At 40.1% G+C, this 144,179-nt stretch overlaps 4 protein-coding genes and 3 non-coding genes across 11 annotated transcripts in view; 3 read left to right on the top strand and 4 right to left on the bottom strand.

Annotated features, from left to right (window-relative positions):
• Positions 1-43,025: 43,025 nt before the first annotated feature.
• On the bottom strand, positions 43,026-45,808 carry RPS12 (ribosomal protein S12). The gene is made up of 6 exons (XM_010591235.3): positions 45,733-45,808; positions 45,572-45,623; positions 45,268-45,384; positions 44,094-44,196; positions 43,509-43,610; positions 43,026-43,111 (listed from the first exon to the last, which is right to left on the bottom strand). The coding sequence occupies exons 2-6, from the start codon at positions 45,583-45,585 to the stop codon at positions 43,049-43,051; spliced, it is 399 nt and encodes a 132-aa protein (XP_010589537.1). The 5' UTR covers positions 45,586-45,623; positions 45,733-45,808; the 3' UTR covers positions 43,026-43,048.
• LOC111750457 (small nucleolar RNA SNORA33) lies at positions 43,212-43,341 on the bottom strand. The gene has a single exon (XR_002785587.1). It is a non-coding gene; the product is annotated as a small nucleolar RNA SNORA33 (small nucleolar RNA).
• LOC111750458 (small nucleolar RNA SNORD100) lies at positions 43,684-43,759 on the bottom strand. The gene has a single exon (XR_002785588.1). It is a non-coding gene; the product is annotated as a small nucleolar RNA SNORD100 (small nucleolar RNA).
• On the bottom strand, positions 44,971-45,043 carry LOC111750453 (small nucleolar RNA SNORD101). Its single transcript, XR_002785583.1, has one exon. It is a non-coding gene; the product is annotated as a small nucleolar RNA SNORD101 (small nucleolar RNA).
• Positions 45,809-61,845: 16,037 nt separating the features above from the next.
• SLC18B1 (solute carrier family 18 member B1) lies at positions 61,846-96,067 on the top strand. Of its 5 annotated transcripts, none has more exons than XM_003404004.4 (14): positions 61,846-62,094; positions 64,456-64,595; positions 70,938-71,033; positions 71,519-71,592; positions 73,623-73,770; positions 80,211-80,367; positions 84,804-84,940; positions 89,088-89,189; positions 90,647-90,738; positions 92,061-92,156; positions 93,356-93,430; positions 94,551-94,644; positions 94,736-94,785; positions 95,228-96,067. In XM_003404004.4, exons 1-14 carry the CDS (start codon positions 62,052-62,054, stop codon positions 95,292-95,294), a joined length of 1,371 nt encoding a protein of 456 aa, XP_003404052.2. In that variant the 5' UTR covers positions 61,846-62,051; the 3' UTR covers positions 95,295-96,067. The 5 variants fall into 5 exon arrangements, with proteins under 5 accessions (XP_003404052.2, XP_064147046.1, XP_064147057.1 ...); XM_064290976.1 differs by having other exon boundaries at positions 61,846-62,117; XM_064290987.1 differs by lacking the exon at positions 64,456-64,595.
• A 4,698-nt stretch (positions 96,068-100,765) lies between these two features.
• On the top strand, positions 100,766-112,995 carry LOC111752511 (pantetheinase-like). The gene is made up of 3 exons (XM_023556396.2): positions 100,766-105,559; positions 110,712-110,882; positions 111,927-112,995. Exons 1-3 carry the CDS (start codon positions 105,350-105,352, stop codon positions 112,122-112,124), a joined length of 579 nt encoding a protein of 192 aa, XP_023412164.2. The 5' UTR covers positions 100,766-105,349; the 3' UTR covers positions 112,125-112,995.
• A 30,669-nt stretch (positions 112,996-143,664) lies between these two features.
• LOC100670289 (pantetheinase-like) overlaps positions 143,665-144,179 on the top strand; it is an 11,775-nt gene continuing 11,260 nt past the window's right edge. The window contains exon 1 of the mRNA XM_003404006.3: positions 143,665-144,096. Coding sequence (XP_003404054.2) covers positions 143,884-144,096 — 213 coding nt within the window. The 5' untranslated portion in view covers positions 143,665-143,883. The remainder of the gene's footprint in view (positions 144,097-144,179) is intronic.

Genomic DNA, 144,179 nt, shown 5'->3' with positions numbered 1-144,179 from the left:
CCAAAAGAGTAAAAGGACCACCTACAGACTGGGAAAGAATTTTCAGCTATGACATCTCCGACCAGCGCCTGATCTCTAAAATCTACATGATTCTGTCAAAACTCAACCACAAAAAGACAAACAACCCAATCAAGAAGTGGGCAAACGATATGAACACACATTTCACTAAAGAAGATATTCAGGCAGCCAACAGATACATGAGAAAATGCTCTCGATCATTAGCCATTAGAGAAATGCAAATTAAAACTACGATGAGATTCCATCTCACACCAGCAAGGCTGGCATTAATCCAAAAAACACAAAATAATAAATGTTGGAGAGGCTGCGGAGAGATTGGAACTCTCATACACTGCTGGTGGGAATGTAAAATGGTACAACCGCTTTGGAAATCTATCTGGCATTATCTTAAACAGTTAGAAATAGAACTACCATACAACCCAGAAATCCCACTCCTAGGAATATACCCTAGAGATACAAGAGCCTTCATACAAACAGATACATGCACACCCATGTTTATTGCAGCTCTGTTTACAATAGCAAAAAGTTGGAAGCAACCAAGGTGTCCATCAACGGATGAATGGGTAAATAAATTGTGGTATATTCACACAATGGAATACTACGCATCGATAAAGAACAGTGACGAATCTCTGAAACATTTCATAACATGGAGGAACCTGGAAGGCATTATGCTGAGCGAAATGAGTCAGAAGCAAAAGGACAAATATTGTATAAGACCACTATTATAAGATCTTGAGAAATAGTAAACCTGAGAAGAACACATAATTTTGTGGTTACGAGGGGGAGAGGGAGGGAGGGTGGGAGAGGGTTTTTTATTGATTAATCAGTAGATAAGAAATGCTTTAGGTGAAGGGAAAGACAACACTCAATACATGGAAGGTCAGCTCAGTTGGACTGGACCAAAAGCAAGGAAGTTTCCGGGATAAAATGAATGCTTCAAAGGTCAGCGGAGCAAGGGCGGGGGTCTGGGGAACATGGTTTGCGGGGACTTCTAAGTCAATTGGCAAAATAATTCTATTATGAAATCATTCTGCATCCCACTTTGAAATGTGGCGTCTGGGGTCTTAAATGCTAACAAGCGGCCATCTAAGATGCAGCAATTGGTCTCAACCCACCTGGAGCAAAGGAAAATGAAGAACACCAAGGCCACACGACAACTAAGAGCCCAAGAGACAGAAAGGGCCACATGAACCAGAGACCTACATCATCCTGAGACCAGAAGAACTAGTTGGTGCCGGGCCACAATCGATGACTGCCCTGACAGGGAGCACAGCAGAGGACCCCTGAGGGAGCAGGAGATCAGTGGGATGCAGATCCCAAATTCTCATAAAAAGACCAAACTTAATGGTCTGACTGAGACTGGAGGAACCCCAGCGGCCATGCTCCCCAGACCTTCAGTTGACACAGGACAGGAACCATCCCCGAAGACAACTCATCAGAAATGAAAGGGACTGGTCAGCGGGTGGGAGAGAGACGCTGATGAAGAGTGAGCTAATTACATCAGGTGGACACTTGAGATTGTGTTGGCAACTCTTGTCTGGAGGGGGATGTGAGGATAGAGAGAGAGGGAAGCCGGCAAAAGTGTCAAGAAAGGAGAGACTGAAAGGGCTGACTCAAGAGGGGCAGAGCAAGTGGGAGTAGGGAGTGAGATGTATGTAAACTTATATGTGACAGACTGATTGGATTTGTAAACGTTCACTTGAAGCTTAATAAAAGTTATTAAAAAAAAAAAAAAAAGACTTCAAGGACAAGGAGCTTGCAGAAATTGAGATATGACAACCAGCTGAGGCCACTGAAATCCATGCACCTAGAAAGCACCATACATAAGGTAATGGAGCCACAGTGGTTAAGCACTTGGCCGCTAACTGAAAAGTCGTTGGTTGGAACCCACCAGTCGCTCGGCGGGAGAAAGATATGGCAGTCTGCTTCTGTAAAAATTGCAGCCTTAGAAACCCTATGGGGAAGTTCTGTTCTGTCCTACAGGGTTGCTATCAGTCAGAATCAACTCGACAGCTATGAGTTTATTTAGAAGGCACCACCCACAGAATGTGCTGTGTCCTAGTCTAAGCAATTTCATATTCAAAGTGATGAAAATGAAACTGACATGCATCCATACTCTTAACAAGCAAAGCCATGTCACAGAGGTAAGAATCAACAGAGGGCAACAGGTCTCAATATTGCTTGGAATTAATTTCCTAGAAAAAATCGTTTCAGAATGCCTCTTAGTGGAGCTAGTTAGAGTCCACAGCATCAGTATTGAAACTAGTTGTATCATGCAAGGAGCTACCGCACAAAATCAAGAGACAATACTCACCCTCTTTCTCCAAAACGAAAATGTTGATTCCTTTTCTCAGGCTGGAGCACTGTGATTGTCACTTACACAAGTCATGATCATGTTTAAATGTGGCCATGTCTGGAACTTTTCACAACTGCTCCACCACAAAGAGAGTATTCTCTCACTTTATTTTACTGTCCCTCTTACCATCTCTCAGCTTTGGTCAGTCCCCACCCAATTTCTCTTCAATGTCTTCCTAAACTCCATTTTTTCCACTCTCCAGGCCAAAACTGTATTTCTGCTCAATTAATAATCTTCCTAATATCTTCCTTTCATCAAGTTGCTATATTTTCAAAATCAATCTATAAATCAATAGTTCACTATTTCCCTCAGTATTAATCTTTATACCTCTCAGGCTAACTTTCAAAGTCCTACATAATTTTTACCTTCCATCAAACACATCTATCAAAACTACCTCCCAAGACTCCTCAATATGAATCCCCTGTTTTAGCCAAAGATCCTCACCATCTCCCTTAACATAACTTCCCTGCCATTGGGCATATGATTCTCTATTAACACACCCTAGTTCTTCTCTCTGAATACCTATTTCTTCTTTCTGAGCACCCAAAATTCAGCTAAAGTGACACCTCTTCCTTGCAGGGCCCCCTCACCACTCAAATTCATATAGATCTTTCTCTTCTCTGAACTCCCATAACACTAATCCTTGGGACTCAATCCCACTTTGACATTGATTATATTCTGCCTTACTTTGCAATTGGCCAGCCCGTGCTCAGCACACAATACTCCATCCAGTGCTGAGGAGGGACCATAATACTTGGTGGATGTGATTTAACTTGTATCTAAAATCATTCTCTTAGCAGCCTCTTGCTACCTTAAAAAAAGTATTGAAGGTAACAAATGTGGGGGGAAATCTGACAATATTTACTTACTGTAATTCTTTTAATACAAAACAGCATCTTGACATCCATTTAAAGCAAGAAGCCATTCAGAAATCAGTACCCAGGTGCGTCTCCAGGGTTTGCAGTCAAACATGGAAGGAGAAGCACTACCCATGGCACAGAATCAGGAGGTTCAGTAATGTTTGGGACTCATTGTAGGTCCTTCCAACTGTCAGGGCAGCCACATTCTTTCCCTTTATACCCAGCATCTACACTGTTATCCTAGCTGCAAACCTTTGGGATCAGGCCTGTTCTCTTTTTTGCCTCAGTTTTCTAGAGAATTTTTGAAAAACCCAGATCTGTCTCTGACACTCTCCCTATATTCCACCTTAATCCTAGGCAGCTTCTGCCGTAGTCCTATCCATACCTAGACTAAACTTGAACTATATGTCTCTTGTCTCTTAATATTGACCCTCTCCCAGGTTGGGGGGAACAACAAAGAAGAAAGAAGATTTGAAGAATAAAAATTAGAGATTCACTTGCTTAAGTTTACTTTGACCTGAGGGCCTATTAGCTTCCAGCTAACAAATATTTTGAATCCCCCTCATTCCCCACAGGTACCACCCCGAATCGCATCATTTGATCCCAGCAAGTTTTGGTGCCTGTGCCACCCAAAACTGTGGTCCAATTCATTCCAATTCACAGAGCACAGCTGATCTAAAGAGAGAACTTGAATGTTAGAAGGAATTTGAAATGAGTACATTAAGCTGGCATAAGCAAATGTCAAAATTATAAACGATTCTTTTAAAGAAATTGGGTTGTGTTTACTTTCATAAGTAGGAAGAGAAAAAATGTAGAGCCCTAACTGAATAGTCCTTTTAATAAAAAGATTCAGGAAGAATTGTAAGGAGCATATGAACTATCTAGAAAAGTTCACATGGATAGCCACAATTTTTTAGTCTGATTCTAAACTATTTTCATTACAATCTTGTTCATTGCATTTAATCAATTACTGTTTTGTTGGCAAGCAAAGATTAACTGAAATTTAGCCCATATTTGAATTACCACAGATTTTCTGCCCAAGGTCTAAATAGAAAAAAATTCACTCCGTCACTCAATGAAACAAGGAAATTAAAAAACTGATTTGCGAGACAGTCAATAAGAATTCCAAATGCAACTTTAGCTCTCTGGTGATTGCCTTTTCCTGTAATGTCCTCCACCATCCAGAGTCTGCAAATCAAGACTTTTCTTAGTCTACACTTCAGTAATTAGTTATGTCTTTTCAAAGACAATACTACCCGGCTACCACTATTAACCGTTCTGATCAGGGATACAATAAAATGTCCCAGTTAGAATGGAAGAAAAATGTAGAACAAAACTCAAATTCATAAAGATGAAACTTAATGGACTGATAGAGACTTGAAGAACTTCTAAGGCTGTAACCTTAAGATACCCTTTTAACCTGGAACTGAGGCTGCTCTCAGAGGTCACCTTTCAGCCAAATAATGGATTGGCCTATAAAATAAACAATAACACCCGTGAAGAATGTGCTCCTTTAAACAATCGACTATAGGAGACCAAATGATCAACATTTACACAAAAGTAAAGATGGGAAGGCAAGGAGGGGCAGGGAAACTGGATGGATGGAAATAGGGCAGGCGGGATGGAAATAATGAGAGAGCTTGACACATCACAGGGATTGTAACCACTGTCACAGACCAATTTGTGTATGAATTGTTGAATGAGAATCTAATTTGCTGTGTAAACTTGCACCTAAAACACAATAAAATATTTTTTTTAAAGAGACAATTCTATTTCATATATATACCTTTTCCAAAGTAAATTGTTATAATTAAAAACATACAAACATTCAAGGAGTGCTTATGAGACTCAAATTTCATTCAGCTAAAGGGTTGTTGACATTGATGAATCACTCAACTTCTGCTCTTTTAGTTTATAAGGTCATTAGGTAAGTTCAGTGGAACTACAGTCTATATGTGTAGTAGGGCACATTTGAAGACCCTTATAATTTGTCAATAATTAGACTTCTTCAAAGAAATATTTTACATTTATTAAGGACTTGACTCCCCCCAAAGTCTTCCTGATTATATTACACACTATAAGAGTAAAATGAGAGCAGTTTATCATTGTCAATAGTTTTTATCAAGAGAACATTCTTTATGGAAAATGATATTACAAACTTACATTGATAACTTGTTTCTATTATCACGATAGCTGATGAGTTGGAATTTCTAAATTTTAAGTTGCTCATGTGCAATTAAGGAAGTTTTTGGGTTTTTTTTCCTCAATTTGAAAACCCTAGAGTATCTGAGGGAAGATGTTGGAATAAAGGGGGAAAAAAAATAAGTCCATTTAAAATTAAAAATAAATAACATGAAAAAATACACCATATACATTATTATCACATCCAGTGTAGATACCTTGACTTCTGTTTTTTCAAAGAATTTATCTTCTTCTCTCTTACTTGTGTTTTTGGTCATTTCACTGTTTATAATCAACAAATCAGTTATAACACTAAAAAAAAATTGCAAGTAATAAACTTAAAAGTACTCTCTTGAAGACATAACTCACTTTGGGAGTTTAGCATGCCTTTCTTGGATTCCTGCCTTCACTGATATTTCATAAGGGTTACAATCATGAATGGGATCTTAGAAATACAGTAACCAATCAGTTTTTCATGACATGAAATAACTCTCTTAGCAATGTGGCCCCAAGACACAAAAGTGAAATTGCCTTCATTGTCTTTCACAATAGTATGACTTTCTTCTCTAAGAGACCACAAAATAGGACCCAATCAGCTTAATAATTCTGATAGAAACAGAGTGAAAGGAATGAGCAGAGAATGGGGAAAACTAGAATGGTAGGGAAGGAGGCCGACACAGAGGCAAAAACAAGCAGTCACCATTATCAATTTTACACTGGCTTATGAACCAGGATATTGGGGAAGGTTAGTGGGGACTAGAAGGAGGGGTTGTTTTTAATATCGTGTTTTTCCTTTTAATCCTGTGGTGTTGAAAGCACAGCTTTCACAAAGATGATCTGATCTATAGTCAACATTATAAATCATTCCCCTAACCTCATAAGCTGAAGGTCTGCAATGAAGATCTATAATCAACACTGTAACTCATTCTTTGAACTGCAGAAGTTAAAAGGAGGGAAAAAAATCTCTAACATCTTTATAGTCGACTCTAGAAAACAAATACCAAGGTATGGTGCCTTCCCCCCCCCCCTCAAAAAATGCTATACTCTACATCAACATTAGTTGAAGCTATTGTGTGCAACTTCAGGGCTCAATATCTTGACCATGAATCCCCACTGACATTTTCTAAAACCAGTTGATGTAGGGTCCAAATCCATGAAAATATTCATAGCAATCATGTTAAGAAACCACCTAAAAATTTCAAAATAGAATTAAAATTCTGTTTTCCAAATACAAATTAATATAATCAGAATTTTTTAAGTTATCTTGAACCATGCTTCATATAACCTTCACACCAACTTACAAAAGTACTAACAGGCTGGTTTCTGAGTATCACTTCTACAATCAGCCATGAATCTGTAGGACAGAAGGTTAAGGTTCTGAGTAGCTTAACTGAAGTGACTGAAAAACACTAAAGGCAGCAACTCTAAGTTAGGAAATGAGAAGTTATATGACAGGGCTGCAAAATAACAGTATAGTTCCAGATTTAGGAAACTTTTAGTGTCATTTTATCCTATATTAGTCAGAACACTGCTAGATTGTCGTGGCTATATCTGGGTGCTACATTTTTCAATGGACAATACAAAATAAGACAAAGTCTAATGGAGGGTAATTGGTTTTGAAGCCATGAATTAGGTTTCAAACTGAGTTGCAAAACCTCATTTTTGTGACAACTTGGGAAAGGAAGATCAGGGTAGAATATGTTGCTGTTGTTAGTTGCTGCTAAGTTGATTCCAAATCATGGCGAACGTGTGTGCAGAGTAGAACTGTTCCATAGGGCTTTTAAGACCGTGGCCTTTCAGAAGCAGATTCCAGGTTCGCACTGCCAACATTTCAGCTAGTAGTCTAGTGCTTCACCATTTGCGCCACCCAGGGACTCCTAGAATATGATAGTCTATGTCAAAGATTGGATGAAGAGACTCGTCTCTGTAACTCCAGAAAACACAGTGGGCAGTTTTATTACTATGAAAATTTACTCCATATACAGCAAAATTGAAGTGATAAAAAGAAATGGAGGTGGCCAAGTATCACATGTGCCAAGGGGGATGGGGAAGAGATTCTTAACTTTTCACCCAACACTGTGATTTCATAGATAGAGATGCATGATCCTTTGCTAAACATAAATTATTTTAAAACTGTAGAGATCAAAAAGCCAGAAATCACTTAAAAGTTTAAAGCTAGTATATAACAAAAGTGAAGCTGTCAACTAATAGGTTCTTGTCAAGCAGACTAGCGAATTGAAGTCAGCCAGACACAGGGTTGGAAGAACAGAAAGGTTTGTTCACAGTTTGCAAACTGGGAGGCAGGCAGGGTCTCGTGACCTAAGGCTGTCAGCTCCCTGAACCAGGGCAGATTTACTCCTTTTATAGGGAGTGACAAACATACACACGAACAGTGAGGGGAGGATCTTCAGTCTTGTGATGTGTGCACAGTAATTTTAGTGAATGAGTTTTTGTGCACGGCATTGGTCACAGCCCTAAAGAAGTGGCAAAGGCTTGCTACTACCGCCCCAGGGAGGTCACATAGCAGGTAGATTGGGAGTCAGTGCACCTGGGCCTCAGCCTCCTGATAGGAGAAGAGAAGAAACCTGGGGATTTGACCAATCATGGTGAAGTGCTACAAAAGTTGTAACAAAAATGTAGCGAGAGTAGACTTTTGTAAAAAACAACTATTATGGGATGGTTAATAACCCTTAATAACCCTTTCATGACTGCCTGCTTCAGAAGTACATACCTATCCCTTAAGTATTAAGTTATTCCTGGCATATGACATAGTTTATTGTACACCAAATATTGTTATGAATTGTACACTTACAATAAAATAATGAGGAAAGGTAATAGTGTCAGACACCACTTGCATGTATTACTGAAACATGTTAATAATAGCTTAGTAACAGCATTTCCTAGACTATATTACATGCAGTATAACATGAAAAAAAAAAATTAAACATAAACAGTGAGTATTCTGGTACCAGGATCTAAAGTTGGCAAAGCTGATGCTATCTGTAACACTTCACAGATTTCCCTACACTATTTTTGCATGTAACAGAGAAGTATATTTGGTTAGCATGGACAATACATCCAGAAAAATAATTCAGATTCCCTTGCTCCTTGGACTCTCTTCTCCGTGCCACTAATTAATTCACTTAGTCATCTATTTAAACATACATTTATGCCCTCATTATAGAAGGGAATAAACTCCCTCTGTTTAAATTCATCTTCTTGGACTCTCCATAGTTTAAAAGCATTAATGTCCTGCTACATCAGGCTATGGTTTTGATAATATGTTCCGTTGTACTTAAGGAATTAGTGGGAATTGATTAGAAGTCTTTAAGTTCTGTTTGATTTATTTGCCAAAGCCCCTTTATTCTCAATTAGTGATTCCATTTCTTCATCCCACATGTTAATAACTGCTCCTATAATTAAATGCATACTGAGAAGAACCATGAAAATCATTAATATTTAGGATATATATAACATTTTCCATTTTTCTTTATCCTCTTACATTGATTAATTTTCCTCCATAGCACTTATCATTCCCTGATATTTTATTACAGGTCTGCAAACCCTTATCCAAAATCCTTGAGGCAATTTGTGTTTCAAAATACAAATTAAAAAAAAAAAAATTATATGGCTTTATGGTGTATTCCCACCAGGGTCTGCAATGGTCCCCATAATCAAAGATTAAAATTTCTTCAATGCAGTGCATTAAGATTAATACCAAGTGGGATAAACCAAGACTATAAATAGCTTCACCTTTCTTCAGGTCAAGTTATGCTCCCAGATGAGTTCAGGTCAGGTCAGGTTTCGCTGCCAAATGAGTTGGGAAATAGCTTTCAGTTCTAAGAGCTTTTTGAACTTCGGTATCACAGATAAGAGGCTGTAGATCTGAAAATATTTACCCTTTGTCTATTTCATGTCTCTCTACTCAGCTAGGATTTAAGAGCCATAAATAGCTGAATTTTTTATCTTTTTCTTCACTGTGTCTCCATAAAAAAAAAAATAGTCCAGATTAATGAATGACACAAAGTAGGCACTCAATAAATAGCCATTGAGTGAATGAATGAATAATTGAATGAATGAAATGATCTGGCATGAGAGTTCCACCTAATAGGGGATCTCCATATTTTGATTGACACAGCGGCTGCAACAATGGGTTCAAACATGAGAATGGTGCAGGACTGGACAGCGTTTCGTTCTGTTATACGTAAGATCTCTGTGAGTCCAAACCAACCTGAGGGCACCTAATAACAACATATTTTGTACCTGATTCTCTCCCTTTAGAACCTTAAATAATAATACAGAGAGTGAGATACAAGCTGTGAACTAATGCTGAAAGCGAAAAAACAAATCAAAACAAAAATATTCGTGGAGAGAAAAGGCATTAAGTAAAAGCAATGAGGTAATAAACAATGGCAATAGCAGAAACCATGAGAGAAGTAATCAGAAATAACAGAAACAAGAGAGAAGCATGAGTCACAAGATGATAGAGTCTAAGACTCATTCACTGGATGCCTGTACCAAGAGCCCAGAGGGTCACCAGACCTGGCGCAACCACTGACACAGTTTATTCTCTCTGTTTTACTTCCCTACAAATCCTTACAATAAACTCCCATTAGCTAAATGATTTTTGTATGATTTTGTTCCTTATAACTTGAAACAACTAGCATCTTAAGCAAATCACTTAACTTCCCCAGGCCACAAATCTTCAAATATTAGATGATAGGATTGGACAGATGGTGCCTAAATTTTCTTCTAGCTAAAATAATTGCATACAGTATACATCCAAATCACGTGGAAAGACTGTTAAAAGATTGTTGGACCCCACATCCAGAGTTTCTGACTCATGAGGACCAGGCTGGGGTTTAAGGAGCCCTAGTGGCACAGTGGTTAATTGCTGGGCTGCTAACCAAAAGGTCCGTGCTTCAAACCCTCAAGCATTGCAGGTAAGAAAGATGTGGCAGTCAGCTTCCATCAAGACTACAGCCTTGGAAACACTATGGGGAAGTTCTACTCTGTCCTGTAGAGTCACTATGAGTCAAAATTGACTGAAGAGCAATGGATTTGGGTTTTTCTGTTTTTTGGTTGTGTGGGGTTTAAGAAGTTGCATTTCCAAAGTGAAGCTGATAATGCTAGTTTGGAGACCACAGTTTGAGAATCACTGGTCTACTGCATATAACACATTGTCATCAAGTCAATTCCTACTCATGACAACCTCATGTGTTTCAGGGTAAAACTGCCCTCCCTAGGGTTTTCAATGCCTGTGATTTTTCAGAAATAGATCACCAGGCCTTTCTTCTGAGGTGGAGCCTCTAGGTGTATTTGAAGCACCAACTTTTGCATTAGTAGCTGTGATGATTAAGGCTGTGTGTCAACTTGGCTTGACCATGACTCGCAGTGGTTTGGCAGTTATGATATAGTTTGGCAATTGTATGATGATGTGATTACTTCCATGATGAGATCTGATATAATGTGATCACCCCCATGATGGGATCTGCTGTGAGTAGCCAATAAGTTGATGATGAGTTTCCTTGGGGGTGTGGCCTGCAAGGACTATAAGTGGACTTTCTGGCAAATCTCTCAGGCTTTTGCTTGCTCTGGATCCTGCAGCTGGCCTCCAGTTCCTGGACTTGAGCTAGCAGTTTACCTGCCATCTTACCTGCTGATCTTGGGACTCCTTCGTCTTCCCTGCCCATCATGGGTTTACCAGGTCCTGTGGCTACGTGAATCAGAAGCCTCCAACCTGACCCACAGACTTTGGACATTCCAGCCTCTACAACCACATGAGCCATTTCCTTGATATACATCTCTCTACATAGACATTTATAGGCTTTTCTGGTTTTGCTTCTCTAGAGAACCCAGCCTGAGACAGTAGCCAAGCACTTAACCATTTGTACCACCCTTAGTCTTTTTTTTTTTTTAGTCTACTACAAGAACAATATTTATTTCACAAAGGCACATGTGAGCCATCACCCAAATTCCAATGCCCTCCACAAATGATTTGAGTTTTTTCATCTGTCCAGGCTTCTCTGTTCCCAAATACTCTTTTTTGGTTTTATTTTAATTTTAGTTTTTTGTTATTGAGAATATGCACAGCAAAACATACACGAAATCTACCATTTCTATGTGTAAACTTCAATGATATTGATCACATTCTTCCAGTTGCGCACCCATCCTCACTCTCCTTCTCTGAGTTGTTCCTGCTCTATTAACATAAACTCATTATTCCCTAAAGTTTGCATCTAATCTGAGTTGCTCCAGGCAGACATTTTTAACTAGTTAAGCTGGACTATTGTTTGGTTTTAAAAAGACTTCAGGGATATTTTTGGTTTAAGTTTTAAAGACCATCTCAGGGCAATACTTTCAGAGGTTCATCCCCCAACCGCTCTTAATATTCAATTTTATTTTCAGTCCTAAAATGCAGATCTTCTAAGGAAAAATAATGAGAGACTCTTCTCATCCACAATTATCTCCTCTCACCATGAAGCTGATTTAACCCTGAAGCTAACTTTCTGAAGTTAAATGAAACTTACAAGTAATATTGTCTCCCAGATATCCAGAGACAAGCCTCGGAGAAGAGAAATTTCAGTATTCCTGTTCCCTTTGAACCTACTAGTGACAGCTGCTTATATTCTGACAGCCAAAAGTCTTTACTCCCAAATGACACAGCACAGCCCATCTAAGTCCAGGTGAGTTTAATGTTCTAACAAAGTTGCTCACTTTCCTGGCAGCAAGTCTTTATGAACCTAAAACTTCACAGATTAAGAGAAGTTGCACCACGTGATTTTTTTTTTTTTAAATACTCAGGTCAAAATTATCAGTCAAAAAAAGTGTTTCAAATATAGCACGTTCAAAAGTAAAGTCTCAGAAAAATCCAGAGCCACAAGTAGGAGCAAATAAAAAGAATGACTTCTCGGGCATAATCGCACTTCAAAGAAAGTAAATGCCATTATTCACATGCAAAGACAAGAAAATAGGCGTAAATCGCTGTAAGTGCTTTATAGCTCACTGGAAAACTTCTTGGAAAAATATTTTATTATCACATGACACCCAGCTTTCCTGTGCGAGGAAAATGGTGGTGAGGGCAGAGAAAGCCTGTGGTAGTATGTTAGGTCACTGATCCATGGTTGATTATCATATATAAACATGGGTGTGACAAAGCATATAAAAGGTACGCAGAGTGCACATCTGGGTCACCTGATGCTCTTCTAGAAATGAACAATGGATCCCTAAAGACTAAAGTACGCCTGGTACCATAGTCAGGAAAAAGAAGATGGAAAAGGAAGGATTAAGGGGTTGACAGTAGGTTTTTTCCTTTCGTTCTTTTTTTTTTTTTTTCTTCTCTCTCTTTTTATTTTTTTTCCTGAAGCCCATTAATTTTTCTTTATGCTAAAAGGACCCTGCCTCGAGGCTAGCATAAAACAGCCCTTCCTGGAAGCCACATTCATCACACCAAGGAAAAGCACCACAACGGAGACAGCATGATAAATACCTGGTTTTGGAATCCCAGGATACCGTATCCAGAAATGAGGAGAAAAATTTATTTATCTCCTTGAAGCCTGGGCTGTAGCTCGAATACTATTCTCAGCAAAGTTTGCTTCAAAACACCCAATCTATTCATGGGTTTAAGGAATTAAATATATTAATTACATGATGCTTCATCATATTCTAAAAAGGCTTATAGAGTTGTTCACTGATCTAGGACACACATGCAAGTTATTTGTTATGGTGATTGCTTGCTTTGCAGAATTCGTGCCCTTGACCCAACCCCATGTATCAACGTCAGACAAAGTGAGGTCTCTAGCAAGGGATAACATGAACCCTCTCCTCAAGGTTAGGCTTTTGAAGCGAAAAGTTGATCCTGGATGTTTGCATCAGACTGACCTGGGTTATCTGTAAACTTAACGTTGTGTGACCTTAAGCAATTTAACCTTTGTGTCAATTTTCTCATCTGTAAATGAAGCTAATTACAAACCATAAATCATAAGATGTTTGTGTGTCTAATATGAGGTATTATATATAAAGTATCTATGTCTGGCACATAGTAAATGTTCAATAAATACTATTACTTTTTTTTTTTACAGCATCTTTTAATGCTCTCCAATTAACCGATTTGCCAGATTAATTCACTATACTCTCCATTCATAGTGTTAAGCATATTGAATGATGTTCATGGCATCCTAAATGCTCTTATCTCCTTAGAAGGTCTGTACGGTACTGCTCCTGCCTACATAAACTGATGACTCATAAGTGCAAAAACAAATAATTATTATCTCTATGAAAACTAAGTTAAATGCTTTGGAAAGGTAAGTAGAAAAATGATTCCTACCAAACTAAGTGACACAACCATAGACAGGAAAAAAAATCACGATAATCTAGAAAATAGATTGTATCATAAGTATCTTTATGATCTGTCTACATTGTAAAGGATGCATTTTGGATTGTGCTTTTTGAAAGAAAAATCCTGAGCTCTTTCTCTTTTTTGCTGAATCAACAATCCAATAAGCCACGAAAAGGCTCTGGTCCTACAGCAAAATACTGATAATGGACCATATGTAGAAAATGTTTTGATATATGAATATATCACTTTTTCCTCCTTTAAATGGCTTTTTAAATAGTAAATGTCCATTGCTGATCCCTGTTGAAATACCTGAGAGGGTTTCTAATGCGTTACCTAAATGCCCTTACTCATTAAGCCCCTTCTTAGCCAGTTGCCATCGAGCTGATACGGACTCATCATGACTCCATGTGTGTCAGAGTAGAACCGTACTCCATGGCTGATTTTTCAGAAGCAGATCACCAGGGCTTTCTTCTAAAGTGCCCCTGGGTGAACTCTAATGCCAACCTTTCAGTTAGCAGTCAAGCACGTTAACCGTTTGTACCACCCAGGGACTCAAGTTCTAAATTTAAAGAGATTAGAGGAAGAGAACTACTTAGTAAGAGGGTGGGGATTTGCTTTTATGATTTACCCACAACTAGTTTGAGGCACATAAAAGAGCACTTCCTGAAACACATGGCACCTAGGAATAAAAAGTGTTGTCATCAAGCGGCAAAAGAGGGGCATGGCATGTATAGTGTCAGTTCTCAGACATCGTTCCACTAAAAGTCTGCCTCAGATCATCTGGAGAGCTTTCCAAAAGTATAGATTCCTAAGACTCATATCCAAAGTTCTGATTTAGTAGGTCCTGGGTAAAACTCAGGAATATACATTTTTATTAAGTTTCCCAGATGCTTCTGATGGGTGATCAAGTTTGAGAAATATTAATTTAGAGCAGTGCTGTCCAAATGAAATATAATGCGAGCCACAAATCTGAGCCACGTTTTCTAGTGACCACATTTTAAAAGGTATTTTCTAGTAGTCTCATTTGGAAAAGAAAAACAAGATAAATTAATCTTAAGAATACATTTTATTAAGTAAACCCAAAATAATATTATTAATGTGGCAGTCTTTTTTTTTTTTTTTTTTTACTAAGTCTTAGAAATCCAGTGTGTATTTTACAGTTACAGCACATCTCAATTTGGACTAGCTCCACTGCAAAAGTTCAATGGTCACATGTGGCTACTGGCTATCCTATTAGGAAGGGCAGATATAAAGTATAAAGGGGTAGACTGTCTTAGTGACATAGGCTATCTTGGAGATACTAGATTTTGATGATTCTGACCTCTAAGCCCTTAAGGAGAGAAGGTGAGTAGGAAAGTCAAAAAGGAGAAATGAAAGGGCATGGAAAATCCCGGATAAGTATGATGCTTAAGTGGAAGGTTGCTGCACTTTAAGAAAGCTCACATAAATATTGAAAAGAAGACAAACGAAACTTAAGCTCATTTACACAAGAAGGGGAAAAGTTTGTAAACTCCAGCTAGATAAGAGTAAAAATTGTCTGCCATTCAACTTCAATTTCTAAGTCCAAAAGTAGAATTGCCACAGACTTCATGCTCACCTTTCAGAAGCCTTTGGGACAGTAGAGTGTGGAACACAAACACTTATACAGAGAAATTAAGCTTGCCAGTGTAAAAGCACCTCGTAGAACCATTTCCAAATGCTTTAAACTGTGCACATACTTCTTGCATTTATTACACCATTATGTTAGTGAAAACACATCTTGGAGTTTGAAATAATAGTCTGAACAAAGAGCTTAACATAGAACTGATGCACACTATCCTTTGGGAATTCAACTAATTGTTTTCTTAAAGACTTCAACAGTAAAGTATTCTAACCAGGAATCTCCTAGCCTAAAATGCTGTATATCAGACAAAACATTTGTGAAGGAAAACTTCTTAATTCCTCACCAAACACTTATATCAATTAAAAAAAAAAACTAATCAAAATAGAACAAATTCAATGTCAGAGTTTAACGGGGATGTGTGAGGTATCAGCTTGCAGACTTTTATAATACAGTATGTAAAAAATTTTATAGGACTCCAGTTTTTAATCACAAACCTAAATCACAAGGCGCCACCCTCCGAGTGCCCTCCCAAACAAAGACACAAACCCTCATCACAGTGATTCCCCTCACTAACCCAGAATACAGAAGCTGCTGCCATCAATTTTTTTTTAAATTGGTTAGGGATGAGGGGACAATTTTTCCCTTTTGCTACAGATGCATGTTTATTAGTTAAATAATGTAAATATAAAATTATGTGACCTTGGGCAAGTCACTTAACCAGTTTGGGCTTGATTTTTCTCATTTACGGACTGGAGAAGTTATAACGTTTGTCTCTAATAGTCTGTATTCCGTGTTCATGATCAAACCACCCACTGCCATGATATAACAGCTGAAAATGCCATATGTGCTTCTTGTGTACCTCTGTTCATGACCTTCCTGAAATTCCTTTTCCTTTTTTAGCTCAAATATCACCTCTCCATCAAGCCTTCTCTGACCTTCCCAGCCTATCTCTCCTTCATCTATCTCTTAGATCAGTAAGAGTCTATATCATTACGTTAGTAGTGCCTTGCCTTTATTTTTGAAAGTGTATAGCTTATGTGATAATAATTAAATTTACCCCCTAGGACTGTTAGAAGGATTAAATCAGTTAATACATACAAGTGCCTGGAACAGTGTCTAACACAGCACTCAATAAATATTAGATATTTATTGCTATTATTGTTATTACTTTTATTATCTTTCCAGTAAAATGGCTGTCATCTTAAGAATGGTGATGCTGTTTTATAATGACACTAGATACACTTTAAAAAAAAATGTATTTTCCAAGTCTATATAGTTTAGGGAAACCCTAATGGCACAGTGGTTAAGAACTATGGTGCTAACCAAAAAGGTCAGCAGTTCAAATCCACCAGGCGCTCCTTGGAAACTCTATGGGGCAGTTCGACTCTGTCCTTTAGGGTCGCTATGAGCTGTAAATAACAAACCATTAGATATGTAATTCCAGGGTCTGTTTTTAACAGAAACATACTGAATCACAACTCCAACACTTATAAACAGTTATTTTGAGCCTATTACTTAAACTCTTTAAAAATTCATAAAATACTATCATAAAACCAATTCTTGGTTGTTTTGAGGCAAAATGAGATAACGTATGTCAAGTCTGCTACCCATCTGTCAGTTTGTCGAACTGTGGTAGCTTCCCTGTTGCTATGATGCTGGAAGCTACACCACCAGTATTTCAAATATCAGCAGGGTCACCCATAGTGAACAGGTTTCAGTGGAGCTTCCAGACTAAGACAGACTAGGAAGAAAGGCCTAGCAGTCTACTTCCAAAAATTGGCCAGTGAAAACCCTATGGCTCACAACAGAATATTCTCCGATATAGTGCTGGAAGATGAGCCCCCTAAGTTTGAAGGCACTCAAAGTACACGGTGGCTACAACAATGGACTCAAGCATGGCAACTGTATTGAAGATGGTGCAGGACCAGGCAACATTTCATCCTGTTGTACAAAGGGTCATCAGGAGTCAGAGCCAGCTTGAGAGCAACTAAGAACAAAATATGTCAAGTTACATCATAGTATGCAATTCAATACTTAACATTTATGTATTCATTCAACATGTATATATTGAGCAGCTATAATATTTCAGGAACTATTTTAGGGACTAAGGATAAATCAGTCTTGAGAGTGATTACCTGATTGGAGTGGCTTCTAGATGGATTGATAGCAGAACTGGAAACAGGGAGTATAGACAATTTTTGGAGGAGTTTTACTGTAAATGGGAACTGAGAAATAAGGACAGTAGGAGAAGAGGTGTGGAAGTATATGTGTTGCCCTTCATTCTTTCACTCTCCTAGATGTCTTCTGTTTCCTTAAATCTCCATCACTTCCTCCCTCACCCTCATTCTGGCTAATGAATTTGCTTCCTTATTTCACTGAGAGAAAACAGAAATAATCAAAAAGGAACTCCCTGAAGAAGCCAGCACAACTTGTCCAAAGCAAGGTCATGGAAGCCCCATAGACATATCCAAACTCCCTGAGGGACCGAATTACTGGGCTGAGGGCTGTGGGGACCATGGTTTTGGGGGACATCTAGCTCAATTGGCATAACATACTTTATAAAGACAATGTTCTACATTAGACTTTGTTGAGTAGCATCTGCGGTCTTAAAAGCTTGTGAGTGGCCATCTAAGATACTCCACTGGTCTCACCCCATCTGGAGCAAGGGCGAATGAAGGATACCAAAGACACAAAGGAAAGATTAGTCCAAAGGACTAACGGACCACAAGTTCTACAGCCTACACAAGACTGAGTCCAGGACAACTAGATGAAGCCCAGCTACCACCACTGACTGCTCTGACAGGGATCACAGTAAAGGGTCCCAGAAAGAACTAGAGAAAAATGTAAAACAAAATTTTAACTCAAAAAAAAAGGCCAGACTTAATGGTCTGACAGAGACTGAAGAAACTCCGAGAGTATGGCCCCTGGACACCCTTCTAGCTCAGTAATGAGGTCACTCCTGAGGTCTACCCTTCAGCCAAAAATTAGGCCCATAAAACAAAACGAGACTAAATGGGGATACCAGCCCAGGGGCAAAGACAAGAAGGCAGGAGGGACAGGAAACCTGGTAATAGGGAACCCAAGATCGAGAAGGGGAGAGTATTGACATGTCGTGGGGTTGGCAATCAATGTCACAAAGCAATATTTGTACTAACTGTTTAATGAGAAGCTAGTTTGTTCTGTAAACCTTCATCTAAAGTACAATTTTAAAAAAAGGAACATCCCCAAGCTACCACCACCACCTTTAACCTCCAACCTTCAACCTTAATTAAGTATTCAACATGAAACCATTTGGTTTAGTGTTGTGCTTTCCTGTGGTGGTGTTCAGCTGCGTGCATGCAGGCATGGACCAGGAGAAGTGTTGTATTTACCCAGGGTTGGTGTTTTGCTAGAAAGATAAGTATGATGAGTATGAGTAAAGCTGTTCCTAGTTGGTGCAGTCAATGCACTCGGCTGCTAACCAAAATGTTAAAAGTTCGAGTCACCCACAGGCATCTCAGAAAAAAGCCTGGCGATCTACTTCTGAAAAATCACTCATGAAAATTCTATGGAGTACAGTTCTACTCTGGCACACATAGGATCACTATGAGTTGGAACCGATCCGATGGTAACTGGGTTTTTTTATGATGAAGGGTGCTGGGGACAAAAACATTAATCAAATAATCACAAAAATAATTGAAAAATTAAAATTGTAATATATTCTATTCTTTATAACTACTGAGAACATAACTTCCCTACTGTCAAAGCCAGGGTCCTGCCAGTCCAGTAGAATGGCTCAATCTTGGCAGACACCAAGATGGTGGAAGCTGACATTAGCCTTAAAGTTCAGAGATGTACTCAAAGTATGCAGCTTCCCGTATTCATTCTACATCTTGCCTCTACACTTTCCCAAACCTTTTCTCTTTTCAGCCTATATCACCTCTTAGAGTAACACATTATCTGTTCGATAGGTAAAGTGTTTTCTTGTTTTATTTAATTTTTTCATGGATTAGCCTCAGTGATAATGGGAACAAGACTGTGTGTGCCTGAGCCATACTATTCATGCATTCTGTCATACTATTCAATTGTTGCAAATCCTGGTAGTGTAGTGGTCAAGTGCTATGGCTGGTAACCAAAGGGTTGGCAGTTCAGATCTGCCAGGCGCTCCTTGGAAACTGTACAGGGCACTTCTACTCTGTCCTATAGGGTCGCTGTGAGTCGGAATCAACTTGATTGCACTGGGTTTGGTTTTTTTGCTTTGTTTTGTTTTATTCAATTGTTATCTTTCCAAAATGAAGTGCCTCCATTTTAACCAAAGCACATCTGGCAGTGCTTTAATCCCCAACTCACAAAATATTACCTCAGTTCACACTCATGTTCTCATTCTTTAAGCATCTTTTGAACAAAACATCATACTAGGCATTGGGGAAAGTAGGTCAGAATCAAGTTCCTTCAAGGGACTCCTAATTATGTACGTGGTCTATCAAATACTGTGGGATGTGGAAATGAGGGCGAGAAGGAAGAGAGGGCAGAGGGAGAAGAATGTAGAACAAGGGGCAAGATTTTATCTGACCTCATTGTTCAAAGATTTAAATTATAAGAAAACACAGAGGACCCAGCATGGAAGTGTTTTCAAGGCAGAAGGCCTAGCGAGTGGAAATATTTAAATGAAATGTTGAAACTTATTTTATTTCCTTTGGTAGCACTGAGAAAACCTGCAGAAATAAGAAGTAAAACATCATGTTAAACATCCAGTATGTAACTAACATGCAAAATTGAATGCCCTCTTTGGGAAATGCTGCTCAAAGCTACGACTCTAAATGGCCACAACCAACACTCTTAACAAGCATGCTATCTCTAGAGGCACAAAGGCACAGTTGAGAGCTCAAGCCAAACACAGGAGTCTGAACAGGCATAAACTCCCATTGGGTAGGACAGTTTTCTATAATCTTTCTAAACAATCTTTAGACAGGCTTCTATGGACCCCTTAGGATTGGGACCTTAATAAAGCCCATGGCTTATGAAACCTATTTATAAAACTTTTCTGAGAAGGTTACACAAATATATTGTCTCAAGCCCTGTGTAACTAAAAGTTATAACCTATTCCTTAGGGGATATCTGAGTCTGAATAGGTCTTAAAACTATCTTTTAAAAAGGTTAGGGCTTTGCAAAAAAACAACTAAAAAGTAATCTGATTGTATTCTTTTAAAAATCTACATATATTTAAGTCTGCTGTGATAATTCTGTATCATCATAATGCAGTCATGTGTTGCTTAACATCCATTACACATTCTGTAAAATAGGATGTTATGTGATTTGGATGTTGTGGGAACACGAGATTGGATGCTGCTGCCTATGAGTCAAAGCATACACTGTTATATGGTAAATTTTTTATTTGTAAGTAGGGAAAGGTCACATTAAAATGCCAGTAGAAAGTACAGAGTAGTACATACACAAGCCAGTAACATACCCATTTATCATGAATATCAAGGCACACGTATTATAGGTTATATGTGTTCTGTACCATTACACACCTGGCAGTGCAACCGCTTTGTATACAAGAGACATGAGATATACGTGTTGGGTGTGGGAAGCCGTTGCGTTTGCTACATTCGGGACTTCTAAACTGTGATAACCTTACAGAATCACAGACATACATGCGGTCAGACATTGCCCGAATGGACGTTACACTGCACATGACTGTAATGACAACCACCACTTATGTTCTGGGCACTCGCCTATGCACTTTATATGCATCATCTCAATTAAACCTCACATAAACATGGTAAGACAGATATTATTATTCCTATTTCAGAGATAAAGAAGTGAGGCTCATCTAAACTAAATGACTTGGCTATGGTCTCACAATCACTAACAAGCAAAGGCAGGAACCATACCCAAGTGACCCTGACTATAAGTGCTGAAAAACCACAATATATATTGCTAAAATTAGCCATTGCATTCCCCTCCCTGAGTTATCACTTTGCAAAGTGGATTGGTATGTACGCACCACACGAACCTCTACAAATCAATCTGATGCCCAGTGGCCAGCCCTACAAATGCACCAAGAATCTCTTTCAAATACCCCATTTTAAAGTTCTTTGTATGTCAAAAGGGATGAAAACTAGTACCAGCCTCTTCGTTCACAATTATTTAATGAATAGACCAAGCGTGTTGAAAAAAAATGTTGAAGTACATTTTAAAGATCAGATATGTTCCTCCGCACTACTTATGGAGACCAGGCTAAAGCTCTGACTACATTATGATTAAATATCTATGGTTTTCATTTATTCAAACTCACACTCAAGTCATTATTTCTGATATAGTAACCCTGCCAGTGATATAAGCTGCCAAGTGGTAGACTAAATTTCAGGTTCACCTTTGGGTCTCTGGTGAACCCATAAAAGCTATATTTATGTATTTGATAGTCTTGGATTTTAATGTAAAAAGAGTAACCACATTAATAAAATGTTCTTTTAGTACACACAAGTCAACTTGTGCCAATATGGAAGGGTGGCTTTTTCAAAATAGGAAAAAAAAAAAAAAAAACAATCATTGCCCAAAGCAGATTATATGCAGACATGAGGAAATGAAAACTCAAAGTTTAATGAAAATGAACAACAGAAATCCATATTTTAAAGGTAGGGTTTGGGGGAAAATCTCCTAAATAAGACTTCTAGAATATAGAATTTAAAAATGAAGGTGAAAGCTGGAATGCAACTCTCCAATTTAAAATGATCCTTTCAATCTTTTCTTTTTAAGACCTGACACAGACAGCAATAAAAGTTTTCTAGTTAGGCTTTCATTTTCTCCTGTTTTTGTTTTTGTTTTGTTTTTCCCTTAAAGTCAATAATTTTGATTCTCCAGGTGCTTTTCCAATAGCTGGTTAAATTCTCTGAGGGAAGCTAAGGAAGAATACTGTGTTCTTTACAAACATAAATATATGTAAATTTATCTACAAATACATATATTTCAGCAAAACATATCCAGGTTGCACATTACAGATTTGTGATCCTTGGACATTGCATCCTCAAGGAAAGGTACTGAATTGAATACTAAAAAGGAGCTGAGTCCTGGAGGCCCATGGATTTACCAAACTAATCACTTCTCTCCTGCACCAAGAGTTGTAACAAAACAGATATCAGTAGCTGGGGTTTATGTATATATTTTTATTGACCTGAGATCCAGAACAATAACTAGTCAGACATTATTAACATAATCTGCGTAGAAGTTTGAGGAGAAATAAGGAGGGTGAGTGCCTAGTGTTATTAGAAAATTACTACTCTATAAAAAAATAGAGATTAAAAATCCCACAGCTGTAGAGCCCAACTCTTTGTTACGCATGCACAGCTTCCTAAATCCCATAAAAATCTCAACATCTGACCCATTTCGTTTTTACAAGGGAAGGGGCTATTACACTGGAAAATATGCGTAGAAATCTGCAGCATTCAGAGGCATTAAACAGTTTTATTTCACATTTGTTTCCTATGTACTTTGCTTGATAAACGCACTGTAGCACCTGCTGCTATAACTCTGCATGCCATCAACTCCCAGTCTTCTCTTTTAGAAGGGATTAGTCTGAGCCTCTTTTTGAACGGCTGAAGTAATGCTGCCATCTCCTGTTCGCTGCATAGAATGGAATGAAATTACCCTCAAACGGGAATGGAAAGAAGCAGAATTGGATAAAACTAGAAACTAGAGATGGTCAGCTCTCATAAATTTTTTTCAGCCATAGATAAAAACCAATTTTATTAAAAATAACATTGCTATAATAACTTTGTTTCCAATTTGATATGTTGGATAGAAGTGATTCTACAAACCGTTTGGAGTCTTTATTCATCAAATTGGTTGTTTTCCTGATTTTTCTGACTATGGTTCTCATATTACCTAAATTTCAGTGGTCTTTTTCTTTTAATAACATAAACATAAATAAAACATTTAAAAATGTAAAGGTTATAGTCACATTTATTCAACTTTAATATACTCTAAAGAGTTACCAGGAAATTGAATCTTGTCCAATGATTGCAAATTTTGAAACACAGAGATGAGAGTATGCCAAAGGCAAAGACTGATAACAACAACATCAAAAAATACAGTCGTATTTTGGAATTTTACTAAAGCACAGAGCACAGATAAAAGAAAAAGAGTCACTTTTGAAAAGTCTCTTTTTATCTCTAAAGTTCAGATTCTGATAACATATCCACCAGAGAGATCCATAGCTTCCAAAAAATGTATTTGTTTTTTCTTTGCTCTTATTATCATTATAAATCAATAATAATGCAATCATACTGCCCATATTTTTATGATTAGGAATTGCATTCTAGTCTAGAATGAGAATCTGAGTCTTAAGCTCATTCATAACAAAGAGATCCTTAAAAGACTCTCTCTTCTCTGACAACATTAGCAACATTCTGTAAACAGCATCTCAGAATAATGGATACCTTATCCAAGCACTGGAGCCCTGGTGGCACAGCGGCTAAGAGCTCAGGCTACTTAACCAAAAGATCAGCTATTCGAATCCACCAACCACTCCCTGGAAACCCTATGGGGCAGTTCTACTCTGTCCTATAGGGTCACCATGTGTTGGAATAGACTCAACAGCAATGACTTTTTTTTTTTTAACTCTTGATATTAAGGCACAAATTGAAGAATCATAAAGTGATCAGGCTAAAAGGAGCTGGTTCACAAGATCTTCCACTCAACTCAACAGTGGAGTTTGATTTTTATTATTTAAATGTTTTTTATATGTTGGGAGGATTTTTGGCTTTTTGTTTTCCAGTTTAGATTGTTGTTAAGTGCCGTTGAGTCAGTTCCGATTTTATAGCGACTGTATGTACAACAGAATGAAATACTGCCCGGTCCTGCTCCATCCTCACAATCGTTCTGCTTGAGCTCGTTGTTGCAGCCACTGTGTCAATCCATCTCATTGACAGTCTTCCTCTTTTTCACTGACTCTCTACTTTACCAAGCATGATGTCCTTCTCCAGGACTGATCCCTCCTGATATATGTCCGAAGTATGTGAGATGCAATCTCGCCATCCTCGCTTCTAAGGAGCATTCTGGCTTTATTTCTTCCAAGACAGATTTATTCTTTCTTTTGGCAGTCCATGGTATATTCAATACTCTTCACCAACACTATAATTCAAAGGTTATCAATTCTTCTTCAGTCTTCCTTATTCGTTGTCCAGCTTTCACATGCATATGAAGTGATTGAAAACACCATGGCTTGGGTTAGGCACACCTTAGTCTTCAAGGTAACAACTTTGCTTTTCAACACTTTATAGAGGTCTTTTGAAGCAGATTTGCCCAACGCAATGCATCATTTGATTTCTTGACTTCCTTCCATGGGCGTTGATTGTGGATCCAAGTAAAATGAAATCCTTGACAACTTCAATCTTTTCTCTGTTTATCATGATGTTACTTATTGGTCTGGTGGTGAGGATTTTTGTTTTCTTTATGTTGAGGAGTAACCCATACTGAAGGGTGTAGTCTTTGATCTTCATCATCAGTAACTGCTTCAAGTCCTCTTCACTTTCAACAAGCAAGGTTGTGTATCAGCATAATGCAGGTTGTTAATGAGTCTTATTCCAGTCCTGATGCCCTGTTCTTCTTCATATAGTCTAGCTTCTCGGATTATTTGCTCAGCATACAGACTGAATAAGTATGGTGAAAGGATACAACCCTAATGCACAACTTTCCTGACTTTAAACCACGCAGTATCCCGTTTTGTTTGAAAAACTCCCTCTCGATCTATGTACAAGTTCCTCATGAGCACAATTACATGTTCTGGGATTCCCATTCTTCACAACGTTATCCATAATTTGTTATGATCCACACAGTCGAATGCCTTTGCATAGTCAATAAAACACAGGTAAACATCTTTCTGGTATTCTCTGCTTTCAGCCAGGATCCATCTGACATCAGCAGTGATATCTCTGTTTCACGTCCTCTTCCAAGTCCAGCTTGAATTTCTGGCAGTTCTCTGTCGATGCACTGCTGCAGCTGCTTTTGAAAGATCTTCAGCAAAATTTATTTGCATGTGAAATTAATGATATTGTGCAATAATTTCCATATTCAGTTGGATCACCTTTCTTGGGAATAAGCATAAATATGGATCTCTGCCAGTTGGTTGGCCAAGTATCTGTCTTCCAAATTTCTTGGCATAGATGAGTGAACACTTCCAGTGCTGCAGTGTTGAAACTTCTCAATTGGAGTTATGTCAAGTCCTGGAGATTTGTTTTTCACCAATGCCTTCAGTGCAGTTGGGACCTCTTCCTTCAGTACTATTGGTTTCTGATCATATGCTACCCGCTGAAATGCCTGAACTTCGAACAATTTTTTTGATATAGTGACACTGTGTATTCTTTCCAAGTTTTTCTAATGCTTCCTGTGTCGTTTAATATTTTCCCTATAGAATCCTTCAATATTGCAACTAGAGGCTTGAATTTCTTCTTCAGTTCTTTCAGCTTGTTCTTCCCTTTTGGTTTTCTAACTCCAGGCCTTTGCACATGTCATTATAATACTTTACCTTCTCGAGCTGCCCTTTGAAATCTTCTGTTCATCTCTTTTACTTCGTCATTTCTTTCTTTCACTTTAGCTACTCGACATTCCAGAGCAAATTTCCAAGTCTCTTCTGACATTCATTTTGGTCTTTTCTTTCTTTCCTATCTTTTTAATGACCACTTGCTTTTTTCATGTATGATGTCCTTCATGTCGTTCCACAACTCCTCTGGTCTTCGGTCATTAATGCTCAATGAGTCAAATCTATTCTTGAGATGGTCTCTAAATTCAGGTGGGATATACTCAAGGTCGTACTTTGGCTCTCGTCGACTTGTTCTAATTTTCTTCAGCTTCAACTTGAACTTGCATATGAGCAATTGATGGTCTGTTCCACAGTCAGCCCCTGGCCTTGTTCTGACTGCTGATATTGAGCTTTTCCATCATCTTTTTCCACAAATGTAGTTGATCTGATTCCTGTGCATTCCATCCAGCGAGGTACATGTGTATATAGTCGCTGTTTACATCGTTGAAAAAAAGGTATTTGCAATGAAGAAGTCTTTGGTATTGCAAAATTCTATCATGTGATTTCCAGCATCGTTTCTATCACCAAGGCCGTATTTTACAACTACCAATCCTTCTTTATTTCCAACTTTCACATTCCAATTACCAGTAATTATCAATGCAAACTGATTGCGTGTCTGATCAACTTCAGACTGCAGAAGTTGGTAAAAATCTTCAATTTCTTCACCTTTGGCTTTAGTGGTTGGTGCGTAAATTTGAATAATAGTCAAAATAACTGGTCTTTCTTATATCCATTGCCGTCAAGTTGATTCTGACTCATAGCGACCCTATAGGACAAAGCAGAACTGCCTCATATGGTTTCCAAGGAGCACCTGGTGGATTCAAACTGCCGACCTTCTGGTTAGCAGCCGTAGCTCTTAACCACTACACCACCAGGGTTTCCAGGTATTCCTTATAGGCATATGGATATTATCCTATCACTGACAGCACTGTACTTCAGATAGATCTTGATGATGAATGTAACACCATTCCTCTTCAATTTGTCATTCCTGACATAGTAGACCATATGATTGTTTAATTCAAAATGGCCAACACCAGGACATTTCAGCTCACTGATGCCTAGGGATACTAAGATTTATGCGTTTCATCTCATTTTTGATTATTTCCAATTTTCGTAGGTTCATGCTTCATACATTCCACATTTCAATTATTAATGGATGTTTGCAGCTGTTTCTTCTCATTTTGAGTCGTGCTGTATCAGATGAAGATCCCCAAAGCTTGACTCCATCCATGTCATTAACGTCTACTCTACTTTCGAGAGGCACTCTTCCCCAGTCGTATTTTGAATGCCTTCCAACTCAAGGGGCTCATCTTCTGGCACTATATGAGACAATGTTCCGCTGCTACTCATAAGGTTTTCACTGGCTAATTCTTTCCAGAAACAGACCGCCGGGTCCTTCTTCCCAGTGTGTCTTAGTCTGGAAGCTCAGCTGAAACCTGTCCACCATGGGTGACCGTGGTGGTATTTGAATACCAGTGGCATAGCTTCCAGCATCACAGCAACAAGCAAGCTCCCACAGTATGACAAACCGACAGACGCATGGGGGCCAGTTTGGATAAAGCAATATAAATACTGTTAAATGTACTTTTTTTCCTTATATAAAAGTTTGTGTCTCTCATCTAAACTGGCTAATGTTAATTCCTTAAAACTGCACAGGTAGTATAAACCTTTTTACTCTGTTAGTCTGAGACAATTTTTCAGCCGAGTAAGCACCAGACTGTGGAATGGCAATCATTATGAGTACTTTTCACTTGAATGAAATGCCGTTTCAATGAAGAACCTGTGATCACCAAGAAAAACTACTGAAATTCTACCCAAAGCAATAAGAGTATTGCTAATATTCAATTTTATACTTACTTTCAACTAAGAATTGATGGCATCAAGTGATTGATGATCTTCCAAAATCAAGGACGAATGCTGGATTTTCTCGTTTTAAATTTTTTTTAAATAATCAAGGTGGAGTTTAATTCATTAGTTAATTTATTTGTACTAATTTATAATAATCTGAACACTTCTTTCTCTCCTCCTCCATTTCTCCTTTTTTGTTTCTCTCTCCTTTCCTCTTTCCCCCTCCTCCACAAAATACTACTTGCTTTTACAATGTTACCCTCATTTGCTGCAAATAAACTTGGAACAATTACTTTCAAATTGACATTATGCTAGCGGGTATGGGCACTCATTAGTCAGGCAGGTTTCTGGTTCGCCAAAGGTTCTGCTGTTGCCTGCTGTTACGATGGGAGAAAACGCACTTACAGTTGCACCACAACATGGAAGTTTCTTCGAAGGCTGCCAGCTCATTTCTTACCTGTTTTATTTTTACTACCACTCAACACAAATGTCAAACAGTAACTGAATGTTAAACTTCCATGTGTCCTGCATTCTATTATCCAGCACTCCAGAGGGCAGCAATGCAACCCAAAATATTTTGAATGAGACTCACTTCCCGTGCCAATGCTAAGCAACAATGAAAGTAGGAACAATTATACTTGTCATGCCGCAACCATGTTATATAAAAATCTATCTGATTTAATATACATTGGCTTATTATGGATTTCCTCTTCACATAGGGCTCTGAATTCTACTTCTGTACTTTAGCATCTTTCACATTGTATTATCATTTTCATTGTTTATTTTAGAGTAAATGATACAATTTTGAACTGGATGTTTTTATTTCAAAATTCAATCAAATATGTGGGTGGAACTAGAAAAGGTTTTCATTCATTCTTAAGAATTACATGTGTTCCTTCACTAAATAATTACATAACTGTATCACTTTATAACCCAAGTGTGGATAAGTACCCCCAAGCAAGACATAATGTGTACCCATTAACAAAACATTTGCTGACCTGTGGAACTCACCAAGAATACCCAGCGTCAAATCCAAAGGAGAAGGCAGGCTTTTAAAATTGTGGCGTTTTTATGTTAATATTTTATTCTCCCTTTATGGATCTCATATTTATTTGCTTTTTATGTGTGTTTTGCTCCTTTTAACCTAGTGGCAGTACTGTGAGATATCACAGGGCTTTCACTCAGTATTACTCTAACAAGCTAACCAGGCACAAACAAGATTTTTATATCCATTTGTAAATTTTAGTTGAGGGTGGTTGAGTTGAGAAAGAAAAAATAAAGAGACAAATGTTACATTTGTGTAAGATTTAATTCACATTCCTCATACAATACAGCGTTGTTGGCATATGTCTCAATAAATAGGGTTCGGAAATTATTGCAGTGTAAAAATAGTTTCCTTGAATTCATGTGCTTTTTATTGTTCCTGGGTCTCCAATTCGTTTTTAAAATTATTTTTTCTGATTCTTAGAGCAATGTACCCCAGGTTGTGATAGGGTGTATTTCTCTGTCCTCCCCTCCTAGAGTGGAGTTGGAGAGAAGGGAACATGAGACTGTTTTGCATCATACTAATCTAAAAGAGGACCAGCTTGAGAGGTCCACTGTCTGTACCAGAAAGAGGAAACTAAGAAATTCAAGTGTCCAAAGAGGTTGGGAAGGTTAATTCTGAGAATTATGCCTACAAATTAAAAAATAAATTACTCATTGCCATCAAGTCGATTCCAACTCAAATCAGCCCTACTAAAAAAAAAAAAAAAAAAAAAGCAAAACCAAACCAGTTGCTATCGAGTTGATTCCGACTCATAGTGACCCTATAGGACAGCGTACAACTGCCCCACAGGGCTTCCAAGGAGCAGCTGATGGATTCGAACTGCCCACCTCTTGGTTAGCAGCCAAGTCTCAAGCACTATGCCATCAGGATTCCTCCTGGCATATGGGACACAGTAAATCTGCTCCATAGGGTTTTCAAGGCTGTAAATATTTACAGAAGCAGATTATCACATCTTTCTCCTGTGGAGTAGCTGGTAGGTTCAAACTGCTGACCCTTAGGTTCGCAGCTGAGTACTCAACCACTATGCCACCAGAGCTCCTTAAATAAATAAATAAGCAGGACAGATTTATTCATTGAACAAAAAACATTTGAGTGTCTATTGGTGGTGCAAATGGTTAAATACTCAACTACTAACCAAAGGTTGGCAGTTTGAATCTACCCAGAGGTGCCTGGAAAGAAAGACCTGGGAATCTACTTCCAAAAAATCAGCCATTGAAAACCCTGATATCACCATGAGTTGGAGTTCACTTGATGGCAACTGATTTTTTTTTTTTTTTTAACACACCAAATACTATGCTAGGAACCAGATATACCACTGTTTCCGTGAAGCTACTACAAGGAGATTATAATCTCCAAAGTACATATGCTACCTTGATATTCTCCAAATTATACCCACTTTCCAGAATGGGCCTGCTTTGGGACCTTTCGTCTTCAATAGCTTGTGGCAAATTCTCAATACAGTGGAAGAGAAAGGCCTAACAAACACACACAATCCACAATTACATATCAAAACCCTTTCTTCTAGGAACATGTTGTAGAGTTTCAATTTCTAAATTGTACATAAATTAACTGTAGTAACCTCAGTTAGGGAGCCCTGGTGGCACAGTGGTTAAGAGCTTAGCTGCTAACCAAAAGGTGGGCAGTTCGAATCCACCAGCCTCTCCTTGGAAACCCTATGGGGCAGTTCTACTCTGTCCTATGGGGTTGCTGTGAGTTAGAAGCAACTTGATGGCAGTGAGTTTGGAAACTTTGTGGACAACCTCTCAAAGCACATAACCAAGTGCTCCCCACCACTGACCTCACCAGCCTGGGAGCCTGGATTCCACAGTATACAGGCTAAAATGGCCAATCTGACTTCATTCCCTGAAACAAATTCTCAACACTCTTGCTTCTTCAAAAACAAAGGTTTACAATATTTAAATTGTGATTGAAAAATACACACTGGAATTAAGAAGTACATACTGACATGGAAAAATGTCCAGGATACATTGTTAAATGAAAAAAAGCAAATTATAGAGCAATAGCTAAATATAATCTTTTTGTCTTTTAAAAAAAGACAAAACCTTGTTGAGATTATTTTAGAGAGTACTAAATGGAGAAAAACCAACAAACAAAACTACACACTATTTAACCAGTAACCAGCTGAAAGCAAGTGAACAACTCAGGACAACTCCACGTGTGTCAGAGTAGAACTGTGCTTCATAGGGTTTTCAGTGGCTGGTTTTTCAGAAGTACACTGCCAAGCTTCTCTTTCAAGGTGCCCCTGGGTAGACTTGAACTTCCAGCTTTTCAGTTTAGCAGGCGAACATTTTAACTGTACTACCCAGGGATTCCACACACTATTTCGCTTATTAATATTTGTTGATGCTTTGAATTATTGAATATTGTCCTCCAAGAAGATGAGAATTTTAAGATTAAATAAGAAAATTGACAAAAGGGATCTTGTAATGAGATCCACTTAATTCCCTGAATTAAAACAAGAAAGGAAAAGGTGGCGGGGGGGAGTACTAGGAATTTGGCTTTCATCACTATGGTTTACTACAGGCAACCATAGAAAATCAACTGTTAAATTTTTTATAATTTCAAATTTCTGTTTCATGATGATATATTGCAACTGAGCAAAATTAGTAACCTTCAAAAAAAAACTACCTTCAAAGATAGAAAAAAAAATAAGCAATGTTTACCAGTGGTTTATTGAATTCTAATTAGTAATGCTGTTACTAAGGTAATGATTTTATTGAAAAAACTACATTAAGCTACTTAAAATCAATCCTTAAAAGAAATAACTATTCCTATGCAGATTAGAATATTCCAATGCCCTCAATATTTAAATTTTTAAAATTTAAACGGTCTAAAGCAAGGTTAGGTCATTTCAGGGATTGTCATTGTTGCTGTGTGCCGTCAAGTCGATTCTGACTCATAGCTTATTAGAAGCTTTTATGAAATTCAATCCCAAATGATGATACCTTTTGCAAAAAGCAAATGTGACCAGAAGTACTAAACTAAGGTCCAACAATGTCCTGCAGTCTCTCAATGTACAACTAAAAAAAAAAAAGTTGCCATCAGTCCATTCCGGCTCATTATCAACCCTACAGACTTCCCCAAATCTTCAAAGGCAGTGTGACAAGGATCCTGTTCTGTGGGGAACCTGCTGTAGTCACAGCTTCTCACCTCATCTTCCTGTTTTCCACTGACAGGTCCCGCGCCTGGCGCTGGCCTTTTACTGCCCTCTGCTGGCTAGGTCTGAATTCAATCATTTTAAGCAGTTTGTTTATATAATTTTATTAGACAAGTATATAAATTCACTAGGCTCACTAAACACATAGTTTTTTAATTATTATATTCATTGTACCTAAAAATTAACCTCGTAAATGTATTTCATTTAATCAAAAAGATACAATTTGTTACCAAAAAAGCAATAAAACCAAAAAACCAAACCCAGCGCCGTCGAGTCGATTCCGACTCATAGCAACTCTATAGGACAGTAAAAAGAGTAGATATTTATTAAAGAAAAACCAAAAACACTGAAAATACCACTTGTCCAAAAATGACCATTAATACCTTGATACCTATCTTTCCAACCTTTCTTCTCTGCCACATTCATCCTTATACTCCTTTGTATACTTTCTTTGCAAAATGTGGTTTTGAAAGCTGCGTTTCAAAAAAAAATTAACTGTTCTTCCATACTACCAATTTTTATGATAGCATAATATTTCACTATGTAAATGTACCACAATTTAATCCTTCTACTCTTCCAATCAATGAAAGTATTACCTGTAGCTCTGTGATGAATACTTATAGCTATACCCATTCTTTTATTTGCAAGTGCTTCAATAAATGTATTATTTTAACTAAAGAGATTCTTAATGTTTTATCATTTGTCTCCCTTTATCATTAAATAACTACAGGATTACAGGACATCACAAGTTGACAGGGCTGCAGGAAGATCACTAAGGTCTCCACCTTTACATGTCTTACAACTCAGTTTAGTTAGTTCACAAGAAGAAACTTGAATGAGACGGAGTTTCTACTCTACAAACATTACTCTGTCTCTTATTTGGCATATTTCTTTTCCAAAGTCCTTGGAAACCAAGTTAGGAATATCGTGATGAGGGTGGTCAGCGAACAAGGAGTACATAAAAAGGGAGAGAGATACTTAGAAGGGATGTTTCATACAAACTAGGGAAGAACTTAGAAAACTGCCATTTTCTGTGTAGGTAAAGACTCCTTAGGATAACCCTCTTCCCTCCAGTTTCTAAGGCTTTCCAAGCAAAAGCTAAATTGTAATGCCCATTTAATCAGCAGACTATCATTAAGCTTTATAAGCTTTAGATAAAAAGCTGGCTGAAACATCTCCCTTGCAACAGAGCTGTATGAATGTGGGTGAACTAATGCTATATTTAGAGTCCCTGGGTAGACGAACAGTTGAAGCACTTGACTGCTAACTGAAAAGTGGCTGTTCTAATTCACCCAGAGGTATCTCAGAAGAAAGGCCTGGTGATCTGCTTCCAAAAAATTAGCCATTGAAAACCCTATGGAGCAGTTTCTACTCTGATACATGTGAGGTCACTCTGCATCAGAAACGACTTGATGGCAATTAGTTTCGGTTAATGCTATATTTGAAGTGTAAACGATGACTCGTGAATCTTTTTGCCCAGTTCCAGTCCTTCCGATGTGTAAATTCTGATGCATTAAACTTCATGCAGCCCACACCCTGAACACCTGACCACCCTCCTTCAACCTTGGCCCACCAAGCACCTGGCCACCAGCAGCGAGAGTCAGGCTTCTTCACCCAGCTGGTTCTCTGGGGGTAGCATGGGGGAGGCTGATGGTCTTGCTCTTTCGCATCTCCTTGGCCCAGCCATGCAGCCTCTGGTGTGCTTCTGGAACTGGTCTGTGGAAGCTCTGTTTCCTTTCTGGCTTGTGGATAGAGCTTTCTGAGGCCATTTGGCTGGAAGGACAATGCCCTCACCCCACCCACCCCCAACCCCAGCCTGCGCCATCATCTGCCTGCAGTGGTGAAAGCTGTGATCTTTTTCCCCACCTTGGCCAGGCAATTGCCCCTTCCTCCTCTGTGGGTCTCAGGAGTGCAGAAGAGGCATTAAACTTTTGTCTGTGCTTAATATATTCCTTGAGCGTGAGTGTGTGTTTAAGAGTACACTCACCTAAAAAGAAGAAAAAAGAAAATTCCAAGCTATCTCTTCAGGGCTACGACAACCTTCAGTGAGACTTACATATACTTCCACACTTTTCTAGGGTTTAAAGATACCTCTGCCTACATAATGCCTCCATTGCCTCAACTGTCCAATTAGGCTGACAAATCTTGCTTTTAATAGATGCCAGCCCACTACAGCCTTTTTACAATTTCTCTGCGGATGCCCTCAATCATTTTCTAAAGCATTTAAAGTGGCTTATAAATATTTTTTTTTTTTTATCAAATAAAATAGAGATAAATTTTAGTAAGAGGAGGTCAGGGTCGGGAAAAACAGAAAGGAGACCAAACACATGAAAAGATGCTCAATGTCATTAGCCCTCAGAGAGATGGCTAAAGGAGCCCTGGTGGCACAGTGGCTAAGCACTTGGCTGGTAACCAAAAGGCTGGCAGTTCGAACCCACCAGCCCACTCTATGGTAGAAAGATGTGGCAGTCTGCTTCCACAAAGATTACAGCCTTGGAAACCCTATGGGGCAGTTCTACTGTGCCCTATAGTGTCGTTATGAGTCAGAATCTACTTGACAGCAAAGGATTTGGTTGATTGGTTAGGATGGCGAAGATTAAAAAACAGAAAATAACACACGTTGGTGAGGATATGGAGAAACTGGAATGCTTATCCGTTGCTGGGGGAGGGAGGGAGATGCAAAATGGTACAGCCCTTGTGAAAAACAGTGTGGCAATTCCTCAAAAAATTAAAAATGAAACTACCATTCAAACCCAAAACAAACCAACTCAGAGTGATCCTATAGGACAAAGGATTTCGAAGGCAGAAATCTTTTTGGAAACACTGCCACGCCTTCCTCCTTCGGAGTACCTGGTGGGTTCTCATCAATCACCTTTCAGTTAGCAGCTGAGAGCTTAACCACTGTATCACCAGGGCTCTTTAGAACTACCACATAACCCAGCAATCCCACTCCTTCAAAAAACAGACCCAGAGACTTACAGATCAATGTTCATTGCAGCACTATTCACAACAGCCAAAAGGAGAAACAACGTAAATGCCCATCAATGGATGAATGGATAAACAAAATGCGATACATACATAGAACGGGACACTGCTCGGCCAGTAAGAGAAATGAAGGGCAAATACCTTCTATGACCTAATTTATGTAAAAAGACAAGACTAGGCAAATGCATAGAAACCAAAGTGTATTCTTGGTTACCATGGGCATGTAGGGTTGCACAGCCGATTAATGTGGCTGCTGTCAACAAGTTGTACACCTGTACCAAGTTGAACTGGAAAGTTGTGTGACAGATTTACAACAACAAAAAGAGCAGCTGCTGAGACTGCTTATATACAAACATCTCATGGGATTTGGTTCCACGATTTGGAAGTTTAGGGTCATGGTTTCATAGAATATCCTAGATAATTAGCCTAATAACATGTTTAGTGCTTCTGTTCTACCTCCTATTTCCTAGCCGGGGTCTTAAAAGCTTACAAGTGGCCCAGTCAAGGCACAACATTGGTCTCTATTCACCTGGAGTAACAGATGAAGAAGGAAAGTCAGGAATAGGGGGAAATGGAATGTGTGGCTAAATGTCTCCACAAAAAACTGCCTCCTTTCCCAGGAGACCAGAAGAACTGCATGGTGCCCGGTCACCACTACTGAATATTTTGATCAAAGATTCTACAGAAGAATCCTGAATCTTAAAAGGGGAAATGTGGAACAAAATTTCACATTCTCAGAGAATCCAGATATTCTGGAACCACGCAGGCTGGATGAACCCCTGAAACCATTGCCCTGAAATCACTCTAAGTCTTAAACCAAAAATATCCCCTTAAGTCTTCTTAAAACCAAATAATAGTTTAGCTTAACTAATAAAAATGACTATCTTAGAGCAGAAAAATGAAGAACAGAACTCAAATTCACATAAAAAGACCAGCCTTAATGATCTGACGGAGACTGGTAGAATCCCCCAAATTGAAACCATTCCAGAAGCCTACTCTTCAGACAAAAATTAGACAGGACTATAAAACAAAAATAAAAAAGTGCTTCTCAGTTCAATCAGATATGAGACCAAATGGGCAGCTCCTGTCCAAAAGCAGGATGAGAAGGCAGGAAGGAACAGGAACTGGTCGAAAGGACAAGGGAACCCAAGGTGGAAAGGAAGGGGTGCAGTCACATCGTGGGGATTGCAGCTAATGTCACAAAACAACATGTGTATAAATTTTCGTATGAGAATTCGAGCTGTAAACTTTCACCTGAAGCACAATTTAAAAAAAAAAAAAAAAAGCCTTGAACACTGTGCTCTTTTAAGATCTATATGGAAATTGACAACAGCAACTTGAAAGATTAGATTAGAAACTTAGGGGGCAGTGAGTTAATGGGGAAGGAAAAATTCAGAAGAGGAGGGTGAGAATGGCTGCACAACTTGAAGAAGATAATCAATGTCATGGAAACATACATGTAGGAATTGGTGAACTGGTCTATGTTATGATGCGTGTATTCTCAGCAACAAAATACGTTATAAAAAAATACAGTCGATGTTCATAATCTCAAGAGCATACATATAGTAGAATGCAATAAAGCCTTAACTGGAAAAAAAAAAAAAAGAGAGAGAGAGAGAGAGTTGAACAAAGTTAAGAGCAAAGCAAAAAAGTATTTGACTTGGAGGTTTCTTGTTGCCCAAGTGAAAATGGAAATATGAGTCTTCTTGACCATGGACAAGAAAAAAGTGCTTAGCTCAGACATTTATTCTGGGTACATGAGGGGTGTCCTCAGCAAGCTTCTGAGGACATGCAGCAACTCATTTCTGAAAACTGTTTTCTCCAATAAAAATGAACGTGTCTACTTCTACCCTGGCACTTCAGCTTGAATAGGCTCCCTCGTGAATCCCATATAAGCCTTTACAAGCAAGCCGCAACAGTAAGGCTTAGGTGTGACATTTAAGCTGGGTTTTGAAGGATGAGTAGGAGATTCCCAAGTGGAGGAAAGAAAAGGGAAGACACTTCAAGCAAGACTAACAGAACAAGAAGTTAGAAAAAGACACAGGCATGATCACTTTCATTTTTTAATGACTACAGCTGGAAAGCAGTGAGCATGAATAACTGAAGTGAGGAATGATTCATGGCATAAATATCAGGAGGTTGTTGCAATCATCTGGATGAGACACTGGTGGCTGTAAAACAAAGTACAGGCAGGACGCCTGTGGCCTCTGGTTTGGCAAATTGGTAGGAAGTAACACCTAATAATGGATATATAAGGCTTGGTGCAGAACCTGGTACAGACAAGATGTTTAACAGCTTTTCCTTCCCCTAAGTAAAAACAGGTTTTTGAGGGGAAGATGAGAAAGTTCACTTTGAAGCATACAAAACTGAAGTCTAAGAGAGGGGCGTTCATGAGGAGCTATAGTGCACACTGTTAACTACAGTCTAAACCTAAACCCAAACCAAATCCATTGTTATTGAGTTGGTCCTGACTCATAGCGACCCGCTAGGACAGAGTAGGACTGCCCCATAGGGTTTCCAGTCTCAACAGCATATTAAAGTCAAAACAAAAAAATACAGATTTGGGAATCCTGAAGCTATGGAGTGGGAGCCTGTCCCAGGAAGGCCCTAGACAAGCAAGCAGGACAGCACTGTTACCATTAAAAGGGCAGACAGAGGGCAGCACAGAAGGGGCTGAGGAAGGTCAGAGAGGACAAGCGTATGTAAAACTAGAAGGGGTGTACAAAGGCCAAAGAGCAAAAGAAAAAAACGGAGTTTGGAAAAAGAAAGCTTTAATGCCATTAATCCAAAAAAACACAAAATAATAAATGTTGGAGAGGCTGCAGAGAGATTGGAACACTTATACACTGCTGGTGGGAATGTAAAACAGTAAAATCACTTTGGAAATCGATTTGGTGCTTCTTTAAAAAGCTAGAAATAGAACTACCATATGACCCAGCAATCCCATTCCTCGGAATATATCCTAGAGAAATAAGAGCCTTTACCGAAACAGATACATGCATACTCATGTTTATTGCAGCACTGTTTACAATAGCAAGAAGATGGAAGCAATCAAGGTGCCCATCAATGGATGAATGGATAAATAAATTATGGTATATTCACATAATGGAATACTACGCATCGATAAAGAACAGTGAGGACTCTGAAACATTTCATAACGTGGAGGAACCTGGAAGGCATTATGCTGAGTGAAATTAGTCAGTTGCAAAAGGACAAATATTGTATAAGACCACTATTAGAAGAACTTGAGAAACAGTTCAAACTAAGAAAACATTCTTTTGTGGTTATGAGAGGGGGGAGGGAGGGAAGGTGGGAGAGGGGTATTCACTAATTAGATAGTAGATCACAAGTACTTTAGGTGAAGGGAAGGACAACACACAATACAGAGGAGGTCAGCACAACTGGACTAAACCAAAAGCAAAGACATTTCCTGAATAAACCGAATGCTTCGAAGGCCAGTATAGCAGGGGCAAGGGTTTGGGGACCACGGTTTCAGGTGACATCTAAGTCAATTGGCATAATAAAATCTTTTAAGAAAACATTCTGCATCCCACCTTGAAGAGTGGCGTCTGGGGTCTTAAATGCTGGCAAGCAGCCATCTAAGATGCATCAATTGGTCTCAACCCACCTGGATCAAAGGAGAATGAAGAACACCAAGGACACAAAGTAATAACAAGCCCAAGAGACAGAAAGGGCCACATGAACCGGAGACTACATCATCCTGAGACCAGAAGAACTAGACGGTGCCCGGCTACAACCGATGACTGCCCTGACAGGGAACACAACAGAGAACCCCTGAGGGAGCAGGAAAGCAGTGGGATGCAAACCCCAAATTCTCATAAAAAGACCAGACTTAATGGTTGGACACTGGAGAGACCCTGGTGTTCGTGGCCCCCAGACCCTCTGTTGGCGCAGGACAGGAACCATTCCCGAAGCCAACTCTTCAGACGTGGATTGGACTGGATAATGTGTTGGAGAGGGATGCTGGTGAGGAGTGAGCTTCTTGGATCAGGTGGACACTTGAGACTATGTCTGCATCTCCTGCCTGGAGTGGAGATGAGAGGGTAGAAGGGGTTAGAAGCTGGCAAAATGAGCACGAAAAAAGAGAGTTGAGGGAGAGAAGGGGCTGTCTCTTTAGGCGGAGAGTAATTGGGAGTATGTAGCAAGGTGTGTGTAAGTTTTTGAGAGACTGACTTGATTTGTAAACTTTCATTTAAAGCACAATTATATAAAAAAAAAAAAAAGTGTTAATGCCAGAGAGAGGTCAGGAGAGGAAAGCACTGTCAGTGAGCTACTGGCTTCGACCACTGGGATGTACCCGGTGACCATATTGACCTGTTTTAGCAAAGTAATGAAAAGGAAATCCAGATAAGATTAAAAAATGAATGAGAAGATGGGACTATTTTGGTAGCAGTACTTAAGGGAAGATGGTAGACTTAGGTCAAAGGTTGATTTGGGGTAGGCCCAAAAAAAAAACAACCTGTTGCCACTGAGTTGATTCTGACTCATAGAGACCCTGTGGGACAGAGTAGAATCATAGGGTTTCCTAGGAGGGTCTGGTGGATTTGAACTGCCTACCTTTTGGTTAGCAGCCATAGCTCTTAACCACTACACTACCAGGGTTTCCTGGGGTAGGACACTGGCCTGCTAATCAAAATGTCGGAGACTGGAGTCCACCCAGAGACACCTCAAAAGAACGGCCTGGTGATCTACTTCCGAAAAATCAACTGTTGAAAACCCTGTGGAGCATAGTTCTATTCTGACACACATGGAGTCACCATGAGTTGAGGGCAACTTAACAGCCTTTTTTTTTAATGTTGCATTAACAAAAACAGAGAGGCAGATTTGAGTATGTTTTGCAGCAAAGTGTCAATGGATATAGAAATGTAACAAATAAACTGGTCTAACTTCAAGTGAGAGGGGGCTATGTTCAGCGAGCATAAGTTAGCTTCATAAAGACACTCCACATCTGGTGTATTCGGATGGGGAAACGGCTGTAAAGAAGAAAAATGGGGATAAAGGGAATAAAGATGACATGGGGGATCTTCAGGTAGAACAGCCAGCCAACTCCACAGTACAATAAAACAAGATTACCAAGTGACTGAAGAAGGAAACCACCAGTGTCACGACAATCAGCCTGGTACCAGAATTTTTCTCCAGCAAATCTCCCCTCAGCTGAGGAACCAGAAGTGTGAAGCAGACAGCTTTACCTGGTATTGCAAATTACATGCAAGCAAATTACAAGAAAATAAAAACCAAACCACTGCACCACCATAGCTCCTCTACAAGGGAAAAAGATGTCATTTTAGAGTAGGATAGTTGTGGTGTAATGAATTACTTAGTATGTCCCTTCTAGCCATGGCCTTTGTGACTCACATTGGACTATGCAAAGTGTATATGGACCCTGTGATGGTTGCAATTCTGTGACAACTTGGCTAGGCCATGATTCCCAATATTCTATGGTTTTCTTCCATTTTGTGTTGTGGATCCTGACCTCTAAGTGTTGATAAGGCAGGATTGGTATGGAGTGTGTCCTGACAGGCCATCTTGCAGGAGGGTGTGACCCAAGCCCCACCCTTACTCGTTACACCCCTTCTCTGGGACGTGGCCTGCTTGTGAGGTATATGGGTGTATGACTAAGTGGTGCTCTTTCTGCATCTGATCTTGAGACAGGTTCATGATCAATTGACCTCTGACCTGCAGATTCTGGTATTTGCCAGCCTCCACAGCCCTGAGGGGCTTGCAGCCTATCATATGACCCAAAGCCAGCAGCCTGTGGTCTGAACTGCCAGTTTGTTCCGTCCACCCCTGCGGCCACATGGATCAGAAGCCTACACCAGCCATCTCCCTTAAATAGTTTGAGTTCTGAGTGATGTTGCAGTGAATTACAGAACCCAAAGACGGAAGGGAGAGTACTGATGGGACAGAGTAGATGTTACACGCAATGGAGCAGTTTTGGAAAAGTTGGACATTTGCGACTTTAATCCCTGCCTGACAATTATCAGCTTTGTGCAGATCCTTACATTCATTTAATAGTTTTAATTTGGGCTCGATGATAGAGTCCAGCAGGTGCACATGAAAAAAGGCTGACTGGAGAGATGAAGGTTCTGTTCTAGAACAGAAGTCAATTAACTGTGAAGCAAGTGTAATTAAATGTGTTTGCTATTTATCCTAATCAAAAAGGTTTGAGATAGCTTAAGAGCAATTTTATTCTCCCATTTAATCGTAACATATATTAAGAACAGACTTTCGTTTCAAATTCCAATGGAGCTTCTGAAGCAAGGTATTTGTTGTACATGTGTGTACAAATACGCCAGAAAAAATTTAGCATCTCAGCACTATCCTCAAAAGAAAAAGGACAAGTGAAGAAATAGTAATACATTTCCAGCGTGCTACAATTAAAAACAGTGAACCTGCCTGCTCTGAATTATAGTTTCCCATGAGACAAAATGTAGTATTAAGACCACCTGCCTGTCAGTTTGTCATACTGTTGTGTTGGCGGCTTCTGTTGCTGTGATGCTAGAAGCTACACCAGTTATTTCAAATTCCAGTTGGGTCACCCATGGACAGGTTTCAGCAGCGATTCCAGGCTAAGATTATGAAAGCCTCAAGATCTACTTCTGAAGATTAGCAATGAAATCCCAGTGGATCGCAACAGTATGTTGCACAACCCCCTTGCTTTGGGATCAACTGCTGGAGGATATCATGTTTGATGATGCAGAAGGCTGGCAAGGGACTGGCACTATCTGAACAATGGACTCAAATACACTGGTGATCCCAAGGATGCCATGAGTCAGACAACTCAGGAACAACTGTTTTAAATTAAAATACATACATATGCTTCATTTTTCCTACTACTGCGAGCCCTAGAACTGTCCCAGGTGTATATATAGGCACTATTAGATGGCAATATTGCAAGAAAACGGGAATCTAAAGATTTCCTTCGAGAAAAACAAATAGTATGTCGCATAACCCCTAACATCTTAGGACCCATTCAGAAGCTACTTAATGAAACGCATTCACAGTGGGATGAAATGCTGCCTGCACCCTGTGCCGCTACTCCCGATCACTTGTGGATGGGACCTTTGTGATCCACAGGGCCTTTTGGATGATCAGGCCTTCAATATATTCATCTAGACAGTCTGCTAAAATAGCCACATATGCCTCCACTGGGTTGGGAGCTGCACATGAGGTGCACTGGCAAATTACCAAACCCAGGTCCTCCAGTTCTACCATCACCAAGCCACCAATGCCTAATATTCAAGGCTACTGCTTTTTTTAAAAGCACCGAGATAACCAGTTCAGAAGGCCTATCATTGCATACAATTTTAGAGAAGTTTCAACCAGTAAATCACCAGGACTTACAGTTGACAACTGCAGATACTAATGTGCCTGGTGAATTGCATTCAAAACCAGATTTGGCTCAAACCCATGATTTCAAATCAAAAACGCCCCTTGACTAAGACTCGCAAACTAAGCTACCTCAGTTGTAAGGCTTCTATTTAGTCTAGTCTGCTCAACGTCTCTGAACCAACTTTTACCAAAGCCTCTAACAGAAGGCTCATCATACTTGGGCCAAGGGCCTTCAGGACTGGGGTATATCACTGGACACATTTGCAGAAGTAAAACCATCTCTTGCTTCTGTACAAAACTTTTGGGTCTGTGAAAACTATGGACACTGCTATGACCTCTTAAGAGGAATGGCCATAACCACTCCTTGCTATTAGGATTCTTATGTATACATACCACTGCCCTGCTATGAGTAAAACTTAACACCCACTTCTCTAGTTTCAAGGCTTATTTAAGTCAGGACCCTTAACGAATGGTCACACCAAAGTAACTACAGCTGCAACTCAATTCCCCATTGTAGGTCAACCCTTACATGGGGGTCTTTACTAGTCATTTCCTGGAATAAAAATGAGCTTTCATCTAGAAAACAGGACAGAAACACAGTAATGCTAAGAATGTTTCCTAAAGTCAAACGAACTCGTCTTTTTCATTGCAGTAACAGGTATCTATTTTACGGTCCCAAATAAAACACAAAACCACGAAGAGCCAAATTTTTTATTTGCTTATTTCTTGCATTTGAAATATTCTTCGATGACATCCTTGGCCTGTGATTCTTTGCCATAGTCCTTAAAAAAACAAAACATTGATTTCTTAGAACACCTCTAGATCCTTGGCACTACTTTCGGCAATTTAAGAACGTAAGCTGTGTCTTCTATTGTCAAAATCAACTGTAGCCATTTTCAGGGACCTTAATGACCTAAGTATCACTAAGGCTCGTAACATGGCTTTATTATTGCCAACTTTTTCTAAATTTCTGCAGAAACACATTCAAGTAAGCAGAGTCAACGGTTGGCTTCTAATATACGATTTATTTTCCTTTTCTAAAATGCAATTATTTAGCCTGTTCAGAAGCCCAGTCTTTTCCTTCTAGGTGCCCAGCTTATCAACAACTTAGATCAAATACAGGGTTTTACACGGTAACTCAATACATCCTTAACCTGTCCCATGCATGTTTCCACTTACCTTAACAACCACACAACTGCAACCAACCACTTTACGGGGTTTTCCCTCTCTGTCAATTTTGCAGAGGCCTACCCACTCCCCTAGTTTCTTGTTGTCATCAACCTATTGGGGGAAATAAACATCACCGTATTAATAAACAATACTACTACAAACTATAGCTAAATCCTCCAAAGTGGCTGTAGTCAGAATTGGTGACATGGCAATTTCCTCACCAGATTCAGTAGAGGGAGCCAGTTGTCATCATGTACAGCACACACCAAGATTAACTATGAAAGCACTATATCCCATTTTTAGCTCTCAGGAAAACCAATTAGCATTTAGTTCTGCAGGCACAAAACTTTTACAACTAGTTTTAGCGTTACACCAAGTTTGTTTTCTTAGACCTGCGTAAATAAGCTTGAGATTTCAAAATATTAACAGCATTAATCCTTCCATAAAACCAAAAAAACCCACTGCCGTTGACTCGATTCCGACTCATAGCCACCCTATAATCCTTCCACGCTAAACCATTAATTGGTCAAATTCATTAAGCTAAAGGACCTATCTTTATATAGTTCTTAAAAAACTATTAGATGGGTAACTTACCTTGATCAGGTTGATTTGGTGTTCAGCACAAAGGGCCTCTACTAACTTGACATACATAGGCTCATCACAGTTGGACGCAAGCACACAAAGATGGGCTTGACGCCTGAAATGCACAACGTCCCTTATAAGAATCTGATCTGAACTCACCGCTCTTGAGCTTTTACAAGGTTATTTTTGTACTGGCTACACTGGCAAAACACAAGCAGCACACCCCTAAGAGGTCACATCACAAATGTGTAAAAACCTGCATCATGATTTAATTCGTTACAGAGCATATACTTAATTCTAGTGACAAATTAACTTATCAACTTTTCAAAATATCTCAAATACCTCATATTTGTATGAAATTTATGGCCCAAACAAGAACATGCTATCTTTCCTTGTAGATCAATGTTACATATACAAAACCACTATTTACGTGCAACATGAACTACCACATAATATAGGATGGTTACCTGTTACTGGCTCAGACATCGAATTAACATTGTGCAGCATTGCCAAGGTACAAATGGTGCAAGGACCTGCTGGTGTACATCCAACAAGGCGAGTGCTGTTTCCACTGGATTCAACTGGCCAGTCTACACCAAACTGAATTGAAATTACTTATATTTATCTAGTTTGGAAATCTTTAAAATACATTTAAATTAAACTTAAGTAGCAATTAAATGCATGCAGTTGTTTCGCCAATGTAACCAGGCCAAGGAACTAAACCGTACCAAGTATGTTCACAAATTCTCTAAGTTTTAATGAGTTTCTTTCTCTAGTAAATTACACAGGTGCTTAAAACTTCCATTTTGGCTTCAGTTTTGTAAACAACTTTCTTTATGGTCTGTCCTCCAGACTAAAGCTAATTACTGACTAGGGCCCAAAACTACAGGTTTGTCAGACTGTATGTTTCACTCATAAAACGAGTGAAGGGGTATCCGACAACACCAAGTCATCATTCAAACTGTAGTTTTTTACTTTAAGAATCCAGTGCTCGCTCCCATTCAAAACAGAAGCCCACTTTACCGCAGCGAGTTAAATCTGAATTCTAATACCTTTTCCTAGGTTTCCTGCAGAACGGATGCCGCTCAAAACATCTGTGCTTAACCCATACACTTCACGCTTTCTTCTCCTGTCTGAAACTTTGTTCCGGTTGCAACAACCCAATTACTGAAACTGACAAACATACTTGTCTAAGGCTTTGGCAGCTTCGCGGATTCCACGTGCTAGGCCATCGTGGATGAGGGCGGTCTTCAGCACCTCTTGTAAAGCGGTGTTAACGTCCATTACACCTCCAGCAGCAATGCTGAAAGGGAGTTAAAACGATTAAGAATTTTCACCAAGGAAATACTTTAACCATCTAACGTCTTAGACACAGCAATCCGCGACACAGACCAAGTGCGCTCAGGTCGCCCTGCAGACCCGGCGACCCGCCCCACGTACTCGCCGCCCCGCGGGCTAGCGGCCCACGCCTTCCCTGCATCCGGACTCACCCTTCCTCGGCCATGGCGGTGGGTTACGGGTGGAACCGAATCTTGAAAAGCACTAAAATACAGACAACACCGTCAACTATTAAAGAATCCTGTACGAACCCAAACACTCCTCACCGACCCCAGCCTAAAGACTCCATCACGCCTCTCCACGCCTCACTCACCCCGGGCCTCCGCCTCCGAATAACTCGGCGGCGACGGAAAAAGACAGTACAGGCGCGCATGACCGTATTTAAGGGCTTTCAGGACCCCTGCGCGCATGTGCACACCCGCCTAAGAAAAGGGTGGCTCTCACGGTGCCGGGCTGCTGGAGTTTCTGTTTCCGGATTGAGGCGGCTCTGAAGCAACAGTACTGGGATTTTTCCGTCTCTGCGCGGCCAGTGATTGGCGCGCTCAACAGGCACAACGCGGACAGCCTCGTATTGCCCTTCCCACCCACACCAGGGGCGGGGCCTACGTAGGTCAGAGAGCCATACTACGGTGCGCGAGAAGGGTAGAGCGCCTGTGTTCGCGTGCTCTTGTAAGACTTCTGGGATTCGCAGTAGTTTAGTGCCCTGCCGCGTTGTAATTTCTTGTCGACTTCACCTTTCTAGAGCGGCGCGCTCTTCTTTCTCTTTGTAAATGCCTCCAAATCATGGACTGTCCGTGAATATATTATTCTGTGGGCGATCCTAATCTGAGTGTGTTTTGTCATGAAGTAAAAGCCGTCTCATTTTTAGTACTCAGTACATCGCAAACTGCTTTCTCATGAAGGATCCTCCAGCTAGGCGGGTGGTTCCCGTTTTTAACTGTGTTGTTTCGCTGCCATGGAGTAGGTTCCGCCTCATAGCGACATTATATGACAGAGTTAGAACTGCCTCATAGGGTTTCCTAGGCTGTGCAGGGTCGCTATGAGTCGGGATCTACTAGGCAAGGGAGCTTTTCCGTGATTTTTAAGGAAGCAGATCGCCAGAGCTTATCTCCGCAGAGCGGCTGGGAGGGTTGGAACTGCTGACCTTTTGGTTAGCAGCCAAACGCTTAACCACTGTGCCACCAGGGCCCCAAATATAGTTGGTTATAAATGGACTTCTTTTCTTTTCTTTCCTGGATTGTGCCCTGAACTCGTGATCTTGCGCAAATTGGAATTCATTAAGTGCATATTAAACACCTATAATGTGCCGGACAGAGAAATAGGGTCTGGAAATAACTCACATTTTACGGAAGCAGCATTTTGAATTTTGCGGTAATTTCAAAGCAAACTTAATGAAACACAGCTCAATATAATGAGTACAGTCTCTTATTACTTTTTTTTTTTTTTTAACTTCCTCTGCTGACAAGCTGCCAAACCAGTCAGCAATTTTTGTTATCAGCCAGCCTTGTGGGGGCAGTTCTACTCTGTCCTACTATGAGTCGGGTTTTTGTTTGTTTTGATATCCGCTAGCGCTGTGGATTCAGCAGTGAATAAAATGTCAGTGTCGTGAGTGCTGTGAAGAAAACAAAAATGAGTAATGTGATAAAAATACCGGAGTTAGCTGACCAAGACAGGGACAAAGTAAAATTTTAATAATTCATATAGTTTATTTATAGCCTTCCAAATGTAACATTTTATTTGAAAAGTGTCGAACCTGCTTGTTTCCATCCATAACTCATCCCCGAATGTTCCCTTAATTAGACAAATGTTTGTTGAGGTTTTGCTTTAAAAAAAAAAAAAAGCCGCGGGGTTTGTAAAGATCAGAAAACATACCACTGCTGCTGTGGATAATCCAAAGGTTAGAGTGTCTAAAGGCCACAGGGGAGGTACTACATGGCACATAGGGTGGGGAATGGGGACGATGTGGAAAGGTAAGAGAACTTTAGGCTAGTGGCAACGTTTGAAATGGCCTCAAAAAAAGCGAAAGTTTTCCAAACAGGTGAGGCTAGGAGGACAGGCAAGGGTATTCTAAATGGGAGAGAGAATAAGGCACAGGCACTGATGTCTCCTTCAGTTTTTTGGAAGTTACCTTAACACATTTGTACTTCTGAAAGAAAGTGTGGTAAATAGTATTTAAGCACATTTCTTGTCATCTAAAATCAAAACCCATATGCTAAGTATATTAGATTTTTTCCCCCAAAATTCTTGTAGGGGTTGGGGGTAAGGAGGATAAGGAACTTAGTGAAGCCTTGGGAAATGTAAATGGAGAAAATAATATTAGTTGCCAAACAAGGTATTTATGGGGGAGGGGATGATTAAGTGCATTTTGGCCTATGCCACTGTTGCCAGGTAGTATCAACCAAAGCAGACTTGGTTTCTGCCTTCTAACAACTCATAATCTATTCTGTTAACTTAATAAATGCCTTTTTTATCAGTAGCAAATCTTCCTCCTTAGAACTGGAGCTACATTTAAAAAAAGAAATCATATTACTGGTTCTAACCCCAAAAATGAAGTTAAAGAGCAGACTAGTGATTCAAGGATTCCTTAATACAGATTCTTTTAGTTTTGTTTAAAGGTTTCCAAACCAAGCCATTTGGACAAAGTAGAACTGCCCCATAAGGTTTCCAAGGTTGTAATCTTTACTGAAGCAGATTGCCACATCTTTTTCCCTTGGTTAAGCTGGTATTTGAGCCCAGTCTGACTTCGAAGTCCATGCTCTTAACCTTAAGCCATTTAAATTATTGACCAAATGTAGGAGGGAGAACACTGAGAATTCAAGAACGACTATTCACTTCTCATCCTTGGAATCAGGTGAAAGGTTCTACCTCACTGTGTAAAAAGTTGCATACGTGAAGAAAGGGAATATTGCAGAAAAAGAGAGCAGTAGAAACTTGAGTTTCTAAATCTAAGTGTAGATGTCAAAGAAGGAGATGTAGAACAGAATAAATAATAGAAAAGAACTGCTAAAAGCTTACTTGGAAGACTAGAGTTGGAGAGAAGCTGGGCCAGGGCATATTACAGATGTTTTATCTGGGAGTGGTGGGGCCCAGCTGAACTGAGTTCAAACTCCTGCTCACTTTGTGGCATTTAGCAAGTTCTGCTTTTCTGAGCCTGCAAAATGGTGATAATAATATAAGACTGTTGAGAACATTAAATAAAATCGTTTAAAGTGCTTACCACTGTGCCTGTAGTTATTTATCTTCTAAAGAAATTAATATGGAAATATTCTTGGATAATATTTTTCTTCTATACTAAACCATCTAGTACTTAGCATGGTGAATTGCATACTGGAGGCATTAAACAAATGTATACTGAATGAAGTCACTGAATGAAATAAGATTAAAGAAGCATTTGAGTAGATGACATACTTAAAGGAAAGCTGTGTTGAGAAGTACTGTCATAAATTATCCATTGTGAGTTATTGCCTTTGGGTGTCCCAGAAAACTACTTCATATTTAAAAAATTTTTTTAAATGTCCCTACCTTTTGGAGTGTACATGAAATACAGTGGATGAAACGGGAGCTAAGAAATAGGAGTAAGCTCAAAAATATCCTGATGCAGCTCAGAAACATATTAGTGGTAGCCCTAACTTATGTAGCATATACTTTTAAACATACTGAAGAAAAATTTGTTGTAGCTAAAGAAGAATGGGAGGCAAAGAGAGTAGAATTCCATCATATCAAGGGGAGAATCAAAGGAGAAAGAAGTTGGTAAGTGCTGGGAGAATTAAAAAAAAAAAAAAAAGAATGTAGATGAGTGAGAAAGAGTGAAATAAATTAATAAAGACTGTAGATGGTGGTGGAGCTCTGGTGGCGTAGTGGCTAAGAGCTTGGCTGCTAATCAAAAGGTTGATAGTTCAAATCCACCAATCACTCCTTGGAAACCCTATGGGGCAGTTCTACTATGTCCTATAGGGTTGCTATGAGCTGGAATCAACGCAACAGCAATGGATTTTTTTGGTAGATGCTGGTGGTTGTGTTGGGTGGCATCGAGTCGATTCTGACTCATAGTGACCTCATATGGCAGAAAAGAACTGCCCCATAGGTTTTCTTAGCTATAATCTTTAAGGAAGCAGATCACCAGGTCCTTTTCCCATGGAGCTGCTGGGTGGATTCAAACTGCCAATCTTTACGTTAACAGCTAAGCACTTAACCATTGCGCCACCAGGACTCCTTTTAGTAGCTTATAAAGCTATACGTAAAGCCTTTAATTGGAAAACCCAGTTTATTAAGAAAAAAAAGTAAGGTTGTAGGGGAGAGTGGGGTTAGATTATATAGCAAAGTATGAAGCCCATTTCAATAATTTATATATTTTGAGGGTTTTATGTAATTCTCACCTAAGTTTTCTTAAGTCTTACTAAGAATGTTTCCTCATTCCCTTCTTTTTATTGCTAACTGGTGCTACCCAGAGCTATTTGGGTGCTGAGACTGCTCACTATAGGGCTATGTCAGAAGTTGTGGGAACTAGATACACTAAGGAAGATAATACTTAAGGTTTATGAATAATTACAAACCAACAGCACAGGTCATTTACAAATGAAATAAAGAGTAATAGTCAGTGAAGCAAACCCTAGTTGGGATACAAGGAGAGCCCAAATGTATGACACCTCAAGGTACTTCATATAGAATAGCTCTGTGTTATCTGCATAACATTTCTTTTGAAAAATGAGTCCTGGTGTTCTAAAAGGTGTTTGATAACTGCCATTCTTATCAGAGAATCATTGGAATGAAGCCAGGACCACTGGGTTTAGACACAAGCTCTAACATTTTTTGACTCCAGGCTTTGACAAGACACTTCTGGTCTCTGGGCTTCAAATACCTCATCTATAAAATAAAGGAAGGTATTGGATGAGATGCTCTTCAGTACTCTTTCAGCCTGAACTTTTTATACTGTCATTTTGAAACACTGATTTTAAGTTTTACTACATTTTGAACTTCTATGCTGCCTGCCATATTAGTTTTCTGATATCAGTTGACTTCAGCTACATGACTCTTGAGCTGTAGCTGATGTAAGCTTCTCTCCTTTGTCTCCAAGTTACAGATGATCTCTTTATTGGTAAATGACATCGTTGCTTTTATATTGAGGCAATTAAACATGTTCATTGTAGAAAATTTGGATAATACTGTATAAATTAGTTCTTTGCATGCAACAAAATGCACTATGATCCCCAGAGGTCATGGTCCCCTGACCTTCTGTTAGCCCAGGATGGGAACCATTCCCAAAGCCAGCTCTTCAGAGAGGGACTGGACTGAACTATGAGATAGAAAATGATACTGGTGAGGAGTGGGCTTCTTAGATCGAGTAGACACATGAGACTATGTGGGCAGCTCCTGTCTGGAGAGATGGGAGGGCAGAGGAGGTCAGAAGCTGGCTGAATGGACACAAAAATAGAGAGTGGAGAGAAGGAGTGTGCCATCTCATTGGGGGGGAAGCAACTAGGAGTATATACCAAGGTGTATATAAGTTTTTGTGTGAAAGACTGACTTGATTTGTAAACTTTCACTTGAAGCACAATAAAAATTAAAAAAAAAAAAAAAATGCACTATGGTGAACAAAAACCAAAACAGGAATTTATTGGAAAGCTACCAATGGCTCAGGAAGTACGATAACTAAAGACACTGAAAAGTGACCAAAAGCAGACATAAACTGGGGGAGAGCAGCTGGTAACTTCAAAGGAATATAACAGACTTCAGAGTTTCCACAATGTGTCATTCACAATGTCCTTGGTATGATCAAACCTTACTACATATCCTAAGAAACAGAAAAATGTGACATATGTTCAAGAGAAAAGGCAGTCAATAGAAACTGACCACAAGATGACCAAGATGTTAGAATTGGCAAACAAAATTTTAAATCAGCTATTTAAATTCTACTCAAGAATATAAAGGAAATATACACATCATAAATAAACAATTAGGAAAAATAGAAACTATAAAAAAGGCCAAATAGAAATTTGAGAACTGAAAAATAAAATATGCAAAATAAAAAATTCACCGGAAGAGCTTAACAGCAGATTAGAGATAAAAGAAAAAATTAGTGAACTTTTAGCTAAATCAGTCAGAAATTATCTAATATGAAGAACAGAATGAAAAGCAAAAACAAAAAAATGAATGGAGCCACAATGATCTGTAGGACAATATCAAAAGATCAAGCATGTATGGCATTAGGGTACATAGGTCAAACATATACGTATTTGGAGTGACAGAAGAAGACAAGAGAATGGGGTAGAAAAATATTTGAAGAAATAATGTCCAAAAACTTTCCAAATTTGGTGAAATACGTAAATTTATAGACTTAAAATCCCACTAAACCCCAAAAGGGATTAAAAAGAAAAAACAAGAAACCTAGGCACATCATAAAGGAACTATCAAGATCCAAAGAGAAAAGAGAAAATTATGAAAGCTGTCAAGGGGAAAATAAATAAATAAAAGTACATAACATACAGAGAATCAATAATAAAAGATTCCACTGATTTCTCATGAGAAACTGTTATTGTTGTTGTTAGGTCCCGTCGAGTCAGTTCCGACTCATAGCGACCCTATGCACAACAGAATGAAACACTGCCTGGTCCTGGACCATCCTCACAATTGTTGTTATGTTTGAGTTCATTGTTGCAGCCACTGTGTCAATCCACCTCATTGAGGGTCTTCCTCTTTTCTACTGACACTGTACTCTGCCAAGCATGATGTCCTTCTCCAGGGACTGATCCCTCCTGACAACATGTCCAAAGTATGTAAGACGCAGTCTCGCCATCCTTGCTTCTAAAGAGCATTCTGGTTGTACTTCCTCCAAGAAAGATTTGTTCGTTCTTTTGGCAGTACATGGTATATTCAATAATCTTCACCAACACCACAATTCAAAGGTGTCAATTCTTCTTCGGTCTTCCTTATTCATTGTCCAGCTTTCACATGCATATGATGTGATTGAAAATACCATGACTTGGGTTGGGCACACCTTAGTCTTCAAGGTGACATCTTTGCTCTTCAACACTTTAAAAAGGTCCTTTGCAGCAGATTTACCCAATGTAATGCGTCTTTTGATTTCTTGACTGCTGCTTCCATGGTTATTGATTGTGGATCCAAGTAAAATGAAAACCTTGACAACTTCAATCTTTTCTCTGTTTATCATGTTGCTCATTGGTCCGGTTGTGAGGGTTTTTGTTTTCTTTATGTTGAGGTGCAATCCATACTGAAGGCTGTGGTCTTTGATCTTCATTAGTAAGTGCTTCAAGTCCTCTTCACTTTCAGCAAGCAAGGTTGTGTCATCTGCATAACACAGTTTGTTAATGAGTCTTCCTCCAATCCTGATGCCCCGTTCTTCTTCATATAGTCCAGCTCGTATTACTGAGAAACTGTAGAGGCAAAAAGACATAAAACCACATTTTGAAACAACTCTCTAGCCATATTTCTGTATCCAGTAAGAATATCCTTCAAAAATGAAGGCAAAATAAAGACTTTCAGAGATAAACAGAAACTAAGATAATTCATCTCCAGAAGACCTGTACTTCAAGAAATGTTACAGGAAGTTACTCATGTTGAAGAGAAATGAAATCAGATGGAAAACTCAGATGTTCTGGAAGGGCTGAAGAGCACTGGAGATGGTGAATATCTGGTTAAATTTAAGACTGGTTTTTCCTCCTTATTTTAAAGGAATACATGTGATTGTATAAAGCAAAAATTATACATTGCATTATCGACTTTATATCATATGCATATATAATACACATGACAACTAAATAAAGGATGAGGGAGGATGGGTAAATGGACCTACATGGTTGCAAGTATCATATATTTTATGTGAAGTACTGCAATATTAACTCTGTATATGCAACCACTAAAAATAATTCAAAAAGATACAGCTAAAATGACAATCCAAAAAAAAACAAAAAACAAACTCGTTGACTTTGGGTTGATTCTGACTCACGGCGACCCTATAGGACAGAGTAGAACTGCTGCATAAGGTTTGCAAGGAGCAGCTGAGGATTTGAGCAGCTGACCTCTTGGTTATCAGCCATACAGCTCTTAACCACTGTGTCACCAATAGGCAAGTTCAAATGGAATTCTAAAAATACATTCAATTAAACCAAAAGAAGGTGGGAAAGAAGAAACAAATGAATAAGAAACAGATGGAGAAAATATAAGACAAATAATAAAATGATAGACTTAAACTTAACCACATTGATTAAAAAAAAAAAAAAACCTGTTGCCATCAAGTCGGTTCGACTCATTGTGACCACAGGTGTTCCAGAGTAGAGCCACAGCAATACTTAACTTAAATGTAAATAGACTAACTGCTCAAATTAAAAGGCAGAGCCTGGCAGAATGTTTTTTTTGTTGTTTTAAAGCAATACCCAACTATATGCTTTCAACAGTAGAGGAATTTTAACATTTTCGTTATACCAGCCACATTTGATGACTCCGGATCTCAGAAGAGTAAGAGGTTATTCTGCATTTAGCATCAAGGTGGGTCCGTTCTAAAATGCGTAAAGCTCAGCAGACCAGAGTTGGAGCCTTATGTTGAGTAGGGTGAGCATTCTTTTAGGTGATGCTTCCTGGATGTGTTAATTTTATAAACTTTTGCCTTTTTTTCCTATTTCTGTGAGATAAGGCTTGCAAGCATAATTATGGCTTTCCTAGTTAGGGAGCTCTGATGGGTTTATTTTGGGTTTTCTCGGTCATATTAGGAAAATCAGAGGTTCCCAATGTAACTTAATGGAAAGGTGCCCTCAGTTAATTATCTATATAGCTCTTATTGGTATATTGTCATACCATAGATTGGTTGTGTCAAAGTGCCACTCACCTCATTGGTGGCTTGTATTACCAGATTATATTTCTCAAAATCCATATTACCAAACAAAAATTCAAACACACTCAATTGGTAAGCATGCATTCCAGTACTGAAAACATATGCTTCTCCCCCCCGCCAAAAAAAAATTAAGGAGAAAAAAAGGTGTTAATGAAATACAAAGACACAGATAGTTTGAGAGTTAAAAGGATGGGAAAGATACACCATGCATAAAAAGGTGGGATTGACTGTGTTAGTATCAGATAAAGCGTACTTCAAGAGTGTTACTAGTGAGAAGCATTTCCCAAGGATAAATAAGTAAATTCATTTGGAAGACATGACAATTATAAACATGTATGTATATACACACAAAGCTTCAAAAATTGACAAAATTAATTGACATTATTAGGTGCTATTCAGTTGGTTCCAACTCATACCAACCCTACATATGACAGAATGAAACAATGCCCAGTTCTGCGCCATACTCACAATCTCAGTTATGCTTGAGCCCATTGTTGCAGCCACTGTGTCAATCCATCTTGTTGAGAGTTTTACTGTTTTTCACTAGTTTATCAAGCATGATGTCCGTCTCCAGGAACTGATCCCTCCTGATAACATGTCCAAAGTATGTGAGACCAAGTCTTGCCATCCTCACTTGCAAGGAGCATTCTGGCGGTACTTCTTCCAAGACAGATTTGTTCTTTCTTTTGGCAATCTGTCTTAGTTATCTAGTGCTGCTATAACAGAAATACCACAAGTGGGTGGCGTTAACAAAGAGAAGTTTATTTCCTCACAGTAAAGTAGGCTAAAAGTCCAAATTCGGGGTGTCAGCACCAGGGGAAGACATTCTGTCTCTGTTGCCCTGCTCATCAGTCTTCGCCGGACTAGGAGCTTCTCTGCACAGGGACCCTGGGTCCAAAGGACGCACTCTCCTCCCTGCACTGCTTTCTTGGTGGTATGAGGTCCTCTTGCCTCTGCTCACTTCTCTCTTTTATACCTCAGAAGAGATTACTTCAAGACACAATCCAATCTTGTAGATTGAGTCCTGCCTCACTAACACAACTGCTGCTTATTCCCCCTCCTTAACATGATAGAGGCAGGATTTACAACATATAGGAAAATCACATCAGATGATAAAATGATGGACAATCACACAATACCAGGAATTATGGCCCCCCAAAACTGATATATGCATTTTTGGGGGGACATAATACAACCCATGACACAGTCCATGGTATATTCAATATTCTTTGGCAACACCATAATTTAAAGACATCAATTTTTCTTTGGTCTTCCTTATTCATCGTCCCAACTTTCACATGCATATGAGGCAATTGAAAATACCATGGCTTGGGTCAGGCACACCTTAGTCCTTAAAGTGTTATCTTTGCTTTTTAACACTTTGAAAATGCCTTTTGCAGCAGATTTGCCCAATGCGATGTGTCGTTTGATTCCTTGACTGTTGCTTCCATGGGCGTTGATTGTGGATCCAAGTAAAATGAAATCCTTGAGAACTTCAGTCTAAGACAGGGAGCAAAGACCCTGAGATCAGAGGGTGCCTGTTTGAGAAATAGCAAAGAGACTGATGTGGTTAGAGGAGAAGCAAGAAAAAGAGAAATAGACCATAATATCAGGGAGGTAATAGGGGGTTGAGTGGAGAACCTAGAGACTTAGTAAGACAGAGAACAGAGGGGCCCCCAAATCTGCAAACAAAGTAACAAGAAATGGGCCACAGCACAAAAACAAAGCCATTCCCCAGAACAGTGGGGCAGGGTATCCAAAAACAGGCTGCAAACTTCTTTGAAGTTGCCTTTCAGAAGCAGCTAGAGAAAACCAGGCCCAGGGACACGCACAGAACATCCACCTGTGACCGCTGCGTGACCTTCCACCGGGGCAGTGAGGGGCTACAGCCCCAGCCGGGAAATCGAACCTGGGAAAGGGGAGACTGCGCAGGTGCGACACACCATAATAAGTCCTGCTACGAATCCCAGAGGCCTCCAGAACAGGAGCCATCTTGGAAAGCTGCTGCGTACGCACCTTAGTTAACATATCCCTGCCTGTGTCTGTGAATAAACATGAATTTTTTCCCGCCCAAGAACTTTTTTAAAAAGTCTGGCCTGTCTTTTGTTCTGTGAGATGAGGGTATGAGTTGCTCTAGGCCCTCCTCGTCTCCACTTGCAAGCCTTTTCAATAAAGCTTTGCTCGTGTAGAAAACTACGTGCCTTACCTGCTCATTCTTGACCAGTGAGAGACAAGAACCTTATTCGGGTAACAAATCTTATCTCCTTTTTTTCATGATGTTGCTTATTGGTCCAGATGTGAGGATTTTTGTTTCCTTTATTTTGAGGTGTAATCTGTACTGCAGGCTATGTAGTCTTTGGTCTTCGGTACGCACTTCAGGTCGTCTTCACTTTCAGCAAGCAGGGTTGTGTTATCTGCATATCACAGATTGTTAATGAGTCTTTCTCCAATCCTGATACCCCATTCTTCATATAGACCAGTTTCTCAGATTATTTGCTCAGCATACAAATTGAATAAGTATGGTGAAAGGATACAACCCTGATACAACCTTTCCTGATTTTAAACCACACGGTATCCCCTTGTTCTGCTCGAATGACTGCCTCTTAGTCTATGTACGGGTTCTCTATCAGCACAATTACGTGTTCTGGCATTCCCATTCTTTGCAATGGTATCCATAATTTGTTATGATCCACACAGTCAAATACCTTTGCATAGTCAATAAAAAACAGCTAAATATCTTTCTGGTATTCTCTGCTTTCATCCAAGATCCATCTGACATCAGCAGTAATATCCCTTGTTCCACATCCTCTTCTTAATCTGGCTTGAATTTCTGGCGGTTCCCTGTCAATGTACTGCTGCAAGCATTTTTAAATGATATTCAGTGAAATTTTACTTGTGTGTGATATTAATGATATTGTTTGATGACATCCGCGTTCTGTTGAATCACCTTTCTTTGGAATGGGCGCAAATAAATTGTCTAGCAATATGTAAAAATGATAATACATTTGACCAAGTTGAGTTTATCTCGAGTGCAAGGTTGTATTTACTGATCAATGTAATTCATCATACTAGCAGAATAAAGAAGAAAAACCATTTACCATAAATTTAGAAGAACTTTTTGATAAAATTCAATATCAATTCATATTATGATTTCTCAACACATTGGGAATAGAAAGGAACTTCCTCAATCTGATATAGGGCACATATGAAAAATCTACAGCTAAGAGTATACTTAATAGAGGAAGACTGAATACTGAATAGCGGGAGCCCTAATATTGGGCACAAAGTGAGGATTTCCACTCTCACCACTTCTATTCAACATCTTACCTGGTCATCCTAGCTGGTGCAATAAAGTGAAAGAAATAAAAGCATACATTGCAGAAAGGATGAAGTTGTCTCTTTTAATATTTGTTTATGTAGAAATGTATGTAAAACACCTGAAAGAATTCACAAAACAACTACTACAACCAATAAGGGAATTTAGCAAGATTGCAGAATACAAAATTGATAAAAAAAATTAATTTATTTTTATATATGATCAGCAAATGATTAGAAATCTAAATGTAAAAAATTCTACTTTAATAGTTTCAGAAACCAAAATACTTAATAAATCTAACATAAGGCATATTTCACATTGAATTGTGTGCCCCAAGAAGATATGCTGACATTTTAACCCCTGTATCCAACCGACCAAATCAAACCTGTTGCCATCAAATCGATTACAACTCATAGCAACCCTATAGGACGTAGTAGGATGGCCCTAAAGAATTTCCAAGGAGTGCCTGGTGTATTTAAGGAGCAAACATAGTTCTTAACCACTACACCGCCAGGGTTTCCAACCCTTATATCAGTTAAGTTAAATACCAAAACCAAACCTGTTGCTATTGAGTTGGTTTTGACTTATGGCAACCCCATGTGTTACAAAGAGGAAATGCTCCATAGGGTTTTCTTGGCCGTAATCTTTATGGAAACAGATTGCCAGGTCTTTCTTTTGTGGTGCCACTGGCTGGGTTCAAACTGCTAGCCTTTAGGTTAGCAGTTAATTGCAAACCATTTGTACTACCCAGGGACTTTATCGATTAACTAGATCATGCTGGAGTAGGGTGAGTTTTAATCCTTCCTGGATGGTGTCTTATAAAGGGGGAGAAGAGAGATGTGAGTTACAAAGCAGGAAGATAGATGCCATGTAAAAATGCATTGAAAAGCCAAGGAACTCCAAGAAGCATCTGGAGCTACCAAAAGCTGGAAGAGACAGGAAAGATCTTCCCCTAGAGCATACGGAGAGAACATGGTCCTGCTGATGCCCTGAATTTGGACTTCTAACCTCCAAAACAGTGAGACAATAAATTTCTGTTCAAGCCACCCACTTTGTGGTATTTTGTTACAGCAGCCCTAAGAGAACTAAGATGGCATGTAATACCTCTTCAGTGAAAACTGCAAAACATTCCTGGGAGAAATTAAAGGTCTAAATAGATGGAGAGATATAACATAGTCATGGATTAGAGGACTCGATATTGACTAAATGTCAATTCTCCCCAAATATTGATCTATAGAGTCAACACAATTCCAATAAGGATCCCATCGGGCTTTTGGGAGAAATTAAGAGCTGATTCTAGATTTCTATGAAAACACAAAGAACATAGAATATTCAAACCACCCTTAAAAAAGAAGAACAAAGTTGGAGAATTTTTACTACCCGACTTCAAACACACCAGCTCTTGTTATGTGAAGGAAGAAAATGAGTGGAAGAAGCTGGCACCACCTAAACTCCATTTTGGTGAGGGTGGCAGCATTCCAGAGTTGTAGGAACAAGGTTCTACTTACAGGGTCTAGTGCGTAACATTGGTGGTGTTGACAGAACATGCTGTAGTTTGTACGTCCAGCAATGCTGTTGTGGCATGTGTACTGGACCATTTGTGCAGTGTGATTTTAGACACTGTAATCTATAAAATGGTGTGTATTGTCCTTCTGGTGATTCTATGTGCTACCTAATAATCAGTGATAAATTCATTTTCTACTTAAATTAGCAAAAGTTGTTTCTTTTATTAACAACAGGGTACCCTAACTGATACAAATACTCAGAAGAAAAATAAAGAAGAATGAAGGGACAAAGGGTTACCTGGGATGTATTTTGGATAAGGGGTTAAGAATGAACTTCTCTGAGGAGGTGGCATTCAACCAGATACCATATTATTCTATTTTGGTTTGTAATGAAACAAAGTCCCATATGTGTCTATATATTTAGATGATCATACAAAAATATGAGTAGATAATTGTGGTAGACTGACAATGGCATACAAAGGTATGCTCATTGACTAGTCTCTGGAACCTGCTAATGTTACCTTATTTGGAAAAAAAAGACTGTACAGATGTGATTAAATTAAAGATCTTGAGCTGAGGAGATCAGCCTGAGTGGGTGCTAAATACCATCACAAGTATTGTTATTACAGAGCGGCAGAGGGAAATCACACACAGAAACGTGGAGGAGGCAATGTGACCAGGGAGTCAGAGATTGGTCTGAGGTGACTACAAGTCAAGGAATGCTGACAGCCACCCAGAAGCTGGAAGAGGCAAGGACCAAATTCTCCCCCAGAGCCTCCAGAAGGAGCATTCCCCTGCTGGTACCTTGATTTAGGCTCATTGAACTGATGTTGAACTTCTGGCCTCCAGAACCCTGAGAGAACACATTTCTGTTGTCTTAAGCCACCAAGTTTGTGATAATTTGTTACAGCAGCCACAGGAAAATAATACAATAATGTATTCAGTGGTAACAGTGACCATCTTGAAGGTAGAGGCTGAAAGTAGAGAGGAAGATAGAAATATGAATATGTATTTATCACAAATTCCCTTTATGTTAATTAAAAAATACATGGACACAAAACAAGAACTCACATCTTATAAGAACATATGCAAATCAAAAGATATATATTAAACATGCAAGAATGGTTGCTAATGAGGGGAGGAATGGGAATGGGTATAGAGAGAAATAGATGATAATGGAAATAGAAATTCAGTTCCAGGAGTGGAAAATAAGTTTGGGACAACTTTCTATAAGGTGAAGAAAAAAGAGAAAGAGTAAAGTAGGAGGGAAAAAGAGTAAAAAATAAGACAACCAGTCTAAGGAACATTCCAGAAAAAGAACAGAAAAAAGGGAATGTAGTCATCAAAGAAATAATTCAAGAAAATGTTCCTCTGTAGTTTGATGTTAGATTAGAGAGAGAATAGGAGTGTGGAGTTAAATGAAACTGGAGAAGCTGGCAGTGGTCAGATCATAAAGGTTCTGGAATGTGACTTTAAGGAGCCTTTGCTGGAGCAAACTCTTGTTTGAGAGACTTTAAAGGCCCTTCCTACCTACTTGCCCATACACAAATTTTTTTCATATCCTTTAAGACCGTACCCAGGTAACATCATTTCCCCAGGTAGCCATCTTGGACTTACTCTGACAAAGTCAACAGTCCTTCCAATGTGTTTCTAGGACAGCATTTAACCCATTGCATTCAAGTAAATTATTGATCAGTGTCTGTTTTATCAACTCAATGGCAATGAGTTTGGTTTGGTTTTGGTCCGTTTTATCTACTGGAGGAAGGTGCTACTTGAGGGCTGGGTAGGGCTCATTCACCCTTAAATTAACAGTGCCTGGCACAAGGTAGTAACTCAATAGTCCTTTTGTTTTGCCTTGGCCCCAGATCAAGAATTTCCCAGTCTCTGAAACTTAAACCCTTTCAGATAATAAATAAGGTGAGAATAAATTTCACTTATTTTCATTTGTTTTCCTACCAGAAAATTGAGTGTGACAGCAAGGCAGCAGCCGTCATGTTGGCTTGCCAATCGCCTGCCAAGCACTTCACACCTTATCACTAATACTAACAGCCATCCCACAAGATAGGCATTATAATTTCAGTTGTACCGAAAGGGAAGCTGACATTGTCGCCTGCTTTTTTTTTCAAAGCTCACACACGGCTAGTAAACGCCCTGGCCTGAAACCCAGGCATCTGCCCCCAGGGTCGTACTCCTAGCCACTCCACTGTGTTTCCTCAACATTCATAGTAATTCTTGCAAATATTTATCTACTCCTGATGTTGGGACTCCGTTAATTCATTACTAGTTTCCTAACGCATGGCTTCAGCGAATACAAACACTACCGCATGTACCTAATATTCTACTAGATTTTGTGCCTTTGAATTCAGGCACCCCCTACCTTTTCTGCTTCCCTAAAGAGTGCAGCCTAGACAATCCTAAGGAGCCGTGCTACCCTGTCCCACGAGGTGGCTGTGAGCCAGTATCCACTCGGAGGCACCCAACTTCAACAACCTTTTCTGTATCTACACGATCGTCCTTTCTTACTTTTGTTGGTAATAAATTGCACTAATTTTAAGCTTGAAGTGGCTAAAACACATGGAATATGTTTTTTTTTTTTTTTAATATGTAGTAAAAAAGGACAACAGGAGTTACAGGTAATAGCCCGTGTCTTTAAAAGGCCCCCCCCACACATGCCCGCCCCCGCCCGCCCCCTCCCTGCCATGCCCCAGCCCCGCCCCTCCCGCCCCGCCCCTCTCGTCTCGCCCCGCCCCGCCCCAGGCCGCGGCCTCTTCGGGCGGATCCTTGTCCTAGTCTGTTGCGGAGAGCTGGAGGCCTGAGCGTTCGATACCTGTATGGACTCGCGGATGCCCGGACCTGGCTGAACAGCTGCCTCCGGCTTGTCCGCGTGTCCGCTTGCCCTCTCATTCAAGGTCGAGTCCGAGAGAGCTTGGGCCCGGGAGCAGCGACGCCGGAGTCCGCGCACCTGCATGGAAGCGCCAGGGGACCCCGAGAGCCCACGCCCCCCAGGAGGTGACCGCGGGCGGAGAGTCCGGGTGCGCTCGGGGGCGTCGATCCTGTTTCCTTATCAAAGACGGAATTAGCTTTAACTTGCTTTGTGTCTGAGACATTGAGAAAGGCTGGGGCCTGAACGTGTGGTTTGGATCGCTTTCTCTACCCTCTGGGAGGGGTTGAAATTCAGGGACTGGATGTCGTCTCGTGGCTTTCGTTCCTATAGCTGTGTGTTGAAGAATACAGTCAAATCAGTATGCCGTTAGAAGAGCGTAAAACATTCCGTGTCTAGAACCTCCTGTTCCCCCCTTTTCAACTTTAGCTCATTTTTCCTTCCTCATTTACTCCGAAAGTTTTACAAAGATTCACGTTGCACAGATTTCCTTTTCCTTGACTGCAATGGCAACTTCTGGAAAATAGAGCAAAGCAAATATATTTTTCTCACTTTTTTTTTTTTCTCCCATAACCATTTAGTGTTAAAATGGCTAAAGGATTTGATGGATGGTTGATACTCTGAACAATTTACCTGGTGCCTTCAAGTTGAATGAAAAATTAGTCCTGGGGATAAATGTTAAATTAACTGATGCAAAAGACCAGTAATCAGTGCTAAAAATGATTGATTTATGGGTTTGTGGAACTGGTCTTCGAAGAGTATACCATTCTAGGTATGAATTCACCAGTGGAGTGATTTACATTTCACTTGACTTCAGTACTGCCCTAGAATGCTTAATAAACAGCTAACAATACGTGTTTAAAGCATTATTTAGTCCATGTAGCATATGAAGGTTGTTGTGGGTAATCTAGTTGATTCTGATTCATAGCGACCCTATAGGACAGAGTAGAACTGCCTCATAGGGTTTCCTAGGCTGTAATCTTTACAGGAGCAGATCTCCAGTTCTTAGAACCACTTGGGTAGGGGAGTGGCATTTTGAACCAACTACCATTCGGTTAGCACCCGAGTCTTAACCATCGTGCCACAAGGGCACCTTATATATGAAGGTAGTAACTTGAAAAAACAATAAGGGATATTATACTATAGAGAAAAAATAAATACCTTTTGGGCATCACCCTGCTGCCACATCCTTCTTGAATGGATTTATTAAAGACAAAAGCAATAGACTTTATGGTGAAGGCAAGGCAGATCAGATGGTTTGATAAATTCTACTTTGAAATTCTTATAGGGAATACAAAAAAAAAAAAAAAAAAAAAACCCAAACCCAGTGCTGTTGAGTCAATTCTGACTCATAGGGACCCTATAGGACAGAGTAGAACTGCCCCAAAGAGTTTCCAAGGAGTGTAGTACATTTAAACATTGCAACTATGTACAGAGATTGTGTTACATTTGATCAAATGTACTATTTTCAAAACAGTGCTTGGCTCAGCAAATGTTATCTTGTACCCTGAAATGCCAACGGTGTACTTCTGTCACTAGTCCCAGTTCCAAAACTCCTTGCCATTGAATTGATTCCAACTCACAGCGACCCCAGGAAACCTTGGTGGCATAGTAGTTAAGAGCTATGGCTGCTAACCAAAAGGTCAGCAGTTTGAATCCACCAGGTGCTCTTTGGAAAAGTAGGGGGCAGTTCTTCTCTGTTCTGTAGGGTCGCTGTGAGTTGGAATCAACTCGACAGCAATGAGTTTTGTTTTGGTTTTCATAGTGACCCTATGTGTTACAGAGGAGAACTGCTCCATACGCAGGGCTTTCTGGTTAAGAACTTGGCTGCTAACCAAATGGTTAGCAGTTCGAATCCACCAGCTGCTCCTTGGAAACCCTAAGGGGCAGTTCTCTGCCCTGTAGGGTCTCTATGAGTTGGAATTGACTCGACGGCAATGGGTTTGGCTTTTTGGTTTTAATCTTTACAGAAGCAAATCACCAGGCCTTCCTTCTGCAGCACCACTGGGTGGGTTCAAACTACCAAACTTTTGGTTAGCGGCCCAGAGCAAACCATTTGCACCACCCAGGGACCTTTGTTGTTGTTAGTTGCTACAGAGTCAATTCCTTAGTCATGGTGACCCATGTGTGTCAGAGTAAAACTGCATTCAGTAGGGTTTTCGAGGCTGTGACCTTTCTGAAGAAGATCGCCAAGCCTGTCTTCCCAGGTTCCTCTGGGTGGATTCGAACTGCCAGCCTTTCTAGCACTTTACGGTTTGCGCCACCCAGAGACTCCTCCTGGGACCCTAAAAAACCTGTTGCCGTTGAGTCAATTCTGATTTATAGCAATCCTATGGGACAGAGTAGAACTGCCCTATAGGGTTTCCAAGGAGCAGCTAGTGAATTTGAACCGCCAACCTTTTGGTTAGCAGCCAAACGCTTAATCTCTGCACCACTAGGGCTCCCTTGGGACTCTACAGGCCTATAATTGTAGTATGTTTGCATTTAAGGTGATGATTCCCTGGGAACTGCAAGAGAGGCTCCCAGGCAGCTTTCAAGAGAACAGTTTTTTACGCTGATATCAGCTGCGTCCATTAACTTGGGATCCAGTATGTGCTATTCTATTCTTGGGCCCTTTTTCCCCAAGGAGGTAAGAACTTTGTATATCTTTGTGAACTGTTAATTTTTAAAAAAGCCTTCTGAATGATCTCATTTTACACTATGTAAAATATACAAGTCTGCGTGAACTACAACCAACAGAATACGTCTTACAGAATGTCTGATACTAGGAAAAAAAAAATCCAGTCAAAAAGAACATCCTTTTGGAAGGTAATTGACCTAAATACAATTGACCTTCTGTGGATTACTTTGCTAGTTATGTAGTTTGCTTAATCTTTGTTTGGTTCCTGCAACTGAAAAAAGAAGATGCACAGAATAAATGAGATTGAAATGTTACTGCAAAAGGTCTAGATTAAGATAGTAACTCACTCTTTCTCTTATAGTTTCTGGCTTATTAGTAGTTTGGAATTAGGAAAATGTGGTCTGCTAAATTCTCTTTTCTGACTTGAATTTTGTATGTATGTGTCTGTTTACCTACATGACAGTCTACATGCAGAGAGGCTCTGCCTCAAACTTGCAGGCAGCCATTAGACTGCTGGGAATGAGACATGAGCACCCACTGGCATCAACTATTCTAAGGGTGTTACGTTCACCTGTAATCGAGCCGGACGCACGGGACACTTCCACAGTATTGGCAAAGTGAAAGCTGTTATTATTATTTATAGAAAGCAAACAGTGAACAACAACAACAGATTCCTAAAGGAGAACCACTTACCCTTTTCCAAATAGCTTGCCATGGTTCAGGTCAGGTGCTGTATTCGTGTCACCACTTCCTCTGGCTACCACCGTGATGCTGCTTGGGGACCTGAACAGCTCCTGAGGCTTCTGCTTTGCCACTGGGCCTCACTGGGCCTTTCCTCACCAACGGCAAGACCCCTGCACAGGATCTTGCAAGCTTCTGCTGCTGCGGGCCCTTCAAAGCCTCTGCTGCCAGCTCCCACCTGGACCTGTGGGGTACCTTGGCTGCCATGTTACTTGGATTCCCAATGCCTGGGGGGGAGGCGTGCAACCCCTACATGGGGCACAGTCAGGCCTCTCTTGCCTTGCACAAGCGTTACAGCTCTTTTAGCTCCACTGGCAAGCCTCCTACCCAGAGGCGTCCAGCTCCACCCTGCTGTAGGAAGACCCCTGCACAGGATCCTCTGAGGCAACCCCTGCATGGGGCACACTCAGGCCTCTGCCCTGCACGGGCAAGTGTTACAGCTCTTCTAGCTCCACAGGCAAACCTCCTGCCCAGAGGTGCACAGCTCTCGCTCTGCGGGCTGGGAGACTCACTGCTGCTGTCTCTCTCTGTCTTCAACTTTTGCCCTTTCTTTTGGGTCTAGGAGGTTCTCAATGCAGGAACCCTGTCCTTGGTCAAAAGGACATGCTGTGCTCAAGACTCTTCTTCTTGATGACAGTGAGGTTCCCCTGAACCTCTTTGGGATTAGCCCTTTTAAGCCTAGCAGGGTGGCAAAATTGACCAGTCCCTTTAGTAGGCCACAGTCACCTTATTAGCATGGTCATAGTAAATTGTCCAATACTTGCAAGGGTTTTATACACCTTATTTGCATAATCCCAGCCAATTATTTTGTGGGAGTTACAAGAGCATGACTAGAAAGGCTATATAAAAGCAATTCACTGGACCACAAATTTCTTATGAAACTAGTGGCAATCTAGATTCTGACTTGAATCTCTTACAGACACTCTTAGGAATTCTAGTTGCACTATACAAAGGAAAGTTTCTGATTAATACTGCCTTCTTACCTCTAATCATAGTCTTTTATGTGGTGTTAGGACTCATAGGGCTGCTGTCGACTCGACGGCAACAGGTTTTTTTTTTTTTAGGATTTATAGATAACGGCACAAACTCAAAGAGAATAGCCCCTAGAGACCATCTGGAAGCTGCAGGTCAAGGGACTATACCAAAAAAAAGAAACAAACCATTGCCATCGAGTTGATTCCAACTCCTAGTGGCATTATAGGACAGGGTAGAACTGCCCCATAGAACTTGCAAGACTGTAAATCTTTATGGAAGCAGACTGCCACATCTTTCTCCCTCAGAGCGACTGGTGGGTTCAAACCGCCAACCTTTTGGTTAGCAGCCAAGGGCTTAGCCACGCCTGCTTCCTGCCTTTCTATTAGCCAGAGCTGATTGTTGTTGTTGTTGTTGTTAGGTCCTGTCAAGTTGGTTCCAACTCATGGCGACCCTATGCACAACAGAATGAAACACTGCCTGGTCCTGCGCCATCCTCACAATTGTTGCTATGTTTGAGCCCATTGTTGCAGCCGCTGTGTGCAGAGCTGACTAGGTGAAGGTGAAACAGCACCCTTCTTGAATTCTGGTGCCAGATTCCTACCTTTGCTTATCCTTTTTCTGGTCACCTACATGCTCTGTCGGAGGATCACACGTGAATGAGATACTGCTTTAATAGCTGTTCTGGTCTCCTAATGTGAGGCAGAATCAACTTTCCAAAAGGTGGGTGCAGCTACTGCCACAGTGCGGGGTTCTGCGTCGCTGCATTTGGTTCCTAGTGCTACCATAACAAAGCACTGCAAACTGGGTGGCTTAAAACAATAGAAATTTACTGTCTCCCAGTTTTGGAGGTTAGAAGTTGGAAATCAGGGTGTCAGCAGGGCCATGCTCCCTCTGGAGGTTCTGGGTGAGAATCCTTCCTTGCCTCTTCCAATTTCTGGTGGTTCCAGACGCTTCACTCCAGTCCGTGCCTTCATCTTTGCATGGCCTTCTTCTCTTGCCTCAAATCTCCCTCGGCCTTTCTCTTAGAAAGATACCTGCCATTGGATTTAAGGAGGCAAGCACTTGGCTGCTAACCAAGAGGTCTGCAGTTCGAACTCAGCAGCCACTCAGTGGGAGAAAGATGTGGCAGTCTGTTTCTGTAAAGATTACAACCTTGGAAACCCTATGGGGCAGTTCTACTGTGTAGTATAGAGTCACTATGAGTAGCTATGAGGTAACTCCCATGATAATCTCAACCCTATGGCAGTGGGTTTTGTGTCATTGGATTTAGGACCCACCCTGATCCAGGATGATCTTATCTTGAGATCTTTAACTAAATTATATGTGCAAAGACCGTTTTTGGAAACAAGGCCACATTCACAGGTCCTGGGTGTTAGAACATGGACATATCTTTTGGGGGACCACTCTTAAAGCTACCAGAGTCCCTTTGTGGTGGAAATGGTTAAGCTCATGGCTGCTAACCAAAAGGTTGGCAGTTTGAGTCCACTCAGAGGCAAAAGGCCTGGCGATCTACTTCTGAAAAATCAGCTATTGAAAACCCTGTGGAGCACGGTTCTACTCTGACACACATCGGTCACCAGGAGTCAGAATCAACTTCACAGCAACTGGCAATTGGTATTCATCCCATTACAGTCTCCATCCCATTTCCATTATGGTCTCCATCCCCCTCCCACAATGTATGTAGAAACATGCACAAGATGGGCTGTTGTAACCATGTAACCTCATCTGTGACATAGGGCCAGCTAAAAATACATCCCTTATTGTGGAATATCATGTAAAAACACTTCATAGTGATTTTGGCTTATGATGATGGCCCAATAAATATTGTTATTACCACTGTATATTTTCTGTCAGACTCTAGAATTAAATACTTTTCAGATCTGTTAATGCCACCTGATCAGTGAATATTCTCCCTACGTTTTAATGGACTCCTTTAGTAATACCTTCCCTTTAAGGTACTTGACCATTGTGTAGTTGTCGTTGTTACGTGCTGTCGAGTTGGTTCTGGTCATGTAACCCTATGTACAATAGAATGAAACACTGCCCAGTCCTGCACCATCCTCCAGTCATTGTTAGGCGTGAACCCGTTGTTACAGCCACTGTGTCAATCCATCTCCTTTAGGGTCTTCCTCTTCACTAATCCTCTCCCTTACTGAGCATGATGTCCTTCTCCAGGGACTGGTCCCCTATGATAACATGTCCAAAGTACGTGAAAGTCTCTTCATCCTCCCTTCTAAGAAGCATTCTGGCTGTATTTCTTCCTAGACAGATTTGTTCGTTCTTCTGGCAGTCCATGGCATAGTTAGTATTCTTCGCCAACACTGTAATTCAGAAGCATCAATTCTTCTTTGGTTTTCCTCATCCACTGTCCAGCTTTTGCATGCGTATGAGGGGATTGTGTAGTAGAAATTTAAAATTTATGTTCCAGTGTACATACAGCATAGCCTTTTCTTAGGATAACTTTGTAGGTATCTTTTATAATATTTCGTTGTCTCCACATCATTCTTTCATGTGCTTATGAGTGCTTAAAAGGGAATGGCTAATTCTGAATCCCACAGAATTATGGGTTTCAACCCTACCTAAGCAATCAATTATTGCAGTGCAGTGGGCCTCTGTGCCCTCATCCAACATCAGGTGGTTAACGAGCACATTTCTGGGGCCTTCTAAAGTTTAGCTTGTTGTTAGTTGCTAGCTCATGATGACCTTATGCTTAAAAGAATGAAACGTTGCCCAGTTCTGCACCATGTTCATGATTTGATTAGTACATTTAAGTCATTGTTGTAGTTATTGTGTCAGTTGGTCTCACTGAGATTTTGCCTCATTTTTGTCAGTCCTTTACCAAAACATGATGTTCTTTTCTAGTGACTGGTCATTCCTGATGATATGTCCAAAGTAAGTGAGTCAGTCTCTCATATGAGGAACATCCTGATTGTGTTTCTTAGCATAGTTTAATTTAGAGCCATAGAATTCAGCTATCAGATTTCCTGTAGTATTATACTATGAGAAATGTGGAGTTTATTTGAAGAGACATAACCTGGCATGAAAAGAATATCTTTGAGAAAGGCAAGGATTGAATGATGATGATTTCTTTACATGGTGAGCATTGGAGAAAAAACTTTATCTTGAACTTGTAGTTAGGGAGATGTTGTAGAGAACTGATTTTGAAGGGTGTGGAAGAGTGTGTGTGTGTGTGTTTCTGTTTTAAAAGTTGTTCGTGAACTTTCTGAAGCCCTGGCAAAGAATAAATCTAAATTGGTCTCTTCTGACCACAAATATTCACTGCTGACTCCTTGGTACAATGCCTGACGCATAAAAAGTGCCCGGTAAATGACTAATTGAGAGGACAGAGAATTGTGTAGTTCAAGTTTTGTGCTTCCCAGTATGTGAAGTTGCAAATTCTGTCTATTGTTTTAAAGGAATTAAACTCATATTTTAACTCCTTAGGAGCCCTGGTGGCACAGCAGTTAAGAGCTTGGCTGCTAACCAGCTGCTCTTTGGAAACCCTATGAGGCAGTTATTCTCCGTCCTGTAGGGTCACTATGAGCCAGAATCGACTTGACGGCAACTTTTTTTTTTTTATTTTGGGTTTAACTCCCTAAGTTGCTATAGTTAGAACCTGATGTAAAATCTACCATATTTCCACAGCTTAAAACATTTTAAAACCGTCTCTGTTTATGAACATGAATTCAATTGTAAATTACAACTAAGGGTAGCATTTGAATTTCAAAGGAAGTATATTCAGGATAAATTCTACATGAATTCTACATAGCCTGTAGCAAATTTAGGCGCTCACTCTTAAAATAAGCTATAAACGTGAACAGTTAAAATTGATGGCTAAGCTATCCTAGGTGTTTCTGGAGAACACAGAATGTCAGGGAAACATTTTTGATCTATGTTTTTGATGTCAGAAAGAAAACTTTGGCTTCTCCAAAATGTCGTGTACCAGTAAAAACCGGTTGCCGTCAAGCCGATTCTGACTCATCGCGACCCCATGCGTGCAGAGGAGAACGGCCCCATTTTGTTTGCAGTGGCTGATCTGTGGGAAGCAGATTGCCAGGGCTTTCTTTCAAGGTGCCTCTGGGTGGACTTGAACTGCCAGCCTTTCGGTTAGCAGCTGAGTATGCTCGCACCACCCACAGTGTCAGGTTGGCACCACTGTTAGGAATAGAGGCTCAGCCCGAATGGGCCTTGGATGTGACCATGTGCCAGCTCATGGAATCTCCTAGTCTTGAGCATTTTGACTGTCAAAGTGTTTTTTGGTTTTTAGTGATGTCTGACCCTGTAACCAAATGTACTACCAGGAGGGGGCTGTGTCTAGATGAGCCGTTTTCTTAGTCTCATGAGTGAAGCACAGCCCACATTTTCTCATCCAGGGTTTATTTTTTACTTTCTACTTCTGATTTTTGCCAGGCTATTTTTTTATAGCTCACAGTTCTTTATAACCTTCATGTTAGAAAACAGGTTTTATTACAGTTTCTTTTCCTTCCGTAACACATTTATTTTAAAATAATAATCTTTGAATTTGTTACACAGATAAAGGTTACAAGAGATGCTCTACTTTAATAAAAGTTCCGTTTTTTCGCATTGATGCCAATTTGTCTTTCAAACTTTGTTTTCTTTCCCATTTCTTTCAAGGCTGAAAAGAAAGGAGCCAGCAATACAGTTATTGGTATGATCTTTGGATGTTACGCGTTGTTTAACTTGCTGGCATCTTTGGCTTTTGGAAAATATGTAAGTATTAAGGTTTATGTACTCAATTGATTTTTTAAAAATAGTGTAATGAGTTACTCCGATTTACTCATCTAGAATTTTCACTAATATGAAAATAATCACTGTTATATGTTATGAATCATGCTACTGTTGGCAGTTTTGTTCTCAGAGTCGATTGATTTTTAACTTCTTCAATGTTTGTAAACAATGTATGTTGTCATTCCATAAAGGTGTTTGAATTTCATGTGAAAAGCATGAGTTATGCAAGCTGGTTATGCAAAGTCCTTGAGTTCACAGCTCTGATCAGAGATGGTTTTAAACAGATAAATAACTATGTCTGGAGTTGAATTGAATTATTATACATTATGTAATAATTGAATTATTATGTATTGTACTAACTGCATGTCTTCTCAAAGTCCTATATTTCCTGACACAGTAAATTTTTTATGTCAATACAGACTTGTAGCAGTCATCAACTTATTACTCTTTTTTGATATTTGTTATAGCTTGTACATATTGGAGCAAAGTTTATGTTTGTAGCAGGAATGTTTGTCTCAGGAGGAGTTACAGTTCTCTTTGGGTAAGTCATTTTCTGATGTGTCGGGGAGCTTGAACAGATTTCAGAATTTGTGTTCAATTTGGAATATTACTGGCTTCTTTAAATCAGTCAGTACCACTGATTGTCGGTTGAGTGCACTGCCTGTGCTGGAGACTAGTAGCAAAGGGAATCAGGTGTTGTGGAGAACGGGGATGGATATCATTGATCTTAAGGAAAGTCCCCCCGGGGATCACAGTTAAGCTGGCTACTGAATATTTATTAGGACACTGGTGATTGTGACTGACAGAAATTGGCCTATGCAAAAACGTGAGTTTCTTACCTAAAGAATGATCTGAAGAACTTCAGGGTACAGATATTGAAATGATATCATCAAATATCTTTCCCAGCTTCTTCGTTTTGGTTTCCTTTTTGTATACTTTGCTCGTGGGCAAACTCTCCCCTTATGGTAGCAAGATGGTCCCCAGCAGCTCCAGTGGAAAGAGTGTCACCTTCCTAATAGCCCCATTAGAGTCCCAGGATGAAGCCCACTGGCCTGGTCTTAGCTGATGGGCCTATCCCTGCATCTGCTACAGTCGCCAGGGGGAGAGAATGCTCTGATTGGCCGGGCTGGGGTTATGTGCCCAATTCTGAATGTGGGGCGGGATGGTTCCACTATTGCTAGAAGAGGGAAAGTGAGTGCCAGGGGTAAAACAGCTATGCAGGATCTTAAACTTAGAGTTCCTTGAACCATCAGCATAGTGGCAGATTATGTGGAAGAACTTAAGTAATTGGGGGAACATAGAGGAATGATCAGAGTATACTGACATTATGATGAATTAAACTCAGTAAATCCTTCATACCTGTTATCATCGAGTTGATTTCAGCTCATCACAACCCTATAGGACAGGGTAGAACTGCTCCATAGGGTTTCCAAGGAGGGCTGGTAGATTCGGACTGCCAACCTTTTGGCTAGCAGCTGAGCTCTTAACCACTGCAACACCAGGGCTCCAAATCCTTCATATCAAACATAATTTTGATGGATGTTTTTATTTTTTTTTTTGAAGGAATCGTCTATTTTTTGAATTCGTTCTTTTTCTGAAGTTTTGAGCCCTTCCATCGAACCTGGTATCATTCTGGGTCCTTCTTTCTGTGTAGATTCTTGTCAGTGTGATTCTACATATTCCAACAAGGCCTATTTAGTTGTAGTTAGTTGCTATTGAGTCAATTCCAACTTATAGTGACTCTATATGTTCAGAGTAGAACTGAACTCCATAGGGTTTTCAGGGTTGTTTCCTTTCAAAACAAGATTGCCAGGCTTTACTTCTGAGGCATATCTGGATAAGTCTGAACAGCCAACCTTTTGGTCAGTAGTCCACCACTTAACCATTTACGGCACCCAGGGACTCCTACAAGCTCTATTTATTTTTATCATCCAGGGGTCTCTCTCAGTTATCTACTGCTGCTATAACAGAAATATCACAAGTGGATGTCTTTAACAAATTTATTTTCTGAATTCAGGTGCCAGCTCTAGCGAAAGGCTTTTCTCTCTGTCATCTCTGGAGAAGGCCCTTGTCTTTGAGCTTCTGTTTGTGGGCTGCTCTTCACATGGCTTGCCATCTCTCTTCCCCCATCTCTGCTCTGCTTGCTTATTTAATCTCTTTTATCTTTCAAAAGAGATTGCCTCAAGATACGTCCTAGCCTGCCTCATTAACAAAGACAGCCTACTCCCAATTGGAATTATAACCACAGGCATAGAGGTTAGGATTTACAACACATATTTTGGGGGGATATGATTCAATCCATAACAAGAGAAATTATGTCAGCAAAGAAGGGCAACTAAACTGCCAATATGACTGAAATTGTTTTAAAAAAAAAGGGAAATTTTCCCCTGGTGAAAGTATGATAAAGCAACTCATTAAAAGACTCATATTCTAAGGAGATTTATTCTAATAATTATGGTTAGGTACTACTGCTTTCAGTGAATATAGTTATGAATATAGTTAAAAAATATAATACAGGAAAAAAAAACTAAACCCAACTTGATATTTGAAAATTGTTTTATTCCTTTTTAGTGTGTTGGACAAAGTTCCAGAAGGACCAATATTTATTGCTCTGTGTTTTCTCGTGAGGGTGGCAGATGCCATAAGCTTTGCTGCAGCAATAACTGCTTCTTTTTCTATCCTCGTGAAGGCCTTTCCAAATAATGTGGCAACAGTATTGGTATGTATTTCCTAAATTTGTCCTATTTTGGCTTTATTCGGGGCTAAAATATTTAACCTTCAAAATTATACCTGGGTTCCATTCTTCTTTATCTGCCTTTCTCTCCTCTCTGTGCCTTTGTTACCTTGTGCCCTGATTTCTACTTCTAGCAGCAAAGCTGTCAGTACCTGCACCGTTAGTTACATAGGTGTTCACCCTGCACTTAGAATTTCCTAAATGGGACGTTTGATAGGTAAATGTGGTCCAAACCAAATATTCCTTTTTACCTTTTTTTTTTTTTAACCTCTCAGCAGTATTTTGCTCTCTGCAGCCTAGATTGTGGCTGAGATGCTTAAAGCCTTCCTCTGCTTCAGAAGAGTTATGTCTAGTGGCAAAACTCTCAATTTATACCAGAACTCTTCCTCCACTGTTCCCAGACTCATGGACAGGACCGTAGAGAGCATTTCAGGTCCTTAAGTGCCTCTGGGCTCGCTGTCTGAGGATTGTCCTTTTATTTTGCCCTAAAAATCCAGAACCTGGTGGCCTCGTATTGACGTACATTCTCCTGTATTGCCTAGAACCATGTAGGCTGGTATCAGTGTAATACCAGATTCCTGTCCCAGCTCTGTGCTGCTGCCTCCCTGACCCTGAGCAGGCTTTCCCCTAGCCCTCTTCTCTGGGCTCCTTTATCACTGAAGAACACTTGGTCTGCATATCAGACGAAAGGTCACCCTCACAGCATACACTTCTCCTTCAGAAATGAAGATCTAATCAGCTTAGTGCCAAAGACTCCCTCATTTACCCCAGTACTACTGTTGTTTCTAAGTTCTCTCTATCAGCACACTACTTGCTGCATAATAGTTCTCACTTTTTATTAGCTGGATGGGTTCATTTTAGGTTCTGATTGTGTGTGTGGGTGGGAACCATTTGTAGCAGTTTACTATGCTGGGAATGACAACTCGAAGAGGAATGGTGTTGCATTCATAGTTAAAAAGAACGTTTCAAGATCTATCCTGAAGTATAACGCTGTCAGTGATAGGATAATATCCATATGCCTACAAGGAAGACCAGTTAATACGACTATTATTCAGATTTACCCACCAACCACTAGGGCCAAAGATGAAGAAATAGAAGATTTTTTATCAGCTGCTGCAGTCTGAAATTGATCGAACATGCAATCAAGGTGCATTGATAATTACTGGCAATTGAAATGCAAAAGTTGGAAACAAAGAAGAAGGATCAGTACTTGGAAAATATGGCTTTGGTGATAGAAACAATGCTGGAGATTGAATGATAGAATTTTGCAAGACCAATGACTTCTTCATTGCAAATACCTTCTTTCACCAACATAAACGGCAAGTATACACATGGACCTCACCAGGTGGAATGCACTGAAATCAAATTGACTACATCTGTGGAAAGAGAGGATGGAAAAGCTCAATATCATCAGTCAGAACAAGACTAGGGGCCGACTGTGGAACAGACCATCAATTGCTCATATGCAAGTTCAAGCTGAAACTGAAGAAAATCGGAGCAAGTCCACAAGAGCCAAAATATCACCTTGAGTATATCCCACCTGAATTTAGAGGCCATCTGAAGAACAGATTTGATGCATTGAGCATTAGTGACCGAAGACCAGATGAGTTGTGGTATGACATTAAGGACATCATCCATGAAGAAAGCAAGAGGTCATTGAAAATACAGGAAAGAAAGAAAAGACCAAGATGGATGTCAGAGGAAACTCTGAAACTTGCTCTTGAGCGTTGAGCAGCTAAAGCAAAAGGAAGAATTGATGAAGTTAAAGAACTGAACAGAAGATTTCAAAGGGCCTCTTGAGAAGACGAAGTAAAGTATTATAATGACATGCAAAGAGCTGGAGATGGAAAACCAAAAGGGAAGAACATGCTCGGTGTTTCTCAAGCTGAAAGAACTGAAGAAAAAATTCAAGCCTCAATTTGCAATAGTGAAGGATTCCATGGGGAAAATATTAAATGACGCAGGAAGCATCAAAAGAAGATGGAAGGAACACACAGAGTCATTATACCAAAAAGAATTAGCTGATGTTCAGCCATTTCAAGAGGTGGCATATGATCAGGAACCGATGGTACTGAAGGAAGAAGTCCAAGCTGCTCTGAAGGCATTGGTGAAAAACAAGGCTCCAGGAATTGGTGGAATATCAATTGAGATGTTTCAACAAACAGATGCATCGCTGGTGGTGCTCACTTGTCTATGCCAAGAAATATGGAAGACAGCTTCCTGGCCAACTGACTGGAAGAGATCCATATTTATGCCTATTCCCAAGAAAAGTGATCCAACCAAATGCAGAAACTGTGAAACTATCATTAATATCTCATGCAAGCAATATTTTGGGGAAGATCATTCAAAAATGGCTGCAGCAGTATATCGACAGGGAACTGCCAGAAATTCAGGCCAGTTTCAGAAGGGGATGTGGAATCGGGGATATCATTGCTGATGTCAGATGGATCCTGGCTGAAAGCAGAGAATACCAGAAGGATGTTTACCTGTGTTTTATTGACTATGCAAAGGCATTCGACTGTGTGGATCGTAACAAACTATGGATACCATTGGGAAGAATGGGAATTCCAGAACACTTAATTGTGCTCATGAGAAACCTTTACATAGATCAAGAGGCGGTTGTTCGTACAGAACAAGGGGATACTGATTGGTTTAAAGTCAGGAAAGGTGAGCATCAAGGTTGTATTCTTTCACCATACCTATTCAATCTGTATGCTGAGCAAATAATCCGAGAAGCTGGACTATATGAAGAAGAACGGGGCATCAGGATTGGAGGAAGACACATTAACAACTTGCGTTATGCAGATGACACAATGTTGCTTGCTGAAAGTGAAGAGGGTTTGAAGCACTTACAAATGAAGATCAAAGACCACAGCCTTCAGTATGGATTACACCTCAACATAAAACAAAAATCCTCACAACTGGACCAGTGAGCAACATCATGATAAACGGAGAAAAGACTGAAGTTGTCAAGGATTTCATTTTACTTGGATCCACCATCAACAGCCATGGAAGCAGCAGTCAAGAAATCAAAGGACACATTGCATTGGGTAAATCTGCTGCAAACCCCGCCCCCCCGCAAAAGGACCTCTTTAGAGTGTTGAAGAGCAAAGATGTCACCGTGAAGACTAAGGTGCGCCTGACCCAAGCCATGGTATTTTCAATGGCGTCATATGCATGTGAAAGCTGGTCAATGAATAAGGAAGACCGAAGAAGAATTGACACATTTTAATTGTGATTTTGGCGAAGAGTATTGAATATACTGTGGACTGCCAAAAGAACGAACAAATCTGTCTTAGAAGAAGTACAGCCAGCATGCTCCTTAGAAGCAAGGATGGCGAGACTGCATCTTACATACTTTGGACATGTTGCCAGGAGGGATCAGTCCCTGGAGAAGGACATCATGCTTGGCAGAGTACAGGGTCAGCGGAAAAGAGGAAGATCCTCAATGAGGTTGATTGATGCAGTGGCTGCAACAGTGAGCTCAAGCATAACAACGATTGTAAGGATGGCTCAGGACAGGGCAGTGTTTCTGTTGTGCATAGGGTCGCTATGAGTCGGAACTGACTCGATGGCACCTAACAACAACAACAAGCATTTGGCATGTAGTGGTAGCCTCTGTTACAGGCAAGCTGTTTACATTTCCTGGAGATAACGTTTCTCAAAGAGGGTTCAATGGCACACTAGTCCCTGATCATGTTCCATAAAAACAAGGTTTTGTGGCTAAACATTTTTGGAGCGTATTGTATGCTGTCCCCCAACTTAGAGATGTCTAGTTCGCATTCACATTTTAAGGCCCTGAGAAACCCTGTAGTAAAGATACTTTGTTTAAAGTTCTACGTCTCAGTTTGACCGTGGAATTTCTTTTTACCAAACACCACGTGTTGACCTCTTAAAGAGCATGTCTGTGGAACACTCTAGGAGATGCTGCCTGAGAAATTCCTCTGATTGTTGACAGCCACCCATTGGATTTTCTGATCAGCAGGGGGAGACCAGTGTTGGCATACCACGTTTCTATATAAAATTGCTGCCAAAAGCCAACACGTGTGACGTGGTAGTTGATCAGGATGACCTTATAGTGATTAAATATAGAAATCCTGTATGTTTTGTGAAGTTTTGAAAGCTAATGAACTACTACGACGTCCTCTATGAGGTCTGAGGACATAAGGTTGCAAGTCATAAGTTTGCTTAAAGCCTCTAAACACTAGATTTATTTAAAATGGTATAATTTCTGTAGTTTTAATAGGAAAGTCCCTGTCCCCCATGACACTGTTTTACTTATTTTAACCCTAATTAACAACAACAATAAAATAATTTTATAGGTGCAAAACTCAGAAGTTATAAAAGCGGATACATGTGGTCCCCAACATATGACATATTCGAGTTACGACAAACTGCATTTATGATCATGTTTTTTTTTTTGTACATCTCATCTTTAGTAATATGTACTGCATACAGTGTTGCAGGACGTAATTTGCTGATGTTATCATTCTCACATATTCACTCAAAAATGTCCAAAGATCAATTTTATAAGGATACTAATAATAAAAGGCAATAATAATGAAAACAGAAAAAAAGAGGTGTTCGACTCATGTCAGAACCGATTTACGGTGGAGTCCTTAGAATGGAAACCTGTCATAAATTGGAGACTACTCAAACTGTGCAAAGTTCCATGTCCACACCTGTTGCCCAGCTACCTAGTCCTGCTGTTATACCTGCTGGAGGGCAAGAAGTAACAAGTTTCTTCCAGAGAGTCCACGTATGTATATACACACACACACACAACACACACAGACACAGACACAGATACAGACACATACACGAGAGAGAGACAGAGACAGAGAGCGAGCGAGTGCGAGTAAGCGCGTGATTCTAGCCCCTGCCTTATTTTCTTTACACAAACAGTAGTGTACTATAAACACTCTTCAGCACCTTGCTGGTTTCATTAATAATGCATCTTAGAGATCTTTCTATACCTGTGTCTAAAGAACTCATTTTTTACTTCTCCTTAATGGCTGTGTAGTATTTCATTATATGGATGTAATCTAGTTTGTCTAAACAGTCATCTGTTGATGGATATCTAGATTGTTTACATCTTTTGCTGTTACAGACAATGCATAACTTTGTACATATATTATGCCACATCCGTATGGCTATTAAAAAAACCAAACCTGTTGCCGTCAAGTAAATTCCGACTCATAGTGACCCTGTAGGGGAGTCGAACTGCTGACCTTTTGGTTAACAGTCGTAGCACTTGACCGCTATGCCGCCTATCTGTAAGTTAAATTCCTAGAAAGAACATTCTAAGTCAGGATATGTGCATTTGTAAGTTTGATTTTGCCAAATTGCCCTCTGGTATTCACTCCACCGAAGGAGCCCTGGTGGCACAGTGGTTAAGCACTCAGCTGCTAACTGATAGGTCTGTGGTTTGAACTCACCAGTCGCTCCACGGAAGAAAAGACCTGGTGATGTGATGTGCTTCTGTTAAGATTATAGCCTAGGGAACCCTAATGGATAGTTCTACTGTCCTATAGGGTCATTATGCATCATCCACTCTACCAGCAATGTATAAAAGGGCCTCCTTCCCTACTTTCTGGGTAGCATGGAGTGTTGTTAAACTTTTTAGTCATATCAGTTTGATGGGTGAAAATTGGTATCCTGGAGTTTAATGTTTATTTCTTTTAAAAATGAAAGCTTCTTTTTATGTGTCTAAAAATATTTGTATTTCATTTTATGTGTCAACAGTTTTATTATTATACCTTTTGCCCATTTACCTATTGGTTGTTGGTTTTTTTCTCATTATTAGTATATATAAAAAAAATATTATTTATATATATTTGGAAAATTAGTCTTTTGTCATTATTTTTCACTGCTGGTCATTTGTCTGGAAACCCTGGTGGCATAGTGGTTAAGTGCTACAGCTGCTAACCAAAGGGTCAGCAGTACAAATCCACCAGGTGCTCCTTGGAAACTCTATGGGGCAGTTTTACTCTTTCCTGTAGGGTTGCTATGAGTTGGAATCGACTCGACGGCACTGGGTTTGGTTTTTTTGGTTTGGCCATTTGTCTTTTAACTTTGTTAGTGATGTATTTTGCCATGTAGAATTTTTTGTATTTTTGTATAATCATATCTATCAATCTTTTCTTTGTGTTTTTTCTTTTATGTCTTCTGCGTTTTTATGTCGTAATTAGAAAGACCTTTCCCATCATAAGAATTAAAAACTCGCATATTTTCATTTTCTGGAACTTTGATGGTTTCAATATGTATGTTTAAATTTTTGGACTATCTTACGTTAATTAATTATTTATTTTGGTGTAAACTGTGAAGTGAATGGAATTTTTTTTTTCAGGTAGGCCTGTTAAGTATTTGTTAATTCTTCAAATGAAATATATTGACTCAGTTTTCCTTTGTTTTTCCATTTTTAGGGAAGCCTTGAGATTTTCTCTGGACTTGGACTAGTGCTAGGGCCTCCTTTAGGTGGCTTTTTGTACCAGTCTTTTGGCTATGAGGTGCCTTTTATTTTTCTGGGATGCGTGGTTCTTCTGATGGTACCACTCAACATGTATATTTTACCTAATTATGGTAAGACCACACTTACTCTTCATTTGAAGAATCATAACTTCAAATATTTTTGTGTCTTTGTAGGAGACCTGTTTTCTATGTACTCAATTTTATATAATCAATAATAGAGTTTTAGAGTGCCCTGAAAGAACTAATTATCTCTTCAGAAATGCTGCTATAGGCAATGTTGATAAGAATTTTTATAGATCACAAATTCTCTCTGACCTTTAGAACTAGTAAGTATCATAAACCATTACCTTGCAGTGCCTAGCAGAGGTCATCTTGAACTTAACTAAACATTCACAGCCAGAAGTGGCCAAGGGCCACAGTGGGCACCAGTCTTCTAGAAGGCTATAGGAGAGGAAGTCAGTGTCAGGCCTTTCTTCTCAGTGGTCCTCGCATCTGTCTATGAGCACAGCCCAGGTACAAGGACATAGGTCCACGTCAGGCAGTAGCGGGAATCACCCTGCTTCAAAGCTTCATGCCTGGTAGGCGTTACAAGAGTCAGTATACTCAGTGAGGTGCAAAACATAGGGTCCTCATTAGGTATTTATGGTTCATTTATACTTCTGTCCATCTGCAATCAGGGGTTATCTTTATCATAAGCAATATTACTTAGTAACATAGTTGGCATTTTGTCCTTACCAGGTTACTAGGGCAGCACAGCTAGAGAGTTCATGGAAAATCAGGTTCATATGCAGCAGGAGAAAGAGTTTTACCACGCCATATAAGGAGAAAAGGTTTGCTAAGACCTTAAAACCTGTTGCTGCCCAGTCAATTCCAACTCGTGGTTACTCCATGTGTGTCAGAGTAGAACTCTGTTCCGTAGGGTTTTCAGTGTCTGATTTTTTGGAGGTAGATTGCTAGACCTTTCTTCTGAGGTACCTCCAGGTGAACTCAAACCTTCATCTTTTCCTTCAGCAGCCAAGCACCTTAACACCCAGGGATTTACTTAATGGTAGGACATAGTGTTTAGAACTTATGTGATTAGGTGCTGGACTGGCCCCGACATCTGAGATTCCTTGAGGCCTGGCCTGCTGGCTTCATCCTCTCCCCTCCCTACTTGGTATCTTGCAGCCTCCTCCAGCTGCCCCCAACCTGCTCTTCACTTCTGTTATATCTCAATTAAAATGTTCCTGTTATCTTTATCGGAAACCCTGATGGTCTAGTAGTTAAGAGCTACAGCTGCTAACCAAAAGGTCAGCAGTTTGAATCCACCAGGTGCTCCTTGGAAACCACATGGGGCAGTTCTCCTCTGTCCTGTAGGGTCGCTATGAGTTGGAATCGACTTGATGGCAACGGGTTTAGTTTGGAATCATCATCTTGGAGTCCTTGGATGGTGCAAACATTTTACAAGCTTGGCTGCGAACTGAAAGGTTTGAGGTTGGAGTCTACCCAGATGTGCCTTAGAAGAAAGACCTGAAGGTCTACTTCCAAAAAATCAGCCGCTAAAAACCCTATGGAGCAGAATTCTACTTGGACACACATGGGGCTGCCATGAGTCAGAATTGATTCAAGGGCAGAGCTGTTAATTGGCATCTTGAATGTCCAATTCAAAATTACATTGTCTCCCTGCTGGCACTACCACACTGAGCCACATGGTGGCGTTTGTCCCCTTTTTTTTACATGCTGGTGTTCCGGTAGCTGAGCATCTTGAACTGTGCCCAGATTTGGTTCACAGTTACATCGTTGGCTGATGATTTAGAAACCTACCCCAAGGTTTAACTTTCTCCCTCATGCCCTGACAAAGTCTGAATACAGCACTTAAAATAGTTGAACTATACTTTGTGACTTTTTTGTACCTTACCCATACTTGATCATTAGTCAACAAGTATTTATTGAATAATATATTCTGCTGGGTGCTTTGGGAGACATGAGGACGTACCAGTGCTGATCTTGGCCCTCAAAGAACCTCCACCCCGTGTTTGTTTTCTGGGGCTGCTGTAACAGGATACCACAAAGTGGGTGGCTTTAATCAACAGAAATTTATTGTCTCACAATTCTGGAGGCTGAGAGTTTGAGATCAGAGTGTTGGCTTTGTTGCTTCCTTCCGAGGCTTTGAAAGAGAATCTGTCCCATACCTCCCTCTGGCTTTCTGGTGGCTCTTGGCATACTTTGACTTGCAGCTGCACCATCACATGGCGTCCTTCCTCTGTCTCTCTGTGTCTGTGTCTCTTCTTTATGAAGGACAGTACTCAGATGGGATGAGGACCCATCCTGCTCTGGTATGACTGTTTAATGGGTAACAAAATCAAAGACCCTATTTCCAAACAAAGCCACATTCATACGTACCAGGGATTAGGACTTCAGCATATCTTTTTGGGGGGACACAATTAAATCCACAACAACATCAAAACTTCACCAGTATTATCTCTGGCTTGGGTCACTGTTACTGTCCCTTGCCTGGTCTTCCTACATCCCATTCTCCACGGGGCAGCAGAGAAATCTGATTCTTGCTCCCTGCTTGAAATCCCTCACGATTTCTCAGACTTCTTAGCATATTTTGCCAAGTCCTGTGTAATCTGATCACTACATACTTCTGCAGTATGCTCTCTTCCCATTACCTTGGCGAGCCCTTCTCTGTGTCCCCTCATCCCAATCTCAACCCTGCAACTTCTCTTCTTCCGTTTCCTCAAATACAGGGCTTATTCCTGAGCCTCTGAATATGCCATTTCTGGAATAACATGCCTCGATTATTCTTTTTCCCATTTTACTGGTTCATCTCAAACTGATCCTTTAAGCCCCAGCTTAGATATCATTACTTTTGGAAAGCCTTTCCTATATAGAACTTCCTGTTTTTTTTTTTTATCTTACGCTGAGAGTGCTGCTTTTCACTGATTCTGGAGCTGTGAGTGAACTCTCTACCACTCGGTCTCTCCGGATGTGGAAAACATATCCCGAATGTCACTGCTTGCTTCACCAGCAGATCCAGCCTGCAGGGTGCCAGTTTCCTCCGGGTCAAGCCTGCAGGGTGCCAGTTTCCTCCGGGTCAGGTCTGGCAACTCCTTGCTGCGTCTGAACCGTGTCTCCCTCCCCCTGCCACTCAGTCTGATTCCTTTGTTTTTGATATTCGGAGTTTCTGGATTGTCATATATAATTGATTCACTTGTTTTTTGGGGTCTTTGTTGTAAGAGGGACCACCGGAAGTGTCCGACTACTCCTCCATCTTGGCCCACCTCCAGAACTTCCTGTTTTTTTTTTTTAATGTAACCCTCACATATGCTCCAACAGGCAGCTTCCTAGCCCCATTGTAGCTCTTCCACTCCTTTTTACAACTTTCCTGCAAGAATGGGGTCTGGGCGTGTCTTCTTCACTTTCTGATGCCCAACATTTGGCATGGTGCCTAGCTCAGCAAATATTTTATTAAATTACTTAGAGGGTAGGAAAGTCATCAAATAATAGAAAGTAATTTAAGGTGGTATGTATATATGTTTTAGAAGCAAGGATGGCAAGACTTCGTCTCACAGACTTTGGACATGTTATCAGCAGAGATCAGCCCCTGGAGAAAGACAGGATGGTTGGCAAAGTAGAGGATCAACAAAAAAGAGGAAGACCCTCAACGAGATAGCATAACAAAGATTGTGAGGGTGGCACACGACCGGGCGTGTTTTGTTTGGTTGAACATAGGGTCGCTATGTACCGACTGTTTTGTTTTGTTGAACATAGGGTCGCTATGTACTGACTCGACGGCACCTAACAACAACAACAACATAAAATTTAGGTGCTAAATTTTGTAGTGTAGAATAGAAATGAAATAGAAAGTCATAGAAAGGTGAATTTTGTGGGAGAATTAGGGCCAGATCCAGACCTTACAGAGTGAATAGAATGTGGAAAATCAGCAATGCAGAAGTAAATGTCATACAGTGTGGCAGGAGGCTCAGAAACAGCCGTGGTGGTGCTTGAAACAGTGAAGAGATTGGGTAACTGTTGGGGGAATGTGGGAAGTGAGGTCAGCAATCACCTGACCTTGAATGTCAAAGGTAGTTTATAGATGCTTCAATAGCACCCCTTTTAACTCAGTATTTTCTTTGCCAGCAGGAAAAAAAAAAAAAAAAGTGTTTTGATTAATGCATTTTCCTCCTTGGCACACACACACAGGTTGTGCCCTGGTACAGCTCCTGGCAATGCCTTTCTCATGTGCCAAATCACACTTTACAAATTCTCTGGGGCTCATCTGGGGGAGGCTTTACTTGCTTCTAGGTTATAGCCTATAACTGAAGACCCCTGCTTCCCCTCATAATCTAACTCTAGTTGGCTCTTTTTGAATTTAAATGTTGCATGTGGGTTCTGGATTTGAATAACAGATGCAAGTGCAATGATAATACAATTTTAGGCAAAGCTTAGAAGTGCAGTTATTTTGATTAGGAGATAAAGAAGGCCTTACTGCTTTTAGCTTTAGAAGTTAAGAGATTTTAATTACTTTTTTTTTTTTTTTTCCTTTTCATTTTGTCCTAAAGAGGCTGATCCAGGTGAGCATTCATTCTGGAAACTCATCACTTTACCCAAGGTTGCCCTTATAGCCTTTGTCATCAATTCACTCAGCGCGGGCCTTGGCTTCCTTGACCCCACTCTGTCTCTTTTTGTTTTGGAAAAGGTAAGTAGCCTGAAGAGCACTGTGATATAGCAGGTGGTCATAATTGCTTACTCTCAGGCCCTGATTTGTGAAAGGACCTCTGAGGCTGTTGAGACGGAGGCAGGATGGGAAATACACACCAAGATAGTCTGTGCCTTTCCTCTGCAGCACCCCTATGAACTAATTCAGTACAGACGAAAGAAGGCTTTTGCTAAGTGGCCAAAATATTGGTCTCCTTGCCAAGACCTTGCCTATGTCATTGTAGGTCTGGCTCAGCCACCATTTACGCTCCTTACCAAGGAGCCCTTTCCTCTATTTGTCTGAATTCCAGTGAAGTGTTTGAAGTACTCCACAGCTCGTCTAATGTGAGATGTCCTTCTTTATTAATGGATCTCCTCTGAGTCCACCTACTTTTTAAACTGCTGTGTATAATCTGATGACTCTGGACTATTAAATTTTTCTAGTACTGAAAATCAATATTCATTTCTAGAAGTTTGATGCCTTGGAAATTAGTTCTTAGATATTTTGGAAAAAGGATTATGATACACTGAAAGTTCATGACTAAGTCTGGTAGTTAACTCTGCTGGAGATTTAATATGTATCTAATGAGTCAAAAATGTACTAACTGTAGCCCATACTGACTTTATTTGAGGTACTGTAATTAAAATAGCAGTTACCTACACTCAAATTTCAATAAAGTTTCTAATACGGTGGTATCAAATTGTTTCTGAACATTGACGTATCATATAATGTTAGGGTTAAAATTAATTTTTCTTATAATTTCACAGTACCCCTTAAAGTCACTAAAAACTTCAAAAAGCTTGGGAATTATAATTTTAATGCCTGGCTTCAAATTTAGAGAATAATATAATATCATGCTTAACCTGTGAGCATCCAGGAGATAACATATAAGAAAAATATTTTGTGTTTATGATGCTACATTCCATTCACATCGTCAGCAGGGTATCTCTTTACGAGTTTCAATTTGTGCTTTTAAGAAGTTATGCCTAAACAATGAAAAAAAAATCCGTTACCAATCTTTAGCAAACTCAGGTTGCTCATATATATATATATATATATATATATATATATATAAAATCTTTAAAAATTTATCCTGTTCACTGTTTTTATACCAAATTATTTTATCCTGTTGCCCCTTTTCAACAAATCTAATCCATATGTTGGTCTTATCAGTTGTTTTAAATGGCAGTTTGCTATACAATCATTGGTTGTCCAACCTCTTAGGATGGTTCTGCCCTGTCTCTCTCAAATTGCGAAATCAGACGAGGACGTTTCTGACTTTCATATCTTGCTACTATTTTTAAAGGACTAATTTTGTTATCATGAGTTAATAATTGTCATAAAACTATTAATTGTTTTTGTTGTTAGGTGCTGTCACGTTGGTTCCGACTCATAGAAACCCTATGTAAAACAGAAAGAAGCACTGCCAGGTCCTGTGCCATCCCCACAATCCTTGCTAGGGTTGAGCCCATTATTGCAGCCACTGTGTCGGTTCATCTCATTGAGGGTCTTCTTCTTCACTGACCATGTACTTTACCAAGCAAGGTGTCCTTCTCTAGGGACTGGTCCTCCACGATAACATGTCTAAAGAACATGAAATGAAGCCTTACTATCCTCTCTTCTAAGGACCATTCTGGCTGTACTTCTTCCAAGATAGATTTGTTTGTTCTTTTGGCAGTCTATGGTATATTCAATATTCTTTGCCAACACTATAATTCAAATGCATCAATTCTTCTTTGGTCTTCCTTTTTCATTGTCCAGCTTTCTCATGCATATGAAGTGACTGAAAATACTGTGGCTTTGGTCAGTTGTACCTTAGTCCTCGGACTGGTATCTTTGGTTTTTAAAACTTTAAAGAGGTCTTTTGCAGCAGATTTGCGTAATGCAGTATGTCTGTTGATTTCTTGACTTCCGTTTCCATGGGCTTTGATTGTAGATCCAAGTAAAATAAAACCCTTGACAAGTTCAAAAAGAAGTCAATATTCAACCATTTCAGGAGGCAGCGTATAATCAAGAACGAATGCTGCTGAAGAATTCCAAGCTGCGCTGAAGGCATTGGCAAAAAAATTAGGCTCCAGAAATTGATGGAATACCAATAGAGATGTTTTGACAAATGGATGCAACACTGGAAACGCTCACTTGCTTATGCCAAGAAGTTTGGAAGACAGCTAGCTGGCCAATCAACTGGAAGAGATCCATATTTGTGCCTATTCCCAAGAAAGGTGATCCAACTAAATGTGGAAATTATTGGACAATATCATTTAATATCACACATAAGTAAGATTTTGCTGAAGACAGTTCAAAAATGGTTACAGCAGTACATTGACAGGGAACTGCCAGAAATTAAAACTGGACTCAGAAGAGGACATGGAAATAAGGATATCATTGCTGATGCCAGATGGATCTTGGCTAAAAGCAGAGGATACCAGAAAGATGTTTACTTGAGTTTTATTGACTACATAAAAGCATTTGACTGTGTGGATCATAACAATTATGGATAACATTGTGAAGAATGGGAATCCCAGTACACTTAATTGTGCTCCTGAGGGACCTGTACATAGATCAGGAAGCAATTGTTCGAACAGAGCAAGGGAATACCACATGGTTTAAAATCAGAAAAGGTGTGCTTCAGGGACGTATCCTTTCACCATACTTATTCAGTCTTCGGGCTGAGCGAATAATCTGAGAAACTGGACTGTATGAAGAAGAGTGTGGCATCAGGACTGGAGGAAGACTACTTAATGACCCGCGATACGCAGATGACACAACCTTGCTTGCTCAAAGTGAAGAGGACTTGAAGCACTTACTGATGCAGATCAAAGACTGTAGCCTTTGTTGTGGATTACACTTCAACATAAACAAGACATTAATTTATATAAAGACTCATAAATTGTACAGGTATAATTTGGATTTCCTGGGTGGCACAAATGGTTAAGTGCTCGACTACTAGGCAAAAAGGTTGGTAGTTCAAACCCACCCAGAGGTGCCTCGGAAGAAAGGACTGCTCATCTGCTTCTCAAAAATCACAGCCTTGAAAACCCTGTGGGTGCGGTTCTCCTCTGCACACATGGGATCGCCATCGGTTGGACCTGAGTTGAGGGCAACAACACCATGAGTGTAATTAAGGAAAAAAGAAAACAACTCAGATTACCAAGAGGTGTTTATATCATGTTGATAATAGTGACAGGATCAAAATTATGTGGTAGTTTTAAAAGCCCTTTAAAGTTTATGTCATCTAATTTCTTAATAAGATATTAATATCCCACTCAGATAGATAGATAGTATCATCAGTGTTTTACAACAGTGACACTCAAAGTGTTGACAGAGGGAAGTGAGCACTACCCTGGAGCTTGTTAGAAAAGCAAATTCTTGGGCCCTGTCCTATACCTTCTGAATCCAAAACTCCAGGGTTGGGATCTAAGAACCTCTTTTAAGGAGCTCTTCAGATGGTTTTATATGTATACTAAAGGTTGAAAAGGAACTTTGGTGGTGCATTGGTTAAATGATTGGCTGCTAACCAGAAAGGTCAGTGGTTGGAACACAGCCTGGGGTCTCTGCAGGGGAAAAGACCCTGGTGATCTGCTCCTGTAAAGATTACAGCATAGGAAATCCTGCGGGGCAGCTCTGCTGTGTCCTGTAGGGTCTCTCTGAGTCAGAATCAACTTGAGGACACACAACAACAAAAGATGAAAAACATTGGTTTACACAGGAAGGTGCTGTGATTTAGAGATACAAAATTATATGTTTAATGAAAAAACTGTACAAAGCAAAAAAACTAGGCCTTCTGACCTCTGATTAGTTTGTTGGGTGATTTTTTTTACATAAATAAAAAGTAAACCATTTACAAAAGCAAGACAAAAGATAGGAATAATGGTGATTGTTATTAGTAGATTCATGGTAAATAAGAAGGACCGGAGAAATGGTAGAAGGAAAAGATGTTTACATGGTGATGGAAAATTTGGCAATGGGTTTGCACAATATAATTGATCTCACTGAATTGTACACGTGAAAAATGTAAAATGGCCAATGTGTTATCTATGTTTTTATAGCAATAAAAAAAAGAACAATGTAAAAAAAAAAAAGAAAAAGATGAATGTTTTAAAAATGACCGTATAATTTCATTCAGATTTTTTTTTTTTTTTCACAGTTTAATTTGCCAGCTGGATATGTGGGACTGGTGTTCCTAGGTTTGGCACTATGCTATGCTATTTCTTCACCACTGTTTGGTCTACTAAGTGATAAAATGCCAGTGCGTACACTTAATTTATATTTAAAAATTGCTTTTATATCTTTAGACCAGTGGTTTTCCAACTATACCTCCAAAACTCGATGAGTCCATTGATTAGAGTTGACATGTTATTTGAGTGACAGATCCTGATGCCTTCCGACCTGCATTACTCCCAGCAGATTCACTGTTGACTCCTTCATTTGGGGAAAGAGAAGTCTTATGCTAACAGTGCTGGAAAATTATTGGATTACACTTTTCTAAAGGAAAATGTACCCTTAATGTAGATTTTACTGGGGGAGAAATGGCATAAATTTTGAAATGAGGGCAGAGGCCCAGATGTAGTTAGGGAGATTGATCAAAATGAGAGATAATTTAGGAGGAGGTAACTTAGGCTTTCTGTGGAAGTCCAAGGATTGGTCATGTAAATGTATATTGGTTATCTCATAAAACCCATTACCATTACCATTAAGTCGATTCTGACTCATAGTAACCCTGTAGGACGGAGTAGAACTGCCCCTTAGGGTTTCCAGGGGAGGGCTGGTGGATTCCAACTGCCGACCTTTTGATTAGCAGCCCAGCTCTTAACTACTTCACCACCTGGGCTCCTGGTTATCCCATAGCCACCCTATTAGTAAATCTCCATGAAATTCAGGTACTATTAAATTTATATGAAAATCAAATGAAAAATAAACAATAAAGCCATAAAAGTTTGAGACTTTGAAAACAGTACTAGTTCTATATACTAGTCATCTAAACCTAATGGTTTAGACCCAGTTAAAGGAAAGGGAAGGGATTTTCTGTCAGGATGGCTATAGATATAGAATATAGGGTGGTTATAACCATTAGGTCTAGAAAACTGGTATCCAGAACTAGTACTGTTAGCAAAGTCTCAAACTTTTATGGCTTTATTGCTTATTTTTCATTTGATTTTCATGTAAATTTCACAGTACCTGGATTTCATGGAGATTTACTAATTCCAGGTGATGAAAAGTAAATGCCTTGACAGTGTTTAGAACTTGGTTTTCAGACATGGTCTTTTATAATTGAGCGGTTATTATAACCCTGCAATTTTTAACCTGCATTCAATTAGTTTTTAAGAAATGATTTTATTAATACTGTGACTTGTTTAGTACTTGGTGGGTAGGCTTGTCAATGTGGAATTTGGTATTTAAATTTGGAATAGTTGGTCATGTGCAAAATCTGCAATAAATAAATACTCCTCCGTTCCAAGAAATCTTTCTTCTTTGCTCACCTGCATCTCTGTAGAGTAGTTCGTACCACACTGCACTGTCACTGCTTTTGCGTTTACCATCTACTTATTTTTTTTTATTTTCTCCCAAATGTAAATTTTATTTTCTTCAATATATTTGAGTTTTTAAATAGCACAGCTTATGTTCTTTAATGCTTTTTTATATTCTTTTGCAATGGAGAATTTTTACCTCTAAAATTTTCTCTGGATTCATGTTTCTCTTTACCAGCATCTAAGGAAATGGCTTCTGGTTTTTGGAAGCTTAATCACAGCGGGGTGCTACATGCTCTTAGGTCCTGTCCCAGTCCTGCACATTAAGAGGTAATTTCTTTTCTTCCTCTCTGTTTTTGGACAAAGAGCATTAAGAATTATTTCAGAAATGTTTGGTCTAATGATGGCCTGGCTTAGTATTTTGAGCCTTAATGCTAAATAATTACCTTCATTTAGGACTATCTTGAATTGTTTGTGAGACTGACAGTATTTTCCCTTACTAGAAGCTAGCAGTGGTGCAGGCAAACAGTAATGCATAAAATCTGTATCAAATGAGAAAAATGCTTTTTCTGTTTCAATTTCATGTTTGCATGTTTTTTAAACAGCATAGTACACACACACACATACACACACAGAGATTTTTTTTCCCTCTATTCTTCCTCCTCACTCCTTGAGGCAGAAACCAAAAAATTTTTTTTGTTTTGGTATCATCCCTAGCATGCAGCAGATGTTTGTTAAAGCTTGTTTAATATAATTTATTTACTAAAATAAGATAAGCTCCTTAGATTTTTTCAGGTGTCTCTGGGACAAAGCATGGTATCATGGGAAGAGCAGAGACCTCAAGAGTCACTCAGAATTCACTAGCCATTGAACGAATCATGTAACTTCCAAGAGCCCCCATTTTCTGTAAAAAAAAAAATTCTTTATCTACAAAAAGGAGTTGATAATAATACTTGCATCCCAGAGTTGTTGTAAGGATTGAATTTATGTAAAGTGACTTCTTTACCCCTTCCCTTCATCTCAAATTTTAATCCATTTGTCAATCAGTTGGCTATCAAAGCCAAGCCAATGGAAGGAACAGCATTGGGATTGGCATTTTAACCAATTTGGAAGGATTTTGTATGGTGAGAAGGCACGGTATGATTTTCTTCCCAAAATATAAGGAGCTAAAAGGTACTATAACTGAATAAAGTTAGATGGGAATGAGGACTATAAAAAGTCTTTTTTAATTACAAAAAACACATACTCCTGAATTTTGTTAACAGATACATCACATCAGTGCTGCACATATGTTAACATATCAGGAAGAGAACCTGTACCAGTTGCCGTTGAATTGACTCCAACTCATGGTGACCCCACATGTGTCAGAGTAGAAATGTGTTCCATAGGGTTTTCAATGGCTGGTGTTTCTGAAGTAGATCATCAGGCCTTTGTTCTGAGGAACCTCTGGGTGGACTTGAACCTCCAACCTTTTGGCTAGCAGCAGAGCATGTTAACCATTTGCAACGCCCAGGTGTTCTGTCAGGGAGAGGCTAGTTATGGATTCAGTGAAACTAACTTGTCGAGGATCCTGCCCTATTTAGCATGCAGCTTTTATGTCTCTTAAAATGCTAATCTTTTTTTTTTTTTTTTCCTCCACAATTCGTATGCAGTCAGCTCTGGCTGCTGGTGCTGGTATTGGTTGTAAATGGCGTCTCTGCTGGGATGAGTATAATTCCAACTTTCCCGGAGATTCTCAGTTGTGCATAGTAAGTTATTTCTGTTGCTTGAAGAGCTGTCTTGTGGATAACAGAGAGCATCACAGGCTTTCTTGAATTTCCCAGTCTTGTAGGGAAGACTTCATATATTTTTCCTCCTCCATATTAAATCTTCAGGATTTATATCACGGGATATTGTGATTTAAGTACTATGAATATATATACAATATAGTTAAGAGCTACAGTTGCTAACCAAAAGGCCGGCAGTTCAAATCCACCAGGCACTCCTTGGAAACTCTGTGGGGCAGTTCTACTCTGTCCTGTAGGGTTGCTGTGAGTTGAAATTGACAGCAACTGGTTTGGGTTTGGGTTTTTTATATACAATAATATAAATAATATATAGTAATAATAATACAGTAATAAGTAAAGTGGACTGTGACTAGAGGCTTGGCTTATGCCTTGGTGTATATATAATTTTCAAAAGTCAAACGAAGTTGAAAGGCTTCAGCATTGTTCTTCTCATGGAGGAGATCCATAAAGTCACAGAGAGTCACCAGGTATCTGGCACTTGGCCATCAGCCTTTTGTTCAATAAGCCATCCTGATGAAGAGCATGAACAAAGCAAGCTTGAGGAGGTAGAGTGTCTGTGGCTGGACAGTGTCCGATAAATCTCACAGGAATAAGGCACTGCCTCTGTGTTTTCTAAAAGTTGCCCTTTATTCCTCTTTATATGTATATCTTACTTTAAGGATTTCTTAGTTAATTATGTATTTATATGAGCCTTTAATGGAAAAGGGTCATGATTCTTAACATAATGTGTGTGTGCATCTCTGTACCCAAACCTATACCTACCCATTGCCATCAATTTGATTCCGACTCAGCAACCCTAAAGGACAGAGTAGAACTCCCTCATAGGGTTTCCAAGGAATAGCCTGGTGAATTCAAAGTGCCAGACTTTTGGTTAGCAGTGGGGCTCTTAACCAATGCACCACCAGGGCTCCAACCTAAACCTGTACCTACATATATATCTATGTCTTACACATGCAATCAAATTATTTTTAGAAAATCATGATGTAAACATAATATGAAAAGTCCTTGAATTTAGATGAAGTTTTTATCTTAGAAGTGAAGTGTTTCTGCTGTTGTCTTTGTCCAAATTATCCTTGGTTTGTCTTCATTTATTTGTCATACAACATTCTTTTCTTTCACACATATCCCTTTTAATAACAGATATGCTCTTTTTTTTACAGTGAAAATGGATTTGAGGAAGGATTGAGTACTTTGGGACTTGTGTCAGGTCTTTTTGGTGCAACATGGTCAGTTGGGTGAGTAGTCTTGAATTTCATTCAAACCTGCAAGATGGAAAATGCTATCCTCATTTTACAGATGAAAAAACTAAAGTGTTGAGAGGTCAGATGAATTGCCCAAATTGCTCAGTGGGAGCAGAGCTGGAGTTCTAATCCATACCCTCTGACCCCAAAATCAGTTATCGGACAGCAGTTTTCACATGTAATCAAAATTGTCTCATATATATTATCTCAATTAAGTGATATTGTTAAGATCTTTCAGCAGGAGCATGTCTCATAATTTTTATTCATTTATTCATTCATTTATTTATTTTTCACCCTCTACTGCACTTTTTTTTTTTACTGCACTAGAAGGTTAACTGTATGCTGGCAATATCGTTCTTGTTGTTGTGAGTCACCGTCAGGTCGATTCCACATCATGGTGACCTTATGCATGCAGAGTAGAACTGTACCCCATAGAGTTTTTGAGGCTGTGACCTTTTGGAAACAGGCCTGTCTTCTGAGGTGCCTCTGGGTGTGTTTGAACTGCCAACCTTTTGGCTAGTAGTCTAACATTTAACCTTTTTTTTTTACCACCCAGAGACTTCACATTGGCAATGTAGTATATCTTTAATAAACGTGCACTGAATTAAGTTATTTTAAATATAAATGCTGAATACAAGAAACTGTATCTCATATGGAGAAGAGTGAAGAGAATAATATAAAGATTGCTTTGAATGCATGTTATCTTTTATTTTTATGTAAAACCCCCAAACCAAACTTGTTGCCGTTGAGTCGATTTTGACTCATAGCGACCCTATAGGACAGAGTAGAACTGCCCCATAGGGTTTCCAGGGAGCAGCTAGTGTATTCAAACTGCTGACCTTTTGGTTAGCAGCCAAATCCTTAACCACTTTGCCACATAAGGTACCATTTTTTCAGACGCAGTTATAATTTTAGAGTTGTTTTAAAATTTTAAACTGTATTATTAACAGGTAGAATCTTTTTTCTTTTACCCAAGCTATGCTTAGAAATTGGATTTTTTCTTTAGTACTTATGGTTTCAATTGAATGAAGACTTATAATTGCGGGATTATACAATTTTTAAGAAGTAATTTTTTTGTGTGTGTGCTATTTAACACTCTTCTTTTCTTTGTTAGTGCTTTTTTAGGACCTACACTGGGTGGATTTCTGTATGAAAAAATTGGCTTTGAATGGGCAGCAGCTATACAAGGTCTGTTGCCTCTGACAAGTGTGAGTAACCAGTCTTTTAATTTTCCTTATATTTGTATAGAAACTTAACTTACAGAATTTACATTAACCAGCACCTTTAATTGTGTTAAAGGGATTAGCAATGGGCTTATATTATCTACTGGAACACTCAAGGAAAAGAAGGTATGGTCAACTCTTCAGTTTTTTTTTCTTCCTGTTACTATGGGAGTAGAAGAAACCCCAGTGGTGCAGTGGTTAAGTGCTTGACTGCTAACCGAAAGGTCAGCAGTTCGAACCCACCAGCTGCTCTGTGGGAGAAAGATGTGGCAGTCAGCTTCTGTAAAAATTTAGGGCCTTGGAAACCCTATGGGCAGTTCTGCTCTGTCCTGTAAGGTTGTTATAAGTTGGAATTGACTCGAAGGCAATGGGCTTGGTTTGGTTTTTCAGTGAGAGTAGGGAAAACAGGCTATTTTGCATCCATTCCTCCAGTCAGTGGATTTCTCGGCACTCTGAGCCTTACCACTTGGCAGACACTTTTAAAGAAATATTTGGGTGGAGATGTAGGTATTGGGTGTTTTTTAAGATGAGAAATATTAAGATTCTTCTCTTCTTTCCCTCAATGTAGACCTATATCTCAAGACATTCTTGGCACAGAGGAGGAACGAACTGCTCTCTTGCCTAATGAAATCTAACCTTATGATTGCTGGATTGATACAGGCTTAGTAGTTGGACCTTTCTGACGTTGAGTGTCACAGTTAGATTTTCTTAATCTTTTGCACAAACTCCATGGATCCTACACCAGTATCATGGAAGTGTCAACACCAGCTGTACTTTGGGCTGCACTTACTATTGTCTTGAAAAGCTGGCCTGCTGAATGAGCCATATTTGAAACTTTAAGTATAAGAAGAGCCATTGAAAACCAGCAAAAGTCTGTGTTGTTAAGAGGCCAAACTTGTCCTTGAAGATATTGTTATTGACTCTACTTTGGCCTCCTGCTTCCTCTAAAAAATTCCTCTAGTTACTTTTTATTCTAAGTGCAGTGGTTCTGTGAATGTATCATCTTTTTAAACAGGGAAAGAAGTGAATTGATTTGATATATTTAAAATATAAAAATATGACTCAAAATTTGTAAAATAATTAATATGAAATAGCTTTTAAAAAGTACACATTTTCGGTTTCCTGAGATTTATTTTCTTGTTCAAAAGGTAAAATTCCTGCCTGCCAGCAGAAACTCTCTAGCATTCTCTGAGCTCTTCTAAAAGTTTTATTTGTGTGAAAGGTATAAGAATAACATTACTTACAACTTCCGTTTTTGTAACATATTTCAATTATGGTCTGGATTTATAAACATCCTTTGGTATAACATTATTTCTTTCCCTTCATGTCTGTATGTTTCATTTGTACCATCTTCTTTTTTCTTCTTACTTTTGGTATATGCATCCCATTCTTAAAACAAGTGACCCCATGTGAATGCGTGTATGTTAGGAAAAGCGTTCCCCTACCTTCATGTAAAAACCACATCCTTGTCTGAAGTGAGTGAGTTTCTATTATACAACTCTTGTACATCCTCATCCATTTTTATAATATGGTAGAAACATTTACCCTTTTGTATTTTTCTTAAGAAGAAACAGTTTGAAATATTCATTCAAAAATATTTAAGTGCCTGGACTGGCACTGTGCTCAGGTGCTAAGGATTTAGCTGTGATCAAGATAAAAACAATCTCTGCCTTGATGTAATTTGTATTCCAGTGGAGGAAACAAACAAGAGATAAATAAATAACCAAATCTCTAATTTTCTTACAGATATACTGTGAAAACAAAACAAACAAACAAAAACAACATCTTGATATGATCAAGTAACTGGTTAGGGTGGGTTAAGGTTGGGGGACCAGGCGTCTCTGTGGAGGTAGAACTTTTGAGCTGAGATTGGAAGGATGAGAATGAGGGAGCCCTTTATTTGTTCTGAGATGAGAACACCTTACAGTATGTTCAAAAGAGCTTGGTCTGGTCAAAGATGAGAAGCATGGTGGCCCTTGTGACTGAGGTCTTGTAAATAGAGGAAGTGGGGCGGTACGGAGGAGCCTGCTCTTAAATGAGGGAGGCCAGAATTTGATTTATGTTTCAGAAAGTTCACGGTGTCTGTGTGTGGACAGTGGGGATGAGGGTAAGAAGGAATGGAAGGAAACCTTAGGAAGCTTTGGGAGAGACAATATTGGTTGGAACAGGGAGGTGGCAGTGGATATAGAGATTAAAGGAGATATTTGGAAGTGAAGGAGTCCCTACACGGTGCAGACTGTTAACATGCTTGGCTGCTAATGAAATGACAGGAGGTTTGCATTCACTCAGAAGTGCCTTTAGAGGAAAGGCTTGGTGATGTACTTCGAAAAAAAATCAGCCATTGAAAATTCTACAGAGCACAGGTCTACTCTGAGACACATGACGTTGCCATGAGTTGGAGTCGACTGGATGGCAGCTGTTTTTTGTTTCTGTTTTATTTTTCTCCCTAGGTTTCTGGCTCGAGGTGGGGATGGCCATGCTGCCTTGTGAGATGGGGAAGAATAGGAGCAAAACGGATTGAAAAGGGGCACTTAAAGCCATGATAGGATGGTCTTTCACACCACCAGGATGAAAAAAACGTCACAACGAATGACAATACTGTTGCCAGGTGAAAACCCCAGGTTTTGCGTGGTGTGACTTGTTACAGCCAATAAACAAAAGGCTGAGGTAGGAGATCAGAAAGATGCCTTTATTTCATCATACAAGGAAGGGAGCAATCAGGGCTGTTGCCTCCAAGACTGCTCACAGGCAGCTTGGGGAGGTGGGCTTTTACAGAGAGCAGACAAGGAAAAGTAAATTAATCATGAATATTCAGGAGTGACCTTCATGCAGGTGCTCAGAGCTTGGGGCTGACTATGCGTTTTCTTTAGATAAGGATTCCAACCCCCAGGATAGAGGAAGAGGTTGATTTTCTTTCATTAGGATGTTAAGTCTCCACCCAGAGGGAGGTTGATGCCATCTGTGGCCCATTCCATAATTATCTTATCGAGGACAATTTCAGAAGAATGTGCAGCTTATTCCGCTCAAAGTAGGAGGATAAGCGAGAGCAGGTATTTCGTAGAAGGGCTGGGCTCTGAGGCTGCCTACCTCAGTGCTGAGGATGGAGAGGAGAGCCACTGGAATGCTGTTACGGTGCAGGTGAGATTGTAAATTGGACACCTGCCCTGGAAGACTGGCATTGATTGCTGGAGTTGAAAGTACAAGTATCTTATGAACTCTTCATTTTTCCCTCTCCCAAGCCCCTTCACCATCAGACCTCAGAGGGTAGTCCAGTGCAGAACATGTGACGCTGGCCCGCAACACCGGTGTGGGGTGCAAAGCCAGGCCTTGAACCCCCTGCGTGAAATAGTGGAACCTCTGATCCCCCTTCAGCACTTTTCTTCCCTCAGTGCCTCCTCCAGTAGCCAAGGTTGTGGCTGATGGACTGGAGTTCCCGATGCTGCCACTAGAGGCCGACATCAAAGCACGACGGGGACTTGGTGGGCAGCTGTGGCCTGGCTCCCACCACAGCAAACCCTACATAGTCTATGAATCCCTCCACACATCCACCTGTTAACATCTCCATCACAATTGACTACTGAGAGTTTAAGTGAACTCAAACACTGTTGCTTCCATTTATGGGCTGTGACAAATACATGTATGTTACAAATACTACGAACATTTGTTGACAGGTTTGTGTGTGAACGTAAGCCTTCATTTCTCTGGACTAAATGCCCAGGAATACAATTGCTGGGTCGTATGCTAGTTGCATGATGAGTTTTTTCAGAAACTGCCAAACTGTTTCCCGAGTGGCTGTAGCATTTCACATTCACATCAATAATGTATGAGTGACCAGTTTCTCACCAGGGTATTTTTTGCTTAGTTTTGTTTTCATGTTTTTAGTGATATTAAAAAAAAAAAAAAAAAATGCATGAAATAGGTGGAGAAATAACAAATGAGAGCTGTCGATTAAAGGGAGAGCCTATGGTACAGCAGCTGGAGAGAGAGGGAGGAAGCCATCAAAATTGGCTAATAGAAATGGGATTTAAATTAGTAATTCCAGGAGAAGCCATTCAGCTCAGCTTGACCTGGAAGAGAGGAAACATGAATGACTTTGGGGGAGAGAGAGAGAACAAGGAGAAAATAGAATAGTCCAGAACAGGTGGGCACCTGACCAGGTAAAATTAAAGACCAGGGTCAAGGCTGCACTGGGCATTGCTCTCTCAACAGGACCTTCATACATGGTAATGAAGCAGTAGTAATAATAGTAGCAAGAGTTATTATTCAACACACGTATGGTATGCTGGGTGCTTTTATATCACCATTTTCCAAATGAGGAAAACTGAGGCATGGAGAAGTTAATAGTCAAACAGCTGGGAAGTAGTTCAGAGTCCAAGGCCTTAGTCATTACCCAATTCTGCATCTTATAACTATTGTTATTGTTGTTGTTAGTTGCTGTCAAGTCAGTTCCAACTCATGGCAACCCCATGTGTGCAGAGTATAACTGCACCATAGGGTTTTCAAGGCTGTGACTTTTCAGAAGCAGTTCTACAGGCCTTTCTTCCAAATGCCTCTGGATGGGTTTGAACCACCAACCTTTTGCCTAGCATCACCTAGCTGCCTCATAACTATAGATATAAAATTCATATTACATAAATTAACAATAACTACAGGTGGGACCATGCATAATTTAGTTATTCCACCTTGAGGAAAGGTCTAGATTTGGGCCTGTGTTACAGAAAAGGAGTAATGTGCTAAAGAAAAAAATATGACATAAGAGTTAGCTTAGGCCTCAGGCTGGTGAGTATCCAGGTCAATTGTTCTGTTACCTCTACGGAATTTGGTCACTGTTCAATAGAAATCATATAATTCCACCTGGCCCATGTCACCTGGTTCCCATGGCTGCTTGAAGAAAACCCCAGATCTCACAATTGCTAGGGCAGGATAAAACAGATTCTTCTCCTGGTGCCTGACTAAGGATTCAGAGTCCTTTGGCCAACTGCTGCTGAGATTGCTCCTCTGCCACCCCATCATCCCAGAGGGTGGGCCCAGAAATTGAAACTAGAAGAAAATCTGCCAGACTGGACTGGGGAGCTCAGACCCCGGAAAGAAGAAAGCAAATGGGCTCCAGAGGAGTAGAGAGCTTCATCTTGAAGGAAGCTGTATGTAGTTTCCTTAGACCTCAAACATGCATTTTTACTCCCTTGTTCACTGAAATGAACAAGGCGGATTAATGTGGTGCCATATAGCTAGACACTTTTCTGTTTTTAAGCTGTTTTCATTTTTTGTGTTTGTCTGAGACTTCAGTTTTATTAAAAAAAAAAAAAAATTTTTTTCTTTTTTTTTGACCATACTCTTTCAAAATGTTTGTCTCTACAACTGCTTATGTAAGTAAACAAGTGACCCTGATCCGACTTTTTGGGATTTATTTTGGTGTACATGCTATTTCTAACTCTTCATTTCTCAATTCGCTTGTTGACTTTTCATATCTGGAGGAGGGCCAAACCAGGAAATCCTGTGGGCTGTGCAGAGCCCAGAATGGCTTTTCTTCTTCCTGTGGCTGAGTCACTTAGTGCCCTTGCAATATCACCACCCTGCTGAAGTATGTCTGCCATGCACAGCTTGGCACGATCCAGGAGTTGGTGCCCAGGTATTCTGTCACCCCTACCCCATCCCCAGCAGTTCACAGGACAGTCCCTCAAGTAGACTAGTTTAATGAACACTTCATAGGCAGCAAGAATGAAGCATGAAAATAAATATTTTATACACCTGTCTATTGCTTAGAAACTCTGGTGATGTATTGGTTTAGAGCTACGGCTGCTAACCAAAAGGTCGGCAGTTGGAGTCCACCAGACACTCCTTGGAAACCATATGGGGCAGTTCTACTCTGTCCTATAGGGTCACTATGAGTTGGAATTGACTCGACGACAATGGGTTTGGCGATTTGGTTTTGGTCTTTTGCTTGGCTGGAAGGTGATTTCTGGAAATGGGTGTGGTTCCAAGTCAGAAGGGTATCTTATGATCATATTCTCAGGCGTTCTTCCAGTCTCTAGCAGACCAGTTAATCTGGTGAGCTTTTTTTTTTTTTTTTTTTCTGATGAATTTGATTTTTTGTTCAACGTTTTTCTCCCACTCTGTCCGGTATCCTCTATCGTGAGCCCAGTCAGAGCAGTCAGTAGTGGTAGCCGGGCACCATCTAGTTCTGGTCTCAGGAATGGCTGCTATTTTAAATAGTTACTCTTTCCTCAAATTGTTTTTAATGAATTTTAACTTTTCACCTATGCAACTAAGTCCATTTAATCACGAAGTGGTAAAATGGAAAGTGGTCTGTATTAGCAGTGAATCATAATCATTGTTTCCTGAGGCAAAGTAACATTATTTTATAATGGACTTAAAGTATAGAAATTAAACATTATTTAATCAGTCACCTTTATGAACATGAAAATGCAAACTCTTGTTTTATGGCCAGAACTTGGTCTTTCATTTTAAAGATTAAAAAATATATGTATCAACTGCTCTACGGAAAATGTTTGTAAAAATCACGTACTTTTTCTTTACCTCTCAAGAATCTTTCCACCTTTAAATTGTTTCATTACTGCCTTTCAGTTCTTCCATGCAATTTCCTTTGTGACTCAGAACTTCAGTTTTTATGAGAGGGTCTTGAAATATTGCCAAGAGAAAAAGGGGAACTTGCTCATCTTGATGTTGCATCAGAAGTCATATCCAGTTTCCCCACCAGCCGAAAGATCCCAATCAGTATATTGTCTATCTTTACAGCCACCAAGAAAGAAAAACATAAGAAAATTGGGGAAGCTAAGATGTGAAAGATAGAATTGATTTTTCCTATCCCTAGCCCTAAAACTAAAGAATGCTAGCTCATCTTTACCAGCTTGCTTCACTTCTTCCAAGCAGAAGATGTGATGAAGTATTCCTAGTTGGTGAGATTAAATCACGTGAAGGTAGATCATGATCCAAATTATACCTGTACATATGGAAGAGCTCAGTGGTCTTTGCTAGGCATCAACTACATTAAACATTCATTTCAAACCAAACCAAAGACCCGTTGCCATCGAATTGATTCTGACTCATAGCAACCCTAGAGGACAGAGTAGAGCCACCCCATAGGATTCGAACTGCAGACCTTTGGTTAGCAGCCTAACTCTTAACCACAGTGCCACCAGGGTTTCCAAATATTCATTTAGCCCTTAGTAAATCTACCTCTGATCTTCTTAAGGTAGATTATTTAAAAAAAAAAATTATTTTTCAGACTCTTGCATGCAGATATTAAAACAGAGCACAGACACATCCTTGATGTGTATAAGGGAGAGAGTCTGGCACTGGGTATTAGAAGTCACACACCCTGCCACTAACAAGCTATAAATTGCTGTGCTTCTCTAGGCCTCAGATTCCTGTCTTCTAATATGTTACATAGGCGGCTGGGTGGTATAAAGGGTTAAGCACTCAACTACTAGCTGAAAGGTTGGTGGTTTTAACCCACCCAGGGGTGCCTTGGAAGATAGGGCTGGAGATCTGCTTCTGAAAGGTCACACCCTTGAAAACCGTATGGAGCAGTTCTACTCTGCCCACATGGGGTTGCCATGAGTTGGAATTGACGCTATGGTAACTAACAACAGCAATACGTGATACGATCTCTAAATTCTAAAGGTACTCCTCATCTTTTACATAATAATAGATTATGTACTAATTTTACAATCTGCTAAAAATTTATGAAAATATGTGTCCTATTTTAGTTATCTTGTGCTGTTAAAACAGAAATACCACAAATGGATGGCTTTAACAAACAGACGTTTTCTCTCACAGTCTAGTAGACTAGAGGTCTGAATTCAGGGCACCAGCTCCGGGGAAAGGCTTTCTCTCTCTGCGGGCTCTGGAGGAAGGTCATTGTCATCAGTCTTCCTCTGGTCTAGGGACTGCTCAGCACAGGGAGCCCAGGTCCAAAGGACACACTCTGTTCCTGGCACTACTTTCTTGGTGGTATGCAGTCCCCCTGTCTCTCTGCTTGCTTCTCTTTTATATCGCAAAAGAGATTGGCTCAAAATACAACCTAGATTTGTAGATTAAGTCCTGTCTCATTAACATCATAGAGGTAGAATTTACAACACATTGGAAGATCACATCAGATGACAAAATGGTGGTCAATCACACAATACAGGGAATCATGGCCTACCGACATTGAACACACATTTTTGGGGGACACAATTCAATCCATAACATATCCCTTTACCTTCTCCATTAAAGGGCTTGGCCATTTTTCTATAATTTTTTTTCAGTTTTCTGTTCTCTATAGGTAGGAAAAGTCATTTACTTAATAGAGAATTTTATTTCAATTGCCTCATATGCAAGCAAAAGCTGGACAAAGAATAGGGATGACCAAAGATGAACTGATGCCTTTGAGTTATGGTGTTGGTGAAGATTATTGAATATACCATCGACTGCCAGAAGAACAGGCCTGTCTTGGAAATCACAGCCAGAATGCTCATTGGAAATGAAGATGTGGAGGCTTGGTCTCACGTACTTTGGACATGTTATCAGGAGAGACCAGTCCCTGGAGAAACACATTATGCTTGGTAAAGCAGAGAGTCAGGGAAAAAGAGGAAGATCCTCAACAAGACGGATAGACACAGTGGCTGCAACAATGGGCTCAAACATAGCTATGATTGTGAGGATGGTGCAGGACAGGGCAGTGTGTTGTTCTGTTGTACATAGGGTTGCTATGAGTCGGAACCAAGTCAACAGCACCTAACAACAACATTTGAAGTAACAGTATGAGCACATCTTGTTTGCAGCTCAGACCTCACCTTAACAAGAATCTTAACCTCAGTAGGAGGGAAAGTACAGGCTGAATGTCATTTATTTGTTTCTACTCTTCTGTGCTCCCTGAAAGTATTTAAATGACTATTAAATAAGAGGCCCAGAAATAATAAAACCCTTACATGTTAGGATTGGAACTGAGGCAGGGAGAATATAGATGTCCTAGGAGGGCATCGGAAACCCTAGCAGTATAGTGGTTAAGAGCTACGGCGACTAACCAAGAGGCCGGCAGTTTGAATCCACCAGGTGCTCCTTGGAAACTCTATGGGGCAGTTCTACTCTGTCCTATAGGGTCACTATGAATCAGAATCAACTTGACGGCAGTGGGTTTTAGGAGGGCAATCAGGTGGTATATATATACTTTGTATTTATTTATTCATGAATTTGTATGTATAAGAATTGGCTCAATGGCAACGGGTTTTCGGATATATATAAATTCACTTATGTGGTTATTTAAGAACCCTGGTGGTGCAGTGGTTAAAGCAGTCAGCTGCTAACTGAAAAGTCAGCAGTTCAAACCCACCACTTGCTCCGTGGGAGAAAGATGTGTCAGTCTGCTTTCACAAAGATTGCAGCCTTAGAAATACTGTGGGGCAGTTCTATCCTGTCCTACAGCATCGCTATGAGTTGGAATCAGCTTGTCAGTGGTGGATTTGGTTTGGTTTTTGGTATGTGGCTGTATCTTATCTGTATCTGGTATGTGGCTATATCTTATATGTGTTAGAACAGATGATTTTTATTATTGCCAACCCTAGACACTCCCTTTCCCTTGCACCCAGTTCCCACATAATTAGAAAAAGAGAAAGAAAAAAATCCTCTGACAGTCACTGGCAGTCCTTGAGCTCAGGCTCCTGAGGCCTTAGGGTCTTAGCAAAACCAAACCAAATGCATTGCCATCGAGTCAATTCCGACCCATAGCGATCCTATAGGACAGAGTAGAACTGCCCCATAAGGTTTCCAAGGAGCAGCGGGTGGATTCAAACTGCCATCCTTTTGGTTAGTAGCCAAGATCTTAACCACTGTACCACCAGGGCTCCTAAGAAGTTAAAATATAAGTTTAATTCCTTTAAGACCACAGATAAAATTTGCATACTGGAAAGCACAAAGCTTGAACTACACAATTCTCTGTCATCTCAGTCAATTTATCCTTTACTGAGCACTTTGTATGTGTCAGGCATTGTGCTACGGAGTCAGCAGTGAATATTTACAGTTAGAAGAGCCCAATTTAGATTCCTAGGGCTTAGCAGAGGTTTTGATTTCTCCTTTGGCAGAACACCAGGGAGCAGCACCTGGAGGAGCTGTGCTTTAGGCACTCAAGATGCAGCAGTGAACAAGCCAGGTGCAGATATCTGCTCTTATGGAGATCATTTTCTTAGTCTTTAGTAGCAATAGACAAGTCAAGACAGAGTGTTGATTTGTGTGAATTGTGTTCGGCAGTGCATTCTCCTAATAGTAAATGGATTTAAAATTTTCTCTTCTAAAATTGAACAGGATGTAAGTCACTCAAGACAGCAGAAAAAATCTAGTTTTTGAAATTTAATAACTGGAATGTTTGTTGTGATGATTTTTTCACATGAGAGTTATGTCACCATTTTCTATTAATACAATGGCCCAATTGCATAACGTTTGAAAGAAAAAAAATATTGACAAAGAATCTTATCAATGGTACACGTTGGTCAATCCTTGTAATACTTCTTGATTATACTCATTGAACTGCAATATTGCTTTCCTCATAAGTTGTCAGACATAATGTGTTTATAAGTTTATAAAATAAAAGGCCAGTAGCTAGGTGGCAGTGATGTTACATACATGTTCGCTTCTCTATAAATACTACTTGTATGTAACTTTTGGTTTCAGAAGTTACTAGGTCTTGGCCGTGATGACTTCTTCTTTTCCAACCTCCGTGGCACTTTTTGCTCTACTTACCCTGAATGTCGGTGCCCTGGACACTTGCCTAGCTGCAGTGTATGAACATGCTATCATATTGCCAAAGAACACAGAAACACCCATTTCTCAGCAAGATGCCTTGCTCCTGACGAACAAGAATATAGATATTCTGGAGAAAGCAATTAAACAGGCAGCTGAAAAGGTATTCTTTTATTTCTGCTGGTCTGAATTTATGGGAGGGACATGAAAGTTGGTAGAAGATTTTTGTTGTTGTGCGCCATCGAGTCGATTACGACCCATAATGACCCTATAGGGCAGAGCAGAACTGTCTCATAGGATTTCCTAGGCTGAAATCTTTACAGGAACAGATCACCAGGTCTTTTATCCCATGGAGCGAGCGACTGGTGGGCTCGAACTGCCAAGTTAAATACCGAGGCTTGAGATAATATATTGAGAACGTGGACCTGGGGTCAGAAAATCTGGATGAATCCCTGCTTCACCGTTTAGTAGCCACGTGGCTGTGGGCCAACCCCTCAGCCTCTCTGGCTCCTCACCTAAGAGATGTAGATTGATTTTCCTTCAACAATTTTTTTTTTTTTTTTGGTAATGCCTGCTTTGTTCTAAGTACTTGCTAGTGCCTGGGGTTATCAAGATGAGCAAGACAGATATAACCACTGCCTTTTTTTTTCATAGAGTTTAAGTCTAATGGGGAAACAGGTATGAAACAAAAAACTAAAAATCACTGTTTTAGTGTGACAAACACTGCAAAGGTAAAGAACTGTGTGCAATTAGAGCACTTAATTGGAGAATAGAAGTGGTTAAGAGCTTGGTTGCTAACCAAAAGGTCGGCAGTTTGAATCCACCAGCCGTTCTTTGGAAGCCCTATGGCACAGTTCTACTTTGTTGTATAGGGTCTCTATGAGTCACAGTAGACTTGATGGCTCTGGGTTTGGTTTGGTTTTGATTTAAGCCAGTTCAGGGAGTGGCGCGGTGATTAAAGCTCTAGGCTGCTAACCAAAAGGACACCAGTTTGAAACCAACAGCTGCTCTGGGGGAGAAAGAGGTGGCAGTCTGCTTATAAAGATTACACTCTTGGAATCCCTATGGGGCATTTCTTCTTTGTCTTATAGGGTCGCTATGAGTTGGACTCGACTGGATGGCAGCTGGTTTGGGTTTGGTCTATAAGGTTTTGAGGAAATTTGATATAATCGATAAATGCAAAGTACTTAGCACTTTGGCACATAGAAAGCACTCAGTAAATGTTAACTTTTAATACCATCATTGCTAATAAAAATAAACATAACTTTTTCACTTAATCATCAGACGTATACCACCAGGTTTCACTAGCATAAACACTGGTTCTATTACCTAAGTTCACAATCTGAATTCATTTGTGTTTCCTGATTCAATCTTTTTAGTCCTTCTCATGTGCCAGATGAGCTATCCCTTATCACCTGGTTTGGTTCTGTCTCTCTCCTTTTCATTAATCTTAATCAAAGTAATACATGCATGTAATTAAGAAGACAAATAGCACTAAAGGCTTATGTAATAGTGGTTCCCTCCCCAGTACATCTAATCACCCTTTCTGGAGGCAAATACTTTTGCATCTCTTAGCTTTTTCTTCTGAAATGTACACATCTCTATAATTCTCAATAACACTGCTGTGTTTTATTCATCAATTTTAGTCCAGATTCATTTCTTTTACCTTTTCGTTTATTCTCATATGTAAAACTTTCTATCCCTTCTTATGACCTGGAATGTTCCTATTTCTTCTTTTAAAAGTTTATACAACAGTTGTTCTCTCTCTAGTCTACTCCGTTCTTCATCTCAGGAGCATTTTGACCCTTATTTCTTCTGGAATTTACACTTTCTGTATTCCTAAATAACAATGTTTCTTTAAAAAAAATTATCAACTTTAGCCATTATCTTTTTAGTTTCTACTCTGCTAGATGATCATTTAACTTTGTTATATCATTCTGCCTCCTCCCTTCTGCCATCTTTCCGGTATGTTTTATATATATCTCGATTGAAAAAAAAAAAACTAAACCCATTGCCAACAAGTCGATTCTGACTCATAGCAGCTCTATAGGACAGAGCGGAATTGTCCCATAGGACTTCCAAGGAGAGGCTGGTGGATACGAACTGCTGACCTCTTGATTAGCAGCCAAGCTCTTAACCACTGCATCACCAGGGGTCATTTGTATTATACGCAGTGTTTATATTTTTATGACTAGGCAAACATCATTCAGAGAAGAGAGTAGATTGCATTTTCTTTTTTCTTTATTTCCTGAACTTATTAATTGCCTTTTTATTTACTTAATTTTCCTTGACTCTTTTGTTAAAATTTCCCATCCTTTCAATAGTATCTCAACAATTTTTCCACAAAGTTATTTTCATCAGGTTAACAGAGTTTAAAAAAACAATCTGCCTCTCTCTGGACTGGGTTTTCCTCTAGGCCTTCTGTGTGGTTTTCATCTTGGAATTCCCTTTGATGACATCCTAGGAATTCTTTTGATTTGGATTTCCTGATTTCTTCCTTCTTTCTTTCTTTATTCTTTGTGTTATTGGAACACACTCTCCAATATGACTCTTTCTTTAGTCACATTGCTCTAATCTGATCTGGCTGCCTTCCGTATCTGGTACAATATGGCTGTCATCCTGGGATCTCCCTTTGTCACACTGGGGCAGATTTTCTTTATCCATCTCTTGTGTGGATTTTCTGTTTTCTATTCCATGTCTTTCTTGTTGGTTTATGACCCTTTTGTTGTTGTCTGCTGTTTCCTGAAAAAGAGTGAATGAAATGCAAACGTTTTTGAGACTTTACATATCTGAAATGCATTTACTCTCAAATTGTTTCTATAAATATGGAATTCCAGGGTGGAAATAATTTTCCTACAGAATTTTGAAGATATTATTTCCTCCTTTCTTACATTCTCCTGAGAATATTGAAGTTATTCTAATTTCTGATTCTTCATATATGACCTCATTCGCTCTCTCTCTCCCTCAAAGCCCACAGAATTTTTTTCCTCCATTTTATTTTTTCTTTCTTTCTAGGACTTCTATTAGCATCTTGTCTCTCTTGAACTGGTGCTCTAATTTTCTGATCTTTGTTGTTTTTCATCTCTTTATTTTTTTCTTCTACTTTCTGAGATTTCCTCTTCTAGCTCTTTCAAATCTTCCACTGAATTTTTCATTTTTGCTATCATGTTTTTAATTTCTTTTTGTCCTTTTTTATTGTGCTTTAGATGAAGTCTTACAGAGCAAATTAATTTCTCGTTAAACAATTAATAACATTGTTTTGTGACATTGGTTGCCTACTCTGAGACATGTCAACACTTTCCCCTTCTTGACCTTGGGTTCCCCATTTCCAGTTGTCCAGACTTCCTGTTCGTGCTTTTAATTTCTAAGGGCTATTTTTCGCTTTCTGAATCTTTCTCCACTTTTTGTGACTGTATATTTTTAAAAAAAAAAATTTTATTTTGTGGATGCAGTATTTTCTTTTATCTCTTTGAAGCTATTAAGGATTTTTTTTCTTGAAGTTTTTTTGCCCTGAATAGTCCCTGTTTAGTCCAAGTTATCTTACTCTGTTTGTTCTGTTTTTTCTTTCATGTTAGAAACTTTCCTCAGTTATCCTTAACCCATGAGAATACCAAATACTGATTGAAAGTTCTGACCATTTGGGTTGTACTTGCCAAATTTGAGTTTCACAAAAAGGTGATCTGGCCGAACCTTTTGTTGGGAGGATTCCTGAGGTCAGTATCTTTAAAGATTTCCTCTTGAGATGATCAGGTTTTCCAGCAAAGATTCTCCTAACTTTCTTCCTGATTAGTATGACTAGATTTAGCAAATAAAAATGTGGGATGTTCAATTAAATTTGAAGCTCACATAAACAGTGAATAATTTCATGCAAGTATGTCCTGTGCAATATCTAGGACATGCTTGTACTAAAAAGTTATTCATTGTTTATTTGAAATTTATATTTAACTGGATGCCCTATCCTGCATTTTTACCTGGCAATCCTATTCCTGAAGGATAATGTCTTGCTGTCAACAATCTGGGAGACAAGTGTGGAATGGCCTTGCAGAGGTGGAGCAGTGTGGGATAGATATTGTTAATATTCAGTATGAATCATTTACTTAATCTTCTTCAACTGTGTAGTTCAAACTGCAGTCTAAAGACCATCTGCCTTCCCCTTTCTAGGACATAAATTCTCAGTCTTTTACTAGCATATGGGAGGTTCAGTTGTCCATCCTTGAGGATAACTCAGTATCTAAGAAATTCTTGATAACTTTTCATCAATTTTTCTTTCAGAAATAGAGTCTTCTGTGTATTCTGTAGTGTAGATGGGTTTCAGTCTTGGCTTTCCCCATTGCCAGTTTAGGTCTTGGGTTTCTTAGATCTGCTAAATCACTTACCACTTTTCCATTAATATTCCATCTTCTAAACTTATTGCTGTGTTCTAGTCTCTTGTTTTCCTTGTCAAGTCCTTGTGGACTTGTATAATTTAAAAGTTACTGTAGGTTTGATAGATTTCAATGGAACAAAATAGAAGCATGTGTACATTATACAATCTTTACTTGAAAGTTAGTTCTATCTCCTCTTAATACACTTGATCCTGAAGTGCTTGCCCTTTACCTGCAAGAGTAGAAGTGGGGAGACCAGTTAGAGGCTATTGCTGTAACCAGGCAAGAGATGAAGGTGGCTTGGAATGGGCTTGCAATGGGAGATGCTGTACAGATGGAGTTAAATGGATATGAATCTTTGTATTTACATGGTGAGATGACTCATGTATTCAGATTTTTACATTCAAATAGCTAGGTAGTATATTTTGTTTTTTTTTTACAGTGGAAGAAGGACTCATTTGGGAAGTGTTTCAAACCTTGCTCAGATACAAATTATGTGATTTTTCTGGAACACGGGGGTACTTCTAGATCGTCTCTAGGCTCCCTTCCAAATCGAAAATTCCCTCATTGTACGTCACAGGCTATAGGATAGGGATTGAACTAGTATCTAAGTTAAAAAAAAAAAAACTTTTTAACAGATTGAATATTCTAACAAGTAAAATCACTGATAACTTGAGAACAATAAGGCTATAGTTGTCCATGGATATAGGACAAAGATCTGATTAGTTCTTTATGTGGTAAATATGTTTGCTAGTGAATTGCTGGAAGTACTGGGGTCTGAAGTCCTTTATTTTTACTACTTATTTCATTAGCTGTTCACCAATGAATTGGGTTAATCGAATGAGGAAGTGACATTATTTTACTAAATAAAGGGCATAGGCATTTCTCTAGGTTTGAGAGTGTGCCGATCGGCTCTGTTGTGACTTATTGCTTTGCCTTTACTTCCTGTAGATTTGTACTATGCTGAAGTGCAGAACAACTGCCTTAGAAACTTGTGGTGACTCAGTCGAAGCAGCTTCCACCAGCTTTGAAATGTTCTCCCTCAGCGGCACTTTTGGAACCCAGTATGTCTTCCCTGAGGTGTTGCTGAGTGACGTTCAGCTTGCACCTGGAGAATTTCAGGTAGGAACCTATTCTTGATATTGCCAATTAATTTCACCTAAGAAAAAGAACTTTTTAACACCAAAACCTGCCCCGGAGCTTAAAAATATGATAAAAACTTCCATTTGGAAAGAGTAAAATTGGCCTTGGGAATCACCAAGAACACTGAGCAGACTGAATTTCCTGCCTGGAAATTCTTAAGACGATAATGTGTCCTTGAGAATAAAGAAATATATTTATTTTGGGGAACATGAAAGAAGGTGGGGCTGTCAAAGTCTATCAAGTAGGAAGGAGACTTAAGAAGTGTAGTTTTAGGGGCAAGCACATTAGAGGAAGGCTCTTGGGATTACTGGGAAGGAGCTGGCTTAGGTGCGGAAAGGAATTCCTCTCATCGTGTGGGTCAAGGCCTGGTGCAACCATGGCCCTAAGAGAAAAGGAGAGAAGGAAAAGCTGAGGGAGAAGAATCTGACGATGGCTGGTGTTGACAAGGAAGAAAAAGCTATTTATTTTACAGTCCAGAAATAATTCCTTGCTGCACGTGCACACCGTCCCTGCCATTCTCCTCCACCAACTTTTCCTGCAGGTGTTTGTTTCACTCTGCCTTCCTGGTAGAAAAAACTGCAGGGAGGTGGGGGTGGGGTATTAGTGAGTGGGAAAGTTAGAAGGGAGAGGGTGGAAAGGACCATGGGGGCTGAGTTCAAACTCCCGTTCTGACTTTTTGTGGGGGAAGAGTGTATCTTGCCTGACAGGACTAGATTTCTCTTTTATATACTCCCAAATTCATTGCTCTGTGTTTATTAACTCATGAGAGGCTTCCCTAGATAAGTAAATTATAAGATAGTGGTTGCAAGCATTTCACTAACAAACGAGTCAGTGCCAATTCCATGGCTCCATTTTTTCCCATACACTGTAGCATTTCAAATATTTCTGACAGAACAGCATTTGATCCATGTCTTTTTAAACTGTTTTCTTCATCCAGTTATGCTGAATTTTAAAAGTATGCTATATATATGGAACTGTATAATTTAAAGGTAGATCCTGTTTACTTTTCTCTGTGTTAATTAGGTATCAAGTGATGGACGCCTGTTTAGCCTGAAGCCAACATCCGGACCTGTCTTAACAGTAACTCTGTTTGGGAGGTGGTATGAGAAGGACCAGGCATTGAATGCTTCATCAGAGTTCAGGGCACAAGCACTAAGACTGATGAAAATAGCTCTCATGATTATTGTATTAACTATAGTAACTATTTGGTACTTTTACTGAAAACCAAATCCAGGGCCATGGAGTCAATTCCAACTCACAGTGACCTCAGAGGGTTTTAAAAGCTGTTATTTTTATGGAAGCAAACTGCCACATCTTCCTCCTGCAGAGCAGCTGGTGGCCTGGAACTGCTGACCTTTTGGTTAGCATGGAGCACTTTAATCACAGCACCACCAGGGCTCCTTGCATACTTATTAAGTTGGTAGAATATTTATTGACATTCTGTAGTTCTCACCTTTTTCTTCCTCATTTTTTTTTTCTTTGAATAATCTTTTAAAGATGAATGTTGGAGAAAACAAGAATGGGTCCGGACTTTTTGAAAATCGTGGTCTCAGGTATAAGACCAGAGTTCAAGTTACCAGTCAAACACACACACCCACACCCACACAGACACACCCTTCTGATAATACAAACTGGATAAATCGTACTAATATTTTAAAAGATCATATCTGTAGGATTAGAAGAACAATTGTACTCCTTAGTTTTTTTGTTTTTTTTTTATAATTTAAATAAGTTAACATATTTAAAGTACTAAGACAAGTTCCTGACTCATGGAAACATTCCCTATGTGTTACCCATTACTATTAAATGTGACTATAACAAGAAAACCGATTGTTATGTATTTATTTCTAAAATCATATCACCTCTGATTGTTTGAAGTACATATGTTTTCATGAGGTTCAGCCCCCCAACATATTTCAATTAGAAAATCAATAAACCTAGCAACCCTGGACTGGCTTTCACTGGGTATCCAGCACGGATGGATTCCAGAAGGCAGTTGGCTTCTAGGAACCCGTGGGAGGTCCTTCACGTTTTTCTGTGTCTTTTTCGGCAGTGATTTAGTGCCTACTTAGTGCCTTGCTTATCTGGTCAGCCTGTAAGCATATTTATGGGGGTGGCTCCAAAGAAGAAGTCAGCCAAATCAAAAGAAGAATAATAATTCGTGACACATAAAAATTATGTGAAATTCAAAGCTCAGTGTCCATACATAAAGTTTTATTGGAACTTAAACCAGCTGTGGTCGAGTTGATTCCAATTCATGGCAATCCCATGTTTGTCAGAGTTGAACTTTGATCCATAAGGTTTTCAATGGCTGATTTTCTGGAAGCAGATTATGGTCTGCCTAACCAGGGTTTCCGGCTAGGAAAGCAGAAAGTCGTGTTGATAAAATTATATACCTAATCTGCCACTAAATATTCTTTTTAAGTAACAACATAATCTCTTGATGTTACATGATTCAGCAAAACAAAGAACATTTTAAAATCAAATGTCTCTGAAATGACAGACCATGCAGATAGCACTGATATCAACCTCACACTGTATAAAACATGCCCTTTTGCAAAGGAGAACAAGGTAGCTGCAGCAGTGACACATGCCAGCAATACAATATTTTGAAATGAACATTTTGTGGTGATACCTTTCTTAAAAAAATACTATATCATCCAATAAATATTTGACTGAAATTCATTGTGTGCTTCTGGGTCACCTTTTTTTCTAAGACCTAAAAGAAAATAAGAAAACTCTTTATTTAGGAGCATCCCGACATTTTGATTTTTACATTGGGCAAATGTGCTGCAGAAGACCTCTTTAAAGAATTGAAAAGCAAAAATGTCACTTTGAGGACTAGGATACACCTGACCCATCCACGGTATTTTCAATTGCCTCATATGCATGTGAAAGCTGGAGGATGAATAGGAAGATGGAAGAAGAATTGATGCCTCTGAGTTATGGTGTTGGTGAAGAATATTGAATAGACCATGGACTGTCTGAAGACTAAACAAATTGGTCTTGGAAGAAATACAGCCAGAATGCTCTTCAGAAGACAGGAGAGAGAGAGTTCATCTCACGTACTTTGTGCATGTTGTCAGGAGGGAAGTGCCTGGAAAAGAGCATCATGCTTGGTAAAGTAGAGGGTCAGGGAAAAAGAAGAAGACCCTCAATGAGATGGATTGACGTAGTTTACAACAATGGACTCAAACATAATGACACTAGTGAGGATAGTACAGGACTGGGCAGTGTTTCATTCTGCTGTACACACAGTCGCTATGAGTCAGAACTGACTCGATGGCACTTAACAAGTCACCTTGAGAGCTGTTTTGTTCCTTCTACTTATAGCCCAGTATTTGTCCAATTTCTCATCACCAGAGATGAAGACTTTGTGTTTTCCTAATTATGGACTATGGTTCCAGTTTGATATCACAGAACTTGGATTTACTAGAATCAGCCCTGGGCAGGGATGCTGGAGAGAGCAAGGTTGTCTGGCCTGGCTCTTACTCAACAGGGTCATGAGTGGAGTCAGTTGTCAATGGGACTGTGTGTCTGGTAGTTTGCTGACAATAGCTGACCTGTGTACAGTTCTGAGGTGGGATGCAGGGGCAAGCAGAGCCCAGGTGCTGGGACTGTGGTAAAAGGGCCCACCAAGCAGCTGGCTGTACTCGACAATGCAGGGGCTGTGGCCATGATGACACAGTTCATGTATTCCAACTGTCAAAGGGAAGGAAGATTTGTCTCATAAGATGGGGGCTCTTTGAGCTGTGACCCTCTCCATTTAGTTTTTTTTTTCTTTATTTTTCACTAAATGCATCTTTGTGGCAATGGGAGAGCTTCAGTGAGACTCCAGTATAGGCTGAGGACACCAGGGGAAAGAGAGGGAGTGGTACGTGTAGACTTCAGATCATGACATTTTCTCCATCTTGATTCACACAATATTATTTCTTAGAAAATTCCAAACCTCCCAATATGTTGCTGTGATGTTTTTCTCCTCCCTTTGTCAGAAGTATTCACTTGGAAGTTGGTGGAGAAGTTAAGGGAGGAAAAAAAGTTCCTTACATCTTTATAAATATGTCTTTACAAAGATTTAAACAAAAACTGACAACGACATTTCAGGTACTGAGCAGAGTCCTTGGAGAGGACGCAGAGTGCCCGTGGGCAGCTCTCTGCAGTGATAAATGTTCTCATTTGTCTTTGACTCCTGGTCTCCCAAAATATTCAAAATTTTGAAAGCAGAGGAAAAAATTAACAACTGCATAATGCGAAAATGTCCCTGTAGGATTTCATGGCCCCTTCAACCTAATCTTCTGGAGCCAGGGCAGGTTTTGCCTCCCACATCTCCAAAGGCTAACTGCTGTTCCTAGCATTTGGCAACTCCTCAGCTTCCTGCTCAGTGCATTCACCTCTCCATGTGTATCGGCACCGACAAAAGTGGTTGTATTCATTTTTAAAATATTCAAATACATTTATTATTGCACATACAATAACGTATGTAGAATAAGCATTTTTGGAGAACTTATTGAAAGCCAAGCACTTTCTCACACAAAAACGATTTTATGAAACAAGCACTATAGCCATAATAGCAATAACACTATCACTTTCATTTTGAAAGAATAACATTTAGGCTTAGAGAGGCTAAGTAACATGTTCAAGATCACCAAGTCATAAGTGGCTGAGCTAGGATAAAGCGCCCAACTCTTTCTGCTGCAAATACATGTACTGTACTCTCTTTCATTTTGCTACGCTTTTCTTTATCATATGTATTAGTCAGCATACGCTAGATTACAATGCAGTAACAAATAATGCCTAAGTCTCCTGGCTTAACATAAAAGTTTGTGTCATGCCCATAAAAAATCCTCTCCAGGGCAGTTATACTCTGTGTCATGATTTAGGACCCCAGGCTTTTCTCATCTTGTGCTACCTTCTTATTAACCTTGTTTCCATAATCTCTGGAGCATGAGAAAATAACGTAGAGAAATTGTACAAAAAAACCAACCAAACCCATTACCGTCAAGTGGAGTCTGTCTCATAGTGATCCTATAGGACAGATTAGAGCCACCCCATAGAGTTTCAAAGTGCATCAACGTTTTAGCCTGAGGCTTTCTTAAAGTGTATAAAACAATAAAAGATAAGTTTTTTCATGCCTAATACTATGAGTCGGAATCTGCTCGACGGCACTGGGGTTTTGCTTTTTTAATACTATTAGGATGTAGACTAAGAATATTACTATTCCTTTCAATAGTGATTTAGCTCATGTATGTATTCTTGATGGTAACTAATCAAATAAATCTGGTGTTTGTAAGGGTGTTGCAGTGTGTAACCAAGTAGCTTGTTGTCTAATTCTATGTATATCCTGTTTTACTTTTCCTGCGTTATCTATCTGACTACAATAAAAGTCATTTACTACAGTACAGATTACACATTTTTGGGCTAATAAAAAAAAATCTAAGGCTATTTTGTTATCTCATGTCACCTTGGCTAATGAGGTCAGAGATCGCTAAACTTTAGTCAAACAGATAAAAACTTTTGACCGTATCAAATAAATTTCTTTTTAATAATCATCTTAAATGTTGTCTTTGTTCCATATCTCTTACAGTACATATTTTTAAATGGCAAAAATGAACACACTCATTAGCAGACCCAAATATATATATAATGTGTGTGTCCCATAAAAAGCAAAAGTATATAAACTTAAATAATGATGAATATCTATTTACTCAATGTAATATCTGTAAGTTACCTAGAAGGTCTTGGAAATTATTTTAAGCTTGGTATCATAAAACACAACTGTTGAAATGAAGTTTGTTTAAACATTCCAAGTTTTTATTCAACTTTTGCTATTTCTCTTATTTTCCTCAATCTAATTTTAGCCCTTAAAGAGTTTATAAACCAGGTTGGGAAGTCACAAACCCTCTGCTGAACTGACCAATTCATTGATATGGATTAAGTCTCTGGCTAGGGGTGTAATCATTTTTCTAGGCCATCATTTTAGGTGTGTCTCATTGTGATTCTTATTTTTTGCCTCTTAGAATTTCCCGACAATAGAGAGAACTTTTTTTTTTACAGTTCTTTTATGATTGGGATCTGCCTAATTTTTGGTAACTTTTTTTTTTTTTTATAGTAAAGCAGGAAACCCTGGTGGTGCAGTGGTTAAGTATTCAGCTGCCAACTAAGAAAACGTTGGGAGCTCAAGCCCACCAGGCACTCCTTGGAAACCCTATCGGGCAGTTCTACTCTGTCATATAGGGTCGCTATGAGTTGGAATCAACTCAAGGGCAACAGGTTTAGTTTTTTCTTAATAGTAAAGCAGCATTTTTACCTTATTTTCTTTTGTTTTTAAAAGTCTCCATTTAGTTAGAAGTGGTCTTTCAAAAGCTTCCCTGGAGCTCTATGACTTCAGAGACTGGGGGCTGGGGAGAGTTGATCCTTTACTTTCTCCATAGATGGAAGACAAGATTGGGTCATCCCAATTCATTTACATATGTTTAAGTTGACCTAGGCGTTTTGAAGGGTTATCTACCCAGTAAATACCAAAGCTCTTCAGGAGTTTTGTAAATGAATCCATCAATTCTTGGCTAGTGAGACTGGGGGCTGGGGAGGCCTGGTCCTGCCAGTCCCTCACTCTCTTGACTTGATTTACAGACAAAAAAAAAAAACAGGTTCTAAATAAAGCTTATTAACTTGCCAGAGCCTCAGATGGAGGAATATTAGACCTTTTGACAAAACCTAAGAATCAAGGAAAAGTTCCCCCAAAAGGAAAAGACAGGACAACACAAATGGAAGCTCGTTTTCTCCAAGTCACTGCTGAAATTTCAAATCATTTCTAGCGTTGTAGGGTAAAAAACATCACACAAAGTTTAGTGAAGCAAAAAGAAAGTTTTATTCGGCATGTATTCAAAAAGACAAAAGTGGGAAGCGGACAAGCATGCTGCCAGAGCTAATGTCTACCCTCAAAAAACTAGGACAGGGAATAATGACTCCCATGTTATTTCCTAGATCACTAGTATATTCAGTTTGTAGCATTTTTAAATATGAATCTTAAAACAGTGTCTCAGTAGTTGGGGGCAGGGTGGATTTCAGGCTCATTTATCAAAAACGGTAAGCTCTAAGGTTCAAGCTTTTGGTTTTGTTTCTTTTGAATTTAATTCATTCTGCTGGCTAGAGACCTAGTCTCTTATCTTAGGCCTTAAATGTACTTGTTCCTTCATTTGAAAAGTATTATAAGTAGTCACTAATGATTTTAATTTTGACATTGTGGTTCTTTATTCAGAAACTATTTTTTTTTATATCATAGAACAGGTAAGGAGCGTCCACTTCTCCCTGTGAATTTCATAAAACAGGTCAGGAGCCACCACCTCCCGCTGAGAATGTGACAAAACAGAGCACTATTTCCCAGGTTTTCTCTGGTGCTCTAGCCTGTCTTGTGACCAACTTATCCCATCATGGGCGTCTTTAATGCTCGTGATGAGCACCGACTACTGCCCTAGTAATCAATTGGCAAAAAAAGGAAAGGACAAGCATGCTACTGGTCAATTCATGCCTAAATTTTCCCCCTTATAGTGACCCAGAGCTCTTTGGAAATAGAATTACCTCCTAAATGCTTCAAGGGAGTGAATTCAGACACTAACCTGCAGTTCATCAAAAAAGTTAGTGAATGTCACCCTTGACAAAACAATCAAGCAAAACCCTAAGAAAGAGTCTCCTTAACCATACAATTGATTTTCAAAACAAATATGCCAAACAAAACTTAAGAAAACATGAGAAAGAGAACAAAAAGAATAAGCAAAGACTTGTTTTCCAAGAGCGCTCACCGGTTGGTGTTGAAGGCACATAGAGTGCAAAGGATGGATCCAGAAGATAGCGCCTCCCTTTGTCAGCTTCTGTTCCACTGTCCAGGTCTCCTCGAGGTCAACTGGATTCGTGGTTTTAGAATCCTTGCAATGACTACACCATTAACCGTTATAGCATGAAAACGCCACAAAGTAAAGCCAAAAGAAAGGTTTTATTTGCATATTTTTAAAGAGGCAAAAATAGGAAAGGGACAAGCATGCTGCCAGAGCCATTTATGTCCCAGTCTCTGTTCCCAGTTCTTAAGTTTGCATCTTAGCAGCCTGCATTTTGGAATCCCTTGAATGTTCCCCATTCTCCAGATACACACGCTGACATGCTCACACAACCTAATGAGGTGCACCAAACTAACAGGTACCTAGAGCCTTTTATACCCTCAATAGTCAATTCCTCCCACTTCTTGGGACTTTTCTAAGGCCTTACCTAGGAATTACCCTGTTATTTACTAAATAACCTCAGATTCCTAATGCCCTCAACAGTCAATTCCTCTCACTTCTTGGGGCTTTTCTAAGGCTTTACCTAGGTATTTACCAAATAACCCAGGCACATTTTGTGCCTCCCACAGAGTCATCTTTTGGTTCCAGGGTAAATCGGTTTTCATGGCTGCTCCAAGGCCTCTAGGAGAAATTTCCTCGTGGCGCCAGACATTGGGGCTGGTCTGTTGTCCGAACCACCTCAGGAACCAAGTGGATGAATCCTGCCTGGCTCACCAGAAATGTTACTAGGTGGAAACCCCCAGTTCTTGCTCAGCATAACTTATATTGACCAATAAATGAAAGACTGAGGTGGGAAGGCAGAAAAGCACCTTTATTTCATTTTGTAAGGAAAAGGAATCAGTTGGAGCTGCTGCTGCCAAGACTGCTCCCTCAAGGTTGGTAGAAAAGTTACTTTTAAGGGGTTTGTAAGTGGGGAGTTCATACAAGTTATGTCAGAAACATTCTTAATCATACTACACAGGAACAATGGGGTTTACATAGTACTTCAAAGCATAGTACTTCCTCCCATGGGGGAGGAAACCAAGCAAAGGAAACAGGATTCTAATGCAAAGCTGCCTGAGGCACTGTGTTATAGGGTTTTCACTTGCTAATTTTCAGAAGTAGGTCAGCAGGCCTCTCTTCCTAGTTCATCTTAAAAAAAAAAAAATTCTGCTGAAATCTGTTGAACATCATACCAATACAAAAGCATTCACTGACAGATGGGTGGTGGCTGCACAAGGGGTACATTAGCCTGGAATCAAATCCGGATCTCTCAAATGGAAGGTGAGAATTGGTTGCTAATATTTTATTATGTAGCCATGCCGCACTGTGGGCTTTTTTTTTTTTTTTTTCCAAAGGATTCAATGTTAATCTGTTAGATTTAAGTGCTGGACACGAATTTGTTTCTTAATGATTATTAAAGTCAGAATTCAATTGCATCCTCATTGTTATAATAGAGGTATGTTGCATTCCTCATAGTCAATCTTGTAGCTTTAATAGCTGCAGGCTTTGATAGAATGCAGGGTCAGGGCCAAGATGATTAAAATGAAAACATATATACGTTCTGGAACAAGGACTGAAGATGATTCATCTTATTTGTTGACGTGGCATGCAGAATAAAATTTTTCCTTGAGACACTGGGAAAAGACTGTTGTCTTAGTTACCTAAAAGTACTGCTATAACAGAAATACCACAAGTGGATGGCTTTAACAAAGAGAAGTTTACTCTCTCACAGTTTAGAAGGCTAGAAGTCCCAAATTCAGGGTATCAGTTCTAGAGGAAGGCTTTCTCTCTCTGTTGGCTTTGGAGGAAGGTCCTTGTCATTAACCTTCTTCTGGACTAGGAGCTTCTCCATGCAGGAAGCTTGGGGTCAAAGGATGCACTCTACTCCCAGTGTTGCTTTCTTGGTGGTATGAGGTCCCCATGTTTCTCTGCTCACTTCTGTTTTTTATATCTAAAAGAGATCGGCTTAAGACACTACGTAATCTTGTAGATTGAGTCTTGTCTCATTGACGTAACTACCACAATTCCATCTCATTAACATCATAGAGAGAGGATTTACAACACATAGAAAAATCACATCAGATGAAAAAATGGTAGACAATCATATAATACTGGAAATCATGGCATAGTCAAATTGATATGCATATTTTTGGGGGACATAATCCATGACATTCCACTCTTTGGCCCCCAAAGATTCATGTATTTGCCACATGTAAAATGTGTTCACCCTATCATACCACAGTAAAAGTCTTAAATCAACTGCATGTCCAAAATCCAAAAATTCTTCTTCATCTGTGAAGTCTAGAATACAAGTTATCTGCTTCCAAAGTACAACGGTGGAACAGGCACAAAGTAGACATTTCCATTACAAGTGGGGGAAATTGGAAGGAAAGAAAGGGTTACAGGCATCAAGGAAGACACCAGAACACATTACATTAACCCTCAAGGCTTGAAAATAGTCCTCTGCTCTCTGAGCCATTTACATAATAACCCTGTCCTCCAGACTCTAGGTATTGGCCATGCTCTCCAGATTCTTCATGGAGGCCACTTGGCCCTGGGCTTCAACTCTACCTTCAGGTCCACTAGACAGCAACTCTGCTCCCTCACATTTGGGTGGACCCATTCTCCTACTCCATCTGAGTGGCTACCCTACCCCCCTTGGGCCTGGCAGGCTCTGTTCTTCTGCCCCTTGGGGATGGCAGCCCTGCCCCCTCAGCTTTGGGCAGCGAATCCAGCTCCATCCTGATGGCACTCATGAATGGCAGCCCCACACTCCAGAACCTAGTTGGTGAAGCCCTGATTCTTTGAAACCTAGGAGGCTATAGCCTCACCCTTGAAGCCCCAGAGGCCATGGCTCAACCCTTTGAGACTGAGGAAGCTCTGCTTCCTGTGTTCCTTGTCTCTTCAGTTTCTGCTTCCTGATTCCTTGGCCTCTTAGCCCCCTGTGCCTCATTGCTGGTGTCTGCCCTGCTGGGGCAAGTGTTCCAAAGCTCAGTAGCTCCACCAATAAGTGCCTGTAGGCACCCTACTCTGCCAGGAAACTTCGGCCAGACAGCACTCAGCTCTCTTACTCTGTGGGTTGGCTCCAGCACTGTCTCTTGCTGGTCTTCTGGTTCTGCTACTGCTGTTTCTCTGCTGCTGCCATTTCTCGGCTGTTGCTTCTTGCCATCTGCACCATTTCCAGTGTAATAACTCCATTCACTTCCTTCTGAGTACTCTCTAGAATTGTCTTTGATGTCCATAATTCCACCAACTGTCTCTTTAAGGCAATCTAGGCTTTTACTATTAGGCACTTTAAAACTTTTCCAGCCTCTATCCATTCACAATTTCAAAACCACTTCCACATTTTAGGTATCTGGTATACCAGCACCCCACTCCTGGTGCCAAATTGTGTCTTAGTTATCTAGTGCTGCTATAACAGAAATACCACAAGTGGATGGATTTAACAAAGAGAAATTTATTCTCTCACTTTAGAAGACTAGAAATCCAAATTAAGGGTGCCAGCTCTAGGGGAAAATCTTTCTCTCTCTGTTGGCTCTGGAGGAAGATCCTTGTCATCAAACTTTTCCTGGACTAGGAGCTTCTCCATGCAGGAACCTCAGTTCCAAAGGACAAGTTCTGCTCCCAGCACTTTCTGGGTGGTATGAGGTCCCCACGTCTCCCTGCTCACTTCTCTCTTTTATATCTCAAAAGAGATTGGCTTAAGACACAACCTAGTCTTGAAGATTGAGTCTTGCATCATTAACATAACTGCCACTAATCTCATTAACATCACAGAGACAGGATTTATAACACATAGGAAAATCACATCAGATGACAAAATAGTGGACAATCACACAGTGCTGGGAATCATGACCTAGCCAAAATGATGCACATAATTTTGGAGAACACAATTCAATCCATGACTGCTGTCGATATAAAGAATGGAAATATTTCAGGCTTGGGAGGTAAGTTTAAAAGAATCAATAAAAATATATTAACAGGAGACTTAGGTCTTTCAATTTTTTTTGAAATTGGTTCTTTATGATTGGTCCAGCCACAGAAATACAGCAAATCTCTTCTCAGTGTGAATAGCTTTTTAGCACTAACACCTTCTGGAAACTTTGAACTCCTGCCAAAGCCAATAGAGCCCACTTGTCATGGATTGAATTATGTTCCCCTAAAAATACGTGTATCAACTTGATTAGGCCATGGTTCCCGGTATTGTGTGGTTGTTCTCCATTTTGTGATTGTAATTTTATGTTAAAAGGATTAGGGTTAGATTGTGACACCACCCTTACTCAGGCCACTTCCCTGATCCATTGTAAAGGAGTCTCCCTGGGGTTTGGTCTGCACTGCCTTTTATCTCAAGAGATAAAAGGAAAGGGAAGCAAACAGAGAGTTGGGGACCTCATACCACCAAGAAAGCAGCACCAGGAGCAGAGCCCATCCTTTGGACCTGGGGCGCCTGCACCTGAGAAGTTCCTTGACCAGGGGAAGATTGAGGACAGGGGCCTTCCTCCAGAGCCAACAGAGACAGAAAGCCTTCCCCTGGAGCCGATTCCCTGAATTTGGACAAGACTGTGAGAAAATAAATTTCTCTTTGTTAAAGCCATCTACTTGTGGTATTTCTGTTATGGCAGCACTAGATAACCAAGACAGAATTTGGCGCCGAGAGTGAGGTGCTGCACTAACAGATACCTAAAACGTAGAAGTGGTTTTGAAACTGTGAATGGATAGATGAGCAGTAGTGACAGAGTGCCAGCAGCAGCAGAGAACCTGCAGTGTCACGGAACCCGCAACAGCAGAGAAGCAGCCATGACAGAGAACTAGCAGCAGCAGAACCAGGAGACCAGTGCCAGACAGTGCTGGAGCCAACCCATGGAGCAAGAAAGCTGAGTGCCTGTGTGCAGGAGGGTTCCTGGCAGAGTGAGGTGCCTCCAGGCACTCATTGGTGGAGCTACAGAGCTTTGGAACACTTGTCTCAGGAGGGCAGATGTGGGCATGAGGCCCAAGGAGGCCAGAAGCCAAGAAACCAGAAAGCAGAAGCTGAAGAGACAAAGAAAACAAGAAGCTGAGCTGCCTCGGTGTCAGAAGGTATGGTCATGACTTCGGGCATTTCAAAGTGTGGAGCATGGTCTCTGGTGTTTCTAAGGGTGGAGTCATCACTCAGATGGACTAGGAAAATGGTGTGCCTAATGTCCAGGGAGCAGAGTTGCCATCCCAGTGGGCCTGGAAGGTGGAGCTGAAGCCCAGGGGCAAGGGGCCTCCACTCAAAATCTGGAAAGTGAGTCTGGAGGGTAGAGCCATTGTGTAAATTGTCTCAGAGAACAGAGGATTATTTTCAAAGCCTTGAGGGCTAATATAATGTATTCTCCTGACTTGCTTAGTGCCTGTTACCCCTTCTTTTCCTGCAGTTTCTTCCATTTGTAATGGAAATGTCTAGCTCGTGCCTGTTCTGCCATTGTACCTCTGGAAGAAGATACTTGTGTTCTAGATTTCACAGATGAAGAGGAATTTTTTGATTTTGGACTTGGAGTTAAAACTTTTGCTATGATATAATGGGGTGAATATATTTTGCGTGTTGCAAAGATGTAATTTTGGGGGGGGCCAAAGGGTGGAATGTCATGGATTGAATTATGTCCTCCCAAAAATGTGTATATTAACTTGGTTAGGCCTTGATTCCCAGTATTGTATGGTTGTCTTCCATTTTGTGATTGTAATTTTATGTTTAGTTTCAGAGTCTCCTCCAACATCCACCTTGGTCTTTTCTTTCTTTCCTGTCTTTTCAATGACCTCTTGCTTTCTTCATGGATGATGTCCTTGAAGTCATTCCACAACTCGTCCGGTCTTCAGTCACCAGTGTTCAATATGTCAAATCTATTCTTGATATGGTCTCTAAATTCAGGCGGGATATACTCAAGGTCATATTTTGGTTCTCCTGGACTTTCTCTGATTTTCTTCAGTTTCAGCTTGAACTTGCATATGAGCAATTGATGGCCTTATTCTGACTGATGATATTGAGGTTTTCCATCGTCTCTTTCCACAGACGTAGTCAATTTGATTTCTGTGTGTTCCATCAGGCAAGGTACATGTGTATAGTCACCGTTTATGTTGGTGAAAGAAGGTATTTGTAATGAAGAAGTCATTGGTCTTGCAAAATTCTATCATTCAATCTCTGGCATTGTTTCTATCACCAAGGCCATATTTTCTAACTACTGATCCTTCTTCCTTGTTGCCAACTTTCGCATTCCAATTGCCAGTAATTATCAATGCATCTTGATTGCATGTCCGATCAATTTCAGACTGTGGCCGATAAAAATCTTCTATTTCTTTATCTTTGGCCCTAGTGGTTGGTGCGTATATTTGAATAATAGTCATATTAACTGGTCTTCATTGTAGGCGTATAGATATTATCCTATCACTGACAGCATTGTACTTCAGGATAGATCTTGAAATGTTCTTTTTGACGATGAATGCAACACCATTCTTCTTCAAGTTGTCATTCCCAGCATAGTAGACTATATGATTGTCCAATTCAAAATGGCCAATACCAGTCCATTTCAGTTCACTAATGTCTAGGATATTGATGTTTATGCATGCCATTTCATTTTTGATGATTGCTAGTTTTCCTAGATTCATACTTCATACATTCCAGGTTCTGATTATTAATGGATGTTTGCAGCTGTTTCTTCTCGTTTTGAGTAGTCCCATTCAAAAACAGCTGCAGCAGTATATCGACAGGGAACTGCCAGAAATTCAGGCCAGTTTCAGAAGAGGATGTGGAACCAGGGATATCACTGCTGATGTCAGATGGATCCTGGCTGAAAGCAGAGAATACTAGAAGGATGTTTACCTGTGTTTTATTGACTATGCAAAGGCATTTGACTGTGTGGATCATAACAAATTATAGATAACATTGCAAAAAGTGGGAATTCCAGAACACTTAATTGTGCTTATGAGGAAACTTTACATAGATCAAGAGGCAATTGTTCAGACAGAACAAGTGAATACTGATTGGTTTAAAGTCAGAAAAGGTGTGCGCCAGGGTTGTATCCTTTCACCATACCTATTCAAACTGTATGCTGAGCAAATAATCCAAGAAGCTGATATGAAGAACTGGGCATCAGGATTGGAGGAAGACTCATTAACAACCTGCGTTATGCAGATGACACAACCTTGCTTGCTGAAAGTAAAGAGGACTTGAAGCACTTACTAATGAAGATCAAAGACCACAGCCTTCAGTATGGATTGCACCTCAACATGAAGAAAACAAAAATCCTCACACCTGGATCAATGAGCAACATCATGGCAAACAGAGAAAAGATTGAAGTTGTCAAGGATTTCATTTTACTTGGATCCACAATCAACAGCCATGCAAGCAGCAGTCAAGAAATCAAAAAATGCATTACATTGGGTAAATCTGCTGCAAAGGACCTCTTTAAAGTGTTGAAGACAAAGATGTCACCTTGAAGACTAAGGTGCGCCTGACCCAAGCTATGGTATTTTCAATCGCATCATATGCATGTGAAAGCTGGACAATGAATAAGGAAGACCGAAGAAGAATTGATATCTTTGAATTGTGGTGTTGGAAAAGAATATTGAATACACCATGGACTGCCAGAAGAACTAATAAATTGGTCTTGGAAGAAGTACAACCAGAATGCTCCTTAGAAGCAAGGACGGCGAGACTGTGTGTTACATACTTTGGACATGTTGTCAGGAGGGATCAGTCTCTAGAGAAGGACATCATGCTTAGCAAAGTACAGGGTAAGTGGAAAAGAGGAAGACCCTTAACGAGGTGGATTGACATAGTGGCTGCAACAATGAGCTCAAGCATAACAATGGTTGTAAGGATGGCACAGGACTGGGCAGTGTTTCATTCTGTTGTACATGGGGTCCCTATGAGTCGGATCTGACTTGACAGCACCTAACGACAACAACAATTTTATGTTAAGGGGATTAGGGTGGGATTGTAACACCACCCTTACTCAGGTCACCTCCCTGATCCAATGTAAAGGGAGTTTCCCTGGAGTGTGGCCTGGACCACCTTTTATCTCTTAAGATAAAAGGAAAAAGAAGTAAGCAGAGAGTCAGGGACCTCATAGCACTAAGAAAGGAGCACTGGGAGCAGAGGGTATCCTTTCAGTATGGTGGTAGATTATCTGACAAATAGTTAATGTTTGGGCAATGTGCTTTGTAGACTTGTTGATTGAATAAACTTTGAATTGAGCTATGGAAATATTAGTATCACAAATTGTTACTGGAATAAGGTTCTTACCTCTCATTGGTCAAGAATGAGCATTTAAGGCACGTAGTTTTCCACACAAGCAAAGCTTTATTGAAGAGGCCTGTAAGCGGAGATGAGGAGGGCCTAGAGCAATGCATACCCTCATCTCACGGGACAAAAGACAGGACCCAGTTTTTAAAAGTTCTTGGGCTGGAAAAGATTCATGTTTATTCATAGGCACAGGCAGGGATATGTCAACTAAGGTGCACATGCAGCAGCTTTCTAAGATGGCTCCTGTCCTGGAGGCCTCTGGGATTCATAGCAGGACTTATTATAGGGTATTGCATCTGTGCAGTCTCCCACTCCCCAGGTTCGATTCTCCGGCTGTGGCTGTAGCCCCTCACTGCCCCTGGTGGGAGGTCACACAGTGGTCACAGGTGAATGTTCTGTGCATGTCCCTGGGCCTGGTTTTCTCCAGCTGCTTCTGAAAGGCAACTTTAAAGAAGTTTGTGGCCTATTTAAGATACTCTGCCCCATTGTTCTGGGGAATGGCTTTGTTTCTGTGCCCTGACCCGTTTCTTATTATTTTGTTTGCAGATTTGGGGCCCCTCTGTTCCTTGTCTTACTAAGTCTCTAGGTTCCACGCTCAACTCCGTACAGTCTATTTCTGTTTTACTAGCTTCTCCTCTAACTATGCCAGTCTCTTCGCTATTTCTCAAATAGGCACCCTCTGATCTCAGGGCCTTTGCTCCCTGTCTTAAAAGTGCACAGATTATGATAATGATTTAACTAAAATTGGATGTGAACCAGCTGATTTTTTTTCTTCCTGCCTATGGTAAAATTCCATCTTGTTTTATCAAAGACAGTTAACTGAGGTTTTATTTGCTGTTGCAATATGAGTAAAAATTTAATTGAAAAGCCTGCCACCATGTGTACTTAGCAGTAGGAACCTGAGAGAGATAGACTATAGAGGCATTGTAGCAAGAAAATGAAATTTGACATCCTGAAAACACTAAGTATGAACACATAATTTAATTTTAACTGAAATATGTGAAAATTATCTGATTTAGCTGTTAAAAACATATTGAATATTTTTGGGATTAAGACAATAAAAATATTTTGAAGATGTTTTGAAATTACTGTTGATATGGGACTATGTCATCTCTCCAGCATGTAGTTATGATTTCTCTGTACATCCATCTACGACAGGTGTAAGTTCTCCTGAATGTACTAATCTCAATTTTTTTTTTTTTTTTTTATTTAGCTGTTCTAAGACTCTGTGGGGGAAATCAGCTATTGAGAAGTGAAAACCCTTTGAACATTTTCCAAATTTTTGCTAGTGGTTAGGAGCTAGAAATTTGGAGAAATCTGGAATCCAATTCTACAGCTGCCCCTTACTAGTAAATTAACTTATCTAATTCTCAGACAATGTTCTGCTGCTATTCAAAAGGTTTTCACTGGCTAATGCTTTTCAGAAGCAGTCTGCCAGGTCCTTCTTCCTAGTCTATCTTAGTCTGGAAGCTCAGCTGAAACTTGTCCTCCATGGGTGACCCTGCTGGTATCTGAATACCGGTGGCATAGCTTCCAGCATCACAGCAACACCCAAGCCCCTTCAGTACAACAAACTGACAGACATATGGGGGACGTGGAACCAGGGATATCATTGCTGATGTCAGATGGATCCTGGCTGAAAGCAGAGAATACCAGAAGGATATTTACCTGTGTTTTATTGGTTATGCAAAGGCATCCAACTGTGTGGATCATAACAAATTACGGATAGTATTGTGAAGAATGGGAATTCCAGAACACTTAATTATGCTCATGAGGAAACTTTACATAGATCAAGAGGCAGTTGTTCAGACAGAACAAGGGAATACTGATTGGTTTAAAGTCAGGAAAGGTGTGTGTCAGGGTTGTATCCTTTCACCATACCTATTCAATCTGTATGCTGAGCAAATAATTCGAGGAGCTGGGCTATATGAAGAAGAACCGGGCATCAGGATTGGAGGAAGACTCATTAACAACCTGTGTTATGCAGATGACACAACCTTGCTTGCTGAAAGTGAAGAGGACTTGAAGCACTTACTAATGAAGATCAAAGACCACAGCCTTCAATATGGATTGCACCTCAACATGAAGAAAACAAAAATCCTCACAACTGGACCAGTGAGCAACATAATGATAAACAGAGAAAAGATTGAAATTGTCAAGGATTTCATTTTACTTGGATCCACAATCAACAGCCACGGAAGCAGCAGTCAAGAAATCAAAAGACACATTGCACTGGGTAAATCTGCTGCAAAGGACCTCTTCAAAGTGTTGAAAAGCAAAGATGTCACTATGAATACTAAGGTGCACCTGATTCAAGCTATGGTATTTTCAATCGCATCATATGCATGTGAAAGCTGGACAATGAATAAGGAAGACCAAAGAAGAGTTGATGCCTTTGAATTGTGGTGTTGACGAAGAATATTGAATATACCATGGACTACCAAAAGAACAAACAAATCAGTCTTGGAAGAAGTGCAACCAGAATGCTCCTTAGAATCAAGGATGGCAAGTGTCTTACATACTTTGAACATGTCAGGAGGATCAGTCCCTGGAGAAGGACATCATGCTTGGCAAAGTACAGGGTCAGCAGAAAAGAGGAAAGCCCTCCGTGAGGTGGGTTGACACAGTGGCTGCAACAATGAGCTCAAGCATAACAACAACTGTAATGATGGAGCAGCATTGGGCAGCGTTTCGTTCTGCTGTGCATAGGGTTGCTATGAGTTGGAACCGACTTGACGGCACCTAACAACAACAACATTGTTTCAAGGTTGTGCCAATAAGGGATAAATCTGGCTATATGTTACACATTCTGAGCTTTCGCTTTTCAAATTTGCAATTTAATGGCTTTACTGGGAGAATACTCCTGGGAACTATGATAAAGAAGAAATAAATCAAGCATTAACAAGTGTTCCAGTATTTTTGTCTTTCCGTATCAGCTGGTGCTACCCTAGCCCAGCCTTCTGGCCTCTCATCTGGACTTTTGAAACAGCTTCCTGTTGCTTTCTGTATGCTTTGTATCTCAAGCACCATTCCAGGTCTTTTTCCACTCCATGATTAATCTTTGTAAAAAACTCAGATTTTGTTACTTCTGTCTTCAAAACCTTTAATTTCATCCCTTTGTTTATTAAATTTGGAACAGGTTTCTTAGCCTCTTGTGCAAAGCTCTCTATGTTATGCCCTCAAAATGATCTGTTAGTTTTCCCTTTTTCTTCTTTTCCCTGAAAGTGCCTCTGCTCCAACCAGATTAAATAGTTCTCTGGAAAAAAAAAAGCTTTCTCTCCTCTACGTCCATGTTTTGGTTCATTCATTCAAATATATGTGAATGCTTCTTTTCTCCAGGCATTGTGCTGGGTTCAGTGAACAAGGGATGTGGGTGCCTGCCCCATAATGTCTATAGAATAAGACAGACATTATAAGATGAACACATACATGAAAGTATGAGGATAAAAAAAATAGATTATAATACATGCTATGAACGAAAGAAGAAAGAATTAACAGGCCTGATTATGACTTATCCTAGAATATTTTGAATATGTTTTCTAACCAAATTCCCACAAACTTGGTTTCTTCTCTTCTAGTCTTAATTCTTTTCTTTTTTGTTGTAGTCATTTAGTGTTTACTTTGTGATTACCAATTAAATGATAATATATTTAGATAATTATCACTACGAATTTAATCAAACACTAAACTTTATTTTTCCTTGTCCTATTAATACGTACCAAGTTTGGCCACACCCCAGAGCAAGAAAGACTAGCTGACTGGCAAATACTGAGGACAAGAAATCATGCAATGTCAGTGACCCTCAGTGCCTCACTGATGGCCTTTACCAACACAATGCTAATGTGGTGTTTGATTCTGAAGGGAAATTGGTGGCATGCTATCATAAGGTAGAATCGATTTACTTTAATAATTTACAAATAATTTACTTTACATAATGAAGTGGGCTAGAAGAAAAAAAATATCATTATTGTGGTAATAAGTTTACTTTGGAAGCAGAGACAAAGTGTAAAAAGAAGTATAAGATCCTATAAAGATCCTCCAGAAGTGTCCTATGCATTTAAGTACAGTTGGGCGTGTGTGAGAGCCACCAGAGACATCTGCATTGAAAGGTCACATTTTGGGCTTTGACTTTTTAAAAAATATGTCAATGCAAGAATAAAAATATCTTTACCAGGTAAGGTTGGTCTCGAGAAGAAAGAAGCAAAGAAAATTCCCTGCTTATAGGAAATAGTTGAAGTGCTCGTGTCAAATAGACTCATAAACCCATTGCTTTCGAGTTGATTCCGACTTATAGCGACCATATACGACAGAGTAGAACTGCCCCGTAGGGTTTCCAAGGAGTTCCTGGTGAATTCGAACTGCCCTCCTTTTGGTTAGCAGTCTAACTCTTAACCACTACACCACCAGGGTTTCCATGTCAAATGGAAGTTATCTGTTTTGCTCCTCCTATTCTTGTAAGATTTAAGAGGGCCTTTATAGATAAGGATTTTTATGTATTTATTGTTTATCAAATGAGAAAGTTGAATCTAATACTCCTTTTAGCTTGAGTAGCCTCTGATTCTCTAAGGCATTGCTCTTTCTCTCTGAAGATGGTGGTCAGAGATGAAACTGGCCATCAAAATTCATTGGCCAACCAATAGATGTGAGCTTGCCCTAGTTTATTTTAATGTTAGGGCCAACTTCCTAAAAAAGGTTCTTTATTTAATTTTTTTCTTCTGTTTATCACAGCAATAGCTTTTCATGGGTGAAGATCAATTCAACTCACCCAAGAAGTCTGAGGTAGTGACTTATTTATTTATTTTTATTGTGTTTTAAGTGACAGTTTATAATTCAGGTCAGTTTCTCATACAAAAACTTATAAACACATTGTTATGTGATCCTAGTTGCTCTCCCTATAATATGACAGCAGACCCCTCCTCTCTACCCTGTATTTCTCGTGTCCATTCAGCCAGCTCCTGTACCCCTCTGCCTTCTCATCTTGAGAGGTAGTGACTTTTAACACCACTTTTGGGAGGTTTGACATTTTCACCTGCTTTGATATACACTCTTCCTCGATCCTGCTGTGACCTTGGTGAAAGATTTCCACATGGACACCATGCTCTTCTCAATGACTTAGATGAATGTTTTGCCACATGTATCAGCTGTTGAATTTTACTCAGCTTGGGCTGTGGGCACAGGTGTCAATTTCTTTGCAGCTAGTATCCATTCCATGACCCTCTGATGAAAGTGATAGGTAAAGTGAGAGTTTTTGATAGGTTTGGTGTAATAAAGCAAAAAACCAACCAAACAAAACCAAATATTTCCCAAGGTAACATGTACTCCTTAATGCATGTTTTCTGACTCTTAATTTTTAAATATTTATCTGGTGACATACAATAGAATCAGTATTAAGCTGATCGTTTTTGTAAGTCTATGTATTTATTTATTTTTTAATTTGAGTTGAATACACACTACTTTTCCTTTTTTTTAATTCCCAAATTTCATCACGTATTACTGGAAACTTCCTCTTCTTTGGCTTCTACCAGGTTTCTTTTTTACCTGTTTTTTGTCCTCATAAGCATGTTTTACTGAACTATATATCTCCCAAATTGGAACTTATTTGTACTGAAAATTTATTTATTGCTTATCTGAAATTCAAATTAGCTGGAAATCCTGTATTTTTATTTTTTACATCTGATAAACATAGATGTTGGTCCAATATGAAACTGGTTGGCAAAAAAGCAGAACATTTATTTGGGATATACAGTAATCAAATTACAGATAATTTTAATAGATAACTGAGCTATGAAATGTCTTGCCTGAACAATCTAGCCATTTCCTTGTATATTTACTAATGTCCACCCGGCTTTATACAGAGCTTAACACGAAGTATTCTGCTCAAGACAGATAGAGGTGACCTCTGAGATTGGACAGTAGATTTCTTCATTGGTGTTAAGAATCAGATTTCTTCCCAAGATAATTCAATCCAGAGCCAGGGAACTGGAGACATTCTGGGCGGCAGAGAATGCTCTTGGTCTCCTCTGCTACCATCTTTCCTGGATTCTCTCTTCAGGGGCTATGATTGTCTAATTCAGTGATTGTACTTGAGGCCCGGACTCTGCTGTCTGCCTGCGATGCTGGCACCTTTCCTCCTCATCGTCTCAGGTTTGTTCTTTTTTGCCTTCTTTTACCTCTCTCCTAGACAGTTGTCTGGAGGCTGTGTTACTAAGCTGGTGATCCCAGCTTCTTTTCTCCCAGTCTTCACTGTAAGCACTCGTATGCAAGGCTTCTGCCCCTTCCTCTCTATTATGTCGTCGCATGCCGTTGAGTCAATTTTGAATCATAGCGAACCTATACGAGAGTACAACTGCTCCATAGGGTTTCCTAGGCAGTAATTTTTAATTTTATAGCAACAGAGCACTAGGTCTTCCCTGCGCTCCGCCACACCCCCACCCCGCCAGCCCCTGGTGGGTTTGAATTGCCAACCTTTCGGTTAGCAGCTGAATGCTTAATCATTGTGTCACTAGGGTTCCTTTATTACACAAATAAAAAATCTGTTGCAGTCATTTAGGGGACTTCAATATCACCAAAAATGAAGGCGCGTCTCAGTTTTTACTCTCAGTGATGAAACAATCAAGTTGCCTCTCTTGAAGTCGTTTTTAACCCTTATTTTCTAGTGTTCCACAATTTTGACTCTCTTTGAACTCTTTTGCTCTCACCAGCCTCAAGTCCCCACTTCCCCATCCCTGATTTTATTTACTATGGTGTAATGAAAAAAAAAATTTTTTTTTTTTAACGGTGAGGAAAAAAAAAAATTTTTTTTTTTTCTTAATGGTGAGGAGCTCTGCTGGACTCAGTCTACAGCTATGTCTTCCTCATCTAAATGCTTCCTTTGGAGAATGAAACCACTCTTACGGCTTCAATAAGCATTTCTGAGGCAGCAGAGTATAACTCATTGGTTTTGTTTTTTTTTTCCCCATGACAGCCAGTTCAGGCCACATAATAATGTTTGCAGGGTACATTTAAAAATACAAAAACAGTTTTATGTGTCAACTTGGCTAGGCCAGTTATTTAATCAAACATTAATCTAGGGTGTTGTGGTGAAGGTATTTTTATAGCTGTGATTAACATCTACAATCAGTCGACTTTAAGTAAAGGAGATAACACTCAGTAATGTGGGTGGACTTTACACAATCAGCTCGCAGACCTTAAGGACAAGTAGCGCGGTTTCCTGGCGAAGAAGACACCTTACCTGGAGACCACAACCCCAACTCCTGCAAAGTTGAGTTTCTAGCCTGCCGTTTGCCCTTCAGATTTTGGACTCAAGGCCATAACATCAGCCCCTACCTGAGTTTCCAGTCTGCAGGCCTACTCTACACGTTTTGGATTTGCCATCCTCCGTAACTGGGTAAGTCAATTTCTTAAAGATAAACCTATTTCTATTTCCTATATATATGACATATATGTCCTATTGGTTCTGCTTCTTGTTTTATGCTTCTCTGAGGAACACTGATTGATACAAGTCCTATAAGAAAAAATATACATTCTTAAATTGTAATTAACTTTATTAACAGGAAAAATGTTAATAAGAAAATGAACATGGTGTTTTAGTCATTAGTACTAATACATAGGCAAATATATTCAGTAGCAACATAGAGGTATATGTCTGATCTTTATCATACATACCCCCCCCACACATGCACATATATACACACATGCGTGCATGTATCTACTCAGAGTGCACCAAGCATCCTGAAGTGCGCTTTTCCCCTCACCCTCAAAACCACCTGTGGAGTCAGCATGTATAGTGTCTTCCCGGGATCAGTGGTTCGACTAAATTAGCTGGATCAACTGAGAACGTGGTAAGGACAGCAAGCTGTCCAAGGTCCAACAGCAAGCTAGTGGTAATACTGGGACAGGAATTAGTCTATTCCCTTAAATGCTGCCTTTATTAGGCGTTTTGTGTGCCAGGCACCATGTTAGATGCTGGAGACAGAGATAAGTGCAAGAGCCAGTGCTGCCCGTCTCAGTTCTTGTTCTCTCCTCCTTTCCCTTCTTTCTTGTTTTTTCTGCTTAGGCTGGGCAGGGCTTGCTGCTGGCTTCCTTTTAGGGCCTGCTGCCTTGGTTCGGGAAACCCTGGCGGCATAGTAGTGGTTAAGTGCTACAGGCGCTAACTGAAAGGTCGGCAGTTCGAATCTACCAAGCACTCTTTGAAACTCTGTGGGGCAATTCTACTTTGCTCTATAGGGTGGCTATGAGTTGGAATCGACTTAACAGCAACGGGTTTGGTTTTTTTTTTTTTTTTTTTTTTGTCTGGGTTTGTGTCACCTATACTCTGCCAGCAAAGTCCAAACTATGGTGGGTCTTATCTTTCCTCTAGGCACATTTTCCATGTGTCTAGTGGGACGTCACATTTTCCCCAGGAGGTGATCTTCTCCATCCACTCAGCTTTAGTTGGAGGAATCTGGAGATGTCAATTCAGACTTCCCTCTAGATTCAAGGTAGTTTCACGGGAAACAATTTTCCCAGTCTTTTTTCTCTTACCAACAGAGAGGCTATATTCTGTGAGCTTTGGCAGGCTGTAGTTTGCTAGTAAAAGGCAGTGAAGTGGCCTTAGGGATCCAGAGACTCTGGGTCCAGATGCAGCTCAGCAGCTGTAGAAGAGGCTGTTGGTGCCTCTCCAGTTCTAGCTGATGGCATGCTATTGTCCATCTGAGGGCTTTCGTTTGGTTGGTAATGCTAAATCTTCCAGAAATGCCAGGGATTTAATGCCTCTGGTATAGTGTGGGAAACCCTGGTGGTGTAGTGGTTAAGAGCTACGGCTGCTAATCAAAAGGTCCTTGGAAACTCTATGGGGCAATTCTACTCTGTCCTATGGGGTCGCTATGAGTCAGAATGGACTTGACTTGGCAAAGGGGTTTTTTTATTTTTAGGGGTAGTGTGATTCAGAGTAGGTATTCGGGAAATTTTAAGTAAACCTGGCTAATTTCACACCCTTGCTCAAAAACTTCCCTTGAATGAAGAGGAAATTTCTTATCCCAAACCCCATGTCATCTCTGTGATGGTCCTTACCTCCTTCCTTAGTAATCTCCAAGCCTGCCCTCCCCTCCAGCCATATTGGCTTAATTCTCCCTGAACATACTGGGCCTTGCTGCCATTGATCTTTTCATGCCCACCTTTCCATCCCCCACACTCATGAAATAACTCTTCTGTTTTAAGCCCATCAACATTCTTCTCTTCCTTCAAATCTTGTTTAAGTTACATCTCCTCAAGACTGTATTTCTTCACTGAACTAGTAATATTACCTTCTTGCCTCCAGTGGTATTACCAGCTAATAGTGTTGGATATTGCCTTGTGCTAGTGCTTCACAGATATTTTTCTACATTAATTTTGGTAAAGGTTAAGTTGTCACATGGTCATTCCCTGGGACAAAGTAGGCTGAGAAATGCAATCTCTAGCTAAGCATCTATGTCCTTAGAAGGAAAAGGAGACCAGGCTCAAGGAAATCACCAGTGGTCTTCTCTCTCTTTCAACGAAGCACCACAGCAACTTATGAGAAAGACTTTCTTAGAATTCTCATTTTATAGATGAGGAAACTGAGGTTCAGAGTTGTTAGGAAAATTTTCCAAGGTTGCACAGCTAGTAAGTGGAAGAGCCAAGATTCTACTCAAGGTAGACTGGCTACAGAGACCACACAATAATATTGTCAGTTAACATACATTTCTTCTTATTTTAATTTGTCTGGCCTCCTGGCAAAAATGCATGTTCCTTGACTGTAGTAATAGGATGTTATTTTTGATCCGAGCCTCCAGCACAGTGCACTGAACGTAGCAGATACTCATTGGGTGGCTGTTATTTAATGCTCTTAATATAAGGACAAGAAAGTGGTTTTTTAACTTCTTGGTAACTTATTCCTGTTTTAACCTTTACTCAGAGCTTTTTTTTTTTTTTAAATAAGTTGTTGTGTAACAATTACAGCCTCTCGTCAAGTATTGAGTATCCCCACCGATCTGCTGATGGAAAGCTCAGAGGATGTCAGAAGTGATCAGAGGGAGGTCAGCAAGAGCCCAACTCAGGAGCGCCTGCAACGGCTACCTCTTGGTTGCTTTGATAATCCCAGAGTAAACTTACACTTACGAAACTGGTAAAAATTCAGATACTCCCATTTGCAAATTAAACTATAAAACCACAATCCAAAATAAACATACCTAAAAATAAAATGAATTATTATAAACAATAGTTCCGTAAATATAAAACATTTTATACCTGATTCACAACAGAAACAAAGTGTTATTTAAAAAAAAAAAAAGTCATCTACTTATTCCGTATCAAAATCTGCATGCTCCTTTTCTATTTTTTATTATTTTCCTTTCTCTTTCTTTCTCTCTCCCTTTGCCTCTCCCTGCCTCTCTGTCTCCCTCTTTCTTCACTCACTCCTCCTTTTCCCCCTGTGGTAGGCAGACTCTAAAATGGACCCCAATGTCCCCCACCTCATTCATGTCCTCCCTTTGAGGGTGGTCTGGGCCTAGCAGTGACTTGCTCCATTGAGTAAAAAAAGTGACAGCAAAAGTGAAGAGGTGTCATTTCCCCAATTAGAGTACAGAAGACTGTGGCTTTCTGTTCTTGGGTGCCTCCTCTCCCTCCCTGAATCTGAGGGAAGTCAGCTGCCACATTGTGAGCTGCCCTGTGGCAGGGCCTACAGGGCAAGGAACCAATGGCTTTGGGCAATAGCCAGCAAGGACCTGAGCCTGTCTTCAGTCCCATGGGAAAGCTTGGAAGTGAATCCTCCCTCAGGTAAAGCTTGAGGTGACTGAGATGCTGCAGCCCTAGGCTAACAGCGTGAGGGCAGTCTTGTGAGAGAGACCCTGAGATAAACAATGTGTGTTCTTTGAAGCCACTAAGTTTTGGGGTAATTTGATACACAGAATACTGAATACTTCCCACTTTGTATTGCCCCTTCATCCTGATTTCTCCTTCTTGAGGAAACAAAGGTGAATAGAAGTGCAGAGCTCGAATATTTCCACGATGAAAGTAACAAACATCACAATTGTAAAGCTAGTTATTCTTCAAACCGTTTACACATTTGCTCGTTTGATCCTCATAGACTCTTCAATGATGGAATGTTATCTGATTGGGGTCTGTGCCCTGGAGCAGTGCAGCCAGTGAAAGATACTCCAAGTCAGATAGAGGAAGTTTATTAGGAGGTGACACCAACGGGAACAAGGGGCGGGGCCCCAACGACAACACAGGCTGTCCTTAATGGAGTCCCCCTAAAAGCAATTTTTACATCAGAGCTTATATATCATTTTGGCAAGGATTACCTATTGTTTTTAAGCAGGTAGCCCAGATGGTCCTATACATCACAAAATAACCACAAGAAACTCTTTGTTAAACTAAAGATATGCACGTCAGACATCTGGGCTCTAATCTGTATCTTTGTAACAGGCTGAAAAAAACTTACATAAGAATCTCTTGGTTAGTGGAACTGACCTACCAAGTCTACTCTTACTGAGATAAGGAGCAAGAAAGAAAGTTGCAGGTCAAAAGGGCCAGGTAGCTTTCCTAGCTGCCTTCTTGCAGGTTGGAGACCATTTCTCAAGAGAACAAAGAAGTTGGGAGAGACCAAAGCCACAGGAATCAAGAGGGCTCTGCACCTCTTTGGAAGAGACCAGTGCAGCTGGTACAGTAAAAAATGCTTATAGATGACTTAGAACATCATTATGGTGTTAGGTATGTCAAGCTTTCAATTACCCATTTTGAATAGGAGAAAACATGTTACAAGTTGTTAGGGTCACATATTCCCTTCTTTTGAAGCTTGGGCAGGTACCTCTATCCCAAGCTTCAACCTAGTCCCTTAGATCAAAATGCTTCAAGTGGAAGGATTGGGCCTCTCATCTGTGATGGGTTTGAGCCATCCACTGGGCAGTTTAACTCAGAGAATGTCATCTCACATATAGGCATAAATTGGGGACCACAACAGATTAACAGACCTGTAACAACCAACCCAATTCTACTAATGGATAAGGTTTTTAGCCAGATAAAATCTGGCAGCCAAGAGATCAGTCAAGAAAAAGTCAAAATTTTCATGAATCTTTTAACAGGCCCCCAGCTATAAGTATCAGAATACTGTAGTTCTTTCTTTGTGTGTTTGAAAAGGGTGGAATTTCTCAAAGCCTCTAGAGGAGTACAAACACCAATGAGACAGGACTTCAGGGCAGAGTTGGAGTGCAACCCGCTGTCCAGACAGAAATTAGTAATGTTTAACACTTCTCTAGCAGTATAGATCTAAAAATTATCCTGTCTTAACAAGGAGCCAGGGGGAGCATTTATTTCAGGAACAAAGATTTCCAGGAGAGAAGTCTCTCTCACTTAAGCTAATATCACAAAGAGTTTTACTTTTTAACCCTAGGAAGTCTTAACTTCAAGCCATCGGTAGTTTGGGCTTTTTCTCCTTTTTTTTTTTTTTTTTTGTCACTGTAGGCAGGGCAGGGCTTGACTTGGGAAATGAGGGATCCACGGTTTAACTCCTTCGAGCTTCATGGCTGTGTGATAGCTGAGTAGTATGGCGAAGGGTCTAGTCCACTCAGGCTGTAATAGGAGGTCCTTCTACTTTTGGAGGAGCACCTGGTCACTGGGCTGGCAAAAAGTGTATGGCTATCTCGAGAGGGGACTTTTGCCCAATATAACTGAGAAAGAATTTTGGTGAGGGAAAGCAAGCATTTAGACATCCTTATATATTTTTTTATGTTAGGGGGCTGGGTTGAGGATTTCAGGGAGAATTGGTTGAGACAATATGGTTTCCCATAAAGTATCTCAAAAGGACTGATTTTAAATTTTCCCTGGGGTGCAATATGGACCCAGAGGAGGGCCAGTGACAGAATGTCTGTCTAGGGCAGCCTGGTCTCTTGGTATAGTTTACTAAGATGTCATTTTATGGTCTGATTCATTCTTTCAACCTTTCTCCTAGGCTGAGGTCTCTCTCTATGCTGTGTGGAGTTTCCACTTTATTCTTAAAGCAATTGAAACCTTTTGTACCTCTCTCTAGTCTGTCTCGGTCCAGCAGGGAAAGGTCTGTACCTATTCTGAAAAAGAACTGACACACACCAGGAAATATTTCACCTGATGTTTAGTTTTGAACACTTCACAAAAGTTAAATTTGATTTCTCTCAAAAGCTCGGTCTGATGTACGTAGTACAAGCCTACTGGAGGTAAGCCACAAATATCCTTTTGTTCCAATACTACAGTCACTGCATGAGGGGGACAAACTTCATAGTATCATGTCCCAAAGTAAATTTATTAGCCTCTTTTATGGTAATGTTAGCTGCAGCAACTGCTTGGAGGCAGGCTTGGAGGCCAGCCTTTTGAGACAGTGTTCAGATTTTTAGAGAAATAGAGGACAGGGCATCTCCATGGTCCCAACAACTGTGTTAACACACCAATGGCTACTCCTCTTCTTTCATCTATACATGATTTAAAGGGCTTCTGATAATCTGGCAGCCCCAGGGCTGGGTCTTTCATCAACTGGGACTTTAAATCACAAAAGCTCATTGACACTCAGGAGTCCATTTGAAAGGATCTCTCTCCACCCCCTGAGTAGCCTGATAGAGAAGTTAGCTTGTAACTTTCACAAAGACACTGGTCCAGGAAGTTTAAGACAGTCACAGTATTCGTGTTTCCGTAATTTCATGGGTCAGAGCCGCCTGCTGCAGATAGCCAATTCCTGAGGCTGGAGTGAGGTAAGTAGCAAGAGCTTTAATGTGTATCAATACACAAGAGACTGAGGGGAATGATTTCCTCCAAAGCCTGTCTCCCCCAAATGGAGGGCAAAATCATGGGTTTCAGAAGCTTGTGGAATGTCATTCTCTCCTGGGGTGGTTCCGGTGATCATGGTCCCAAGGTATCATCTCATCTGCCCAGGGGATGACTGGCCCCTGGAGTGGTTTTGAAGGTTATGGCCCCAAAGTATCATCTCATCTGCCCAGAGGGGTGACTGGTCTCCTAGGGTGATTTCAGTGGTCGCAAGACTTTTTTTTTTTTAAGACTTTCTTTAGATCATATCATTTATTTTTACAGTCTGAAAAAGACATTAGTCATTAGTAAAAATTCAACAAGGAAAAAGGAACTGAGCAGTCAGGAATAAGCTTAGAAGAGAGAAAAATGGCATAGGTCCTGTTCATGTCATGGCCGAGCAGCCTGTTCCATTTGTAATAGAGTCTTTCTCAGACTTGTTCCCTGTCAGGAGATCCACATATTGCAAGACCTCTCCTCGGTTGAAGGGAGGTAATTGCTCTAGATCTTGGGCCAGTGCTGTTCCAAAAATTGTGGGGAAACCCTTGAGGTAGCACAGTCCAAAAGAGCTGTTTCTTTCTTTTGTCCCCTTCTCATTCAAAAACAACAATCAGCTGGCTCTCAGCAGCCAGGGTGGATACAAAAGAGAGAGTCTTTTAAGTCTGAAACAGTAAAATGAGTACAGGAAGGTGGGAGAGCCCATAGTAGGGTTTATGGGTCCAGGACTACCGGGAGTAGAGTCTTCACAACTTTGTTAACAGCCTGCATATCTTGAACAAAATGGTATTCACAGGTCGATGTCTTCTTCACTGGGAGGACAGGAGTATTGAATGGGGATTGGCACTCTCACAAAAGCCCCCCACTCTAGGTACCCAGTGATCAGCCTCTGCAGTCCCAGATGAGTCTCAACTCTCAGTGGATACCACTTAACCCAAGGAGGCATGACATTGGGTAACGGCTCCACGACCACAGGGAAAAGAGTTCGAGCTCATTCTGGCTGATTGCTGGCCCAGACTCATGGGGCTACAGAATCAACCACTTTTTTTTAACTGTGGGTGAGACCGACTCGGGTTGGGTGAGAGCTAAGGGAGCTGCTTGCACTTTCCAGATGTTTGCGGGCAGTACTGTCAGAGACAAGCCTTTTTCATCAAAAGAGATTTCAGCTTGTGCTTTACTTAGGAAATCGTGCCCCAGAAAGGGGACCGAGCATTCAGGCATGTATAGAAACTGATGAGATAGCTTAACTTTTCTGATTTCACAGTCCATTGGCTGCAAGAAGGATCTAGTCACCTCTTTTCTAGTCACCCGACAACTTGAGTACTGCTGGTCGAGACAGTCCTTTTAGGTTTCTGGGTGAGTGCCCAGAAAGCTGTTCTGGTATCAGTCAAAAAGTCTACTGACTATTCTCCTACCATAATTTTCACCAGGGTGTTGGTAGGAGGGAAGTTAAAGTTATCTCCCCTGGTCACCATCATTCAGAATCCTCCTCTTGTTCTTCCATAACTCCTTGAAAGAGCTTCTCCGCCTTTTCAATCTTGCCTGGCCCTTTTCCATTCTTTCTTTTGGGGCACTCATTTTTCTAGTGTTCCTCTTTGCAAAATGCACATTGGATTTTCTTTAGTTGGGGCTCGTCCTTACCTTGCTCTCATCATCTTCCTTTAGTTGATCCTAGAGCCAGTAGATTTGCCTGTTTCTTCATGTCCTGATCTTTTCCTTTTTCTTCTTCTCGGCCTCTTTTACTTGATCTCTGCTGGTAAAGATCTTAAATGCATTCAGTCACGGCATGTGGGTCTGATCGATATTCTGGAAGGTTTCACTTTCCATTGTATAAATCAGATGCCAGGAATGGATTATGGACCCACATCATCTGAAGTGGCCCTTCTGCAGCAGGGACTGGCACCTCCCAGAGTGGATAAAGCCCTCCCTGGGGAACTGGGCCAAATTTTACCCCAGTCTTAGAATGGTGTGGGGAGGCCATATCTGTCCCACCTCCTCTGACCCCTCTTTCAATGCCTTCCCATCCTCATCTTCTGATGGTCACTAATGGGTGCCGAGGGAGTTTTTAGAGATGGGGGAATGAGAAGAATATCCTCTGGTTCTTCATCTCTTATCCCATCATCATCATTCACATGCACGAGTGGGACTAAAACAGAGGCTTTATTCTTTTTTCATGCCACAAAGTCATAAAACATTCCACATCTCACTTGTTAGTTCTAGTATAGGACAGACCAAGCTTCATAATAGTACCCAAATCACTAGAACCATTTATAGACCACACTGGATTATGCAAAATATTAAGATGTCTCTTAGTTAGGGGATCCACTCCTAAATAAGTCCAGCTCCTAGTGGACTCCTGGTCGGAACCTTGCCTCCTGGATACCCACTTGCGATGGGGAACCTCACCAGTCTCTTGTCCAACTTCACGGGACCTAGTCACCCATTTGCAGAGGGAGCCTGTGGGAATTGATGGCCCTGAGGTTTTTACAGAGGATTTACTACCCGATGCCCAGTTACCTACCATGACCAACAGAAACTTTCTCCCTATGTCCAGAGCTCGCTGCTGTGGAGTCCGCCCCTGTCACTGGAACTTCAGGCAACCACAGGTTGAGAGACCACCCAAACCAAAGGTGGGATGTGCCTTCTCTCTTCCCGGGTCCTTCCTGGGGCTCGGTCCTTAGGGAGATGGAACTGAGGCCAGAGTAATTCAGGCCCCATGTTGGGTGCCAAAAATTTGTTACCAAATTGGGGTCTGAGTCCTGGAGCAGTTGAGCCAATGAAACATGCTCCAAGTCAAAAAGAGTGAGAAAGTTTATTTAGGAGATGTATACATCACCAGGTACTCCATCGAGAGAGCCTGTGTTGCTGCCTGGTCCCAAGTGATGTATACATCTCCTGAATAAACTTTCTCACTCTTTCTGACTTGCAGTACATTTCATTGGCTTGACTACTCCAGGGCACGGACCCCAGTCGGGTAACAGGAGGGTCATTTGTTGTCTAAGAATGATATGAAACCCTAGGTTTCCTTAAAATTGGCTTTTGTAATTTATTTTTAAAGCACTGAGTTCTGGGAACCATGTGATTGAGTTTTCTCTCTATAAACATCAGAGGTTTGTTTTCACAGCAATCATTGGGCATCAGCATGACCACTTCTCAGTTGCTGGCTTATGTGGCAATTTCCTCTCTCTGCATCTTCAAAGTCAACGCCATGGATACTTTTATTGCAGCTGTTTATGAGCATGCAGTGATATTGCCCAATACCACCCTAAAACCAGTGTCCAGTGAAGAGGCATTGGCATTAATGAACCGAAATCTGGATGTTTTGGAGGGAGCTGTCACATCAGCAGCAAAGCAGGTACTATCTCCCAAGTGTGCTGGATTCTATGCAGAGAGAGGGTGGGGTCTTAGGAGACAGGGTCACTATCAGGGTCAATCATG

Source organism: Loxodonta africana, chromosome 1, assembly GCF_030014295.1.
Source record: "Loxodonta africana isolate mLoxAfr1 chromosome 1, mLoxAfr1.hap2, whole genome shotgun sequence".
NCBI lineage: Eukaryota > Metazoa > Chordata > Mammalia > Proboscidea > Elephantidae > Loxodonta > Loxodonta africana.
The sequence above is the reverse complement of the archived record's forward strand: the minus strand, read 5'-3'. Positions and strand labels throughout refer to the sequence as shown.

Excerpts from the sequence above, each read along its gene's own strand:
- RPS12 (XM_010591235.3), bottom strand. Across the intron at positions 43,611-44,093 it reads ACCAAATCAACCTGATCAAG|GTTGATGACAACAAGAAACT; the intron begins GTAAGTTACCCA and ends TTCCCCCAATAG. Across the intron at positions 43,112-43,508 it reads GCAGTTGTGTGGTTGTTAAG|GACTATGGCAAAGAATCACA; the intron begins GTAAGTGGAAAC and ends TGTTTTTTTAAG.
- LOC111752511 (XM_023556396.2), top strand. The coding sequence starts at position 105,350 with ATGACTTCTTCTTTTCCAACCTCCGTGGCACTTTTTGCTCTACTTACC. Across the intron at positions 105,560-110,711 it reads TTAAACAGGCAGCTGAAAAG|ATTTGTACTATGCTGAAGTG; the intron begins GTATTCTTTTAT and ends TACTTCCTGTAG. Across the intron at positions 110,883-111,926 it reads TTGCACCTGGAGAATTTCAG|GTATCAAGTGATGGACGCCT; the intron begins GTAGGAACCTAT and ends TGTGTTAATTAG.
- SLC18B1 (XM_003404004.4), top strand. The coding sequence starts at position 62,052 with ATGGAAGCGCCAGGGGACCCCGAGAGCCCACGCCCCCCAGGAG. Across the intron at positions 80,368-84,803 it reads GTATATTTTACCTAATTATG|AGGCTGATCCAGGTGAGCAT; the intron begins GTAAGACCACAC and ends TTTGTCCTAAAG. Across the intron at positions 84,941-89,087 it reads CTCTTTTTGTTTTGGAAAAG|TTTAATTTGCCAGCTGGATA; the intron begins GTAAGTAGCCTG and ends TTTTTTTCACAG.